A 114127-nucleotide genomic window follows, 5' to 3' on the forward strand; every position below is an offset into this window, starting at 1 on the left:
AGAAGAATTGTTAAATGTATGAAGATGAAAGAGATGGATTACAGGAGAATTAAATGTAAGGGCTAACTGAGAAATAATCATTTTCTATGAAAGATAATGACTCCTCTTGAGGCTAGTATCAAGATTTATTGACCCAGGAGGTTAATATTGATCAAACCCAAGGCAAACAAAATATTAGACCTTGAAGGAGAGTAATCTTGATATTGAAGCCTTGCCACTGAGTGAACAGGTCAATATATCTGGGTGCCAGAATCTCAGGTTTTGAACAGGGAATGGTGGGGGATATTAAACATGTCTGACATGTTCTGTGCACACACTTTTTATTCTCATCAGCAGGAGATAGTTTATAGCTGTGTCCTTCCCTGCAGAGCACCGTGTGAGGGTTCAGGCTTCACTCACAGCCCTCACTGCAAATCTGATAGGTCTCTGCCTCAGGTGGAACATAAGGCTAAAATCAAACAAGTCCTTCAGCTATTTATTCATATCCAAGTGATATTTTTAATAGATTTCATTCCAAAGACAAGGATCCGGCTGTTACAATACCAGAGTGAGAATAAACTGAAAAAAAAACCCAGAGTGCTGCAATTTATAGATTTGTCATTGTAGCCAACACTCTAAATCCAGGAGAAAAAAAAATTGAGTTAAATTCTGCTATAAACTGACAACAAGAAAGCAAGTAACTTCTATGGATTAACTAATCAATGAGGATAAAGTCAGAGACAGGGAAATGCATCACTAGAGACATGAAAAGAGTTGACAAGATAAGGTCACCATTTAAGGCGTTGGGGGCAGGAGTTGCCTTTTTGTTTCTGTTCATATGGCAACAAGCCATATGAGGGTTTAATGTGCCCAGTAAAACAAAACAAAAATACACCCATTCACTGCTCTGAAGAGCAGTGTGTACAAGATAATCTGTCATTTCCACTGCTTTCAGTGAGAATAAATAAACAAAATTAGCCATGTGTATCACATTTTATTCAGAAAACAAGTACAAAAAACATTTAAGCCAACAGTATTTAAAAATGCAAACATAAAATATCTTTCTATTCCCCTCAACCAGATTTTAAGTATTGTATTTTTAAATCTTAAGTTTATATATAATTTATCTTTACTGATCCCAATTTTAATTTTATTTGAAAGACACTCAGAATTAATAGGATTAGGGAAAAATGCATCTCTTTTCAATCAATTATTCAATAATGAAAAGTTTCATTACAATATTAAATATTTACACAGTATTTATTTTAAGAAGAACTCACAAAATTTGATTTTCTCAATACAAAATAGGTGGGACCACAGCAGTTAGCATAATGAACAATTACCATGCTGAGGAAATGCTTCTATTTTCTTGTCACCATCTTGATTTTTCCAGTTTTGCCAATACCAAAGGAGAACTCATTTCCTCTCTTTTGTCTGTTAAAGTACATTCTCAGCACTCCACATTTGGATGTTGTAAAAATTCAGTGGGCACCAGTGAATTACATGATAAATAACCCAATTACAGGAACATACCTAATTGTTAGGAATTGAAGGTACTGATAGAAAAGTCTCCAATTTAAAGTGTGTCACATCAGTATTTGCCTTATTTGCATAAAATTATAGACATTTAACCTGAATGTCTGGCTCCAGGTCCTGCCATTCCCTGTGCTATCTTCTCCAGGCTCCTTTTAACCAGTTCCACAGTGTATTAAAAGAAAAAAGATGGTGCACAGTCACCTTTACAATAGGCTTTTTTCAGATAAATCTTATTAAGAACTCTGATTGTATCAAGGATCAAGCTATCAAATATGGCTTCAGTCATCCTCATCTTCACTGTTAATTCATCATCACCATAGGAAGTCCACTGAGATTCTTCTTTGTGGAGCTCCTGGATCTAAATATAACATGGAAAGGAATTTTTACTTCAAAAATAAGAGCTTCACAAAAGTACTGAGACACCTAATCCATCAACTTTACATCTACATCATTAATTTATTTAATTTAAATCACTCACAAGAACTGGAGATACTGGATTATTAATTCAATTTTGAAAAGTAATTTGAAGTTCTGAAGTTAAGTAAATGTGATTCTCATAAAAGGATGAGAATTTCTAGTTTAAATCTAGAGGAAATAAATAAATCCCTATTGGAAAATCTGCTTACCAGAATGAGGTCCACTCTGTCTCTCTTAGTGTTTCCATACTTGGTCATATTTAGGAATTTTCTTTTCATTTCTAAGTCATTCTTTTCCAGGTTCATTATTTTAATAATTTCACCCTGAACAAATGACTACAAAATAAAGAAGGCTGAAAAGAGCTCTCCTCATAAAAATTCTGGTGGTGTGAAGGTTCCAGATGAGTGACAGGTGCCAGTGTGAAGATCCAGCTTTAAGTCCAGAAACATCCCAAATTTTAGGGGAGGTAGCTGATCAATACTGGCCAACCAACACATTTTAATCATGTTACTTTAGAGTTTACACACAAAATAGTCATAATTAGGAGAGTTTAAGGCCCATTCCCATTCTTAACTCCATACATATGGAATATTTGGACTAATCAGCTCAGTCTGTATTTATTCAGACATTTCAGAGTAATACTGTTTCTTCTCCTCTCACCTCAGTTACACTGCCATAATCCTCACAAATTCCACATTTCTTTTTGCCATTGCAATCTCTGCTCTTTACATTCTTGCCCCTGTACTTTGCATTGTCAGAACGTACCTTGGCATCACTGACATCTGTCCTTCTGCAGAGATGTCTGGAACAGTGAGATCCCACCTTTTGTTTCATCCATGGGAACACACTTGTCTTGACAGTCACTTGATATTCTGCACACAGCAACTCACGGCTCAAATCAAATATAACCTGTAACAAACTCAGCAGGACACTGAAGTCAGGAGAACTGGATTCGAGTCCCCAACTTTCCATGGGACTTGGCTTTTTCTGAACAGAACCAAACCAGACACTGGGTCACATGTGCAAGGTCTTATGGTAGAACTCTGGCAAAACTCTGGATTTTCTGCAAGGACATTTATTCTAGTGGAATTATTCTGTAGCAAATTGCAAAATACTCCTAGTAGTACCTTTTGGTGTCCTTTTAGTTATATTTAGTGTTAGAAACTGGAATAATATTAAATATTAGATAATATGATTCAGCCTCCAGAACACTACAAAAGTTAATTAACAGTTAGTGCTTTAAAAATACCTGATTATACATCCTCTTGCTTTCTGCTTCCAAATCATTCCCTGGGAGATCATTATATTCCAAGTATTTTGCCACATTGATGTTCCTAAAATTTGAATTTATGTTCTCTGGGGTCCATAATTCTTCCACAGCACATGCAGACAAATTTTTAACATAAGAACTGTTATGTGGTATCACAAGAGTACTTTCCACAGTTTTCTTCCAAGGAGCTGAGTGCCACTGGTCTAATTTGTACAAGTATTGCTTTTGTGTCTGTCTCACCAGCATGTTTTGGTCAGAATCAGGCTGATCAAAATCTTCAGAGCTTCCAAAAACACCAGCATCGAGGATTTTTAAAAGGAGCTTCAAGAGAGAAAAATAAAAAACAGATGATACATTTCATATGTTTAGAGGTATTGAGATTATTAGCAACTGATCAAAGTTACACCTAAAACCATCTTATTAATGGGCTCCAAGGAAAACCCAAACCTATTTTAACTGTATTTGGCAGAATTCAGAATTAGAATTACAGTTCTGGAGTTCCATGAAAATTTTTGACATTTAGCAACATTTTTGTTCTAAATGTGGAACTGCTCTCCCCACCACCACCACCCTCAAAGCAATGTTCTCACAGCCAAGAGCCAGAAAAGAGTCAGGCAAATGAGCTGACAAGTATCCAGTTTTGCTCTGAAGTTAATAACAGTTGACATTTATACAGATTTATCAGTTTTGACAACTGACAAATTCCAATAAGGAAATCACATTTTCTTTGTTTGGATTATACACGTGCTATGCAATGGATACAGGATAATTCTTTAAATAAGAAATGGGCCACGTGAATTGAGAGATCTGGTTCCTAACATTGATATAATTTTTATGGATAATGAAATACTGGGCCACACAAATTCTTGCCTCTTACAGACCCAGCTTCAGGGCCAGCACTTGAAATAAAAATTTTCTCACTGTACTCACAGGCAAAGCAGTTGGAGAAGTCTCTGGAGATAAATGAAGTACCTTGTCTGCTTTTGATCTGTGTTTTCTTTTAATCTTCTTATATTCTTTAACTGCATCATCTATAAATTTAGTTACAATTCTGTCTGTTACTGTGTGACAACCATGAATGCAAAGTGTATCAAAATCACCCAGTAAAACATCAGAAATCCTTGCAGATGGTTCCGATAAAGCAGCAACTGAATTTTCTTTGAGGAGAAATGGTTTCTGATTGTCTTCTTGCCTTGGGCCTTTGCCATAATTCATCATGTCTTTTTCAAAGGCACTTTTATATTTGTGTTGATCTGTTTCAGAAAATGCAATTAAAATGTCAAACAGAAGTTTTTTACTGACTTCACTTGCAATATCATCAGCAAGTTTAATTCTTTTCTGATCCTCTACCAAGCAACAAATATTTTTGCTTGTGTTTACCTCATCTGTCTTGCTTTTCTTTGGAAAAGCATCTGCAAATATAGTTTGTTTTATTTGTGCCAGTTCTGTTTTTTCTTTATCTGATCCTAAGCGCATTAAGTTCTTTTGACAGAGGAATTCATTGCAGTTATACTGGTTGGAATGGGGAAACTTTTGCCCTTTTCCAGACAGCAAGGCACTGTGTAACCCAGCCTGGTTCTCTTTCACTTCTGAACCTCCAGCACTGTTTGTGTCTTCTGCTTTCTCCTCAGCAAACCCCACTCTCTGCTCATCATCTTCAGAATATTTGCAGTTTCCTTTGAGGGAGTCATCATCATCATGGGAGGAGTCAGAGTCTTCATCCCCCATGTAACTGGAACTGTTTTTGTTAATCCCCAGCGGGTGTGAAATCTCCTCAGGTCTGACAAAGACCCCACAGTGCTGAGCACACTCAAAATACTTCACCCCTTCACAAGTTCCAGTATTGTCACCTTCAGCTTTGTCCAGTGCAACACCAGCCCAATGGCCACTGCCAAAATGAGTCTGGCCTTTAAACATCAGAGTTCCAGGCTGGCTCTGCCTTACCAACACTCTGTCCCCTATTTCAAATGGTGATAATGGGTCATCACTGTCCTCCTCAGCATTGGGCAGCTTTTCATCCATTTTGCATTGTTCCATTGGGAATTCAGGACTTTTACTTCCAGAAGAAGAACCTGTATTTGACACAGGCAGAAACTCCAAACGCTGCAAAGGCATCTCCTGTTCTCCATGCTGGTTTTCTGATAAACAGCTGAACATAGCTGTAAATGTAGATTGTTCTGAGAGACGACCATCCTGAATTGAAAAAGCATCACTTGTCTCTGTACAGAGCAGGGGAAATTCTTCAGGAACGGTGTTATCAGGTAATGGGGGTAATGCATCCATTTCCAGTGATCTATCTTCATCCATGCCCTGGCCAGACTCTGAGCCTGTCATTTGTTCCAGTGGAGATGGGAAATCATCCGTGCTGGAGGCAGGTTCACCATTTTTCATTGCATCTACACCTAAAGGGGGAGGAGGAAAATCTTCACTTGGAAATGACAAATCCTTTTTGTTAGAGGATGGCAAGTCAGCATTTCCAGAGGACAATACTTCATCCACAGAACACAGCATTTCCAACAAGGTATCCTCATGAGTTGGAGGGAGACCCTTATCACTACTGAAGGTTGCATCAGTGCATGAAGGGCTGGGAGCTGCATCATTCCCCAATGCTGGGATCTCCTGAGAACAGGATTTGTTTCTGCTGCAGCTTTGTGAGGCACCCAGGTGTGGCTCATCCACTCCCTCAGAAAGGTTTTCAGACTGAGAGAAATGTGCTGACTCTGTTCTGGAGGCATTTGCTTTGTCTGCTGGAATGAAAGCAAGCAGGTGATCAGTGCAGCCAGGATCCAATGCATCTCTGGGGTATTCCTGGGAGAGGGATGAAGTCTCAGCTCTGTCATCTTCAGGCAGCTCACGTTCATTGTGTTTGTCACTAGGTGATGTTTCCTTTCCATTGCTTGTTTCTGTTGGCATCTCTTTTGAGAGATTAGCAAACACATCACCGCTGTGACAGACAAACTCTTCTGGGACACTGACATCTGTGTCCTCTCCATGTTTCAGCTCTAATTCTGGGTCTGAAATGGAACTTTTCAAGATGTGAATCCAAACTGCAGACTCTTTCTGGAATTCTGAGTGAGAAGAGTCTGATTTGGCACTTTCACATTTCAAAGAGAAGTTGTTCAACTTGGATGATGATTCTGTGGAAGTTATTCCTTCAGAAAATGTTTTTAAATTTAGTTCATCAGAAGCTTCAAGAGAGATATGGTCCAAATGCTTCAAACATTGACTGGCATCCAGCTGGTGGATCTCAGAAGGGACAGGCACTTCCACTTCTTTAACTGGAACATTTAAAATAATAATAAAAAAAAAATCAGCATTTTTTTTTTAAAAAAACCAAGTGCTTGCTGATAGATCACTTAGCATACACAAATCTATTGTGCTCCTCACTATGATACCTAGGAATAAATTAGGAATTGGACTTTATGATCTTTGTGAGTCCCTTCCAAATTGGGATATTCTACGATTCTATGAACTGCAGAATGATGGTTCATTATAAAAAATGACAGTAATAGGAAATATTGCCACAATATGTAAATATTTATATTACAGAGATTTTGCATACCCAGAACTATGTAAATGATATAATGGCCTCATATATAAACAGACAGTTTTATTTTTTACCTGTCCTACTGAAAGTAAGAAATATGAACTGAGGATAAAACCTGGAAACAAAAATAACTCCAGCATGTCCTGTCCAAGTCTATCTTCAGCTGATCTATGTTCTTGTAAAAAGAACAGCCTTAAATTCTTGAAAAACTGTCTCAAAAGAGAGCAAATTGTTAATGACACAAGCAGAGTAAGTTATGATTTTGTTCTGGGGGAGCAGTATAATCATATCTCTTAATAAACCATCTTGCCCAGCAGTGATTTATACATTGGCTATAGTGAGCAAGACACTGTGGTAATAAATGAGAAGATGTCTCTCTCTTTCTGGATTAAAATTTGATTCAATAGTTGAAACAGATTGGACATAATAGCATTAAATATGATTGACCTGTTCCTTCAAGAGTATTTTCTGCCTGAACCAGGCATAACTTACAGCAAGTAGGAAGCACCCCCAAGCCTTTCACTGGGTACTCTCTGCCACATGGATTAATATCTCCATTATCTTTAGGATCACAGTTTGAAGGAAGTGCCTTTTGCTCCAGCACAGATTTCTAGAATGTAAATATTTAGGAGACCAAGTTAATGTCTTAAGGAAAAGTGCACATAAGCAACACCCTTATTTTGACTTCTTGTTCCTAAGTGCCAAATGAGTCTTGTGCTGGTCCTATTTTAAGGCAAATATAATCTAGGCCAGCCTTTCTTTAGGCATTAATAGAATTCCAGAGGTGGTCCTTACCTGAAATACACACTTTTGGCCTTTTCTTGTAAAGAGTGTGGCTATATGTTCCATTCCAGCTAAATTTGTAGGTTCCAGATGTAGGAAAACATTATCCTGAGCATTGAGGGACTGCTCCAGACCTGGGAACTCCTCCACCCATTTCTGGTATTGTACCAGTGATTCCTTGCTCTCAGTAGAAAAGCTGTAAAGAGTTGGACATGGAATACTTCATTCCTGATGAGTATAAAATATGAACATACCCATGCAGGTAGATAAATAGCATAATCACCACTCTGGACTCCTACACAGGACAGATCTATGGACAGTCAGCCAGAATTTGGGTGCATTTGAGTTCCACCAGCCCCTGGCTGCTCCAGACTGACAGCAATATTCACTGTTCTCCTATGAGCAGCCTTGTCAGTAATAAGTGAAAGTACAGCCAAGAAACCTTTTAAAGATTTCTCTGACTTGTAATCAATAACACCATGAATTATAGATCAGTTCCATGCAGGGATTTATTTGAAAGCCTTCCCCTGTGGGGAGTTAAGTAAATGCACAAATCTGACTCACCACCCTGCTAAAGCTCTGGGTAACACTGAATGAAAGGGGGTTTTAATTCATATAGATAAATATATGTCTTTAAACTGCTTTTTCTCTTCCTGAAGCAAATAATATTTTTGTTCTGAGCAGTGTGCATGCTGTGGGGTTCTCATTCACACTGCTCAGCTCTTCCAGCCCAGCAGGAAGCAGACAGGGATGTAGTGGATACAGCTCCTGGGGAACAGCAGGATAGGGATTTCTCAGTCTGACTAAACTCCTGAATTATACCTCACTGTAAGATTTTACATGACACCTCTGTGCTTCAGTTTAAGCCTAAACTTTAGCCCCATGTATTACAAAATCCTTCTGTGGTTAAATCCTCAGTGAAACACAGACCAGCTCAGAGGGGCTGAGTGATACAGAGGCTCAGAGCCAGAGGGTGACAAAGGAGTGAATTTCACCAATTAAATCAATATATTTCTACTCATTCCATATGGGCATTTGAAGCCTAATTAATATATAGTTGCAAAGTGGTTTGGGTTTGTAGTTAAAAGCCACCATGAAAGCATGAACTATCACATTGTGTGGCTAAAAATACATTAAAAGTGCCCTGAGGAGCTCACTATTTGGGACAGAATGATAAGTAGTGATCTTGATTTATCAACTGCTTGAACACAGAAGTTTTAAAAATTTATCATCATGAACTCCCTCCTTGGAGTTTATCTAAAGCTCCTACAATTATCTAGTACATACCTGTCTCCATGTTCTCCACTGATTTGATCTTACCTTCAGCAGTCACTGAGAAAAATTTTACTTACCTCTCATATTTCTTGTTCTTTTTATGCTTTAGCTGGACAAAACTGTCCTTACTCCCTGACTTCATAACCTCCTGCTTCCCAGCCAAACTGTACAGATTTTCCTGGAGTTGTGCTGTTGAATGCTGCATCATTAAGATTTCTCTCTGCTGCTTTAATAAAAGCTTCCTTTCTTGATGGGCTGCCCTGTGGATGTTTTGCAGGTGCTGGATTTCTGCCTACATAGGGAGAGAAAGAAAGGAGCATAACAGAGTGAAGATAAAAAAAGAGCTATACTTAAAAATATATATACTGTTTCTTAACATAAGGCACTTTTAATCTCAAAATACCCTGAAAATTCAATATGAAGGGGTTTTTTTTCCTTTTTTTATTAAAAAAATTTGCAGTTTTATTTTTCAACAGGGGTTTCACCTGTGGAAACTGATGCCAGGTAATGGGATGTTTTGATGGGGTGTCAAGTGGTGAGACCTTTAAAAATGAATTTAAAAATGTCTTCAGATCATTCAAAACTACAGGGTGCTTGTGGTTTGCACTAGGAGTTCCTTTACTTAAAAGAGAGGCTGACAATACATAAGAAGCAGGACAGAATTTTTCTGACTACCAAGAGTAATTATGAACCCTGCATAGTAGAATAACTGAGACTATAAAATTAGCTGTCAGATTAATTTAATATATTTCAACATCACAAGCATAAATCAGAGGAAACCTACATTATATAACCTGTTTGTTATGGCATAAATAGAAAATTCCACAATAACAGTGAGGTAGCAGAAGAGAAAAAAAAAAGATGTTTTCTTTTATCCAGGATTTACAGACTGCTGACTTTGGCATAAAACCCACCACACTGTGGGTATGTAGGAAACATGCAGAATAATGGATGCAAAGTGATTTTTTTTTTTTTTTTTTAAACACAAACTTGTTCCAACAACTCCAGACACCTCCCTGTGGATACGAAGTGAATCCCAGCTCCTCTCACTGCAGCATTACCTGCTCCTGTTTCAGCTCCATCAGGATTTTGCGCTGCTTTGCTGCCATAGCAGAGGCTCCAGTGCTATCCTGCAGGTTTTCCAGAACACTGGAGATCACAAGGATGAGAATCAGAGTCAGATCATTAAATGCCTTGGATTTATGGATGAGTGCAAAGCTCCTCTCAAAGGAGGAGGTATAGAAGTAGGTATGGAAGGCTCTGCAGCCTGGTCATTGCTGAGGGACACCCCTCACTGTCCATGAGAGCTCCTCATCCCAGACATTGCTGAGGGACACCCCTCACTGTCCATGAGAGCTCCTCATCCCGGTCATTGCTGAGGGACACCCCTCACTGTCCATGAGAGCTCCTCATCCCGGTCATTGCTGAGGGACACCCCTCACTGTCCATGAGAGCTCCTCATCCCGGTCATTGCTGAGGGACACCCCTCACTGTCCATGAGAGCTCCTCATCCCGGTCATTGCTGAGGGACACCCCTCACTGTCCATGAGAGCTCCTCATCCCGGTCATTGCTGAGGGACACCCCTCACTGTCCATGAGAACTCCTCATCCCAGACATTGCTGAGGGACACCCCTCACTGTCCATGAGAGCTCCTCATCCCAGACATTGCTGAGGGACACCCCTCACTGTCCATGAGAGCTCCTCATCCCGGTCATTGCTGAGGGACACCCCTCACTGTCCATGAGAGCTCCTCATCCCAGACATTGCTGAGGGACACCCCTCACTGTCCATGAGAGCTCCTCATCCCGGTCATTGCTGAGGGACACCCCTCACTGTCCATGAGAGCTCCTCATCCCGGTCATTGCTGAGGGACACCCCTCACTGTCCATGAGAGCTCCTCATCCCAGACATTGCTGAGGGACACCCCTCACTGTCCATGAGAGCTCCTCATCCCGGCCATTGCTGAGGGACACCCCTCACTGTCCATGAGAGCTCCTCATCCCGGCCATTGTCTCACACCACCATAGAGGAAGCTGAAATAGAAGCTCAAGTCTACTCTGGAGACACTAAAACCATGCAGGCTCCTTTCCTCTCCTCGTTCTTTACTTGCTACACGCCTTCTAAGAAGATTTTACACGTATTGTGCTCTGCTGAAAGGAGGAAATCCAGTCCCGGCCGAGCAGGCCTCCACCGGCCGTGTCCCCGTTCCCCTCACCGTGCCCGGTGGCCCAGCCAGGCCAGCTCGGCCCTGGCCCTCTCCTGCAGAGCCTTTCTCCGGAGCCGCAGCAGCACTGCCTGGTGCCGAGCCCTCAGCTCCTCTCCCCTCCGACACCGCTCCACCACGGCCAGGCTGGAACCATGGAGGGCGCTGGGCTGTGGAAGGGCTGCTCTCCGCTGGGGACAGAGCACAGCATCGGTGTCATTGGGTGAACAGTTAGTTAGATGGACTGAAGCCAAAAAAGCAATCAGCCCAGAGAAAGAAACATCCCTCGGACTGTTTTTGAAACATGTTGTAACCTGGTTGTTGGAGCTGGCTTGGCCACTGGTCTCTCCAGAATTGTCCCAGGTGTCCTCATGGGGCAGATTCACCCAAGGTGACAACAGATTCAAGGTGTGATGGCTGTTCAGCGACTGCCTGTGATCTGCTGGCAGAGATCCCAAGGGAAAGAGTTAATGTCACCAAAAATAAAATATCCAAAAGGAGAAAAAGAGACCCAAAAAAACAGCTGCTCCAGTACAAGTTAACATCCATTCCTCAACTCAAGGTCCCTTTGGCAAAGCCTTGTCAGCCTTGCATTGCCCTCAGCTGTTCACTTCCAGGAGCGAGGTATGGACATCAACCTCCCTTACAAGTGAAATCGTGGTAAACAGGTAAAAATTTAAAAAGGGGCCCATCAATAGGGTAAATAACTCAGGTCCCAACATGATTGTCTTCAAAGGGCCAGGAATACAAAGGAAGATGGCCATAGTTTAAATATGCACAATGAACATAAATATTATGTCAATATTTTCAAAATTATTTAGAAAATTGTGTCCCAGGCCATACTGAATGGGGCATTTTCCCAATATCACTAAATCCTTTAACTTCATGTTCACCTCCTTGAAGCACTGAGCAATATGAACCTCTTCCTCCTAGAAGTTTTCTTTCTCCCAATATTTTGGGATCCACTGGACTGGGATCTTTTTCTGTCTTCAATGCAGAGTGTCTCAGTGAACCCATCTCTTGATTACTGGAGGTAAGAAAAAGGAAATATTTTCTTATTGCAGTCAGAGATATTATTTCAATTCCTTGCTTTCACAGCCGAGTCCTCCATGGAGATTGAATCTTTCCAAACCCTAATGTTGTTCATTTTATGTGATACCAAAAATTTTACCCATGCAAAGGTGCCTTTCTGGTAATTGCATCCATAAGACCCTGGAAGCAATTCTCAAGTCTTTATGCCACTTTAAGTGAACATAAAAAAGTGAACATACAATATTCTAATTTACATCAAGGGTACAAGAGTAATGCAAAATAAAAAAAAAATATATACTTTTCACACAGTTTTCAGAGGGTTTTCTACTTTTTTAGAAGTGCAAGATCTCATTCGAAAAGTGTTAATACCATAACATAGGCATAAATCAGAGTAAAAAAAAGACTATATAGCAATTACTTTAGTGGCCCAAAATATGCATACAGTCAAACCACGGGCCAAATCTTTGGAGTGCCTCACTGTATCCTGCCTCCTGTACCTGCCAGCAGCAAGGTCACCTTCTAACCACTGTCCTCTCTGTGTCTGCTCTCTGTGGTAAGGTCTTGTCACAGGAGGATCACTGCCTCTGGAATTCTTGCTGTCCTGCACACACAGAAATGATCACAAACCTCACTGATCTATTTGAAAAGCAAAACATTTAAACCTCTTTTTTTTCATTATCCTTGGAAAGCCCCTGGTTGTAGATAATGCTTTTCCTATACCAACAGTTCCTGAAGAGTTGATTAATTAAGAGGCTGGGAGAAAACTCTGTGGGCAGATGAGGGTAAGGGGATAGAGCAGCTCACAAATTGCTGAGTGTTTAGAGCTGCTCTCATGAGAGGTGGGGCCTAGAGGTGTTAACCCAGGATCTGAAATCGTAACTTACCTCTGAACTGAGCTGCAGCAACTCCCTCAAAAACCTGTGGCTTTCCTCAACCTCTTGCTTTGTTTTCTCTCTCAGCACCATAAGCTGCTGTTTCTGTTGTTCCTGCTGGAGCTGTGTTAGGAAATGACACATGATAAATGGTGTCTTTAACCAGGTGACAGCACAGCTGAGAGCTGGGGACAAAGGGCAGGACAGGAGCTGCACAGCCAGCTCCTGCCACGTCCTGCTGCCCTGGGCAAGCAGCACAAATGCTGCTTTGGCTGCAGCACAGCAGCATCCTCTCACCCACCAGGGCTTTACTAAAGTATCCAAATGGCAAATTATGTCTGGCACCTCACTTTCCTAGTCCATAGGGTTTATAAACCTGACTCAGATCAGCTGGTGCCAACTGATTATGACCTAAGCACACCTGAATCAGGGGATGGGGGGCACCTTTTCCCCTGGGACAGCAGAACTGGAATTCCCTTTTCTCATTATACAGGTTTCCCACTGACCTTCAGTTTGTGAGCCAGTAGCAGAGAGGTTTGCCTCAAAATGTCCAGGTGGCTCCTGTGTTTGTCTTCCAGCTCTGTGCTGCCAAAATGTCCCTGACCTGTAGAAGTTTAAGGGATCATCACAAGGGGAATGTGTACATTGTTCCAAATGCATTTTCCCTTTGAATCCACCCTGGGCCTATTTTTGGCAGCCTCCCAAATCTGACATCTGCCTTTATTCCTGAAATAACTTCTTTGCATACGTTCACTTTTTCTACCATAACTGTAGAAGGATCCTACATCCTGTCAAGAGATGTGTGAGCATAAAGTCCTGCAAGTATTGGGAACTGGCAGGACTTGAGGGTCTATGCCAGGAGAGAGGAACGAGGAACAATTCCTGTTCTAAGCCTGAATTTCAGAGTGTGGGTTATTGCCACTCTTGGTCCCACTGCACCAACAGGATCAGAGCCACTGGGTACAAAAGAAAAACTTCCCAACCTTGTGACAAGGTTTCCCAAGTGACAAAAGGTCACTTCTTTGGGAACTCGAGCAGCATTCTGCATGTCCCTTCCATCTGTATTGGGATGCAGGCTGGCTCCTCTCTCTTTTGTCACAGGAGGACACAAACCCCTGGAAAAAAAGCTTTAATTTTAAAGTGGGAAAATTTTCCATCTTGCTTCAGGTGCACTGTTTTCACTGCTACTTCCTTATTGCACCTCCCTGCCTGTGTGGGACAGTGCAGCTGATATGTCTACCAGCAAAATGTTCTTGGCTGCTTGAGCTTCTCAAATGAATTGCTCAGCTTATGCAAACAGGTTGTGTGTTTATTCTGTGCTGTGCCACTGTCACAGCAACCAGAGTCATAAAAGAATTGAAGTGTGGGTCATAAATAGAAATAGATTTGGAAACTTGAGATAAAATCTCTCTCTCTATCCAGGTCACCTGAATCCAAATTACCCCATGATGCAGGATAAGCCCATGGCATGCAGAGTTGGTTTTTGCTTTACAGCCTGAAGGGTCTGTAACACAGGAGGAGCAGAGATGTGGGCTTGTTTGCATGCCAGGATGGGTTTTGTGTTGTGAGTGAAATAAAATATTAAATCTTTGAGACTGGTGCACATTTTCTATTAGAATGCTGCTCTGTTTTTATAAACAGCTTGATTGCAGATTTCACTTTCCTCCTACAGTGATACCATACAAGACTTTTCTTAACCCCCTCCTTTTGAGAGTCAACAGACTAGAAGGAATTATCATCCTTTATTTTGGTAATGGGCCTTTCCTGGTTTCGGAGGGTGGTTTGAAAAGGAAAAATCTTACTGAATTTATCTAGACATGACAAATTCAGTGTTCATCTTTTTAGAAAGAATTTTAGTTTTAGCCAGTCTTTCTAATTTTGAGGACTGAGTCAGACTCTTTAATGCTGATAGTTAACTAGAGATGATTTTGTTCAATGACCTATTTAGGAAAATGGAGTGGATGAAAAAGCTGGGTTTTGTACAGGGAAATTTTATTAGTGATTTTAAGCAATGCAATAGAAAAAAAAAGACAAAGGAACAATTTTTCAGTGGGTCCACAGACAGCACTTTCAAAAGCTCCTTCAATATTAACAAATAAGGTTATTCTATTAAAAAAAGGTCACAAGCTATATTTATTGATGCTAACTTGTCTGAGTAGCTTTTAATACTAATATCTGGGCCAGTCAGCAATATGATAATCTATTAGGATATAACTTAAAATCTGACAAATATTTTCAATTTGTGCCTCAAACTGAACAATGCTGTTGTTCTGACCAAAGCCGAACCAGTGATATTGACCTCAAAGTGATTAAAAAGTTTGCTCTGATCTCTTTTCTCTCCTTTTGAATGTCATTTTCCTAATTGTGGCTATTTCCAGATGCATTTCTTGTGTTGCAACATCCTGCATTAAAGGAAATACCATCTGGCTAAACTTCATGTCCTTTTAGGTGATGATGAATGGCATTTACTGCCTACCCAGATAGCTTCAATGTGCATACACTCAGCCTTGTGAAAAAAAAAATGCTATTTATTAAATCACTTTCCGCTGCACCTGCAGAATCTCAGCAAAGCCCTGTAGAATCTCCCTGACATATAATTAAGAAAGCCAGGCTAAAATCTCATTTTTCTAATCACTTGAAGCAAGGCAGAAGCATTTACTGCTGCTTTACTCAAGGACAGCTTTTTCTCTTTCTGCCCATGTCAGCAATCAGACCAGCCCAGCTATTATAAAAAGACATACTTGCAACTTTAGCTGTAAGCATGACTTTCTCTGCATTATTGCCTGGAGGTGTAGGAATATGGGATGCAAAGTGTCCTGAAATGCTGCTGTGGAGTGGAGCAGCAGATCCAGAAAGAATTGCCCCATTTGCCTCCATTCAGGCAGTCCTTGCCCTCTCCAAAATCACCATCTTAGCCCAATTGCTTTATTATTTCAGGATGCTCTCCAGGTAAGGTGAAATACCTCCCAGATTTCAGCACTCTCTCTGCAGGAAAGGAGCTGCAGCGATGACAGGTGAAAGGGAAGGAAGAAAAGAGGTTGGTAACTCCTGATCACAGCTGAGAAATGCAGCACAGGCAGTTTGGCCCTTCAGCAAGACCTGTAAGATTTGGGCGATCCCCAAACGAGAGACTCTAAATGTGAAGGCTCTGCCTGTTCCCTCAGGAAATCCATGGGCTGAGCTGCACTCTGAAGTACCTTGGAGGATCTGTATTTCCACAGCTGTTAAATCAGGTCCTTCTCTCCTCTCCAAACACGTCTGCTATTGTCACTGAACAGTGGCTGCCTACCAAACGAGGGGATTAATGTGGCCTGTGCTGCTCCTGTGCTCTGCATATTTTGTGTTTATATCTAAATCCTCTGGTGTGGAGGGCTGGCCTGAGTTCAGCTCCCAGCCAGATGTTGCAGCACATGGCAATTCCTCACCCTGCTGCTGCCCCTTGTCACATGGAGCTGCAGGGCAGCTCTTGGCTCAGGATAGCAACAGAGCTGGGCCTGAACCTGGACCTAACCAGAATCCTGAATTTCTGTGGAATGGTCCTGTTCCACATCAATTATTCTAAACTCTCTCAATCAGTGACAACATCATTGCAGACAGACCCAGAGGTGCTGAAGGCAGGGCTGGAGCTCACTGGAGCTGTGGGAAATGCAAAACAGGACTTGGGAGGGAACACAAAGGGCTGCCTTAGCTCAATACGCTCCATCAGAGCACCATTAGCCAAAGCCATGCTGCTACATTTCTGTGCTTATTCCACTAATTTAATAATTTCTCCCTCTTCTAGAAGCAAGGAGGCAGCTCCCTCTAGTGATACAAGAAAATATGTCAATCAGCAGTTTAGGGGAAAGATGGTACATATAAATACATTTTTCTTGTAGTTCAGGTTAAAATTCTGCATCTCAAGAACAATGGAAAACATTCCATTTGCTTTCCTAATGCAAATAATTTTAAAGCAGTAGCCATGATTAAGTTTCAACGTTTAGAAAATACTTTTTAAATAATTAGTGTCAGTTTTAATGTTATCTCTTAAGTAGAAGAAAAAGGAAACAAAAAGTCTGATCTAATGAAAAAAGATTTCTGGCTCATTTAGTCCAGTCTGGCTCAAAGGCCATTCCCTAGACTGTAGAAAGGGGCACAGGCAAAATGTTGGGGTTTTAAAAAATCATATCATTCCCTTATTTAATAGAAATACAGAAATTTGGATACTGTGGGCTGTATTCAGAGGACATGCTGGAGTAGCAAGGAAAGTATAGCTCATCTCCTCAGCTCCCTATGGGAGAGCCCTGGTGGTTTGGCAGGAATGACAGGAGGGTTTTACATAATGGTGTAATATGCAAAACCCTTCCTTATCAGCTCATTGCTTATACCAAGATTTGTTCCTAAACAGATGAGAAATTAATGTAAGTGTAATGTGAAATACTTCCCAATGCTACCTGTGGAGACAACTTTTGTTCATCACAGCACAAGCTTATAAGATCTGCAATTCTGGGTTTTCTACTGGCTGTGTTTAAAAAGAAAATTCAACAATTCAGGACAAGTTCACTGTCTTACCCCAGGTAGTAAACCAATATTTTGTGACTATCTTCTTATCTTTGCTTTAAGATGTTTGAAATGAAATTTGTTATTTTGCCAAGTGTCTTTACTAGGGAAAATCTTTCTTTGGCACAGCAGTGGGTGACCAGGTGACGTGCGTCCCTCTGAAAGGTAAATATTGTGCATTTGGCAGCAGTTGTAGAATTACACCTCATTATGTTGCGTGTGCACGGTGACTTCTGTGTCCCGTGAAAGGACAGAGCCAGCTGCTGGGTGATGCCTCTGAGCAGACAATGCAACCTGGGCTCTGAATGTCCCAACCCTGCTCAGAGTGGTGACAGAGCCACTTGTGACCCATATTTCAAACCCACACTGTGCTGAGCACGACAGTTCTGTGCCTCCTGTGCAGCAGCGTGGCCATGGTGGGAATGCTGCTTCCCAGTCCAGCTTTGGGCTGGCAGCTCCTGCCAATACCCAGGCAAAGGGAAGGTTTCTCCTGGCAGCAGCTCCTGTTGTTTCTGGGGTGAATAGTGGATGGCTGGGCCCTGCAGAATTGGGGCCCTCAGTTATTAATAGTAAATAAATAGGTTGTCTTAGGGTAAAACACTTCAGACAAAGGCCTTGCTGCCCAATCGTCTAAGATGCCCTCCTGGTCCCAGGGGGGAGAAGGAGAAGCCCAGTAAACAATGATGGCTTCTCCACCACCCCAAAATCCAATATGATGTATAAAATGTTGTGAGGAAAACAATGAAGAATCCTTAATAAGAGCAAAGGCTTTTTGTAAGTACCCTCTTTGAGGAAAGGTTATCTGATCTTGTTCTTTTGTCTCAGAAAAGCCCTTAAAACAATGCACCATCTGCTCCTGTTTGGTGGGAGCAGGCAGAGATCTCTTCGGTCTGCACGATACTTGTCGGCTTTTAACCCTTTCGGCCACAAACTTTCCCTTGTTTGCCATGCCCTGCACCCCTGGCCAGCCCCCAGCACCCTGCAGCACATCCCTCCATTCCCCCTGCACCCTGCCCATGTCCTGTGCCTGGTATCTCTTGCTGTCCAAGCAGGACAATATCCCACACTGCTCAGATGGGGTCACGATGAAGAGTTAATTGTGAGGCTCCCAGAGACCTTCAAATAAAGCTTCGAGGTGCTGGAAATGTCTCTGAGCTAAATGGGGTTTGTTCCACCTGTAGCTGTCACTGTGAGCTGAATTCACACCTGTGACAGCACAGCATGGAAAAGGCAAAGAGCTTCTATTGCGTTTTATACAATTTTAATAATAATCCCATATCATCTCTTAGATTGTGCATGAATGTTGAGAGGACAATTTTTCATGCACCCCTTTTTCACCTTCAAAATCTGGAAGAGAACCTATCTATTTGAAATTCCCCCTCACCCCAGAAGATTTTTTTTATTATCCCTGGTCAGAACCATCAGCAAGAATTCTGTTGCAATGAGGGACCGTTCATTCAGTTGCCACAGCACAAGAAACACTTTGGGAGGGCACTGAATGACCCTCTGGGAGATGCCACCTTACCCAAGTCCTGCTCAAAGCTGTGAGTGCTCAGAATGGCAGAGGGCTGGAAGCTCAGGCTGTCCCAGATCCTCAGGCTCTCTCCAGGGGATGGGTTGCCCATTTCCTCTTGGCTCTGACCTTTCAAAACAGTCTCACATCCACACTGATCCCTCCGTGCCATGAGTTCTCCCTGCGGGCTGTGTCAAGGTAACAACATTTTGAGATGTGTATAAAGCAATCTTTTGAACTTAAAAAAAAAAAATAAATAAAAGGTTATTTAATTTAAACAGAAATATTACATTTTGTCAAATGGAAACAAAAGGCTCCCTGAGAAGTCATACCTGGCAACGAACAAAATCTCCTGTCTTGTACCTTGATGTTGTCAGGAAAGCTAACAACACTCATTTTTACCTACTCTAATTACTGCTCTGAAAGAGCTGAGTATTTTTCAACCTGGTGGCAAATACAAACAACAACCTTGCAGTGTGGAAACTTAATTTATGAGGGCTGCATTGTACAATCCGTGCCATTGTTGGGACTTGGTTGCACAATCCAGCTCTGAAACTTGGCAAAGAAATCTGTTTTAGAAACACAAAGTCCTGAGCTCTGTTCCAGTGTTTCTGGGACTTGTGCTGAGCATGGCTCTGGCCCAACTAAGATCTAGGAGTGATACATGTACTTTAATATTTCAGAACCATGTTAGCACCAAGTCCCACAGATGAAGGCCTCAGGTAACTGATTTTACTTTGTTTTGCTCTGTAACTATCTGAGCTTAACTAAAAAGATTAAGAAAGAAGGTGTGAAAATTGGCATTTATTGATCAAGCCTCAGCTGAACCACACGCAGGGACACTGAAACACTGAAAATGGTGACAGATGTTTTTTATACAGAAAAATGAATGTGGATTTTTTTTTAATCGGCAATCAGCTTAGGGAAATCTTATTTCATTTTTCTCGTTAATAAGCTTTTCTTTGTTTTTTCATGACCCAGAAACTGCTAAAACGATTAGTACAGCTTCCACTAACGTGTCTTGGGTGTAGTCTTCGGAAAGTGGGAGCAAAGGTGGATGAGAGAGAAAGAACAGAGGAAACAGGGATTTTTTACAAAGCAGTTCTAATATTCATTGGTTAAATGTGCTGAGTTTTGTCTCTGCAATTGTGTTGTGGTGGTTTTTTTAGGCACTGTTTTCTTTGGCTCTTGGGAAATGCCTACTCTGCTTGGGGACACTGATGCCAAGGTTTGTGTTCTGGGAAGGGCATCAGTGGAAACCAATGCAGATTCTACAGAAAATACTGGGTTTCCACAGGAGTGGCCAGCAACACCTGCCCTCCAGACACAGCCAGCCCTGCATAAACCACCACAACTCCCAGATGAGGCTCTCTGGGTTTGCACTAAAGAGAAAGCATTGCTGAGTCTACAGGAGGAGGCAAAGCTGTGATCCAACAGGTGACTCTCCAGCCACCACCCTCTGTCCCAACCCCTGAAGCCACCCAGAGCACTTTCAAATCTGAATTTACAGCAAAAATGGCATGATTTTTTTGACTCTCGAGAATGTAGCCACTTACTGAAGCAACTGAAACAAAATAAGATGGAATTGCCCACACATTTTCTGGCCGTTTGGAGAATTCCCATCAGTGAATCATTTGCATCAGCAACAAATCTCCACCAGCCGCCCCTGAGGACGGGAGAGCAGCCGGGCATGAAATGGGAACATTTCTCATGGAAACAAGCACCTGCAGATTTCGTGTATGAACACGAGCTGCTGTTTTCAGAGCTATAATTAAACATGTAAACAGCAAACTGCGCTGTTGAAACTGGCTGTGGAGAAGGTCATGCTCAAGAGTGCTGGGTTTGGAGTGCTGGCTGGATGTTTTGTATTTGTGAATGAGGCCAGCACACAGTCAGTTTTAACAGGTGATTTTGTTCAGATGAGCTATTGGAGAGAGAGAACTTGGTCTGTTGTAGCCAAATGTGGAATCCTAACTCCTTAGCAGAAGTCAGAGCACAGACCCAACTCAGCTCCTTTTACCATCACATTTTCTAACCCAGCTCTAGCTACATCAAAGAGAGCCTGTTCTATAGAAACAGGTTTACAGGACCAAGAACACAGCACTGACCCCTCCTGTTAGCACAGTCTGTGAAGTTTTGTGCTCAAGTTAAGAGACAGGCTCCCTTCCCTGCCTGCTGACACTCCCCACAGAGAGTTCATGCACTCAGAATGTGAAATGTTTCTGGAGCTGGAGAAATTATAGCCCTGCAAAGTCCCTCAGTCACCTCCTTAGAGCACACTGCTCCTTTATCTGGTGGCTTTCTGTCTGGTTTGATCTGCAATGAATTATTTGATACCATGTCAACTTCAGGAATAAATTTATCATGGGACCCTCAGTCTGTGTGTCAAAGGACTCATCCACTTTTGCATCCTGTGAGCATGCAGACTTCAGGAGAGGTGCAAAATCAGACTCTAGATCATATCAAATAAAAGCTGAGGACAAAATACAGGCTTTTATTCTGATTGTAATTTGTAATTTGTATTTATTATGAACTTTACCAGTAGCTAAGGAAGGGTGAGGCATGGGGTGGCCTTTCCTTTATATTGTCTCTCACTGTCACTGCTGCTTCACAGGGAGCTTTCAGCCTACCAGGAGATGAGTCTGGAGTCATTCACAATACAGCCACACTTTCCACTTCTAATCTCTAAATACAACAATATTTTATCTGCAAGTAGCTCTCCTCATCTTTTGAAGCAGCACTTGCAAGAGGGTGGTGATTTATTGTTTGAGAGGTTTTATTGGTGTTTTTTCCAGTGATGCTCTGAGGACTTTTTGACTCTGGCTGCTTTGCTTTCTCAGTAATTGCATTGTTCGGCAGATCAGTGCAATCTGTTTTATTTCTCCTTGGTTTGATGCTTGTCCCTTACAGCTGAGGGGCTGTTCCCATTGGGCCCAGGGGGTCCTGCACCTCCCACCATTCCTGTGAATTTGGGTGGTGTCAGGACAAGAGTGATGGAGCCCATGGCTGCTGGGCTGTGCTCCCCAAGGTGCAGTGCAGAAACAGCTCTGACTCTCTCCACTGCACACTCGGAGTGCCTGCTGCTCATGGTTTATACATTTGCCATCTTCTGTGACAGAACAACTCCATAATTCTTGCAACTGATCTCTTGGAGCAGAAATCAGCCCAGCCTTTGTGAGTGTGATGTTTGTGCACAAAGAACAGGGGTTTAAATCTTGGTAATTATTCCTCATAACTTTGGTAAGATCATCTGTCTCAACTTACCTCTCCAATTTTCATTTTCCTCCTGTTTACTTTGCACTATAAAACCGTAAACAATACCCTTGAAAAGAATGCTGGATCTAATAGCCCACCTTCAATTAAAAAGAGAAAAACCACTTTTTCTCACTAGAGAAGTTTAGCTGCAGGAAGTTTAGCCCAGCCAGCTCATTCCCAGTCACTATCAGAGTGCCCATGGAGCCGATCCAGTCATTCCTAGATCCCACAGCACCAACTCCTTGTCCTTGTGTCTGAACGGGACACTGGGGACGCAGTGGCCAGTTTGCTGCACGTACACCTTTGGTAATGCCTGCCCAGGTCATATTTAATCTTCCAGGGCTCTGAGGATCTTCTCTTCTCTTCTCTTCTCTTCTCTTCTCTTCTCTTCTCTTCTCTTCTCTTCTCTTCTCTTCTCTTCTCTTCTCTTCTCTTCTCTTCTCTTCTCTTCTCTTCTCTTCTCTTCTCTTCTCTTCTCTTCTCTTCTCTTCTCTTCTCTTCTCTTCTCTTCTCTTCTCTTCTCTTCTCTTCTCTTCTCTTCTCTTCTCTTCTCTTCTCTTCTCTTCTCTTCTCTTCTTCGTGACCTCTGTGGGAACTCTGGCTTTGTCCTTCTCTGTGGCTGGGCAGGGACACACTCTGACCTGCAGTTAATGATTGTCCCTTCAGGTCTCCCCTGTCACCGAGAGGACCCAATGGGGCACTTTGCTCCCTAAGAAAAAAATTCATTTCTCCCAGCTTCCTGCTACCAAACCAATTTTCCACAATGACCACACATGTGCTGTCCAAGGAAAGGTGCTGTGTATGAGCAGGTGTTGCTCCGCACGCACACAACCTACAGAGATGCACTTCTGGGAATCTTTCACCCACTTTTGTAGCTAAGCGAGTGAAAAAAATCACAATAAATTACTTTTTTTAATTAATCCCCGCCCGAAGGAGGCCGGGCAGCTTTACCCAGGTGCTCGCTCCGTCCCGCGGCTGCGGCGCCCTCCGGTGGCGAGAGAGCGTCATAGCAGCGCGGCCGGGACCCACCGGGACCCACCGGGACCAGGATCCACCGGGACCGGGACCCAGCGGGACCCACCGGGACCGGGATCCACCGGGACCCACCGGGACCAGGATCCACCGGGACCCACCGGGACCGGGACCCAGCGGGACCCACCGGGACCGGGATCCACCGGGACCCACCGGGACCGGGACCCACCGGGACCGGGACCCACCGGGACCCACCGGGACCAGGATCCACCGGGACCCACCGGGACCCACCGGGACCAGGATCCACCGGGACCCACCGGGACCGGGACCCAGCGGGACCCACCGGGACCGGGATCCACCGGGACCCACCGGGACCGGGACCCACCGGGACCCACCGGGACCAGGATCCACCGGGACCGGGACCCAGCGGGACCCACCGGGACCGGGATCCACCGGGACCCACCGGGACCGGGACCCACCGGGACCCACCGGGACCAGGATCCACCGGGACCGGGACCGGGACCCAGCGGGACCCACCGGGACCGGGACCCACCGGGACCCACCGGGACCAGGATCCACCGGGACCGGGACCCAGCGGGACCCACCGGGACCGGGACCCACCGGGACCAGGATCCACTGGGATCGGGATCCACCGGGACCCACCAGGACCGGGATCCACCGGGACCGGGACCCACTGGGACCGGGATTGGGATCCACCGGAGCCGGGATCCACTGATCAGGACCGGGATCCAGTGATCAGGACTGGGATCCATTGGAGCCAGGATCCACCAGAGCCGGCATCCACTGACCAGTTCCGGGACTCATCGTGACCAGGATCTACTGACTGGGACCGGGATCCACCAGAGCCAGGATCCACCAGAGCCGGGACCCACCAGAGCTGGGACCGGGATCCACCGGAGCCAGGATCCACCAGAGCCGGGACCCACCAGAGCTGGGACCGGGATCCACCGGAGCCAGGATCCACCACTCCCGGTGAAACCGCTGCTCCCAGGAATCCACAGCCCTGGGGAACTCACCATCCCCAGTAGTCTGTGGGGACATTCAGCAGAGGATAGTATATCCAGCTTTGGTATCTATCCCCCGATTGTCAGCTACATGGGATCACAGTTATATTTCCTTTCTTACTTCTGGGAAAGCCTAGCCAGCAGGAGGAGAAGTGATGTGTCCAAAATCAGTGGCAAAGCCACAGATAGAATTGTGAAATATCACTTCACAGATGCAGTGGGAGGAAAGTGAAGCCTAGGAGACACACTGCCCCGAGTCTGGCTCCATGCTGAATTGGTGCTCCTTATTTTAAATACATGCAAGGCACATAAAGCAGAGAATAAAATATCCAGCTTTGTTTACCTTCTAGTGAGGAATCTGTGAGCTGGAGAGGCTGGGCTGGTTATTGGCTTTTCATGCCATAGACTTATGTCCACCTTGGAGCCCTTATTCACAGGGAAACCTTTTAAAAAGACAAATTAAGACATTTAATAAATATGCTCTTTGTAGAAATGAAATGGCCCAAGCTTTGGCATCTAATCACTGCCTACTTATGTGCGAGCACTTCAATACAGCTCTTCTTACCCAGAGGGTTTTAACTACATGGGCTTTGGTTTATAATTCTTTTACTTCTGGGTAAGCCTAGGCACCAGAAGGTGACATGTCCAAAATTGGTGGCAAAGCCACAGATAAAATTATGTGAGTTTAGTTTCACATGTGCAAGGAGAGGGAAGGAGAACCACTGCTCAGGGATGTTCCAAGGCACAACAATAAATAGCCAAGGGGAGATGAAGCTTAACCCCTGTTTGCAGCTTTGAAAGACCTGGGCAGTGGCACCTGAGCATCCCTGTTGTGTCATGTCAGAGGATTTACCTTGCAATGTGTTGCTCAGGTCTCCTGCAGAGCTGAGGTGACTCTGTCCTGCACTATGAGTGATCCAGGTCAATTCTTCCCTCTCAGCATTCCCACCAGGCGAAGGACTTGGCTTTTCCTTCTGTCTGTCCAGGGCTGCTGCTCCCCCAGTGCTGCCCACCAGGCCAATCCTGCCCAGTCCATGGCATTCCCTAGCGGGTGTCATACGAAGAACATCAGGATCTGTGGTGTCCAGAAGCATTTGTGCAGTCATTGTCCTCTCTTTCCCATCTCTGGAAGTCTCAGGTTCTGGGACAGAAGGAGGATCACTGTAAAGGTCCAGAGTTGTCTCTGTTGATTGTTTGTCAGCAGAGGCTTTAACCCAGCTGGCTGCACTCATCCTCTTCCTTGCCATGTCAATCTTTTCTGCAAGTTCCCTGGACAGACTATGAATGGCTCTCACTCGATCCTGTTTGCTTCTGTGTGGAGAAAGTCCAAAAGATGAGTCCTTGGAGGAAGGTGTTGCATCTTTCTGAGGAGCAGAGAAGCTCAGAGGAGGTGAGTGCAAAGAGGGGGGAGAGCAGTCCCTCAAGTCTTCACATTTCAAGGGACTGAGAAGCCAGCATTTGGGTTCCAGTGGCGCTGGAGAACCTGATGCCTCTCCTTTTTTAGGTGATTGAGCTGTTTCTAGGAATTGATTTCTGTTTAAAAAACAAACAAACAAACAAAAACAACAAGAGAGAGATGTCTGCAGTGTGAGCTGAGAAAGAGACTTTCTAGAATGCCTTTTATGTCTGAGTACCTGCCTCTGTGATCATCAGGTGATAGAGGAGAGGATGTTTCACCCATCCAGGCCATGAAACTCTTCTCCAATACTCCCTCACTTTTTTGTTCCTGTAAGAGAAGAGCCCAGCGGTGTAAGCACTCAACAGCTGGCAACAGAAGGGTAATGTTTGGCTTTTATTCCACCTAATAATTTGCTCATGTAACTGGAAAACTGCCCACATCACACAGCAAACCTGTTCTTTTAGTTCAGGCACTGGAGATTTCCAGGTTTTTGAGCTGAAGTTGAGGGTTCCAGCCCTACTAAGGAGCATAGCAGTTTATGCCATAATTATAAGCCAATTACTCTGTTTTTCAAGATAAAACTTTTTCTCCCTGGCACTTCAAAGCATTTGTATGAAGTGTTTCATATCCTACATGGTGCTGCACTGATCAAGATTGGAGGGGTTTCAATCTGCCACTCCTTAGGACTTACTTGCTCAAATTCACGTGGAGGATTTCCTTTTGCAGAACCCCTTTTCCCAATGGGTTTGTGCATCTCATCAGGACATGATTTCTTCCCAACAGCTTCTTTTTGTTTCCTGTACACTTCTTGCAACCTCTTCTTCCTCATCTCCACAGCCTGAGCCAAAGACTTTTTCTCTTCAAGGAGCTTTTTTTTTCTTTCTGCCTTTTTTCGATACATAAATTCCCGAACGCTTTCAGGGCTGTAGGGATGAGGTTTTTTAATGTTTACCCTCCTGTTTGAATGTAGCTTAAGGTTTTCTTTCTCAGACCCTTTCTGTCTCTGAGCAGATGCACTTTTTCCTCTGCTGCAGCTTCCTGAAGTGCTGGGCTTGGCTCCACCTTTCATTAATGAAAATCCAGGTGAAGGAGAATGGGTCCCTTGGGACTGGTTTTTCACAGCATCTCTGGGGAGCCTGATATACCTGTGCTCCTCACAGGACTGGCTTTGCAAGAGAAGGTTCCTGAGTGCTTGCTTTGTATCCTCTGTGGGTGCCCTGCTGCCCCTTTCAGCCCTGCTGCGAGCGACCACAGCACTTTGTGCTCCAGGGCTCTTCCCCACAGGTTCATTTCCCTTCACTCTGGAGCTCTTTTCCACCACTGGCATTGCCCCAAGTCCTCGATCTCCTTCCAAAGGTTCTGTGGGAAAGATTTGGAAGAAACAGTGATGTAATTATTTCAGAGAGTTACAACTCCTGTATCTATATTGTGCATCTCTTACTGCAGCTCTGAGGACTATTAGCATGTGTCTGTTGTAAAATCTGTGATATTCAAGGGAGAAGATAAATCTGTAAAGATGAAATCTGAAGTTGCAGCAGCCAATTGTTATTGCAAGAGATATTAAATAAAGGTGCTCTGAAAGCTTTTGTTTAAATTAGGTTTAATAAACCCTTTTTTTTGGGGGTGTGCTAAAACAACCAGTGCTGTAGAGAGACAGCTGTACCAAAGGTTTTTGCTGTGCTCTGCTCTCCAGTTCTGCTCCTCAAATGTGGAAGTGGAGGGGGTGGACCCAGCAGCCTTCTAGCCAACTTCTGACCTTCTCTCCATGCAGAAACACCAGGTAGATTCACACCTGAAATAGAGAGTTTGTATTTAATTATTAAAGCTCCACATGTTCTTTGAAAGACTATTGTAACTCTCTCATTCAAATCCATTTAATGGGGATTTCCAGGAATCACACTCAAAGAGTGGGGAGACCTTAAATGTTTCAGTCAGAGCAGGTTTAAAATAATAAAAAAAAGTTGGTTCTACTTTGATAACAAAAAGTTTTTAAAGCACTCAGACTTTGGATGCTGCCAGGGTCATGAATTAGATGAATTCATGAGTGTAAGATGTGAAGGTTCAGTGTTTTCCTAAGGCTTTACCAACAATTACATGGTTTAACACTTGTAGTGTGCTCACACAGCTCTTACAAGTTTTACTCAGAAACCACTGACTCCCAGAGGCCTCAAGAACACTGAGAAAAGGTCAGGACTTCCTGGGTACCAGCACATTTGAGAACTAAAGGGAAGGAGATAACAAAATTATTCTTTTCCTTGTGATTCTTCAAACTCACCAGAGTAAACTAATTCATTTTTAAACTGGTGAGAATCAGCAGGATGTGGTGTGGAAGAATCAATGGAGGATACAGGACAAGGGACAATGTCTAATGCAGAAATAAATGGTGCAGAATGCAGCACAAACAAATTACTCTTGCTTAATAGGTGGTGTCACATAATAGACAACATTTATCACTGTTTTACTTCATAATTTCAGATTGCATTCACAGCATGCCAATACTTGCACAATTATGTATTTATTGCAAACACTTCTCTAGCACAAGGTGGCTGAACAGGTACTTAGCTGGGTTTTGCATTGAAATTTTACCCCGCTAAAATCTCCCCCAATTAAAATACTCAAGGTTTTTTTGTTTGTTTGTTTGTTTTTGTTTTTGTTTTGTTTTGGTTTGGTTTGGTTTTTTGGAGGTTTTTTTTTTTTTGGTTTTTGGGGTTTTTTTTGGGTTTTTGGGGTTTATTTTGGTTTTTTTTTTAATAGAAAGATTTTACTCTGAAATCAACATCAGCCTCAGCTCAGGTTCAGTCAATGGACTGAGTCAGGCTTTTCAAGCTGCTGCTCATAACTTGTCTGTGTGCTGAGCTGTGGGCAGCACCTCAGAGTCAAGGAAGCTGCTGGACACAAAGGATTTCCAAAATTTGCTCAGTGGGGCTGCCCTGAGATCCCCCTGTGCTTTGGCAATAATGTAAGGCAACAGTTTCTGCTCTGTACCACTGAAAAAGTCACAGCCAACAACTTTTATTTCTTCATTTGCAGCAGCCTCCGAGATGCTCATGTGAATCGTGTCACAGAGGAAATGATATTTTCCAGACGAGGAAGAGCTGCACTCCCTGTGGGGCTGAAGTCACTTCCTATAAGCCCACAGATTTCCTCTGGAAGGAATTATCACCAGATCTGTGCCTGGTGCTCACAGCAGGAACACAGAGGGAATTGCCAGAATCTGCTGGGCTCAGGAGGGCTGGGATCCATCCATGTCTTTAAGGAAACACCTTGTTGTGTTGCTTTGTTTAGTGCTTTGCTATACCAAAAATGCATTTCTTTTGTACCCTGTTTTAGCTCCTCTGAATGCACCAGACAAATTAATATGTGGATCTAACAGTCTTGGCCTCACCATGTTGTTTATCTCAATTAAATCTTCTTTCCATCTGCATCGTGTTCATTAACTACAGCAACTATGATGCTAAAGTTCAAGAGCAGCCTGCATTCCTGATGAGAACAGTTGATAGAAGAAACTCTTTTGATTTAAATATTCTCCTGGGTTTTTCTCCTACCTACGAACAGATGAATATTTTATAGCCGTGGTGACTTAATTTTTTGTTAACTACAGCAAATTTATAATTCATCAAATTCCTGAGTACTCTGGCTCTGACCTCTGCCCCTCATTCATCTCTTTGTAGCCCTGCCTTGGCTCTTTCAGTGACAGAAACTAATAGCCAATAAAGACACCATGACACTGGCAGTTACAATGATGAATGCTTCACGTGGCATGGTCTTATTATGACCCACTCTCAGAGGAAGAGCAAGCCATTTTTCAAACAATCCATTAAAACAAAAAAAAAAAAAAAAAAAAAAAAAAGGGAGGGAGAAGGAAATTATTACATATTTCATGCTTTTGAAATCATACTTAGGGACTACAGCGTGCTATGCTGATAATTCCATCTGGATTAGAGAGCTTGGATTTTTTTTTATTTCTGCTTCACACAGGATACTTGGGAACTTGGCTGGTGTAAAGTACAACACACAGTATTTTACCCACAACATCTGAATGCAACATTTCTGTGTAAAGCTATAGCATTAAATAGGTAAAATGACACCAGGAATTCAAACCTGCCCTTAGAAATACCTAAGGGCAAAGAAAACTGAGACACAGCAATTGAGACTTGGATAATTCATCTGAGTTTTCACTGCCTGGATTCAGTTCCTGCTTGGCAGGCCAGGAAATCCCTGCCTTTGGTGGCACCCTTAATTCATTAGGGAAACAGAACTGAATAGGTGGCAGACAGCTCTTCCCATCGAGGAATTATTTTTCATTTCTGATTATTTTTAATCCTGACAGGCCTGGAATTCAATTGCTGCAGGCAGTTCTGTCCATCAGTCCTTGTAATTTCTCATGGTTTTCAGCCTTACCTTTCCCTGCCACTGCTCTCTCCAGAGCACAGGACTTGGATGAAAGTTGACTTTGGTGTTCTGTTTGAATTTTCCATGCTGAGCTCCTCTCTCTTTGGTCTGTAATCAGGAGGTGGAAAACAACAACAACAACAACCACCAAACCAAACCAAACAAAAAAACAAAAAACAAAACAAACAAACAAAAAAAACCCACAGAAAATTACTGTAGCCAAAATGGAACTTGCTGACCCCAACAATCCAATCCCAGCCCTATTCCCTTAGAATGCAAAAGCAGGAATCTTTTTTATTTAAACTGGTCACCAAACACGAAAGGCTCCTTCTTTATTTTTGTTGTATAAATGTCCCAGCAAAGGAAGCAATGACCTGGATCCATCCTTGGGGCTCTGTCCATGACCCTGTCTATCCATCCAACACAATAAACAGCCCTGCCCCAAGTGCTGCATCCCATGGGTGCACTGGGACACCTCCCCTTGATGTCTCTGGAGATCCAGGCCAACCTTTCCCTCCAGAGCAAACACTGAATACTTGGGGAAGTTCTCAGTTATGATACCTCATTGCTAACTCGGGATCTTTGGGGCTTTTTTATAATCCCTTCCCTGTCCAGGGATGTTAAATCCTTCTCTGCCTGGTATTCTTCATCAGGCAAGGAGAGAACAGAGTTGTGTTCAGAGCGCTGAAACTCAGAAAAACAAATGTTTGAGAGCCATTAGGCTGCAAGGAGCTGTGCAATGCTGATATTCAACAGCTGAGCTCCTGCATGTGAGGAAAGCAGCACTGGGCTCCCAAAGCTGGGCTGCAGGTGTCTGACAGAGGGAATACTTGGCAAAGCAGCTGTGACACACTTTCAGTAGTAGAGTACAGGCACACAAAGTGAACAAGATGCAGCTGAACTGAGTGTCTGGAGCTGTTAATCCCCAGCCTCAGAGGCTGTGTCTGTCCCACAGGTCGAACAGTTTGTCTGGCAGTTCCTTCACTCAGTTACGTAAAAGGGTCTGGGTTGAAAACAAACTAAGCAAACCTTCCCTTGGGAATGTCCCAAGGAGGCTCAGCCTGGATTGTGGTCTGGCTTCTGGCTTTAGGAAGGGTAGCATCAGGCACCGGTGACAGAAAATGCTGCCTGATAGAGCTGGAAAGGGACACTTGGCTGCCACAGACCTGAGGGCAGCACCACAACATCCTTGCAGAAGGTGGCAGGGAGCAAATCCGAGGGAAACGCCCGTGGAGGCTGGCAGGGTGTGCCAGGGAAGCCAGTGCCCAGTGAATGAACACTGATGCTATTACAGCAATGAGATTTATTACGAGCAGTTTTTCAGCTGGGCTCCTCCAGTGCATTATTCCCTCAGTAATCCCCCCTGGATGAGGCTGTCGGGCTGGCCCCGGGCAGCTCCTGACTCCACGCTTTGCTCCCAGCAACCCAACATCTTGAACCACACTAAACTAAAGTGACAGCTGTACACGGATGGTTCCTCAGCCCCAAATTTAGCAGCAAAGCAGGATAAGAAGGTCTAATAATACTTGCTTTCAGATGCACACCACTGAATGAGCTGTTAAATCCCCTGTAATGCCTCTGAACTACACAATTCCTGCTTTAAATACCTGTGGTGCCCTTCCTTACTACTGTACTGCTGGCTTCTATTCCATGTTTTACATGTGGCAAAAGGAAGGATGTGGGAGGAAAGGGGAGAAAAAAACCAAACAGATTTCCAGCAAATTCCTTACTCTTTTGAGGAAATGTGTGAATTTTTGTGTGCTGGGGAGTAAATCCGGTGGGGAAGTGAACTCAGTGAGCAGGGTGGGATGTTGAGCACGGGGAGCTTTGGACTTATTTGACTTATTAAATGGATTTATCACAAGAACATGGGTGATGCCCCCCAGATGCCACAGGGAGGGATGGAATCTGTGGTGAATTATTCAGCGGTGCCAAAGCACTGCTAGGCAATACCCAGTTCCAGCCTTTCTCTGTAGATTCCAGACCACCACTGACCTCTGTGAGCTGGAGCAGGAGGAGCAGAAGCCACTCTGCAAACCTTTCTTTTCAGGACTCTCTTTGGCAGGGGGTCTTTAGCAAAAATCAGGCGCTCCTGCTCCCGGGCTGCTGCTTGCTGCTTTCTCTTCTGCTCCTGGATCCTCTTCTTGAGTTGCTCTAACTTATTTTGGGGTGGTTTTCTCCACAGCTCTTCCAGCTTGTGATCTCTGGCTTTGCTGGCTGCTGAAGGATGGGATGTGGGAAGCAGGAGAGCTGTGGGCATGGGAGTGTAGCTGCCACATGGGACAGAGAAGGAGCTGCTCCCTGCAGGGCAGCCAGGTGGGTGATGCAGGGAGCAGGGAGGTTTTTCCTTCTCTGTTGGGAATACTCTTGGATATCCCAGCTCCCTGAAATTGTCCCTTCTTGGGCTCTCCAGGCTCTTTGCAGGTGGCCACGTCCCAGCTGAGCCTTTTCCATCCACAGCCCAATTCCTGGCAGGGCTGCAGCGTCCTGAGGCTGCCCTGGGGGGCAGAGGGGACATTCTGGATGGGCTCTCAGGCAAACAGGTCTGTGAGCAAGCAGGGCAGAGAGCAGCAGAGCTCCTGTCTCTTCAGAAAAAGAGAAATGAGGATCAGTACGTAGGATTGAAATTTATTAAATTGGTCTACATTAAATACACTGGCATGAGTGACTGCTGAGTTTGCACATGTTCTGATGGTGATCTCAGCACCTCCACGGAATCAGCATTTTGCCAGTCACCAGCAGTCTGGAAGATAATATTAGGGAAGTACAGTGCAAACTGTGATCTGGTATGAGAAATTATGAGCATGGGCAGAGAACTGATATCAGGCACTGCCTTGTTGGTCACAGCTAAGGGAGAAATTGTTTGGTGACTCTTTTGTTCCTTTCTTTTCCCCCCTAATAAACAGTAAGGTGCTAAACTTTTCCTCAAGTCCTGCATCCCAGAATTTTAAATCCCTTTAAGTGTGCCTTCACCAGCTCACCCCCCAAGTGCTATAAACTCAGTTTATTTATTTTTTATTTACCTGCGGGCTGGAGCAATCTCACTGCTCTCTTTCTCACTCAAAGCTGTTTCATCTTTGCTCCTCTCACCATCTACAGCACATCAAAACTATGTCAATGCCAAAAATATTCCTTAACTATTAAATTCAAAGAGCAAAGTTGACTGGGGACTAACACCCCCCTCCCCCAAAATGGAACATAAATATTAAAAAATATTAAAGGCTCGCAGCTGAAACTGTTCCCAGCCAGTAAACCACCTCAGAAACAAATATTTAACTGATGTAAAAATAACAAGTGAAGTCTGTTCTTATCATTAGTATTTAAGAACATTCTGGAATTGGGTTAAATTCCCTGCTTTTTTCTTCTCCCACTTCATCTTTTAGAAACTATTTTGAATGCATTATGTATTTCCTGCCAAAGTTAGCAAACAAAATGCTGCATTTACATCACTTCAGGTTATCTCTAGGGAAGAAACTCTCAGAGGAGGTGCACAGGGAGTTTTTACTGTGCTCTAGCTGGTGGGTGTTGATGCTGCAGCTTTTGCTTGAGCTCTCCCCAGCGAGGTGTGATTTCCTGTGCATTGTGATACTTTGCTGGGAACACGGCAGAAAGCTGATGAAAATACACACTTGCTTCAATAAAGAGGTTTTTCACTATCTCCTGCCACCTTCCCTTCCCTCCAGCACCAAAGCAGTCTCATCTCAGCAGTTTCCCATAACTCAGAACTCACCAAAGCTCTTTTCGTGCCAAAGCTTTCTTCTGGCTGCCTGTGATTTGGCACAGCTCCACGTTTGATGATAGAATTTGTTTTCAATCCTTTGTAGCTGTGAAAAAGCAGATTTTTCTTTTGAAGGGAGACATATGTTTTGGGTTTTTTTCTGGAGTAGCTTTTTGCTGGCATCCACTGCTTCTCTGATTAGTTTTGCAGCTCCTAGTTACTGTGTAAATACTGGCCTGTCTGAGCATGTTCCATGTGGCATTTCCTACAGTTGGAAAGAATTCAATTGACTGGGAACATAAGAGGTGAAATCACCTCTCTCCTTTATTTACACTTTGCATGTGTGTGTGCCTCAGATTTTTACTGATGTTTTTAAAAACGGCTTAAGCTGGAGGTGACCCCAACCAAGAGCAACTTCAGCAGTGGGATGCTGCTGTCAGGCCTTTACTGTGCAAGCAGCACCCCGTGGATTTGGATAATATTCTGCATTTATCCAAGGAAGGTCAGTTATGATGGCAGCTGCTGTGCTCTCAACCCCATCGTGTTCCCTACCAAGAGGATGATAAGACAGGGAGAATGCAGAGGATGTCCCAGCTGCTGCTCTGCTCGGGGCTTCTAACATGAGAAAGGCAAAGCTTTGTCTGTTCTTGTCATTAACTTTGTGAGTGTTGTAAAATTGGGTAAAATTCCTCACTTTCCCCCTTATCCTGTCTTTGTTATTTAGCAAATAAAGAGGTGATGTGTTCACTGGGAAAAAAAACAAAACAAAACAAAACAAAACAAAACCAAACCAAGTGGAAGGTTCACATTGTTTTCAATTACAATATTTCCATGGAATTTAGCCGTGGAGGTGATGCCCAGGCAGCTGACAGAAAGAGATAAAGGTGTGTGACAGAAATGCTCCCTGAACTGCACATACCACTGCTTTGGCTTCCTGGAGACTCTTCCAAGCCAAGGCCACAGCTGTAGAATCAAGAGATGAAATATATTTTAGCATCTCTTCACTTCTGACAGTTTGCCCTCAAGCCCAAGCCAGAACAGATCACTGAGCTGGTGGCTGAAACAGAGAACTGCTCCTGAAAAATTGTGTCTGGGCTGCTTTTGTATCTCTGTGTGTGCTGAGTTCCATCAGCTCTCTGGGCTATGTTAGTGCTTATTCAGCAAAATCCTTGTTGATATTAGCACACATTCTAAGAAGACTGAGCTGCATTTCCCAATTCAATCCTGTTTGTAGTAGATGCTTAAAAAAAAAAAAAAAGTGAAAGAATGGCTCATGTCTTTTTATGGAAAAAAATAAGTGACACATCAGATAGAGAGAAGCTCCTGCTGTGAACCCATTGAATACACTCGACAGGAACTGAGCTGTGATGCTTTCAGGATGAGGAGTTTCACAGAGCAGGTTTCTTTAGAAAGCAGCATGAAATTGGAGGGTTGGTGTTGCTGTAAGGGCTAGGAACAGTTACAAAACTCCTCAGCACTCTCCAAACTTCAAAATATTTGCTCCATTGTGCCTGAAGTCACACAATCCAGATTAAACTAAGCCTTAAAGTCTCTCCACAAGCAATAAATCCTGGGTTTAAAATAAAGTTACCCAAGTCTCTGCTATGACTGTGCAGTGGAAAGTGGAAGCTCATTACCCACATACCAGTTAGAGGATCCACTTCTCCAGAGGAAAAGTTGTTCTCCATCTTTCAGCTCTGCTACAGCTCTGCTTACTTGGTCTCCATATCTGAAACCACCACGCAAAAGGACAGGTCACTGCTGCCCTCTGAGAACAGCCCAGGGTGTTTATAGGCTGATATAAATATAAATTTTCTCATCTCTTATTGCTGGCTGCTCATAAAGACCCTCAACATTTACATTTGTGTGGTGTTTGCAAATGTTACCTGCTATTATTAATTTTCTCAGCCTTGTGAAGGAGTCTTAGGAGAGACAGGGATACAGAGCTGGTAAATGTCCTGCTGTGGGTCAGTGCACTGTGCAGAGCTTCCTGAGAGCTCAGGAACAGTCAGAGAGCTGGGAAAATCAGCTCCATCCCTCCATGTATCCATGTATCCATCCATCCATCATCCATCCATCCATCCATCCATCCATCCATCCATCCATCATCCATCCATCCATCATCCATCATCCATCATCCATCCATCCATCATCCATCATCCATCCATCCATCCATCATCCATCCATCCATCCATCATCCATCCATCCATCATCCATCATCCATCATCCATCATCCATCCATCCATCATCCATCATCCATCCATCCATCCATCATCCATCCATCCATCCATCATCCATCCATCCATCCATCATCCATCATCCATCATCCATCCATCCATCATCCATCCATCCATCCATCATCCATCCATCCATCATCCATCCATCCATCCATCCATCCATCCATCCATCATCCATCCATCCATCATCCATCATCCATCATCCATCATCCATCCATCCATCATCCATCATCCATCCATCCATCCATCATCCATCCATCCATCCATCATCCATCCATCCATCCATCATCCATCATCCATCATCCATCCATCCATCATCCATCCATCCATCCATCCATCATCCATCCATCCATCCATCCATCATCCATCCATCCATCATCCATCCATCATCCATCATCCATCCATCCATCCATCCATCCATCATCCATCCATCATCCATCCATCATCCATCATCCATCCATCATCCATCCATCATCCATCATCCATCCATCCATCCATCATCCATCCATCATCCATCATCCATCCATCATCCATCCATCATCCATCCATCATCCATCCATCATCCATCATCCATCATCCATCATCCATCATCCATCATCCATCCATCATCCATCATCCATCCATCCATCATCCATCCATCATCCATCCATCATCCATCCATCATCCATCCATCCATCCATCCATCCATCCATCCATCATCCATCCATCCATCCATCCATCCATCCATCATCCATCCATCCATCATCCATCCATCCATCATCCATCCATCCATCATCCATCATCCATCCATCCATCCATCATCCATCCATCCATCATCCATCATCCATCCATCCATCCATCATCCATCCATCATCCATCCATCATCCATCATCCATCCATCATCCATCCATCATCCATCCATCATCCATCCATCATCCATCATCCATCATCCATCATCCATCATCCATCATCCATCCATCATCCATCATCCATCCATCCATCATCCATCCATCATCCATCCATCATCCATCCATCATCCATCCATCCATCCATCCATCCATCCATCCATCATCCATCCATCCATCCATCCATCCATCCATCCATCCATCATCCATCCATCCATCATCCATCCATCCATCATCCATCCATCCATCATCCATCATCCATCATCCATCCATCATCCATCATCCATCCATCCATCATCCATCCATCATCCATCCATCATCCATCCATCATCCATCCATCCATCATCCATCCATCATCCATCATCATCCATCCATCATCCATCCATCCATCCATCATCCATCCATCCATCCATCCATCCATCCATCATCCATCCATCATCCATCATCCATCCATCCATCATCCATCCATCCATCCATCCATCCATCATCCATCCATCATCCATCCATCCATCATCCATCCATCCATCATCCATCCATCCATCCATCCATCATCCATCCATCCATCCATCCATCCATCATCCATCATCCATCCATCCATCCATCCATCCATCCATCCATCATCCATCCATCCATCCATCCATCCATCCATCCATCATCCATCCATCATCCATCATCCATCCATCCATCATCCATCCATCCATCCATCATCCATCCATCCATCCATCCATCCATCCATCATCCATCCATCATCCATCATCCATCCATCCATCATCCATCATCCATCCATCATCCATCCATCCATCCATCCATCCATCATCCATCCATCATCCATCCATCCATCATCCATCCATCCATCATCCATCCATCCATCCATCCATCATCCATCCATCATCCATCCATCATCCATCCATCCATCCCCCTATTCCTGCCACTTCAACACTCACCTTTTGAAGCCTCAGCCATGCATGGAACAAAATCCCCACTTAGGAACTGTGCAAAAGCCCTTTGGAGATGATCTGCAGTCCTTCAAGAGCATCTGATCCCAAAGACACTTCCAAAGAGAGGTGTGAGAGCGATCCCAACACTCAACTCCTTCCCGGGCTGAGCCATCCACAGGCTCCAGCTCCTGCTACCAGCTGGGAATGCAGGAGAGACACGTCCCAGGTCAGTCCCTGCCCTGGCCGGGAGTCCCGGGAGGAGTGGGAGGACCGGAGGAGTCCCAGCAAGCCCTCCAGGGCTCAGCCATAGCCACACCTTTGTTTGTGCCCCTCAGTGCAGGGACAGAGGCCACAGCACAGGGAGGGGCTGTTGGGAGCAGAGGAGAAAACAAACAGCAGCAAGAGGAGCCTGAATGCTGATCTCAGCTTGCAAACACGTGGCAAGGTGCCAGCAGATTTTGGGACAAGCCCTTGTGTCCTTTCCAGGGCGTTTGGCATCCTGGCAGTGACCACTGGCAGGGCTGCAGAGGACAGGGCAGGGTGACCAACCTGGGGTCCAGGTTGAATCTCTGCACTTCTGGGATGCCAGAGCAGGGAGAGTGACCAGATATCCCTGAGTTATCTTTCCTCGTTGCTGAGAAACTCTTCCCATTCCAGGGCATCGCTCCTCACGACTTTCCCTGTGGGCTCATCCACATCGTTTGATCCTGCTCTCCATCACACCTGAATCCGTGCTTTCAAGGGAACAGGGGACTTAATTTTGGGTTCTATTTAGGGGAAAATTTAAAAAAAAAGTTTCTGATCTTTATGATTATAAGCAAAACCTTGATAATGTAAAAGAAATGTATACTAAAGTTTCAGGTGAAACTTTTCCCTCTTTGTGGGTATCGCTTATTTTAAGCATCACAATTTTTTAAGTGTATGTATTTGAAATCTGGGCTGTAACCATTCGGGTTCTCCAGGTTTTGGGTCATCCGGAGGGAACAGTCTGATAAGCCAACAGCAGAGGGCAAACGCAGCCTGCACACTGGAGCTGCAGCACTCGGTGTTTGGAACCTCCCGGCCCCAGTTTCTGCCGGATCAGCCCAGGGGAGGGGCAGATGTCACCTTGGACAAAGACAGCCTGGACTGGGGAGCAGCAGCAAAACTCTGACAACAGCAACAATTCACTTTCCTTTTCGTTTTCACTCTTTTTATGGAGCATCTGATGGACTTCAGTGGGCTGTGATGTCCTGGACTGAGGGCTGCCAGTGCATTTCTTACAACCCCTCAAAATGACCTCTGCAAAGCCATAAAACACATTTTTTCTTACCCCACTTACTGCTGTTGTGGGTTGAATTGCAGTGAGTACCCCAAGAAAAGGCTCTGTATCCTCTTCTCCCACCCCACTGCAGAGCAGAGCCAACTGCATGCTGTTCCATCAGCATTTTGGTTTATATTGAATCTGACTCCGTTTTCTCATATCTTCAATTATTCATTCATTCTTTATAACTGTACAGATTTACTTCTAGCAGCAATGTCAGGATTGTGGCTGTTGGTTATTACTGGAAAGCTCTCAGAGGGTGGGGTGAGACACTGGCACCACATCCTTCCATGCCCACAGATCCCTGTGGTCTCTGAGAAGTCCTCTTGAAGAAACACACTCAGCCTAATCTAATAAATATCCCTGCTCAGAGCCCGTGCTCAGATACCCCCAGAACCTCAGCTTTTCAAGCCTAACCAAACAAGGAATTCCTGAGCTGCAGGCTGGAGTCACAAAGTTCCTGTTTCAAGCTGTTCCAAGCCAACGTTCTGGCCTGATTAGAGGTTTCAGTGCTGGGAATGCAGAGCCTGTCCAAGAGAGGAGCCACAGCTATTCCGGGTGCACGAGTGCTAAGAGCCCTAAGTGCAGTCTCGGGGTCAGGGGTGGAACCTCAAAGAGGGGAGAGAACACAATGTGCAACCTCAGCAGCGGGAGGGCAATGCTTAGGGAAGATTTGGGAAGAGCTGTGAGAGCTGCCAGGAAAGCCCAGGGTTGGTCCCAGCCTGCTGGGATGATGGGAGAGCCAAGTGGAGCAGGAATGTCTGTGCTGTGACAGGCAGAGCTCTCGGCAGGCGACGCTTCTGCAGTCCCTCAGGTCGGACTGGCATCTATTTTGGTTCCATATTTTCTCAGCAAGCTGTTGGAGCTGACGAGAGCCAGGAGAGTGACAGATTGCCACTGTGTTATGCTGCACATCTTGGAGTGTTAGACCACAAATCTGCTGAGAGATGAAGTGAAACCTAACACTGGGCCAAATCCCACTTCTGCAGCGTGTGAAACTCCCAAGTCAGGGAGCCGAGTGTGAGCTGAGGTAAAGAGGAAATCCATTAGGATTTGTGTTTTCGATCTGTATGAGCAAAATGAGTCAGTCGTGTACAGATCTGTCCTGCTGGCTCCACAGCTCCTGTCTCATGGAACCAAGGCAGGAAGAGGCCCTGGGTTTTCACTTCCTTGGCATTTTTGAGGCACCAGCCCCCAAAACACTGAATTTCCCCTACTGAGATACTCCGACCTCCACCTACTCATTTTAGCAAATCAGACAACAAGTTATGGCCTATTCAGAACAGGTTTTACAAAGGAATTTTAGGCTTTTTCTGGCAAGGATATTACAGAGTTTCTGACCCCCCACATGGGGTTATCCCACGAGGAGCACATTGTCTGGGTTTGAGTCTTCTTTTTCCCAACCAGAACTTCCCCCTTGCACACATGATGCTGAATGATGCACTGGTGGCACTCAGAGCTCCAGTGTGGATTCCTGGTGTTTCTGAAAGGCAAAGACAAGTGGGTTTGGTATTTACTCAACCCTGTACGAGGCTGTTTGGAGTCTGAAGAGTTGTCTGAAATGGACTCACCTCCCAGAGGCTTCAATTTCTGTTGCTGTGCACTGTCACTATTTAAGAAATATTTTACCCACTATCCCACAAGGTCTAGCAAAATTCAGGAAGTGCAGATGTATGTGAACCAAAACCAGAAATTCCTCCTAAGTCTCAGTGTTTTGAAATTTTTGCACCCTCCAGACATGCTCCAGGAATCTTACAAACAGCCCACAGCTCTGGCAGACACACTCCTTTATTCTCTTGCTGGTTTGCTCCCTGTGCCTGGCTTTGTGGGAGTGTTGTGAGTTCCTTCACTCCTGGGAAACTTGTCCAGCTAAAAGGAAAGAAAATGGTATTTCTCTGTTGATTTTTCCAGTGCCTGACTAAGCAATTTTCATGTAAACCATCTTCACAGCAATTCTCAGTTAGCAAACAATCGAAGCCCAAATGTAGACTTGGATTGCAAGCTGGATGTGACATGAATTTTGTAGTGAGGATATGGAGGGAAGAGGCAGCTGATAAAAAACTAAGTGCACTGCTTTGAAGCCTAACAGGCAAAGCCCAATTCTACACCCCCTGGAATCTGTGACAAAACACTCCCTGAAGTTAAAAGGGACAAAGGTAAAGACCCTTTAAAAATCGGGATTTTATTTGAACCCGCAAGGAGCTTAGGGGACCACTACACTTTGAATTCATTCTTAGCAGTACTTATCATCTCTCAAATCAGCTGCAGAAGACTGAGACCAATGGGCTGCCCCATTAATGGTGCCATGTCACAGTTCCTGACATAAGCCACAAATTTCTTCCTCCACAGGTAATGTAGCAAGATATCAGTGTTCATGTAAAACACCTAGAGATGGGTGAGGAGTCTGATTTTTGCTGGTACCACTGATATAATTTCCTCTGTTTTGTTTTCAGTCCTAGCAGATGAAATTCCTAATTCCTTCCCACGTTGCTGGGAAGCAGCAGATCCTTTTCCCTTGGGCTGTGCCATCCTGAGTTGCACTGGGAACAGCTCGGATGCGGGTGGGAGGCTGCCACGAGGCTGCCCAAGCTCAGGGAAGGATTTGCTGCAACACAGACACGCTGCCTTTGCTTGGCTGGCAGCCAGAAACACAAGGGAATATCAAGCCTGTGTTCTCCTACTGATGTCCCAAAATAACAGGAGTAATGTGTGTCAGGATAGAACTAGACCTTCAGAATATCTGGATTTTATGCTGCCTGCCAAGTGGTGTCTGGCAAAGGGCAAGTGTTCTCTTGATGTGCTAAAACACAAATCCATCATCCAGTTATTGGGGGAAAGTGTGTTAAGATAGGAAATAGCTATCCATGGCCCATTTGGGTTTTTTTCCTATCAATAGGAGACTGTGTGAATGGAATCTGAAGTGAAAAAGGGGGGGGGGCTGCCTGCACGGTGCAGTGGAATGTGGGAGAGCACAGGATTGCCATGGAAACTCGCTGTAGTAAACGGGGCTCTCCAGCTGCAGGAGAAGATTTATAGTGCCAGGGCAATTTAAATCACCAATCTACAGGTAAAATGGCACAATTCCTTCCACCTTGTCTCCCTGCACTGCCAAGTGAAAAAGGAAGGGTACGTGGGTGGTGAGAATTACAGTACAGAGTGATGAGGTGTCCTAAAGCCTGACCTAAAACTCTCAGGAGCTGATGCAAAGATTCTTGTGGATCGTGGTGGGGGCAGGAGCATCCCCGTGTTCCCTGTGCCCCAATACCTGTGTCCAACAACCTCAGAGGGATGAGAAGCAGAATCCATTCCCTGCTTGCATAACCCACAGATTGGAGACCCCACAGCTCAGGGATGCTCCCAATTTGTTCTTTTGGTTTGGAGCTGGGGAAGAGTGCATCTGGTAAAGCTCCCAAACCAGCCTGTTATACCTGAAAGTGAGACAAAATGTGCTGTGAACCCCAAGCCCTGCTCTGCAACAAGGGATCAGATAAATGGGGAATGATTTACTGTCTTCTGATGCCCCCCATTTTTCGACACTCAAGCACAGTGATCCATGGAGTGCTGTGAGACAGCAGCATTATTTTTGCAGTGCTGCCTTCATCACCATTTATTACCAGGTCCTAAGTGCCTGAGTCCATAATTTCCTGGATCAGATACCACACATCTGTGTGATCCTGTTCCCAGCTAAGGGCAGTGGTTAAAACTGACTTATGTGGAATCCTCGTGGGGCCAGGGTGGGCTTTAGCTCCTCTAAGTTTTAACCAATCTGCCCTTTCATCCTACCCAGTAAACCTCAAAATCTCCCGATTTACCATGGCTTAGCGTGACTGGATTGAAATATGCAGGTTGCTGCACACCTGGGTATCTTTGTGTCACTAAATATAAGAAGGAAAATTCCTTTTGAGCTGGAAAACACAGACTCCTTGGAGGCAAAGTCTCAAAGCTCTGTGCACTCTGCGAAGGTGTTTTAATGTGCTCCACAGCTTTTTCTTCACATGTTACTTTGTTCTGCTTCAACCTTTCAACAAAGCATCAAACAGCTACCGAGAATGGCAAGATTTAGCCTCTTCCTTCAACAAGAATGATATATTCAAAATCCAAACAGTCCAGTTAAAAGCTGGGAATTGGGTCCTCCTGTCCTGCTGCTGCTGCCTGCTTTGAGTCCTGCCCACACAGCAGATGCTGCCAGCCAGAGTTCCACTTCCCTGCTGCATTTATTCCTCTCTGAAGTGCTCTCCTTGGGCCTTCAGCCTTCAAAATCCCTCCTTCCACCTTTCAGCTCTTTATATCTACTCAGCAATTTGCAGGCCATTAATCTCAGCCCTGGCATCAGAGCTGCTCTGCCCAGCCCCAGCTGGGTCACCAGCACAACTAGCAGAGGTTATGAGAGCAGAGGAGCTTTATAAATCCCACTTGCTAAGAACAGTCCTTGGGGTCGCTGACCCTCTGCTCATAAATTCACCTGATTTCCCTTGATTATATTTGTTTCACCAGTAAATGCCAATCCAAAACAGTGGCAGTGGAGAAATGGCAGGCTAAGCCAACACAACAGGCTATCTCCTGCCTTGTTGTGCTCTGTCAAGTCAGGTTGCTCTCAGATTTGCTGGAGTTTCATTCCTGCTGTCCCCTGGGATGCCAGGCAGCACAGTCATTTTAACCCAAGATCATTTATGACTGCCTGGAATTTGTTTGTCTGGCCTTATTTTAATTTTTCTTCCCTTCTCTGTTTCTTCAGATAATCATGCAAACCAACAAAAATATTGCCTTGTTATCGACAAAATGAATCTAAATGGAGCTAAGTGCAAAGGAAAATAGATACCAGTGCCTGCCCATCTCCAATGGAAAATAAACCCTGCATATGCTGAAGGCTCGATTCCCTGATGATGCAAAGTGGTGCAGCAGCCAGAGCTCTCCCAGTTTATGTAAGCAGGGAAGCTGACCTCGAGGAGTTTCTGTTTGCTTGCAGCAAAGAGAAACAGCAGATCCTGGGCATCTGGAAATGATGGTTATTTAAGGGGCAAGGAGTGTCAGCACTATGCAAGAATTTGGTAGGAAAATGTGGGCTCGAATAATTTTTCTGGTAGGAAGGCGTTGAGTTTGTAGAGAACCAAGATCCAGGCGAGGAAAATGTGAAAATGTGGTGTCCTGTCACAGCCCGGACTGGAAGGGTTCCCACACGCCCTTCTGGGTTTCTATAAAGACATCACTTCACTCTGGAGTGAAAATCAAAAGCAGCAGCCGGGAGGGAGGGACCCTGCTCCGAGGAGCCCCTGCCCTCGCTGCTTTTTGCTTTTCCAAGGAAAAGAGAAGGGATGGATATTGCTGCTTTGCCAGTCCCAAACCTCTCCCTCAAAACCAGTTCTTTCCCCTGGAGGCTGCAAACAACAAAGGACACAAATGTTTGATCCCGGTTTGATCCACTTGGAGCAAACGTTCCCATTCATTTCCCACCCCGGGCTGTGAATTACCCGTGGGATCGATCCACCACAAACACCCTGATGGCAGCCACAGCGCTGGGATGTGCCAGGGAAAATATCAAATATCGGCAGGTAACCCTGATCAATGGGCAAAACGAGAGGAGTGTTTTCACAGCTAACAGGGCAGATTGTCTAATTAAAGATCTGGCATAACACAAACACTAAGTGAACGCTGCATCAGCCCAGAATTTCTGTTTGAGAATTTTCTCTGCAGCATTTTTAGCCGCCGTTCTTCCAGACATCACCTAATGCAGGCTGCGCTCAGCTCCTGAAAAAAGTTAATTGTGCCACTGTTTAATTACCTACACTGAAAAATCACTTCTTATTTCCAGACTGACTTTGCCTCGCTGCGTGTTCTGGATGTGCCACTTTCTCCTGGACTAAAACACTTTGTATTCCCAGAAAATTTCTTGTCTGTAAAGTTAACTCTCAGCTAAAATTAAGTCAGACTTTAAATGTCATTTAAGCTAACAGAACCAATTCATCTACAAATTTTGCATCACTGCTGTAGGTGATATTTACAATCTTGGCTGCAATGGTGCTTGGATAAAATATTGGATTGATAGAAGTGTTGGATAACACTGTACCAAGAGTAAATCCTTTTGGACACACTAGAAATTCCTTCATCAGATAATTCCTTTTTGATGCATGTTACTAATTTTTCCATCCATTTAAATTAAGCTACATTGATTTTTTTTTTTTTTTGGGGTACTATTTTTAACAGAATGTCATCAAGATTAAGTAAATTGCTTTGCAGTAGTCTAAATATATTATGTCAGCAAAATTATCTTTATTAACTGAAATTCTGTGAAAGATTGCTTCTTTGTTGAACAATTTTCTGGAGCAAGGGATTGACATTCCTTTCCCTTTTAACTGCATCCTATATCAGCATTGCACCAGTATTGGATTAATGAGGTACTTGGGCAATCCCACTACTTTTATTCTAAGATATTTAATAAAATCACAGAATCACAGATGGGTTTGGGTGGAAGGGACCTTAAAGTTCATTCAGGGACAACTTCCACTTCTCCAAGCCCTGTCCAGCCTGGCCTTGGACACTTCCAGGGATTTAGGGGCAGCCACAGCTTCTCTTGGCAACCTGTGCCAGGGCATCCCCACCCTCACAAAGAAAAAGGATTTCTTTGAGCCTTTGAAGCTTTCCTTGTGTTCCATTAATTGCCTGAAAAATCAGCATTAATGGTGTCTGCCAGTTACCAGTTCTAAAATGAGAATTATTACTTTTATAAAAATGCTGCTTAATGTTGCTAAAACGCTGTCCTAATATTCAACTAGAATGCTAAGAACAGCCTTACCCTCAAATGCAAGAAATGTAGAAAAACGTGGATAAACTGAGCAGAGCTGAGCTGTAAATGGTGGTATTTTTGTAGTGCCTTTCATTGCTGATTAGGAACTCGATGGGCTCAGGCCTGAGCCTGTGGTTTGATGCAGTTTTGGTGATAACCAGAATGAGCTTCCTGTCACCACGTGCTGGTTTGGGGACTGGAGGGACTCTGCTAGAGGAGCCTTGGTGACCCTGTGGTTGGTGACAGAGTCACTTCAGCAGCAGCTTCTGCTCTGCCTGCCTCTGATTCACAGAATTATTGGGAGTTACAGAGGAACAAGCTCCACCCCGAGTGTTTGAAAAGCACTTGTAGAAGCTTGACTAAATAATGCAATTACACTGCAAATATTGACAGTCTGTTTAAAAACAATGCCAAACATGCTTGTGATTAGTCAGTACCAACAGTTACAACTTCAAAAGGAAATAAAGCCCCCTCCAAAGGTGAAAATGTCTATTTCCCCCTCTGGGCTTTCAATTCTTAACACAAGATTACTCTTTATTTCAGTCTAAGCCAACAAGAGGTTTTCCCAGACTTCCAGCAGAAGAAATTGGGGTTTTGTCTGTTGACTCTTGGAAATTGAAGTTGGTTAAACAAATGCACTGCCAACATTGTAAATAGAAACTGATCATGACTGAGCTCTGGGATATTTGTCTGAGCAACAGAGCTTTGATAAGGTCCAAGAAAATCTCCCTGGTACTGCCATCAAGGCTTCTAAGGCCAGAAAAATCCAGCATATTTCTGGTGAGCCCCACGAGAGCCTCCCACCACCCCGCTGGGGTCTTGGTTGAAGCTGTCTTGGAACAGACACCACCAGGCTGGTGAGTTCTGCTGCAGGAACAGAAGAGCTGCTCCCAGGCAGTGAGAAGGGATGGGACATTACCAAGGGATAAGAAGGAGTCACAAGTGTTCCTCGAGCATGTCCAGCTTGCTGCAGACATCACTGGGTGCCAGGGCGAGCTCCTGCAGTGCTCCTCAGGAAACTGCACCCAGACAGGAGATGCCAGGGCACAGAGGAGGCTGGCACAAGGCAGAGCTCTGCCACAACATCAGCTCTTGTGCTGGAAACTTGCCGAGTTCAAAAGGCTCCCCAGGCACGCTGCAGAGCCGTTCTGCTCCGAGGTAAAGAACAGATTTCAGTAAAGAGGAGCTGCCGGGCTGTGGATACAAGGGATACATGACATTAGCACAAAGGCATCAGGACAGTCCCCTCTGGCCTTGCCTAAAAAAATCCCCATCTCCCCAGCAGGCCAGTGCCAGCCCACAGGGTTCCATTTCATCAAACTCTCTACCAGGTTGGGAGCAAGGGCATTTTAAGGGTCTCTTGCTATTTATTTGATGAAGCATTTTCAGTCAAGCTTGAAGGCTGGAGGAAGCGGATGAGCTCTGTTGCTTTGTTTGCCTCCTCTGAGGCCCAGAGGAGCATTAATGAAAAGGAAATTCAGGGACATCAGAGACACAGGATGTATAAATATGCACAAAGCAAAAGCCAGATCCTCAGGTGCGCCCAAACACGAGGGGATGGAACTTGTGAGAATCATTGAGGTCTTGACCTGTGTTTTCAATGCTGCAACAGCAGAGAGGGTGGGAAAAGAAAGGCAGGAGGGCTCAGTGGCTGTGTCCCTGCCCAGGGTCTGGGAAGGGCTTGGATCCAGCTCTACAGGAACCTCACCCACCTCCAAACTGGGCAGCTGAGCTCTCCTGAGCCCCTCCATGCTCAGCAGTTGTGGCTGGTTCAGGAGTGCCTGCACACAGCTGAATTATTCAGAGGAGCTCATTACTCAGAGCTTTTCCTGAATGTCTGTGCTCCAAGAGGTTTTTAAAAGAGAAAATCACAGGCAGCAAAACAACTCTTCACTCCCAGATGATCCTCTTTATTTCAGGTATGAATAATATTCCTGGCTGTGAGTCTCTATTACAGGTTATCTGCAGATTGTAATAACCTTTTGTGCTTCTACTTTGGAGATAAAATAATGGTTCCTCATTGAGTCCTTCCCTCTGATCAGAGGAGTTTTGTTGCCTTAGGACCAGACTCAGTGGAAGGAAGGATTGTAAAAGCCCTTGAAAACTGTAATTTCTTTCCAGGTCCTGAAAAAACAGCTGTGTGGCACAGCAGTTTCATTTAGACCTGTTCAATCTTTCAGCAGCATGGAGGGTTCTGTTCTCCAAACACAGACATTAACCTTGTTCTTAATTTGTTGTTTAAACTAAAGGAATAGCTAAGCACTCCTGCTGAAATCCATCCCTGCTCCCTCCCCACTTTCCTGCGTGGCTCTGGGCTGTTCTGAGGAGGATGTTGTTGCAACTCATGTAATTATGCTTTATGAAAACCCCAAAGCAAGGCAAATGTTCCTGGTTCAGACAGGCCGTGTGTGGCCCCGATTTGCACACCAGCCCTCAGACCCTCCAGGGGCAATTTTATTATTCCCTTTTTCTTTCCCAAAGCCAACTCCTCTCTTACCCATCTTCACACTGCTGCCAGGCTCGTTCAAACTCCTCAAACAGCTCAGGGACACATTAGAGATCTCCAGCCATCGTTCCTTCCCCAGGAGGGATGGATAAAGGTTATTTTTTTATCTGCACTTTACCAACTGGCACCAGGCAGCACCAACAGTGATGCTCCACAGGAAAGCAGCCGTGGCCAAGGCTGCACATCATCCCCTCCTTTTCCAGCTCTGTGTGCCTAGGGAAGAGCTGGATCCAGCTGAAAAATTCCCACTGTGAGCTCTCATCTCCTGCACACAAAGGAAGCTGCATCCACTGAGGTATTTTGTTTTTAAAAAGGTGCAAACTTCCTCCAAGATAAATTTATTTCCATATAAATTCACGGCTGTGAAACTGATATAAGTCAAGACGAAGTTGCTTCAATTTTGATGCGTGGTTGTTCTTTAGACTGGTTTAAACCCAAAAGTTCCTTGCAGGATATGTTTAGAGGGATTTAGAAAATGGAATGCAGGACAATAGCAAGGTGCTTTTGGAATCTGCCAGCTGGGGAAAAAAAAGGCTGTTCAAAGTCTGGTGATTAATCATGGCTGTCACCAGAAAGAGAAGACAATTACAGTGCCAGTTCTGTAGTGATTTCAGCTGGGGTCTGTCAGCTCCAGAGCCTGAATTGCAGAGCTCTTTTTGCTCACAAACCCCAGCAGAGGCCCCCAGCAATCCATTCAGTGAGCTGCAGGAAAGCTGCTGTGCTAATTAAGATGAATCTTTGTGTTTTGGAGGGAGTGCCTGGGTCTGGTGTGTCTGGGTGATGAAGACATGGAGGGCAGCAGAGGGATGTTCCTATGTCCTGGCAATTCTTAACTCGTTGGCAAAATTTATTGTTGTCTTCTGTCTTGCTGTCTTCCCTTGAGCTTTCTGTACCTTCCTGCTCTCAAGGCTGTCTCAACCAAGTGGAAGGAAATATGGCAACACTTGGAGATCTTTCATCTTGTGTTGTGATAGCTTCGGGTATCAATTTATAAAAGAAATGTTTAAAATTGCCCAAGAAGTCTTAGGGATCCTGAAATCCTACTGCTTAGAGCTGTGATTCTGCCTGTTTGTAAGTGAAGGTGTAGGGACACTCAGGAACTGGGAGGAACAAGGTTTTTGGGCTTTAAGATTGCAGAAACAAAAGATGTTGGAGATGCAGGGGGTCTATAAGATCAAAGGAAAATGAACCCTGCATTGCCTTTGATGGATTCTGGCCTGGCTGTGCTGTACCCTGCCCTGTTCTTCAGGATCCACTCCTCCTTTTTTCCATTCTGCAGCAGCCCTTTTAATGTCTAAAGATTCCAGCTCCACTTCTTGATCTTATCTGCGCTGAACAAATCAATTCTCATACCTCTCTCGTAGGTCACACTTGTCACATTCATCTGGAGCCTCTCTAATTGCTTCAGGTCCTTCCCAACATATGACACAATGTGCACACAGGTCACCAGAGGAATTAGTGGCATTTCTGAAGTACTGAGGTTTCTTTCTCTCTGTACTCTTATAATTTTCCTGTTTCATTGCAGCTGAGCAATGGATCTGAGTTGTGGCTGAGGTCCAAGTCTTTGCAGGGAACTTCTTGGCATGAACACGTAGGGTTAACCAAACCCAACCCACAGCAAAGTAACTGAATTATTTCATCTAATGAATTCGAATCTACTGTGACCTATTTGCCACTTGTACAAGAAGAAAGAGAAGCCGAGTTTGTCAGATGATAAATTATCCATTGCAAATTCATGAGTTTGAAGGCCAGAGGGGACCATTATGCTCATCTCAGTCTGACCTCCTGCACAACCCAGGCCCTGGAATTTGACCGAGCGATTCCTGTGTTATTAACGTGGGGGTGACCCACTTGCCCAGAGCTCTGTGGAACACCATAGATCTGGCTGGAGCCCAAACTGGAAGCTGGCCTCCTCCCTCCTTTCCCCTGCTCTCCTTTCCAGCATTGTTTCTCTGAAGGGCAATTCCTCTGTCTTCCCACACTCGTTGAATGCCAGCCCAGCACTGGGGCCCAGCTCAGTTTGGCATCCTCAGCGCCTGGGGCTGAGGAAGGGCTGCAGCAGCAGCAGCACAGGCTGGGTTTCATCTTTTGCACTCGTGTCCTTGTCTGGAAGAAGGGGGAGGCATGGACAAACACCCCCTCTGAAGTGCCAAAATCTCTTAGGGATGAGCAGTCCCATGTTTCCGTGGCTTGTGAAAGCTGCTTTGCACCAGGATGTTTGCTGCTGTCAGTGAAAGCAGAAATCTGGGTAAAAACTGGTTGTTGTGAGGCACGGTGTCCAAGACTGCCCCTTCCAGTGGGGGTTCAGTGGCTGGTTACTCAGGGGTGCAGGGGAGTTCCTTTTTATTGGGGTAATAAACACCCAGGACAGCACCACACCTCTGTGGGTGAGGAGACAGCTCTCAGCAGGATGGTTTCAGCTTTCTCTGCTGAGAAAAACCTCAGCTGAGGTTTATCTGCAGAATTGAGACTATTCCTAAGCTGAGACACAGACACAAGTTTGTTTATGGGGTTTTGTTTTGAATTTAAATGCTCAATCAATTAGCTCTTGGGAAAGAGGCTTTTGTGGTTTGCTAGTGGGGTGTTATTGATGATGTTCTTTCCTGAGCAGGATCTGGATTTACTCCTGAGAGGGGATTTGAGCAGATCCCCAGGGTAAAACAGGCAGTAAGTAGGCATGGCTCTGGATTCCCACCGACCACGGGGTTCTGTGTGTGCAGAGCAAGATGCTGGAACCCAGGGAAAGCCAGAGTTTGTCGCTGTGCTTATCTGGGGGTGGGTCTGTAATGACAATGACATTTAATTTGCTGTTGCTGGGTAAGTGGCCTTAACTTTCAGCCAGGTTTCTGCTGAGTGACCAGCTCCCTAACTTTTCCAGGAGCATCTCAAGCCGTGGAGAACAGAGGGAGGTGGATGCACTGTTTGAAAACGACCTGCATCCTTCTCTAGGTGTCTAGATGGAAATAAATATTTTAACATGTAAAGCCCCAAGTTTCAACGGGACACAGTTAATTGAAATAAGCTTCTGTGAGCCAGAGGGAAAATCCCTTTTCCTGGGGGATTCCTCACTACCAAAGAGAGCAGCCAGACTTTGCTCTGTGGCTGTGGCACAGCCCTGCTGAGCCAGCACAGCAAATGCAGCCCTGCCAGGTCCTGGCTGCCTCCAGGTGCAGACGCTTTTGAAGACAAAAGAACTTCGACCAAGCCAAAACCGAGACTCGTTTATGGTTTTCAGCGGCTCGACCTGAGCAGAAATCAGCGACGCTGCTCCGCTCTCCCTCGGCGATAACGTGCAGGTGTGGTGCCCGCACCTGGGGCCGCTCCCAGGTGAGCGCTGAGGCACTACCGGGGATGTCACCGAGGGGATGTCACCGAGGGGATGTCCCCGAGGGGACGTCCCCGGGGGGACGGGGGGCTCTGCCGCCCCCGGGATGCCGTCCCGCGGCCGGAGGGAGGCAGAGGGAGGCAGGCCGGGTGACATCAGCCGGAGGAGGGGCCTGCCCGCGAGTTTCTTTGCTCGGTGCATCACTTCCCGGCGCTGCCATACTCCGCTGCCCGCTCCCCGCCGCCCATGGCGAGCCCGCCCGGCGGGGACAGCCCCGGCTCCGCCGCCCGGCGCTTCTACTCCAGGTGAGCCGGAACGGGGAGAGCCCGGACCCGGAGCTGTGCCCAGCAGCGAGCCCGAGGAGCCTTGGGGACACCGCGGTCCTTGGGGACACCGCGGTCCTTGGGGACACCGCGGTCCTTGGGGACATCCCGTCGCCGAGCGCCGGGAGCGCAGCGGAGGGACGGGAGGAGCGAGCGCTGGTCCGCGGGAAGGCAGGAGCTGTTGCCTGGGTGGGGATCCAGCCGGAGTGGAGTGAGAGGAGCCGGGAAGGACGCGGAGCTCCCTCCCTGGGGCAGCTCGTGGGTGGTGGGAGCTGGAGATGCTCGGGTGGATCCTTGGCACTGCCTGGAGCCAGCGGCTCCTCTGTTGAGGAGGGTGATGCTCGGAGCTGGGCATTCGCATGGGAGGCTCCTGATCGCACTGCAGAGACTTGGAGTCTCAGCTTTACAACTGGGCGCTACAGAAATTCACACAGGGTTAAGGGGAAAAGAAAAAAAAAAAAAATTTAGCTCCAGGTTGTTCGGCGTTTATGGCAATGCCCTTTCTCTTCATTTAGATCAAAACTGGAAAAGACTAAACCCAAAGAGGACTAAAGGAGTGACTTTGAGGCCTTACAGCGTTGTTCATGCTGTTCACCATGGTTGTGTTCTATCTCTCCTCTAGCAGCCTGAAGTAGAGGTGATGCAGTGACTGGACTAGAGAGCTAAAAAAGCCCAAGAATGCTTGAAGTGTATGGGATACAGTAGCTTTTCATCAATTCCCTTTGCATGCTCTGCAGTAATTAGCACAGCAGCTAGTGGGTTGTCTGCTTTAATGAGTGCTGGTTCATTAGGGAGGGCAGCAGGTGTTTCTTGGTTTTGTTGTACAGCAACTCCAGGGATAAATTAACTCCAGCAGAGTTAATGTCATTGCTCTGCCTACTCTGGGGGAGCTAGAGCTGGGGAGAATCCTCCTGGATTTTAACCAACCTCGCCCTTCTTCTTTCTTTCTCTTTGTTTTTCTTGGAAACTTTCTGGGGACTAGATTTTGGTTCACTTTTGCAAAAGGAAATTTTAGCGGGAGGCTGCTTATCACAAAAGTGTGCCTGCACATGAACACTGCTCCCAGCTGCTGGGGAAGAGAAATGGGAAGCGTTTTCCTGTCACTTGTCTGGGTGCCTCTGGCAGGACGTGTGGTTTTAAAAGACTCTTCTGTGCCTTTTAGGCCTTGAAAGCAGGCGCTGGTGGAGCCTCTGTCCTCACTGTTCTGCAAGATCAGTGGTTACTTAATTTCTTCCTTTACTTCACTTTTATTGCTTTGCAGAAACTTGAGGGTGAGTTCAGTTCCTCTGACTGGTGTGATGGGTGGAACCTCAGGTGGCTGGGACTAAAAATCCAGTGCCTGGTACTCAAATCTTAATAAGTGGGATTTTCTTTTTGCCTGGGACCATTAATTGAGGTGTAAGAACTGTGGAAGGTAGCTGTGCAAACCCCTTATCTGGGGAACTGGGGGGGTTCTTTTCTTTCTGGGAAACAGGGGTGGGTGGGGTGAAGCATGTCAAAAATGAAAGTGTTTATTCATTTTATTACGTCCTTTAGTGGTTCTCTAAATTCAGCCCCTCCTAAACAAAGGCATGTGCTCTGTTGTGCTGGCAGCAAATAATCCGGGTGCTGACTGGGTCAGACATTTCTGTTTATAGAGACTGGAGTCAAAACTTCTGCTACACCACAAACCAGGCTGTTTCTGCCCCTGTGCAGCAGCTCTGTGTGTCTGCATTTGCTCACCTTTCTGATGCCATTTGCTGCACAGAACTGGGAAGTTTCAGGCAGGACTTGTTGGAAGTCCAGGGCTTTGGAGGTTGTGACTCTGCAGGGCTGATGTACCTGTGGGGTCAGCTCCCAGTGTTGGGGCTTGTTGGAATTGTCCAGTTCTGCGACTGTGCTCCTCAAATTTGAGCTGGCCAAGTTCTGTGTGAGCCTGAGTTACTGCTTTACCTTCCGTGGACTTTTGGGCTGTTACTAATTTAAGTGCACTGATTCAGCTTTGTGTTACTTCTGAGGACTTTTTTGGGCAGAATTGTGAAATTCCTGCTGGCAGCAGCTGTCCTGCTCTTCTCCACTGCTGCAGGTGCTCTAACTTGTCTTTTTGTGCTGGCTGGCTGATTTTGAAGGTTCAGGAAGCACCAAATCCATCCAGCGGTTCCCCTGGACTGTGGAGAGTGACGAGCTCATGCTGGGGACAATTGTCCAGAGAGCTACCCTGGATTTGGCCCCTTGCTTTTAAAAGGGCACTCTGGAGGTTTCTGGGTCTGGGAAGGAGACATGGACATGTCCTGGGGAAACCCTCACTGTACTGCACTGACATGATGGAGATGTTATTGATCCCACACAGAAAGAACTTTAGATAATGCTGCAGTCAGTCCAGAAATGCATTATTCTGGTCTGAGAACTCGGATAAAAGCACACCTTGTTTCTGCCTTTCCCTTCCCTTGCTCTCTGTTCTCCTGCGGTTTCTGTTTTCCAGAGCACTCCTGGCTTTTGTGATGTTTACAAACTTCCCTTGATTGTGTCACCAACAGTCCCCATCTCGCTCATTAGTGTCACCAGGGCGAGGACCTGACCTGAATGTGCATCGGGCAATTAGAGAGTGCTCTGAGCACCACAGAGCTCTGAGAGAGGAGGCTCCTTCCTCCCGTTCCGATGGGAAAACTGGGATGGAGAAATTGCCGGATTTCTGACGTGGAAGGCAGCGAGAGAGGGCACAACTCAGCGGGGTGGTTGCGGCAGAGTAAACTGGGGTTTGCAAAGGAAACTGGGGGCAAAATCCACTATTGGGGTGAACCTCCATCCTGTTTGTTTTGTGTGTACCCAAGGGATAACAATACCGTGAAATACTTCCCTATTTTCCCTAGTTCTTGTCAAGTAAACTCGCACAACTTTTGAATCTGGACTTTATGCAAGGCAAACAGCTATTTTCTTTCCAAGAGGTGGTATTTAATTGTATCTCCCTGAGGTGAAAATTAGCACCAGTAGCAGTGCTGGGTTTGGAAAAGTTCAATCAGCTTCCTCTGAGGGAGTGGGAAGGGGCTCAGGTGCACTGCCAGAAAGCTGGGAATGACCATTTGGTCTCTATTTACTCCATAGATGAAACTTGAAATTGCTTATTGCATTTCTGAATGCTGGTTCAGAGTTTCCTGAAAGATTCTGATTTTTCTTCTTTTGGCAGTCTCCATCAGGCAGAAGAATGTGTAAAACAGGACAAACATTTCTAAAATAGCTGTGTGTAATAGCTGGCCTGAGCAAAAATTATATGATAGCTTAGCAGGCAGTGTTGGCTTTGTTGACATCTCTCTTGGCATGTTTTGAATTTCTCGCTTGTACTTTCAGCACTGGTGAGTCATGTGGTTATCCCAAAGTGGAGCAAAGCAGGACTTTGAGTGTCCACCTCAACAGGGAGAGGGATCCTTCTGCACAGACCTGGGACTTGGTGCTTTGCAGATTTCCCCAGGATTTTGGGCGTCCTTTTTGATTTTTCTGTGTTTCACCTCATGGGATGTGAGGAAAGCAGCTCTGTCCCTGCTCCCTGTGGTCTCCCATGGGACAGGGCTGTGCTTTGTGCCTGGCACAGAGTGATCCTGCTTTAGGATCACTCGCAGTAGGTGCTGCTGCAATACAAGCGCTGCTTGTCCTCAGGGTGTTCACTGGACTCTGTGCACATGTAAATGGAGCTGAGGTGATGCTCTGCCTTCTCCCTGTGCTGACTTGCACTTCACTGCTTCAGCTTCTGCTGGCTGTGCCTCTCCTGGGGTGAGAGCAGTCCCTCTGGATGCTTTATCCCCAAATCCCGTGCCTTGCATGGGATGTTTGTGCCAAGCAGACAAGAAAGAGAAGAACACTGAGTCTTGGCCACGTGTTTGTGGTTATTCCAAGTTTGCCTCTGAGTCAACTGAAGTCAAATCAGTTTGTGACTCAGCTGTGGCCTGAGGACACCCCTCAAAGCCAATTTCCTGCGAGATAAATGTTAATAATCACAGCGGAGCTGAGTCTGACAGAAGCTGTGACCCTTCCCACCTGGAATGTTGGCCGTGAGGAAGGAGGGAGCTGTGCTGCCCAGACAGTCAGGTGCCTTGTGCTACCTGTTGCACTGGTCACTGGATGCTCCTCTCCTGGGAAAGTGTCTCCAGGAACTCGTGGCCAGCAGGAGAGCAGGGACACTGGAAAGGGTTCCTGTGAACAGGAGATTGGTGTTTGGATCGTGGTGGCAGGGAGCAGCAATTTTGTTCACTCCTTGAGTGGTGGGTCCTGTTCTGGCCCCAGTTTCTGTCAGAGCTTTGGTTGGTGTCTGCAGCATGAGCTGCTTATGCCACAGGAAAATCCTGTATGTGATTAATTTCTGTTTTCCTGGAGGATGTGGCCAATTAGGGATCTGCTGCCCCTTATTATCAAAGTTAGGGAAAGCAGTGCCTGTTACACCAAAGGATGAAAACTTGTTATGAAAGCTGAGAAACTGATTTGTAATAGAAGAGTGATTTTTAAAATCCTTTTTTTGATCTTCCTCTCTTGAGCCAAATGCAGCTGGACCATGACCACTCAAGTCACTTCCTCCAGCTCAGTGATGAGTGCCCCAGACATTGGATTTTTTTCCTGATACGTTACATAAACCATAGGGGAAAGCCTTGCCTTGGTGGTGCCTTGAGGATGAACAAAGTCACAGCCAGAAGCAGAAAGGCTTAAAATTGGAAATGCTGATAGAAGTCTGGGGATTCAACTTCTCTCCTCACTGATCCAGACCTCTGGCTTGGAGGGAGCATCTGTGGGAGGCAGATAGGAAAGGATTTTTTTTTCTTTTTTTATGGGGTGACAGTGATAGAATGGCTTAGTTTAAAGGAAGTTCATCAGGATGGAAGATCCTGCCTTGGAGGATCCTGTGGACTGTGTGTGTGTGTTCCCATTAAAGGGGGTGGCAGTGCTGGGGTGGGACAAGGGGTCCCTGCAGGACCACCCTGCTGCCACCTGCCCTGAGGTGTATCTGGGCTGAGCCTGGCCTGTGTCCTGGATCCAGGGACCTCCTAGATGTGCCCCCCTTTATCTGTGCTGTTTTAACACATCCCCAGGACACAACTTGGTCGCTGCTCTCTTTAGTTTGAGCTCTCCACACAGCAAATGCTGCTCTGTCTCAAGCCTTGTCTCCCCAGCTCTCATGTTCCTGTTTTCCCCTCTGTGCTCTCCTGCCTCCTCTCCAGCATACCAGACTTTCTGTTACTGGAGAATATAAACTGTATTTTTGTTGTTGGTATGTTGATTTCTTGCTGTCTCATGTTTTTTCACTTGAGGCGGTGTCCAAATTTTCTTGAAGAACAGGTTTGAACTCTGTCAGGTCTCACACTGCAAGAAGCCACAAGCAGCAAATTTCTGAAAGTGGAGAGATGGATTTTACTTAACTCTTGATGCTGCTCTGCTTGAAGAGCAATTGCATCTCCAAATTGTTCTCAGATCTGTCTGGTGCTGTGTCCCATCCCAGTCCTGCTCTCTGTGTTCCTTTGATCAGCCACCCCAGCTTCCAGAATTCCACTTCCCTGTTATAAAATCCTTTGCCAACCAAAGCCATGAAACCCAAATTCCTCCTGGTCTGGGCACATAGGCTGAGTATCCCAACCACAAAGTGAGGCTGCTGAATTCTGAGCCTGGGCTATTTATATTGTCAGTGGGAAAGCTTTTCATTGACCAAGCTGCTCCCTCCCTGAAGATACTTTTAATTAAATGTTATTTGACAGATCTGACTTTCTAATTGGCTTAGATTTAACTGGTATAAATGGGATTTTTTTTTTTTTCTACTGAAAGCTGAAGAAAGTAGGAGTAATTTTGTTGGAAGGCTATTTGCATTCAGAGTCGTGTCCATCTGTTGTTTAATGTAATAAGCTGATGGAATAAAAAAAAAACCCAAAAAAAAAAAAACCAGCCAAAAAACCCCTTACAACCAGAAAGTCAACATCCCTGCCAGTGCTTGATGAGGAGAAGGCAAAAGGGACACAGCAGCCTCAGCTTTGGAGCTCTCTAAACAATGCCCAGCAATGTTATGCAACTGCCTAGGGAAGGAAGTGAGAAATTATCATTACAGTGCAGTTTCAAGGGCAATATTAAATGAGCAATTTGCAGCAGAGCTCTGTACTTAAGTGACTTAACTCACTTCTCCTGGGATAAAATTAACAGGGCTGGTTAAGGACAATAGCCATGACCTCTGTTCCTTTCAGGAGGGGGGCACAGACAGGCTCTTTTCAGAACTGAATCTGAGGCGTGGAACACTGAGAGCCTTCAAAGTGGGCACCCAAACCCCAACCAGTGTAATGGCCTGGTCCTGGAACTGCCTGAGGGGTCCCTGTCCCCCTGAAGCCTGGAAAAGGGGGGGGACAAACATCTGCTCAGGCACCTCATTGATATCTGCTCTTCCTTACTTCAGTGGAAGGGATAAGAAGATCTTCTGCAAGGCCCTGGATACTGGAGCAGCAACAAAGCTCTGAATTAATGATTTGGAAAGCAGTGGTGCTGTCTGTTCAGTACCTTCAGGGTAGCTAGGAGTCAATAGCTTAAAAAACTATTCCCAGTTTACTTTCAGCAAGAGGATTTTGCCTGAGGATGCCAGGCTCTGGAACCACAGGTGATTCTTTTCTGACTCTGAGATTAGACAGGGTCTGTCTGAAGAAGCTTCACCTTCTGTGAATCAGTGGCTCTGTGCAGCTACTACCCCTGGAGGGATTTTTGGAAGAGGAATATTGGATTGTCTTGGCTCCCCTCAAGCTTTTCTGTGGCCCTTTGCTCTTACACCCTCTGGAGCAGCCAGAGGGGCTCCTCACTGGGAGTTAGGGGCTAATGCAAGAGAAAGACCAAGAAAAAAAGGACTTAAATGGAGAAAACACTAATAGCATAGCTCAGCGTAAGAGCTATTTCATGTTCCACCTGGGAGCAGATGTTTTGCCTTGGAAACTGCTTTTAAAAAAACATGCATGGGCAGGACTGGGAGCTGTGAGTTCAGTCTGCAGCTGGCTCTGAGCTGCACAAGGTGAGTGAGCACACAGGGGCTGACAGGGCTCCTTTCCTGCCCTGGGGACCCTGCTCTGATCCCCTCACGCTTTCTGGCTGCCAGGCAGAAGAGTTGGCTCCTGAGAATGGGAGCCCTTTCCTGGGTGCTGTAGGTGCAGGTGCAGCTGCTGGTCTGTGATGGGATTTGGGACAGATTTCCTTGATTTGCAAGATTGGCTTCTGGTACAGGATTGCAGCAGACTCGGCACAAGGAGATCAGCTTTGCTGTAGGGCAACACAAATAATTTATAGTGATGCTGAGTTCCCCAGGGGAAGCCCCACCTGGGGTTTGGACAGTGCTCCCTGTGTGTGGTGGAGTTTCTCCATGCCTTCATTAACAGAGCTGCACAAATGTGGATTTACAGGTAGAACAAAGGGGTTTGATGTACCAAGTGCCTTCCCAGGTCTGTTTCCAGGACTTTCTTGACACTCCTGTGATTTTGCAGAGCACTGGGGAAGTGTCACAGCATGTGCCATTTGAGTGTTCACCTGTACCTGGTGGTACCTCCTTGGGCACTTTGGTGTGAGTTGCTGCGTTTTCCTGTGCTCTGGAGCAGCTTCAGCCTAAATTAGTTAGCTGTGGGACAGGTTTCTTGTGTGAGCCACGCTGCAGAGTTGAGGTGGCTCTTCCTGCACTCCATCTGTGGAATATCCGTTCATGCCTGAGGAGAGCTGGGAAGTGCTGATTAATATTCATCTCTCTGGGCTATTTGTTAATTACTGTTATTCGTGGTTTGTAGGATGGTGCTGAGTGGATCCTGGCAGGGTTGCATCCGTTCCAGGGTTTCGGAGCGCATGGTAAACACCAGTATTTTATTGCAGCTTTTCTGGGAAATAGTGTTCCTGTTTTGAAGGGCTTGAAATTGTATAGCCTTCAGGGTGGAAGAGAATAGAGGGGGTGAAACTGGGAGCTGAATGTCCTGACTCCCACTTCTTTACTTCAGCACTTCCTCACCCAGGTCAGAGTGAATTGGAGACCTTGGCTTTGTCCTTTACTGAGCCCAGCACTGGTGTCACACAAAATTACAGTGGCTGTGGTGTTCTGAGAGGGAGCAGAAAGCTGTTTAGGAGGGAGTTACCAGCTGGTGAATTAAATTCTCTGCCGGTTTTTACAAGGTGTGCCTTGCAAAGGGAGCACTGCAAACCACAGAAAGAGCAGCCTGGGTGGCCCTGGGCTCTGGTCACTGTGAAGAGCTCAGTGCCAGAGACTGGCTTGAAAAAAGCAGAACAGCCCTGAGTGACTCCCTGGCTTTCAGGCTTTGAGAAGAGAGCAGTTAAGAAGGAGAGAGGAACACAGAGCAATGTTCCCTGTCAGAAAACCCTGCCAGTTCAATTGTGTGAGTGAGTGGACTTGCCCTGCCTTGGGGGTGGCTGGCTGTTGGGGTATGGTGAAGGATGGAGACAGAAAAGCACACATCTGTAGTTACAGTCAGGCAGGAAGGATTTGGGATGGGCAGGAGCTGCCAGGGCTTTGAGGAGGGTCCTGTCCTCACTGTCCTTGTGCACTCACCATATCCCAGCTGGTGCTGCAGCAGCAACAACCCCTTTTTTTAGCAGCTGTCTGCAGAGATTTGTATGGAGGAAATGCTCTGGGGATTGGATCTTGCTGCAAAACACAGAGGCCATCAGATTCAGGTTGTTTATCAGCCAAGCCTTCTGCAGCATGAAGGCAGGAATACAAACCACCAGCAGCTAACAAATGAAAATACTGAGCTTCCTAAGCCACTGGTGTGTTCTTCTTTTTCCCCTGACAAACAAGCCCTTGTGATTTCCAGCTTGAGAAGCCCACGGGCCAACATCTCGTGGTGCTTGCACCCATAAAAGCAGCAAAATGTCCTGGAATTGTGATACTCCACGTGTACCTCCAGGCATTTCCTGGCCTCCGAGTTCAGCTGAGTGTCTGAGCTCCTGCATGGGTCTAAATAATAAAACATATGAGTTCACTGCAATGTGCCCAGAATTTTAAGGCTGCAGCCCTTGGCCAGCACTTGTATAAATTGCTTCCATCAGGGCAGTAATCCAGGAAACTACAAGCAGGAACTGCTTGGTTGATGGAAGTGTGTGGTTTGGTGCCTTCCTGGGTAAAGCCAGGGAGAAAGGAAGGCTGCTTTTTTCTGTGAGTTCATCCCTTTCGTGTGCCCTGGTTCACAGGGAGCTTCTGCAGCATGCTCAGGTGCCTGAGGAGTTAATAATGAAGTGACTGAAAAGACCCACATTTTCCTCTGCTGTTCTAAAGAAAAGAAAAACTCACTCTGCTGGATATTCTCTTCAATAAAACTATCCTTTGGCACCAGTGTTTTTGGTAGGAAGTTGTCATCAGCTGTGCCAGTGAGTGACCACTTGGCAGAGGGGACCAGCAGTGGATCTGTCATGTAAGGATGAGGAGTGAGCAGAGGAAAATGTTGTGTTCCCTGCACTGAGCGCGATGATTTTCCTGGGGTGGAAATCCCTTCCTGAATGGTGCTGGGTGAAGTTCCCCCAGTGTGAGTCAGGAATTCCCTTCAGGTTTTCTTGGGGGCTCCAGCTTTGCTTTGTGGAGCTCCAAGCCCATGTGGGAAGGGCAGAGCTCACCTGCCCAGGGCAGATGTGTGAGCAGCAGGAAGGGAAGGGAAGGAGAAGATGCTTTGCAGACCTGGCTCCAGACAGAACTGAGTCATTTGTCGAGGCTGACGCTCTTGGAGCTGCTTGCCTGAGGCTGGCATAGCTCAGGCAGGAGAGTGAGACTGCAGCCATCCAGATACTCACAGAGGAGAGAAAACTAACAGCTTCCAACATGTGACTGGAATGGAAGTAAGAAAAAAAAAAAAAAAGGAAACCATCTCCAATTAAAGCCATGCGTGTTGGTGGATGGAGCTGCTCCCAAAAGGTTCGTGGAGGCTGTTTGTGCAGCACTAATGCACAAACACTCTGGAATGCCCTGGATCCTCCAGCACACAGAATCCCTGTGGAAACAGAGCTGTTCCTGCATGGCAGCAGCTCCCCCAGCCCACCACCCTTAGGGGTTAAGGTAAGAGCTGTCTTGTCAGCTGTCTCCTCCTCCCTGTCCCTGCTCCTGAAGCACGTTTTCCATGCAGCCTGGTGCTGTGCCGTGTGTTTTTTTCACTGCTGGATGATGATAATGTCTCTGTGCAGGAGCGGAGATTTTCTGCAGACATGCATAATTCAGTTGTCAGGATAAATGGGCTCCCTGGATTTGGGCATGTGTTGTAAGCCTGATGCTGGATCCTCCCTTCTCTCACTGGTGTGAGGCAGGAGGGGAGCAGGGAATTCTCCCAGAGCTCCAGAGCAGCAGCCTGTGGTCTGTAAACTCATTGCAATACCTGTGAGATTGCAAGAAGGATCTAAATTAAACCTGAAATAGGCCTGTGGAGAGGAGCATTCTTGCTGTATTTGGGAAGACTTTTGAGAAGCAGGATGTTCGTACAAACTCCTCCTGAAGAACAGGACCAGAGCCCATTTCACACATGAAGGATGTGATCTGCATGACAAACTTCTCAAAATATGTTTGCTGCTGTTTACACCTGTGATTGAGCTGCAGTAATGCCACAGTGACAGAGCCAAACTGATGTGTAAGGAGGAGCAGGATTTGCCTCCCTGTGCTTGATTTTCCAGGGTGAATGTTTTCCATGGAGCCATTTTGGGACAGAAGTGCTAAAAATCTGGGGAGATGCTGTGGAGGACTCAGTCCCACAGAGCTGTGGAAGCAGTGAAAGCAGCTTGCAGGATGCTGGAGGGTTCCCTGCAGAGGCAGCAACACCCAGCACAGTGCCAGACAGCGGGGCTGCTCTCAGGGAGGAGTGGAATTCTCACCTCACATGGAACCACGGAGCTTTCTGGGAATCCTGCCACGCTCAGATTTGGGGGTTTGCACATGAATCTGATGGGATGCACAGATCTTTCCACAGTGCCTTGGAGCGCCCTGAAGTACTTTTGGTGCTGGTCTGCTGGGTTTGGGTTTGCATTGAAGAGATGGAGGAACAGTTTTAAAGATGCTAGCAAAGGTTGCAGTGGACACCTGGCTGATATTTGAGCTCCTGGGGAGCCTCTTCCCTTGTTTTTCAGACAGATGTGGAATTATCTATACAAAATCCAAAGGGATGCCCTGTAGGCTGTGTAACAGCCAGGAAGAAGGGCAGTGTCCAGTGTGAACTCTTGTTCTGTTGGTTTTTTAAATCTGTAAGTGTTTCTGGGCTGATGCCTGATTTTTGGCACCCCTGGAATTTTCAGGGAGAGCACAACAATGCTTTAAACATCTCTCTGAGCAGGAAACAGCTGCAGAAAAACAGCGTGAAATTGGTGCAGTCTGCTGTGCTGCAGCTTTGCCAACAGCAATCTGTCCTGGTGGCTGTCAGTGCTTCAGCCCTGGCAGAAGCTCTGCCCACGTGCCCTGTGTGACCCCAGAGAGCCACCTTTGTGAATCCCTCTGGTTTGGGCACTCAGGGCTGTAATCACTAAAGGAGAGACTATCACAGGCTGTCCCTGGTGTACTCAAGCTTGATTTTACCCTCCTCACAGGCTTTAGCAGATGGTCATGTGAAAAAGAAGTTGCTGCATGTTTGGATTCACTGGATTTGTCTGGTTCCTGCTATTTGCTCTTCAGTGAGTTCTGCAGGAAGGATGAGGGCCAGGTTTGTGCTGGCTCTGTCACTGAGGTCCCATCCAAACCCCTTTCAGGTGCAAGTGCTGGTGCTGCAGAGCATCCTTAGAGCTCTCTTGGTGAGCTGGGATCGCTCAGCACCTCCCTGGCTCAAAGCCTGCCTGGCCCAGGCTCAGGGTGTGAGTTTTCTGATGGATCCCAAAGGCTCTTCTCTCTTGGATTGAAACCCTTGGCTTGGGGCTGGCGGAAGCAGATGAGACAGGAAGGGAACAGAACCAAATTGGCTGTAGGTTGCTGTGGAGTCAGTGTGAGAAGCTGTGGTGTGATCTTTGCCACGGTTTCCTTTTCTGCTGCATCACAAGGACGATCCCATTGCCGTGCCCTGAGCAGGGGCTGTGGTTTTGCAGGGGCTGTGGGCAGGAAGGAGACAACACGTGGGGAGTGTGTGCAGCCTCCAGCTGCTGCAGGAGGCTTGGGATGAGGTGGGACATGGGCAAGAACGTGGGACAGGCAGAAGTGCCTCTGTTTGCTGTAACACAGTCCCTGGTGTTGCTGGGGCTTGGCAGCACCTTTTCCATACTCAGTTGTTTTCCTGCTGCAAGCCCACGCTCTGAGGCAGGCTGAGAGAGGAAGAAGTGGGAGCTGCAGCTGGAGGGGTTTCCAGGCAGCTTGAATGGAGAATAGATGGGGGCTTGTGGGGAAACAAGCCTTGCTTTCACTTGGGAAGGTTGTGCAGGAAAGGAGAGCTCACACAGCCCGTGCAGCTGCCCAGAACAACTGGGACAATTGTGCTGGTGGCACTTGTGGAGCTGAGCTTGACCCTGCCAGCAGCTGGGGGTGGCAGGACCTTGGAGCAAGGACTGGGGCAGGTTGGGATGTTTTCAGTCTAAGCTGCCCTGTTGTGTCTGACCTCTGCTGGCACTGCTGTGCTGGAGTTCCACTGGGATCCCTGAGCACTCCTGGCACCCATAGGATCCATGAGGACTCACCCCTGGCTCAGGCAGCCCCAGGTCAGCTCCCATGGGAACTGGCTGAGCCCCCACTGGGTGTCTGGGAGCAGTTTTAGAGAGGAGATTGTCTGTATATCTCTTCATTTATGGTTCTTCTGAATTTGGAAAGAACCCCTCCAAACCAAGACTTGCCCATTTTCAGTATTAAGTTTGACCTGAATGAGCTCCTCTATACTGGTGGGTAATAGAAGCTGAATGGCATAAATAAAATAGGTAACAAATAAATTGATTGTTTTCATTGGGTGGCTTTCAATAAGGCAATTACTTGTTTTTTCTAACGTATGTGGTAATTGTAACTTGCTGGATTCTGCAGTATACTTGTTTAAATCACAGCATATATTTTAGTGAGAGCTATGTTGACCCAATTGCTAAAGTAAGTTTGTAATGAAAAGCCTCTCAGCCTGCATGTCCTCTCCTGCTCTCTGGCTGCTGGAAGTGACTGAAGGAAATAGCACTTCACTGCTGGTGAAATCATCCCCAGAGTGCTGTTTAATGGCAGTGTGATGGATTAACCTCATTAAAGGTGCTAGTATTGTACAAGAAAGCAAAATACTCCTGGAAAACTCAGGAAGCTTCCTTTGTTGTGCTGAGTTCATTCCAAACCTCTTCTGTGATAAAATAGAAATCCCTAAAACCCCGTCCTGTTGCAGGTTTTCCTGATGCTCTGCAGGGCACATTTCAGGGGTCAGGTGCTGCAGGAATGAGACAAAATGCTGGGTTTTGTGTTTCTGGGAAGGAAAGAGCATCCTCAGGCATCAGCATCATGACTCCACTTGTGTTTGGCAAGCTGGTGCTCCTGGCCTCTACTTTTATTTCTCTTTTTCTCAGATGGCAGCTGGTGGCTGGGCTTATGCCCTGCTGATGAGCTGTGCAAAGAAATTGTGTTCCAGGCTCATTTCCCCCTCACTGTTCTTGAAAGTGAGTTCTCCTGCACAGTTCTCCTTCAGAGAATTTGATCAGTTCATACACTTGGTGGATTCATGGTATTTTTTTTTTCCATTTGGGAGTCAGAACATGTTTTAATGAATTAATTTTAAAATTGATATCTCCTTAATCATCACTTCCTCAGACCCTGCAAAGTATTTGCATCTTATAATTTAAGTGCTTTGAAACTGGCTATCAAGTGAAACTGTTAACCAGGCTGAGATGAAATTCACATTTGCACCTTAATCTCATTTGAGCATTTTCAAGTGCTGGAAGTTAATTACATCCATGGTAGTCCTTTGATACTTGGGTAATTTTGGAGCACAATGACTTAAATTTGTGCTCATTGACTGTTAGAAATTTCACTCCTCAGCTGACACAGAAAAATTTCCTTATGCTCTCTGTTCTACCTGTAGGTCCAGCTGGATCTGTGGGCAGCATTTGGGTCATGGATTCAAGATAATTATCACCAGTGTATCATTTACTGAGAGCCCAAACCTTCCAGGTGTGGATCAGGTTTCTGCAGGTCAGGGATACCTACAGCTCCTGGAGTTGGGGGCTTTTCTTGGGGCATCTTCAGTGGTTGTTTGGCATTGTGCTGAGCTGTGTGAGCATCCCTGCCTGGATGGAAGTGCTGCACCTCATTCCTGATGGAGCAGCTCCCCTTGGGAGGGAGGAGCTCTGGGAGTCAGGGCTCCTGGGTTCCTTTCCCTTCTCTGCAGCTGACTCACAGCAAGGCATAATTTGCCCACAGAGCCTCAGCTGCCTTTTTGAAAAATGGGGTAATTGCTGCCCTCGCACCTCTGCAAAATATTTTGGAGTCCTTAGGTTGAAAGTTTCTGTACCTACCGACTCAGCATCAAAAGCTGCTTCATAAAATGCTCTGAAAACAGAAAATAGCTCCCATCTGTCCTCTGCTCTCCTGTCCCCACGGATCAAAGCCACAGAGGTTGTGTAAGCAGGGGAATGCTGGATGACTTTTGCTTTCCAGCAGGCAGTGGGGAGTTTGAATTTGGATTTCTGAAAAGGACGCAGCTTGTTGGAGCCATTCCCCATTGAAATGGGGTCTTATTCAGCACTGCTAATAAGAGGGTAAAGGCAGCTAAATACAGCTGTCTTCCTCAGTGTCATTTGGGATTTATTAGCAAATATGCAGTGGAATTGAATCCCTTGTAAGTACTCTGCAGCTAATGGTAGATAGCAATTAGCTGAAATGACTACTGTGGAGCACTGATGTTGCATCAGTGAGGGGACAGGAAATCTGGAGCCAGCACACAGACCCAGCAGCTTCCAGAACTCCCTGGAGTTTTTTTCCTCTGGATTTTCTGCTTTCATGCCCTTAGCAAAAGACTGCGGTGAAAATCTCTCAGCCTGGGTAATCCCCAGAGCTCCAGCTTGAACAAACACTTCCCCAGCAGCACTGTGTGTGGATATTATTTCTTTTTAATTATGGCTATTATTATTTTCGGCTCAGGGGTCATTGAAAGGACTCACTGCAGTGTTCCTACCAGTGGGAACCTCCTCCTCCAGATGTGAAGGGATCTGGCCCAGATGATTGGAACCAGTTCAGAAGTTGAGGACTGGGTGCAGCATTCATGGTTTCACCTCTGACCTTTTCATCTCCAAACTCAACAGGAGGTTTTGTTTCCTTCCCCTCACTAATGAGGTGAGGTGTAGATCAGGGTGTCCCAGGGGTTCTGCCCTTTGGCTGAAGGGGAACCTGCTCCTCTGTGCTGGGTTCCAGCTTCCAAAAATGGTTTGAATCAAGCTAATTTCATGTATATCTTGATTTGTTTGTCACCCTCCCTGCCAACCTGCATTTGAGACAAAAACCTGCTTGTCAGGAGGGGATTGGTGCTGGGGATGTGATGTGTGTGGGAACTGAGGGGCTCTGCTGGCCATGTTCCCCCAGATCTGGATTTGGGAGTGAAATAATTGAATATTTTCATTATCCTCCTGCCAGGTTGCTGCTGGGTGTGTTGATGATGGAGAGGAGCAGTGTGGATAAGAGGGACTGAATGGTGGATTGGTGCAGTGCTGTGGCAAGGAGATGGGATTTAAGGGTAGGAAGTTGTAATCATCTGTATTTAGGAGCAAGCAATGGGATTTTCTTAAAGATTGGAGCTCATTTGGGAGCAGGTGAGAGGCAGGTGTGGATGTGCTGGACCCTGCCTGGGGCAGAGTAAACAGGGAAAATTGCCCAAAAAACCTCTGGGGAGAGTGCCCCAGGCAGAGAAGAGCAGTGGCCTGGGGCTGAATTCACTGTCAATAAACGGGCTGTGCCTCAGGAGAGTCTGGAACAGCTTTCCTTAGGTAGGGAAGCAAAGGAAAATACTCCCCATCAGTGGAGGGGACACATCCCCAAGGGTCTGAAGCCACCTGGACCTGGTGGTTCAGAGCCATCAGCTCCCTCTCAGGTACAGGAGCCATGCAGGGCTGGGAAAGGAAATTACTAAAGGGGAATAATCTCCAGCTTGATTGACTGGCAGCACGCCCTTAAAGAAAGTAATTATTTGAATGCATATTTAGTTTGTTAAGCCAGTGAATATGCATTTACACTGAGCACCTGGTAAATCTGATCCTTTTTTGGTTCTGAAGAAATGTTTAATTGCCCGTCACCAGCGCTCTGGAATTAGATTTATTTTTGTACAAAACCTAATCAGATTGCAAGTAAGATGCTGAAATCTGTTGCTTCACTAACTCATATCAATAGAAATACTAAGGGGGATATTTTTTTACTACTCTTGCTGGTTTTGATGAGATTTTTTTTCTGCCTTACCTTCTGTCTAAAAGCTTGGAGTTTTGAACTACACAAGGTCTAATTGGCAATGACTTTTGCAGTCGCCCCCACTAACATGAATCAAATATCTATAAATACCTTTTCTTTTCCCTTTTCTGCCTTTTTTAAAGGCAGTTTCACCTTGCAGGCAGGACGAGTTTCTCTCGCCCTGTGGTATTTGCAATATTTAAGGCAGCAGACAGCTGACCCCAGGCTCTGTCTGGTGACACAATAATTTTCTGTGCACCCTGATGCAGTACTTGTCAGCAGTGACAGGTTGCTGGGAGCAAGGCAGCCCTGAGCAGGGTGTTGGGAGGTCTGAGTGTGTGTGTGGTGTTCCCACTCTGAGGACTTCATCATCACCCAATTATGATATCCTAATTAATAGTGTTTGACAGCAGTCATGGTGGTCTTTGATAATGGCACCGGTGGCACCTTGTGCTGTTCCCTTTATTCCTCACAGTGTCCTTGGCTTCCCCAGCACTCCTGGGACTGTCTCTGCCTTCTCCAAATTGCTAAAAACATTTGATGTATAAGAATCTCTGTATTTTACCTTTTCCAGAGGCACATTTTTGCTGTGGGATTCCTTTGAACAAGCTTGCAGCAGGCAAAAGGCAATCTGTGCTCCAGCTCCTCATTAGCTGCTGCCTGACAGTGATGGGTGACCCTGGGAATTCTTTCCAAGGCTGCTCCTCCCGTTTTTCTCAGCTCTTTCTGTCTTCACATCAGTTATCCTTTAAAGAAAAACTTGAGGAGGAGGGAGGGAGGCGCTGCCCACATTGGATTGGGAAGAAGTTTCCTCCTGCCTGTGGCTGCACAGTGGAAGCTCCCCCTTTTCTGCCCCGTGAGTGTGAGGAGCAGCACCCAATTGCTGGGCTGGAGGCTGGCAGGTGTCACAGTGATGGGGACCAGGTCATCTGCCAGCGTTGTGCCACCCTCTCGTTCTCTGGGCAGATTGCTGAGTGCATTTGTGGCCAAACACTGCACGTACATGTGGCCTCACCCCGCTGCTCCCTTCTGCCAGTGGCTCTGGAGCTCTGGGTGTGCGTTCAGAAAAGGCACAGACAGCAGAAGAGCAGGTAGGGAGGGCTTGGACCTTGTTGTCATTGACTGTTTTCCCTTTACTGGTCTGTCAGGCTTCACGTTTGTCCTTTCACTTGTGTTTCATGGGCAGTTGAGCCGTGGGCTTTGGAAGCTTTTTAAAGTGGGATTTTGGTGTGCCTGAGTTTGTTCCTTGACCTTCAGTTGATTCCTCTGCCCTTGGCATTGTGTTCCTGGGTGCCTTTGAGCCTGAAGTGATTGAACTGCATGCAAAGGTGCTGCCCAAAAGCAGCTCTGAGGGGAGGGTGGGTTTTACAAGTGGCTTGTGTTTCTATTAATTGCAATCCTCGGTTTTGTTTGTTTGTTTGTTTGTTTTTTTTTTTTTTTGTCCAAGGCAGTGAAGGCTTGGCAGAGCAGGATGCAGGGAAAAGCCTCCAGTCCCTTCCCCTTGTTTGCTCAGGTCCCAGTAGTGATGTTAATTAGACAAGGCAGATACTCTGCAGAGCAGCCTGTTCAAGGACAAACAGATTTTAATTAAGGGCTGCGTGCACTGGCAGGTCATGTCACTGCCTTGTGCCTGGACAGTTACTGTGGGGACACCAGGAAAGCACCCACAGAGTGTGAGTGGGTCACAGAGTGGGCTCTGGGACTCCAGGTTGGCAGATGTGGTCCCACCCTTGCAATGTGTACCTGGGTTTTGTTGCTGTGGGAGTGGGAACCTTCACTTCAAGCTCTTGAAATCACCCAAGAAGTTCCACACAAGCTGTACAGAAATGCCATGAATTTTGGGAAATTGGTCTCCACCCCAACTTTTTTTTTTTTTTTTTTTGGGTTTTTTTTGCTATTTACAGCTGGTGAGCTCAATTTCTCAAAGACAACCTGGATATTGGAAAAAGATTTTTTGGGGTTGAAATTCGAGCTCAAGTTAGTTTGCTTCTCTCTCTGCCACCTTCTAACTGGAATCCAGCATTAACTCCACTGGTAATGGCTCATTCCTGCATTTCAAGTCCTCTCAAGATTGATCCCCACTAAGCTGCCTGAAGTTAATCCTGCTGCTTTGAGTACAAAGTGTTTCTGGTCTTCCTTCAAAGCTCCTTTTGGCTGTTTGGGATGCATCAGCAGAGACTGGTCAATAGCTGATCTACAAACTATGGATGTACCTTGGGACTGATGAAATTTTGGTGGGATTCCCAGACAGAAACTCATTAATTTTTGTGTGATCTAGCAAGAGGATCAGCAGAGAGAAGTTAAATGTTTTTAATCTTAATATTTTTATTCCTGCTATCACACAGAAGCTGAGGCAGGCACTGGCACCACAAGCAGCTGTAAATAAAATAGCCACTCAAATGTGGGCTTTGCTTTGGAATGAAATATCTGTGTGGGAGTTTGAGGTGGGAGCTCACAAAAGCTGCTTCACAACCCCCTTCTCCCTCTTGTTACCTGGTGGCTTTGGGGACGAATGGACAGCGAGGCAGTAAAGGTCACAGGTGTCTTTGGAGGGAGAGTTTAAAACCAGGTTTTAAGCAATGTTTTGTTTTGTTTGGCCAATCCTCGTGGTTGTCCTGCTTTGGGGGATGCCAAGCATTGGGTGTTTGGAACCACACGGAGCCGACTCAGCAGGGAGCTTGCCAGGGAAATGGGCTTGGATTTCAGGCAGTGGATGGATGAACTGCTCGTGGAGGAACTGGCTTTGTTTCCTGGCAGCTGAGAAAGCACAGTTCTGCCTGTTTGTAGGGGAAATGTGTCAGGGTTGGTGTTTCCTTCGTGCATCTCCCTGTGCCCTTTGGGATGCTGCTGTGGGATGGCAGGAGTGTGACCTGGTGGAGCTGGTGTGTGCAGGGCAGCTTGTCCTTGGTCTGCAGAGCCCCTGACTGCAGGGCTGAGCCTGGGCTTGGGTTCCTGGGTGGCTTTGGGGAAGCATTTTCCAGGGCTCAACAGGAAACTGCTCCAGGAGGAGCCAGCTTGGCAAGTTGTGCTCTTGGGCTGGGTACCACAGACTTCTTCCAAGTGCTGAGAACAGACTAGAAACCACCTGTGGGCATTTATTGTCTTCTGACAGACCCTTGCTGTTCTGCCTCTGGGCAAGGGAGCTCTGTTTTTTTACTCAGCAGATGTCCACCTTTGACCTAGGTAGTTTTGACTTTTAAAAATAAATTGAGCAGAAAAAGAGCAAAGAAGCATTAGGATAGAGGAGCTGTGTCCATCCCCCTTGGGAAGGGGCTGGCTTTGCAGCAGGCAGAACATTTCCAATGAAAGCTCGGGAGTCCCTTTGGAGAATTTGGGATAGGCATGCTCTAACAGGGACAGCTGTGACTTAGGGATGGCTTGGTGGAGGGCTCAGAGGGGAGTTTTCTTTCTCTTGAAGCAGTGTCACTGCTCACAATGCTCTCTCTGACAACGTGGAGTGTGCCAATGCCAAAGGTGTCAGAAAGTGCACGGGAGGAAAGCTGGCCTGGAGGTCAGTGTGCTGAGTGCCTGTGGAAAAAAAGTGACAGCAGGAGAGTTAATGAAAAGCAGACACTGAGCTCTAGGAGCTGCTCAGCCAAGAAAATCTGCACAGTCCAGGGTTTTCTCTGGTATCCAGTAAAAACCTGTTACAATTTGGCTTCCCTCTCTGTTACTCCAGAGAAAGTGGTTCAGGTAGAAGTGCCTGGGTTTGTGGCCTCTGCAGCACCTGGAAGGAAAGCAGGTGTTAGTCCTGTGATGATTCCATGTCTTGGAGCCAGAAGCCCTGAGCTTCTTGTCCAGATTCCTCCTGGGAACCCAGGGGCTGCCTTTGGCTGCTTGCAGATGTGATCTGTAAATCAGAGAGTCTTACAATGGTTTGGGTTGAAAAGGACCTTAAAGACCATCTCCTTCCAAACCCCTGCCGTGGGCAGGGACACCTTCCACTCGAAGGTAGAAGCTGGATGCTCCTGTGTTTTGAGTCCAAGGGAAAAATTTAAGGTGTGCAATGAAGCAAACTCTGTAAGCATTGCAGAGCAGAGTGAGAGCTCTGCAGCCAAAGTCCTCTAGAAACAATTCCCTTGTTTTTGGCAGGATGGAGGCATCCTGCCTGGAGCTGGCCCTGGAAGGAGAGCGCTTGTGCAAGGCTGGGGACTTCAAAGCTGGGGCAGCCTTCTTTGAAGCAGCAGTGCAGGTGGGGACAGAGGACCTGAAGACTCTCAGTGCCATCTACAGCCAGCTGGGCAATGCCTATTTCTACCTAAAGGAGTATTCCAAGGCCCTGCTGTACCACAAACACGACCTTACCCTGGCCAGGTGAGTGTGCCAGCACTGCTTCGTCCTCATCAGACACAGCCTGGAGTGAGGGCAAGTTCTGTGGGGTCTGAACCCAGAAATACACATCCAAAACTGGCCCTGAGGGTGATTGTCCTGTGGAGAGCATGGGACACACCAAGGATGGGTCAGCTGCCTTCAGAGCAGGGAGGTGGAGAAAGGGAGGTGGATGTGAGGAGAGTGCCCGGAGCCAGAGCAGGGCAGTGTCCGCTTCTGTCCTTGGGTACTCCCTGTAACAACGTGCAGTCATTAGGACAGCTCTGAAACAGCAAATAGGGAACAAGGACCTGCCTTAAGAATTGTGGGAGCCTGTGGGAAGCTCTCCAGCCAGCTGTGTGTGCTGGGAAGCTGCAGTTTAAATCTGCCTCCAGCGACTGGTGAATAAAAATCTCTGAGCTCTTTAACACCTTCATCTTGTAGAACCATTGGGGACCGAATTGGAGAAGCCAAGGCAAGTGGCAACCTTGGGAATACCCTGAAAATACTGGGGCAGTTTGATGAAGCTGTGGTTTGCTGCCAGAGACACTTGGACATTTCTCGGGAGCAGGGAGACAAGGTAATGGTTCCAACTGGAAATACTTTCCTGGCATTAAAAATAACCTGTCTGCAAGTCAGCAAATGTGATCTGGTGGAGGTGGGCTTTGGAAGGAGCTGCAGGGTGAAGCTCTTCCTCCTGGCTGCCATCACACACCTTGTGCTGCTGAGAGGGTGGAGATGGGAAAGGAAAATGTGGGCTTGTGGTTCTGAAAGATGGGAAAGGAAAATGTGGGCTTGTGGTTCTGAAAGATGGGAAAGGAAAATGTGGGCTTGTGGTTCTGCCCATCTCTGCCCAGCACTGGAGAGGTCCATGCTGGGATGTGAAGTGCAATACCTTGCTGTTGCCTGTTCTTCCTCCCTTTAGGTGGGTGAAGCCAGAGCTCTCTATAACATAGGCAATGTTTACCATGCAAAGGGAAAGCACTTGTCCTGGAACACGGCCCAGGACCCGGGCTATCTGCCTCAGGAAGTCAAGGACACGCTACAGAAAGCTTCAGAATATTATGAGTAAGTATCCAAGCTTGGCCAGCCCCTTCTCCTGCAGGAATGGGGCCACTGACTGAGAATTTGCAGACTGTAACAGATAAGGAATGAGACGCCAAGCTGTGTTGGCAAATTAATCCCAAGGAAGGTGAGAAAAGGTCTCTTCTAAAATCTAAGCTAAAATTCATGCTGGCGTTGGCTTTGTAAAACTCCCTGTGGTTTGGACTGTGATCATGCAGTGAAGTGCAGCAGTCTGTTGAGCAGAGCTGTGTTGGGAAGCTGAGCTCAGCTCCTGCAGCCCCTGCTGCTCTCTGCTGGCCTCTGTGAGGATGGATCCCTGTGTCCCCATGGATGTGAGGATGGATCCCTGCGTGTCCCCATCCCTGCCACCCAAGGGAAGAGTCGCTTGGAACTCCTGGTTCTTCTCAAGGATCTGCACTTCACCTCACTTGTCACCATCTTCCTTTTCCTAAATCATTTCAAAAACCACTGTCTTGTGCCACACGGGGAGGCTGGCACCAGAATTATGGGCTCCTGTTTTATTCCTCGTACTTCAGAGTTCTGGTTTTGTAATGCAGTTTTTTAAACGGGCTTTTTAAGGGAAGAGTATGATAGGATCTTATATCCCTCCCCTCATATCTGAGGATGTGATAATGCCTATAAATAGCTCACCAGCCTTTTTCCAAGGAGTGGTGCATGTAGCATAGCCAGGGAGTGAATTTGTACCAATGGTGAATGCTCTACCGTGCTCTGTGTGCCCTGTGTGTACAAAGGGGGTAAAAACAAGATAAAGAAATGCCAGGAAGCTCCCAGAGCAGAGCCCTGGCATGGGACTGTGGGTCTTGCTTCTCTCCCTGGAGCAGGACAGGGAAATCTTCCAGTGGCCCTGGTGCTGCAGTGAGGTGCTCATTTCTGATTTAATGTGGGATGGATCAGAGCAGGTGTGTGAGCACAGGTGTGATTCCTGCACGGAGCCACCCATTGCCTGAGAGGACAGAGCAGCAGAACCTGCAGCCCTGACCTGGTATGAGCTCCCAGGGGTGTCCAGCACAGGTCACCAGCCTGTCACCTGTGCTCAGGTGCCTGGGAGGGAATTGCCTCCTCCAGGGCTGGCTCTCCTTCCTTTCTGTGCCACTTTCCTCACCATGTTCCCTGCAGGGCTGTGGCTCATGGATGTTCTGGTTTCTTTCAGGAGGAACCTGTCCCTGGTGAAGGAGCTGGGGGACAGAGCTGCACAGGGCCGTGCTTATGGCAACCTTGGCAACACCCAGTACCTGCTGGGCAACTTCAGTGAGGCCATCGCCTTCCACAAGGAGGTAGGAGACACCTCTGCTCCCTTCCTGGGCCTGGGAGCAGCTTTTCTTCTCACCACAGCCCAGCAAGCACAGGGAGATGTTTCCCCCAACTGTTTCTCTCTCTCCTGTGTGAGCCCCAGGGTCTGCCCTCTTGTACCAACTCACACTGAGCAAATCTTACTCCAGTCCCCATCAGCACCTCGTGAGCAGCTTGAGGGAGGGGCACTGTTGGCTTGGAAACCAAGGGAGGTATCCAAGGGCAAATTGCAGCTGGGTCTAGCAAGGATTTTTTTTTTTTTTCTGCTCTTAATTTGTCTCAGTCTAGATTTTAATAAATGCAAGCCATGAATTTAATTAAGCTGCTGAAAGAGCTGTTGATCAAGAATAAATGTTGCTTGTAGAACATAATAACTTTCTGCAAAGCATTACAAGGGAGGTGAGGTGACAAAGTCCCTGCCACATTTTAAATGCAATTTAGCTTCTGTTGCAGCGTGTGTATCAGCTCCCTTGCAGTGGAAGGTGGAAATTCACTGCTCCTTTGGGTTTTAAATTCTGGGGGTCAGCACTGGGACACAACATCACTGCCACTTTCCCAAGAGCATTTCCTGATGCTGAATTGCAGAAGAGGGAGAGGTTTCCTGCTGCACCCACCCGTGACAGGCAGGTCCGTCACTGCCTCGCCGAGTGGGAGCTTTGCAGCCCTAAAACTTGGTCCCCAGGGGAGCTGCCGTGGGGCAGAAAGGTGTCACTGTGCTGACTGAGCTGTGTCTGCTGCAGCGCCTGGCCATTGCCAAGGAGTTTGGGGACAAGGCGGCCGAGCGCAGAGCCTACAGCAACCTGGGCAACGCCCACATCTTCCTGGGCAGGTTCGACATCTCTGCCGAGTACTACAAGTGAGTGCCAGGGCTGTTCCCTGCAGATCCTGAGCTGTCACAGCCAATCCCTCAGCTCCAGGGGCTGTGACAAGGGAGCTGGGGTGGCAGGGCTGCTGTGGTGGGTGATGCAGGGTGTTACTGCAAGGGGTGACTTCTGTGTGGCCTGGCAGTGATCAGGGCTCTCTGATCCCACCTATTCCCTGCAGGAAAACCCTCCAGCTCTCCAGACAGCTCAAAGACCAAGCAGTAGAAGCCCAGGCTTGCTACAGCCTGGGGAACACCTGCACACTGCTTCAAGACTATGAAAAAGCCATTGAATACCACCTGAGGCACTTGGTGATAGCACAGGAGCTGGGAGACAGGTAAGGGAGTGCCCGAGGTGAGGGTGAAGAGCACTGACCCTTCTCTGACTTACTGTTCTCTTGCTGGGCTTAAGCACCAGTGGTGTGTGCTTGAAAGTCATTAGAAATCTCTGGACAGCCAGCCCTTAGTCCGATTGTCTGTCAAAAACATGACCTGATTCACCTTTCTCGTGTCATTCAAACCTGGAGGTTGTGCCCTCAGTGCTGTGTCTGTGTGGGCTGAGTGAAATTCCTAACGAGAGGTACTTCAAGAAAGTTCATTGTGCTCAGTGCTTTGCCAGTGGCTGCTGCTGTGTTATCCCAGCAGAGCATCTCGAGAGCTCCCTTATGTTCCCAGAAGTTGTATTTCCCTTAAAAGCTGTGTGTTTAGGGCACACAAGATGTGCCACTTGGCCCTGTTGCTCTGGGTTGATGCTGGAAACCTCCATGTACAAATGATGTTGCATAGAGAGCGTGGAGACGATGTTTTGTGTTTCTTGCTCCTCATTATTCCAGAGGCTTCGCCTTTTAATTTTTCTTAAGTTTAATTTTATTTTTTTTTTTTTCTGCGTGGTTGGTTCCTTTTTCCTGGGTGTTCTGATCCTGAGCCCTCTTGCAGCTGAAGTGACTTTGCAGCCAGCTCGTTGTGCCGAGTTCCCTTGGAGGCTGGGTGTCCTCCACTAGATGGAGCAGGGACATCAGGATGGGAGAGCCGTGCCAGCACCCGGGCAGCCTCTGCTCAGGGCAGGCACAGTCCCACCCAAGGGTGAATCATGCTGTGGGGGTGCAGGCCTGTGGGCTCCTGCATCTCTGGGAACACATCCTGTGAGCTGAAGGTATTCAACAGGGTGACAAGAAAAACGCTGAAATGCTGATCAACCCGCCCAAACCTCTGAAGAGGGAGTTGCAGTCATGCTGAACCTCCCCCTGCGCCCCCAGGTGCTTTTTTTATCCCTTCTCCCCCCACATCTGCTCGTTTGCAGCGCTGAGCAGGCTCTGGGGAGCAGGAGGCTCTGCCTGCTCCTGCAACAGCTGCTGAAGCTCCGAGGAGCCAGGCTGGGGATCTGGGCTGCGCGGGGCAGGCTCCACATCCCCTGCTTTCCCCGACTCCTGAAAACCAGCAGCAGTGCCCTGGAGACCTCGTGAGCTCTGTCCCTGTCCTCTGCTGGCTGCAGTTCCCTGCTGTGTGTTCACCCTGGTGATGCAGTGCTGGGGCTCAGCCGGAGCTGTTGCCTGCAATGTTCTCTCCTTGCCATTTCCTTGCTGGTTTAGCTCTGGGCTGCTGATGAACCAGAGGTGGATGTTGCATTCTCTCTGTGCAGCTCTGGAGAGGAGCCCTGGTTGTGTGAGGTGCAAGCTGGGCAGGAGCTCTGGCTTCTCCTCTTGGGCTGGTGATCACCAGTGAAGCCAGGGGCTATCCTGGCCCTTGCTGCAGTGCTTGTATTTTGTCCCTGTGGGTACAGCCCTGCTTCCCAGGCTGTTGTTCATCCCCAGATCTTGCTGAACTCAGTGTAAGAAGAGTTCAAGATGTCCAGCTTCATTTTCCCATGCAGAACCTTTGTGGAGGTGGAAGCAGAGCAAGGAGCCTTGCTGTCAGTGCTCTCCAAAATGCCCTGCTGGGCTTTGCCCAGCATTTCTGTGGTTTGACAGTTTCCTGTTCTGCAGGGTGGGAGAAGGAAGAGCCTGCTGGAGTCTCGGAAATGCCTACGTGTCCCTGGGGAGCCATGAGCAGGCTTTGCACTTTGCAAGGAAGCATCTTAAAATCTCCCAAGAGGTAAGAGAAACTGGTGCAAATCAGAGGGAGCCTGTAACCCCTGGTGAGAGCAAGACTATTTTATGCCAGTCAGTTACATTAATGCAGGTACCTTGCTCTCCCTGCTCTTGGAAGTCCTTCTCTCTGTGCTGCTTCAGGGTGTTAGGAACTGCAGAGTTTGGCTGGAAAACACTCTTTGATGTGAAGCTCCCATCCTTCCCCATAATCACAGCAAATATGCGAGCTGTACTTTGCTCTTAGCCGATGTTCTGGGTGAGAAAGGACCTGGGGACTTGCCCACTGGCTGGCCAAGGTGTGCACCCAGCAGGTGTGAAGGCACTCAGGTACCTCTTGGTCTCCAGTCTGTAAGATCCCACTTTGCTGAGCACAGGGAGGTTCCAGCTGGGCTGGACCTGCAGTGTCCTGATGCAGAGGATGCTGTCCCTGGCTGCACACAGCCTGCAGCCAGCCCTGTGCCACCGCCACCCCTTTTTGGCTCATGGGTGCAGCTCCTCTGGTTTCACCTTGGCCTTGCCCAGCTCTTTGCAGCTTTCCTGCTGTTCTCAGAAGTGCAGAAAGCCAGAATTCCATTGTTTGCTCTTTTCAGTGTGTTGAGGAAATCTGCTGTGGCCTCTTTAGTCTTCCCCAGATGAAGAAAATGCCCTCTTGAAGCACTAATTGAAATCACCATATGTAAGTGTGCTGGGTGTTCTCCTGCCTGTCTATTAGGTTGGCTAAATCTCTGAGTAGGGCTGACACAGCAGCCTAATTACAGATTTAATTATACTTATCAGACACACAGAAGAAATACTGTTCTTTGGCCCTGTACATTTTAGGACAGATTAACTTTCCCAGTTCTGCTCAGGCTGGGGCTGAGTCCTCAGAGCCAGACATCAGCTGAGGGGCCATGGGAGGATCAGCACTGGTGGTCCTGGGGCCTTTGGGGGGTGGAAGGGACACCCAGCAGGGTGGGAGTTCCCAATGTTGCCATTCCAGGGTGCTGGCTGTGGCTCCAGCTGTGTCAGGAGTGGATTTCTCATGGCAGGTGGCTGATGAAGTCCCCCCATCACAAATTATGGAGCAGTGCAGAGACTGTCCCTTTGACAAGCACCAGGATTTTGGCCAGGAGAAACATTGTGGAATTCAACCTTTTTCACACTGATTTTCATAACTCACTTCCCATCACCTTCTTCCCAACAAAAATCTCATGGTGGCATTTAAATCTAAATGAAACCAGCTCAGGGTAACCACACTGGAATCTGCTGCAGTTTGATCAGACGTTACTCACAAAATCTCACTGGAATAAAGAATATGTACCTAAGAACCTTGGAAGGTATTCCAGCTTTAGGACACTGCTCTGGAGTACTTCTGTCATCTCAGAGTGCAGCTCTTGGGAGGCTGAGGGCAGAAAAGAGGGCTCTGCTGTGGTGTGTGTGGCATGTCCTGCCCTTCTGTTCCTGGTTGTTAATAGGGCTTTGGAGATGATCTGAAATGAGTGGAAGTCAGGAAGCACTTAATAATTAAGCATCAAGGACTGTGAGACCGAACATGGACACAGTAATTTCTCTGGAGATGATGTCAACAGCAAATCTCCTGTAATTGGCAGGGGGATTTGTGCCTGGTGATAAGCCCTTTGATCTGCCTCCCTTTACTGGCGCTTGGGGCTTTGTCATAAATAACGTGGGGATTTATGGTTTTGTTCCATGCTGCAGTCTGTGGCAGGGCACACAAAAGAGCTGTTGCCAGGCATTTAACAGGAGTCAAGGCCCCTCCAGGGGAACAGCCAAGGTCTTCCTCTGTCACACACAGGCTGCTCTTCCTCTGAAGATCAGAGGCTGTTTCTGGGTGACCTCCCTGTGTCTGCTGGTGATGTGCAGCACAGCCATTCTCTGGCTTGCTTCAACACTGAGGAGGATCCAGTCTTGTGTCCTACAACTCCTCATTTTAAGTAGCACGAGCTGTTGGACAAGATCTCTTCCCAAACATCTAACATCAACTTCCTTGGCCTCAGGCCAGCGGGAGGTGGGAATTGGGAAAAATGTGGACTTCTAAAAGATTTTTTTGGGAGTGTTGCGTGGGTAGATCACCAGGAACAACTCGAAGTTGTATGGCTCTGAGCCAGGAGAGAAGGGCTTTCAGGGTCCTGGTGTGACAGTGGCTGATGGCAGCGTGGTGTCTGGTGCTCAGTAACTGTGGGAATACTTGAGCAAGGGGGCTGGGAGCTCCAGGGCTCTCTGCCAAGCCGTGTGTGGCTACAGGACAGCCCGGACATGCACGTTTAGGCTCAGTTCTATGGCAGTGGGCGAGCTGAGCCCTCTCAGTTCCTTGTACTGAGCTGTGTTTTGAGGTGCAGCACTCTCTCCAGCCCCCTCTCCCAAATTATCACAGGGAGGGAATAGTCCTGGAGAGCTGTGTGGTCTCCAAGCTCTCTTCTGGCTGTCTCTGTGTTTGGTTTTGGGGTGGGATTGACAAACCCTTGGCTGGGGGCTGTTTGCTGGGAGCACCCAATGCCTTTAACCAGGGCTCTGTTGGATTTTCCTGCTGCAGATTGGGGACAGGAGCGGGGAGCTGGCAGCACAGGTGAACATGGCCCAGCTCAGGGCAGCCCTTGGCTTGGGCCCCGGGGATGAGGACGTGGGTGCAGCTCATCCCTACTCTGGCTACGAGGCACAAGGTGAGTTCCTGGGGTTTTTTGGTGGCATTGGGAAGTCTCGGGAATTCTGTGGTGTGGAGAGGGGAAGGTGTTTGAACATGGGCAGGAAATACAAATGCTAGAGCAGAATGAGGCTGTGGAGTGCCTTCACCACAAAGGGGACTGTGATGTGTTCGCTCTGTGCTTTCCACAAGCTCCAAAGGCAGGGAAGGATCCCCAAAAAAGGGCACAGAAGGAGATAATGGAGTTAATCTGCTTTGGGAATGAAATTCCGCATGCCGTGCAGCAAACCAGCTTTTGTATCTTTTAAAGCTCTGCAAGGTTCTTTTCACTGATTTGACTGATTCCAGAGGCTTTCAGGAGTGACTGGTAGGGATTTTTGGCTGCTCTTGTTCTGATTAGCACGCAGTAACAAGCCTGGGACGTGGACAAGAGGCAGGCTGGGACCGTCAGCACTCTCTGGGTGACATCTCACCCTTGGAACACCTGCAACAATGCTGAACATGGGAACAAGATGTGACAACACTTGGTCACAGCAGCTGGAGTGGCTTTACTGGGCCCTGGGTCACTCTGCCTGTGCTGCCAGGGAGCAGGGTGGCACAGACAGCTCACCACAGTGCTGCCAGCCTGACCTGAGGACTGTCCTGGAAGTGCCCATGGGTGGGTGCTTGGCATGGGCACTTCCAGCTGGCAGCTCCGTGCTGGGGCAGATTTATTAATTCACACAAACCGCATCCCAGGAGGTGTCCACTGATGAAATCTGACCTTGTTGGCACAGGCACCGTCCCCTGTTGGTAGCACTGACGTGGAGGGGATGGTGCCCAGGGAGGGGAAGGAGAGGCTGGCTGTGTGTGTGTGCCCTGGAATTGATCTCCCAGGCATAACCTGCTATGTCAGTGCTGGAGCTTTTCCTGGGAAGTGCAGTTGTGGTGAGGGAGCCAGCCTGTCCTGCCGTGCCCCGCTGGAGCTGAGCTGTTGCCTCAAATGCTGTGGGGGCCACAGCAGCATCCCCAGCCTCCCTTTGCACGTCATCTCCACTTTGTTACTCCTGCAGAACTCATTCCTCAGAGGCCTCCTTTTGGCAGGTTACTTTGTTGTGAAAGGGAAAGAGGAAATGGACTTCAGCGTTGGTGCTGTGTCTGGGTCAGAGGGAAGTGTGGATGTGGCCCATGGGCTGCTCACTGCCCTGCAGAGATCCAGATGTGCTGTGTTAACATCTGGAGCCAGCGGTGATGTTTCTGTTGTCTGACAGAGCCAGAGCTGTGCAGGTCTGTGTGTGTGTGATCCCTGGAGGATGGGAAAGGGCTGAGCAGCTGCAGTCTCAGCTCTGGAGGTTGCAGTGACCCCATTAATCCGTGGTGCTCACATTCCCAAGGCTGGAGCTGTTTGTGGAGTGAAGGACAAAGTGTTCTTGGGAGGAACACCAGCAAACAACTGGGATTTGCAGTGCAGGGAGAGGAGGATCTTGGAAAGCAGGATTTCCCCTCTCCACGTCCTGGGAATCTGCTGGGGAAGTACAAAATCAGCTCTGTGCTGGTGGGCTGCAACCACAGGGAGGGAGTGGAGTGTGAGATCACACCTGGCTGAGCTCTCAGTGCTTTACAGGTGGGGAAGGTGCTGGCCCTGTCACAGGGAGATGTGCAGAGGAGCCTGACTCCCTGATTTCTCCTTAGCTTCTATCCTGGCTTCAGCTCTCTTATTCTGCACTTCAGTGGAGGATGAAAGGCCACCAGTGTGTCCCTGAGCCCTTGAGGGGAGATGTGTTTAATGACTGCCAGGAATTTTGGTACCATCCTGTGCACCTATTAAATGATTAGAATAGCAAAATTATTTATATTATTAATAGCAGCAATTTGCAGCCAGAGGAGCATCTGTTTCTGTAATAGGAAGCAGGTGAGAGAGTTCAGATTCAACTTGGCTTCGGAACCAGCTATGCCTTTTGGTGTTGACAGATCTCGAGGTGAGGAGAGCTTTCCTTTATTTTCTTCCCCATTCAGATTTCTTTTCCTGCTTAAGGTTACAAAATGCCTGCATATTCCTAAGGATGCTGAAATCCTCCGATTAGGCAAACGTGATAAAACACATCAGTTTCATCAAGCAGATACAGGAAAACTTCATAGCAAAGGCTGAGCCACATTTTTGCTGTGATGTCCTTCACAGGTTACTTCAGCTTTTAGGGCTTGGGCATTGCCCTTCCCTGGGCTCTGGGGGTGGAAGGAGAGCCTGACATTTCCCTCTGCTGTTCTGGCTCCCCTTGCTGAGCTCTTTATGGTTTTAATTAATATTCTGAGAGTATCTGGATGTCAGAAGACAAAGCTGGAGGCCGGGGAAGTGGGGCAGTGCTGCAGAAGTCTTGTGAAAGCAGCGACCTTGTTGAGAAAGGCAAACACAGAGAGCTTAAAGCAACAAACTGGAGGAAGCTGGAGAGGAGCTGGAACATGAAGTAAATAAACAGGGGCTGGGTTTGCTTCTCCAAACAACCAAAAATGTGGCCCTGAATAAATCTCCTTTCACACACTGCAAGCTAAAGAGTTGGAGTATTGGCAGGCTTTGCCTTTGGAGAGACGTGAAGGACTTTTCTGTGGCTGCACAGGGTTGTTTTTAGGGATGAAGGCAACCAGGGCAAGAAGCAGCACTGGGAGATGTCCTGGGGAGAAGACAGACAGCACTGATGCCCTTTTCCACATGAGCTGATTTGGGCTGAAGCTGCAGCATCTGCTCTGTGAGGAGCTGCCTGTTCCCAGCCTGGAGCCTGCTGCCTGCCCCTGGGTGAGGGAATCAGGTCTGGGGATGCTGCCTTGATCCTCGGGGGGATGCTGGGAGGGGGGAGCACAGGGATCACCCAGCACCCAAGAGATGGAGGCAGAGAGGAGCCCTGGCCACCCTCTGTGCCTCTACACAGTGAGAACTGACTTGGAGCTGCTTTTCTTCTGCTTCTGGCAGCTCGTCAGCCTCAGCCATCACCTGCTGGCAGCAGCAGTGTCAGGAGACACGAAGCAACCTCTGCTGGCAGCTGGGAGTGGGTGGGGAGGGCTGCAGGTGTTCCAGGAGGCGTTGGCATGGGGATGCTTCCAGAGCTGGCTCCTGGCACAGTTTCTGTGCTGTTTGCAGAACAGAGCACAGGCACCACTGCCCTGCTGTGCTTGGCTCTGAGGGCAGGGAAGGACTCAGCCCTGAGCCTGACTGGGAGCAAACCCAGTGTAGGAAGTTGCAGTCCTGGAGTACAAGGTGATCTTACAACTCTGAGTAATTGCTCAGTGATGTCTTTGATTTCAGCTTCCCCCCCACGTGCAACGGGCATCAGCTTTTCTCTAAGCAAGGCTGAAATAAGCCTATTTCCAAATAAAGCATTGGCACTTTGGGTCAAAGAATGAGCCTGACTTGCCCCTTCTGCTCATCTCCTGCTGAGGAATGGTAGGCACGAGGCTGCTCTGCTTGTGTGGTGTTCCAGAGGCTCCATGCTGGGAATGCTCATCCCTGTGTGAGGCAGCCCAGCTTCAGGTTGTGTTCTGCAGTGGGCACAAAACCCCACTCCTTCCTGAGCTCTGCTCAGCTCTGTGGGGCTTTGATTGTGGGGCTCTGCATCCCTGATGCAGTTTTGAGCTCATCTCTTCAGAGGAATCTTTGAACCCTTGGATCAATCAGAGTGGAATAGAAGAAATCTGCTTTTATGTTTTCCAGCCTGTTTGTTTTTGTTTGCTTGCTTGCTTTAAATATCTTTGAAGTACCTAAAAAGTGTTTAGGGCTGATGAAGCAGGCAGGATTGACCGTCCCTCTGCTGATGCAAGTGGGGAGGTGGTGATGCTGCTCCTCCTGCCAGCCTGTGCCTGGGGCTGGGATGCTGCCCAGGGACAGGGATGTTCCTTCCCTGTAGTTTGCTCAATCTTCCTGCAGAAAACTGTCAGCTGAGAGATGTGGCCGTGTGAGAGCAGCATCTTGCTGACAGTGGGCCAGCCCTGCTCCCTCAGGCTGTGATTTTTACTGTCTGGGAAGCATTTGCCTTCCCTCGGGCAGAGTCGGGGTCACATCCCCAGCATGGAACGTGCCCTGTGTCCTTACCAGTCACGCCGAGTTGAGTGCAGCAATTGAAAGTGTTTAATGGTAAATATCCTCAGCTCTATTTGATTTTTCCCAGGAGCTGATGGCTGCAGCTCAGCCTTTTTTTTTTTTTTTTTCATTGTGAACATGGAAGCCTGAGGCATGCTGGTTAATTGTACCTGCTGACACAGGGGGGTGATGGATGAGGTGCTGGAGAAGCAGAGAGTGGCTTTTGGCCAAGTGGAAGGAAGGATTGGTGGTCTGGTGGCTTTGTTGTGCTCCAGCAGGTGCTCAGAGGGAGAGCTGGGGCAAATATTCCCATGTGCCTGCAGGAAGGTGTCCAAAAGACTTGTCTGGGTCTCCAGGGAGCAGGGCAGGAAGGACAGGAGAGCTGCTTCCAGAGGGGGATTCTGGAGTGAAGGTTCAGGTCTTCTCAAAGATGCCTCTTCTTTATAATGAGTTTTTTCTAAATCCTCTGCTCTTACAGCTGTTAAATCATTCCAGCAGCACTGATGGGGGGGGATGAACCTCTGAGTCATTTGGATTTTAAACTCAGTAATTTAGCACTCACTTCAGACTGCCCCAGTATTGGCTTTAGGAAGTTTTAAAATACCCTTCCCAAGTATTTAATGTTCCTCTCTCATCTTGCTGTGTACACGAACCTCCTTCCCAGCATCAGTGTTAAATACAGCAGGGGCTCTTGGCTCACAGCAGAGGAAATGCTCCAGGACTGGAGAAGATGATGTTGTGCTACTGAAATTTGTTTTATCTTGATGCCAGGGGAGATGGAAAGTGCTGGAAAAGAGGATGAGGAACAGGGCAGTTCTTGAAGCCTGTGGCAGAGAAGGCACAACGTGGCTTGTGGCAAAGCCATCCATTCAATCAAGATTAAATCTCTTCTTGTGGGGAGGGAGAACTTTTTGGAAATCCTTGGTTCTGGGCAGGCTGAAGTTCCCTGTGGCTGCAGTTCCAGACTCCAGCAGCACTCCCAGCCCTGCTGTGCTGTCTGCACCTTCCCCAGACAGTTTCCCTTGGTAGCTGCTGAGTAGGAAATGCCATGGCTGTGGTGCTGCTCTGTCCAACAGCTCAGCATTGCCTTGAAGAACAAGATTCCTCTGCCTGCTGGACCTTTTATACAGCACAGAGCAAGGAAAGAGAAGGAGGAAATTCTTTTTCTCTCTGATAACTGTCTGTGTGGATGGCCACAGTCTGCTTTTGCATTTCTCTGAGCAGGGCAAGGCCAGACCTTCAGCAGAGTCCCTGTCATCTCTTGAGTGACCTCAGGACTATCCTCCTTCCCTTGGACAGCCAGCCTTGGCTTAGCAAAAACACCTGGCAGAGCTCAGGATCCAGCGTGTTCCAGGAGCTGCTGGAAGCTGGTGGCTGATCAGGAGGAGGGATCAAGTCCATTCCCCCTCTTTTTTAGAGGATTTTACTGTGGGTGCTTGATGGCTGCTAAGCTGACGCGTGGCTGCTCCTCCTCTGCCCTCTCTGAGTCAGCCTGGAGGACAAAATCCTGTCCTTGGGCTTGTCTGGCTGCTGGAGATGTTGCCCCTGTTAATTATTGTGTGTCACTTTCTCGCTAAACTCTGGTTTTGATCTCTGCTCGTTCAACAGGAGCTGATAAAGGATGGTGGGAGGTCATGAGACTCTGCTGTGTCCTGGCAGGGAAAAACCCTGCCCTTAGAAGCCAGCCAGGTGTTGCTGCCAAGTCCATCACACTTCTCTTGAATTAGCCCTGGGGTTATGAGCCTCCTCCCAGCCTGCTCCACCCAGTTCAGTTTATCTCCCAAAAGATCCTTCTGTCCCCACAACTGTTCCTCTCTGGAGCAGACGATTGCCTGGGGGGGTTATGGTTACAGGAGGCTGTGCCTGACATGGCCCAACCTTCCCACAGCCTCCAAGGCTTGTGTTTGCCAAGTGTTTCATGGTTGGGTACTCAGTGTTTTCTGCAAATACCCCTCCTAATTATTTCATTCTTTGACCCAAATTGCCGATGTTTTATTTGCAAATCACCCTTGCTTAGAGAAAAGCTAACGCCTATTGCACATTTGGGGGAAAACTGAAATCAAAGATGTGCCCAAGGCCTCAGCAATTACTCAGAGCTGTAAGGCTACAAGTAAGATCCCCTCGTACTCCAGGGCTGCAGCATTCCCATGTTGACTTTTCTCCTACTGGAGGAAATAAATTAGAAAAAACGCAGTTCCATTGTGCCATTTCTACCTGCAAGGAGGACTTTTCGCAGGTTTTACCTCTTCCATGTGAGGGTGAGGGCTCTTTGGCTGGTCCTTCAGAGTATCTCCTCATTCCCTCTCCCCATCTGAGGAGCCTCTGTGCCAGCTGCTCACCCTGAGTGCAGTCAGCAAACACCACAGGGCTCTGGCTGCTGTGTGCATGTGCAGCATTGCTGTTATTTCTGTTATTTTCAGCCCGTTGCTCGGCTGTCAGACTGGGTTGTGGAGATGCAGAACTCGGGTGACACGAACACAGAGCATCTTCTTCCACATCAGCCAGACGAGAATCTTGAGGCAAAGGGAACTTCTCTTTATTGCCACAGATTGTGTGCAGCTTTTTTTTTTTTTTTTTTTTTTTTAAAAAGGAGCAGTTTTGCCACAGAGGATAAAACTGCAGGATTCTAGCTCTGGAGCAGGGTTTTGTTGTGCTCAGTCCCGGTGGGAGGTTGAGATTTGTTTGTGCTCTGGATGCAGCTCATCAGTGCCTCCCAGCAGAGCTGGGATCATTCCTGTCCTTGTGGTTCTCAGTCCTCACAGAAGGACCCAGAGCTGTTGGGATTCCCTGGTCCTTTCCTGCCTGCAGGACTGGGGTAAGCAGATGGTCCTGCCCATGGATGGGCACACACAGCTTGGCACCAGCATTTTATGGCCCAATCATTGTAAATAACTGTTATTATTTGCTTTCTCTATTTAAAGAAAAGTATTGTTCTACCCCAGTAGCAACTGGGAAAACAAATGCCACCATTTATCAAGCGAGTGCTGACAATAATAGAGGTCAAGTGGATTTATAGTGCCAGAACCCATTATGTGTTTGAAGACTAATTAAAGCCTTAAATGAGATGCTTGTCCTACCGGAGGCCGCTTTTTTTTTTCTTTCCCCTTCTTTCTTTTCCTGCTGCTGTGCTTGTTTTCCCCCCCTCCCCCTTAGCTCTTTAAGAGCTTTGCTGTAATAATGGAGCACGAGGCTGACAGAGCTCCCCTGATTAGATGTCAGCAGTGTATGATTTGAGCTGCACTGGGAGCACTGGACCGTATCTCCACTGTCACTTCAGAGCTGGGAAGGGTTTCCAAACCAGCATTCCACCCCAAACAACTGGCTGGCTGCTCTGATTTAATTATCTTGAGCAGTATTTAGAGTTGCCTGCCAGAATCAAGGTTTGGGTCTGTACAGATGGGGAGAGGCACTGTCCAGGTCTGTGAGAACCCAAAAGCCAAGTCAGTATCTTGGTTACTGCAGGTACAGGGGAAATGACCTTTTCATGAGAACACAGCACGTCCTGATGCTGGATTTGTTGTGTTGTTTGGGGTGCCCAGCCCGTGTTCTCTGGGGCTGATGAAACTCCACAACCTTTCCCTGTTGGTTTTCCATGGAGTCCCCTGTCAGGGTGAATTCTGCCTGCTCTGGCACAGTCCCCCAGAGGGATCCAGCGTGTTCCCAGCTGCAGATACAGAACTGATGCTGTCTCTGCAGGAGAGGGGGCAGAACTGGGGCTTATCAAAGCACATGTCAGCCTGATGAGAGCTCCTGCCCGGGCTCCCTGAGTCGCTGCTACACATGTTCAGCTCGATCTTGTCAACTGCAATCTCTTGGAGATGGAGCCTGTCCGTGGAGGAACAAAGCTCTGTCTGCCCAGCTTGCCCTAGTGCTCCTTTCCATGACATGATCCCATCTCCATCCTTGATAAAACTTCCAAGTGTTCTCCGTGGCTGCAGATCAAGGACAAGAATGTGAAAACGGTTAAGCTCGCTTCAGCAACCGAATTGCAAAAGCAATAAGTAAAAAAAAAAAAAAAAAAAGAAAAAATTTAAATCCCCTTGGTTCATTGATATCATAGATGGGGAGGAGGAAGAGATTTTGAAAAAAAATATTTAAAAAAGGAACAACACCCCTGAGCAGTGAAAAGAGCAACATCCCAGGAGCTGCAGGCAAACAGGGCATGAATGCAGCCAGTCAGGAGTGTTGCTCAGCTGATGTTCACAAGAAGGTTTCAACTTGCTCTCTTTGAGACCTCAGTAAACCTCCAAGACAGAGAGAGCATTTAGAAAGGCCCCTGAGGTTTTCCATTACTCTGCAGCAGGCTTGGTAAACATGCCAATAAATGCTGGGGAGAGAGAGGAGGGGGGAAAAAAAAAAAAAAACCCCTTCCAGAGGAACAGACCTGGATTTTCAACTGCTCAATCCTTCGCATCCCCAGCTGCCACTGGGGAGAAGGAGGCAGAGCTCAACTTTGGCTGAGCTTTAAGTGGTGCTGCAGGTTTTTCTGGGATAAAAAAGTTGGGAGAGGCTGAAAGTTAACATCTGGAGCCATCTGAGGGAACGGAGATGGAAAGTTAGCAGGACTCCTCCTGTCGTGGGACACTTGTGAGTATGGAAAGCTCTGCTCTCCTGGAATGTGGATGAGGATGTGTGGGATGAGAAGGGGAGAAGCTCCCACACGTCTGGTGGGAGCTGCTGCTGTTGTGGATGCAGTTTCTTGCAGCCCTGAGTGACAGGGACCCTCTTAATGCTGCTTGTTTTAGTGCTGGTGGATGGGGACAATGTTTGGCATCCCGGCACTGTCTGGGATTTCTGGAAGAAACAGCTGAGTTGGATGAAGTTTTTTGTAATTCTGAACTTTTTCCTGTCTCAAGCTCGAGTGTGTGTAAACCCCACAGGGTCATAGACAGCCCCCAGCATCAGAACAAGAGGAAAAGATGAGTTGTTCTGCTGGGGTAGACTCAGCTACTTGTGTCTATTAAATTAACACCAGGCAGGTTTTTTCTCTGCTCAGAGATTAATGGCTGCTGGCCAGCGGTTCAGCACTCTGGGAACACACAAAAGCACCTGAGGATGGAGGTGTGTAGTTAATGACTTTTTAGACAGCTGGAAATGATGTGTGTTTATCTAACTGGGCACACTTTGCTGCTTTCTTGCTTTCCTGGAAGTTGCTGTTAAGCAAGGCTGTGACGCACGCTCCCTTCCAGGGGCTGGGCTGGCCTCTGCAGCCCAAATGTGCCTCTCAGGAGGTGTTTGTAGGTGACTTTTACTCCAGACCTGCTGCAGGTTATTCTGGGGGAAGCCACGAGCAGCTGTAGCAGTGTCCAGAGTGCCTAACTGGGAGCCACTGGGAACAACCCAGCGCTGCCTTCCCCTCCCTGAGTTGAACAACGTGGCAGCACCCAAGAGTCCTTCACCCACCTCACAGCCATCTCCTCCGTGCTGAGGATGGTGAGAATGTGGTGGAGCAAAGGGAGTTTTCTTCAGGGATGGGGTTGGTGGGTGTTAGGAGGGGCTGCCCAAGGAGTCACCACCCCTGGAGGTGTAGAAGGAATGACTGGACGTGGCACTCAGTGCCCTGATCTGGTTGGCACAGTGGGAATCGGTTGGATTTGAGATGTTTGAGGCTTTTTCCAACAGAAATGTTCTGAGCTGCTGACGGGTGGGCCCCTGGCTTTGTGTGCAAGGGGTAGAGTTTGGTGGAAACGACTGCTCCTCCTGAGGTGTGCTCAGTGTCTGTTCTCCACCTCCAACCCTGATGTTAGTCCCGCTGAACTCAAAGGCTGGTAATGAATCACCTGAAAACAAAGCTGGTGCTAATGTGCTTTTTTGGAGTAGAGAGGCAGAAATGTGCAGAAATGTTTTGCTGATTGGAGTCTTTATGGCTGTGAGCAGCAGTGAATCCCTTCAGGGTGGTGAGGGGCACAGACACAAACTTTAGGTCACTTACTGCCCTTGGTGAGCTCCCAGCTGCTCTGAGCTTGTATCTTGTGAAGCTGAGCTTTCCAAGTCAGTGCTGTCCTTGGAGTTGGTGCAGTTTGGATACAGCTGTGGTGGCATCTGAAGCTCTGGGTGCGCTGGTACAGAAATCCCTGGAGCCTTTTTCCATTCCATCCCTGTGCTCTGCTTTTCAGCCAGCCTCGATTTGTGAATTTTGTGCTGTCAAGTTTGCCCAGTGAGCAGCTCTGTGACCCCCTGAGCTGGGAGGGACAATGAGCACAGGTGCTGCTGGGTTGGGGGGAGCTGGGGAATGGTGGGGTTTGGGGAATTTGCTGCTGCAGGAACCACGCAAAGCTCTGTAGTTTCTGTTCTCAGGGCTCAGCACGGGGATCACTCCTCCCCCAGGATTTCCCCTCGAGCTTGGAAAGTGTCACAAGACCTTGAGTGGGGAGTTTTGGGCTCTGCCCTGCACGGTGTTGTTGGAGTGGGGATCAGCTAAACTGAGCCTTCAGGAACCATCAGGAAAGGGAATAAGCTTTCCCAGCTATGGTGAAAGCATCCCAGGGCAGTTCTGTACATCCTGGCTGCTTGTCAGCAAGGCAAGAGCAGCTGGGAGCAGGTTGAAATGAGACTGGAGGTAAAGAGGGTTTGGAAACCAGGAGTCAGAGCTGAACTGTTTCACCCACTCTGTTGTTGTTGGAATCAAACATCAAAATCTTATGAAGTCTCAAATAAATATCAGAAATCCTGCCAAGTTTTGATTCTTCTGTCAGGTTCAAGGCAAGATTTTGTTCCCCTTAAGGCCGGGACTATGATAGTTAAAAAACATTTGCTCCTTCACTTAGTTTTCCAGCCTCTGTGACTGTAGAGAAAAGCTCAAAGTTGAGTCCCAGAAACATTCTTTCAGTTAAAAACATGATGATAAAGCAGAAAATCCACAGATGTATTAAATTGTCTATTTGTTATGATTTTTCTCAATGCCAGTCCTATGACTTTTGTGGTTTAGGGTGAGGTTTGTAACTCCTGAATTCCAGAGACCTTGTCTGAGATCAGGGTCATGTGTGACCTGGCTGCAGCTCTGTAGCCTCACACAGCCCTGTGACAGTGCTTTAAAAAGACCCAAAACAAGAGGGAAAATAAAATCCATATTTGAATCTCAAGGCCAGCACATCCCATCCCATCCCATCCCATCCCTTTGACTTTTCGTTGACCAGAGCAGAGGATCTGCTGTGGTTTGGGTTCTCTCTGTGTGACATTTGTGCTGTTGGTGACACCCCCCTGATATGAGAGTGTTGTTTTGCAGGAGCCAGGCCAAAGAGACTCCAGGGGAACAGCATGGACAGCTTAGACCTCCTCAAGTTCCCTTCTGAAAAGGTAAGAAAAGGTGTCTCAAGAGACTGTCAGTGGGAATTTGCACAGGGATTCCAATTGGTTTGTTGTTGACTGGCTTCATTTGCAGGGAAATATGCAATGAGCAGATATCATTGGAGTCAATGGGATTAACCAAAGAGGGTTTCTAGAGAGCTTGGAGGAGAGGAACAGCTGGTCTGACTAAAAAGGCACTTAACACTCAAAGCTGAAAAGTCACTTCTAGGCTTTCTTTGAAAACTCAGCCCTTTATTGGAAGGATCATCATGAGCAGTTTAGCCCAGTGGCTGTCAGTGCCTGTCACCCCAGTGGAGTGACAGAGGGGATAAGCACAGGGATGGAGCACTGCAGGAGCCAGAGGGTTTGTTCCAGGGGCTCCAAGGATTGCTGTGCTCCTGGGAATGTCAGATCTGAGCAGATCAGCGTTTCCTCTGTGTCCCCAGGGCTGTTCCTGCAGCAGCTGGGGGGCACTGAGCCCTTCCAGCCACAGGGATCATTTCAGTCTCAGAAAATCCTGCTGGTGCTGCCAAGGGTTCAGTCCTGCTCGTTCCCAGAGGAGGTGGCCAGGCCTGCAGCCCTTCTGCCCTTTTGGAATGTTTTTGGCACAAATCATCCACATTCACCCAGTGCTTTCCAGGTACAGCTCTCCTGAGTGTCCCAGGGAGCATTTTCCCTTTACAGAACTGTCACAGAGAGAAAAAGCTCAGCCAAGCTGCAGGGGGCTGCACAAAGTCAGTGGGAAACAACCTCAGGTTTGAGAAACCATTTAGGTACCTAAAAGTCCCAGTAAATGCTGGGAAGACCAGGCAAAAGCTCCTCCCTGAATTAACTCTCTTCGGAAAATAAATTCCAAATGTCCTGATGTGTTTTTATCAGTTCTCCCAGTGCCCCTTGGCTGTTTTGGCTCCTGCCTGCTCTCAGCACCGTGACTCCATCTCTGGGGTGTCGATGGCAGGGACAGCAGTGCCCAAGGTCAGGGGACATTGGCTGTGTCCTCATCAGAGCAGCACGGCCCCGAGGGCTGGCCAGGGGCTTGGCTGATGTGTGACTTGCTGTTCATGCTGGCGGTTTGCTGCTCTTTGCTGTAAAAGCTGAGCACCACTCGATAGTTCAGGCAGGGTTATGGATTTCAGGGTTCCATGGGGAGGATGCAGCAAGCAGGAGCTCTGGGCTGGGGTGTGGGCTCTCCTGTCCCCCTGCAGTGTCCTTGGGAGGGTGTGAGTTCACCTCTCCTGCAGAGAGTGGTCTGGATGCAGCTCCTCTCTCTGTCCCCCCGTGGCTCACAGGAGGGGTGACAGCCCTGGGAGAGGCTCCTTTGCTTTGTGCTGTGCTGGGAGTGAGAAGGAGTGAGGAGTAAACCCGTGGAGTGAACTGTGACCTCTCCAGCATCCTCTCTGTGATGTCTCTGCCAGAAATGCCTTCTCTTTCTTCTCTGCCAGAGGTGCCTTCAAAGCCAGCAAAGTCCTGGTCCTGTTACCACACTTCAGGAGCTCCTGTCCAGTGCCTCTGCACAGAGCTGTGTGTTGGGGCACAGGGAGCACCCACCTTGCACACTGCAGGAGCCCTGCTCACCCTGCTCTCCCCAGTGTCTCTCACTCCTTCGTTTGATCTCCTCTGGTTTTATCTCCCAGCCTCTTGTTTATTCCTTTGTGTACCAGACTGAAATCTCTCTCTCACATGCTGGCTTTCACCCTGAAGGTGCTTACGTGCTGTAATTGAGTAATCTCTCCTGTTGTCATGCACTGAGCAGTGTGAGGTCTCTAACCAAAGCACTGCAAGGCACTTTCTAATTCTCATTTATATTCACTTGGCTGCTTTTTGACATGTGGACACCGGCCTGGCTATGCTGGTGCCATCAACGTGGCAATGAATGTCTCCCTTGTTTTCACTGTTCCTGTTTGGAATGTCTGTCCCCTCCATTTCCCCACACCTGGGATGCCAACCCTGTATTTTTGTGTCTGTGGGAGCACTGAGCACAAGCCCCACAAGAGCTGTGCTCCTGTGCCTCTCTGCTGTGTGCCAACAGAGCTCCGTGAAAACCTGAGCCAGGCAGTTGCTGCAGTGACTGTTTTTTTTTTTTGCTTTCCCAAGGACCAGAATGGGGACAGCCACCACGTGGGAGAGCTGAAGATCTCAGGAAAAGAGTTCTTGTCATTACCTGCAAGAACGAAGAAATACCGGGAGCACCAATCCAGCTTGGAAAGGAACCCCCAGGGATCAGGTGCATCCTCTCTGGATGCTGGGGAAGTCCAAGTCCAGGTGCCACAGTCGGTAGGAAGATGATTTTAATCTCCAGTGTTCATCAGGGAGTTTCTCATGTTTGTTTCTACCTCATTTCCAGCTGGGTTTGGGGGTTTGGGACTTTTGGCTGGAAAACAGAGTCTGTAGCTGTGCTCTGTTTGTTGGCAAATCCTTTTGCCTTTTTGAGCCTCAGCATCACTGTCCTTTTAGCAGAGCAGTGGTACCAGTCTCCATCACAAACTGGTCTGTGAGGGATTGGCCCTCAGTGGTGACATTGATAACCTTCTCTTGAGGGACAGGAGTCTAGAGCTGAACTTAGCAGAGTTTAGAGTTGTCAGGATTTGAATTCCAGAAAAGCACAGCAGTTTGGGTGCTTTGTGGAGCTTGAATTGATCGGCTCCTGGGGTTCATGAGGAGTGGGATTGATGCCTTCAAAACACAGAGCCTTTCCCAGGTCTTTGGTGAGTGACCAAAAGTGCTGGTTGCCTTTCCCAAATGTGGGACTGTAGATGTTCTACCTCATGTTCTGATCACACTGATGGTCAATGTGCAGAGCAGTCTCTTAGAATTCATCAGAAATGGTAGAAATCATAATGCAGGAGCTTTTCTTTGGAAGCAGCACAGGTGGAGCTCATTTCCTCAAGAGCTGGCCCTGCTGTGGGTGATTTCCAGGTTCCTGCTCCTGTGTGGGGAGCTCTGATCAGCCAGTGCTTGGCTCCCTGGAGGATGGTGAGGATCCATGTCCTGGGAAGCTCCCCAGATGCCTTTCTGCTGTTTTTAACCTGAAAGTTCTGCTGGTTTGGGGCCGTTCCCTTTCCGTTTGTGTTGATGTTTGTTGTGACACATGGCAAACACAAATACTGGGGAGCTTTCCTGCAGCTGTGCTGGGTTTGTTCCCAGCCCTGGAAACAGGGCTCACACCCACAATGATGACATTTGATGGTTTCTGGATCGTGGGAGGGGGCTTGGAGGTGTTTGAACTTGGTGATCTCAAGTGAGAAAGCCCCAGATCCTCAGCTTGTTGCCAGGAGAGACGAAGTGTAACAGGAAAGATCAATGATCTCATGGGTGCTTGGAAGTATTCAGGTTTCTGCTTTACACGGAGTCTCTAACACACTATCACAGTTCTGTGATCATGCAGCGATTCCAGATGGAATAAATCCAAGCCAGAAAAGATAGGCCTTTTTTTTTTTTTTCTTGGCATTTAAGAGAAAGCGAAATTAAATATTTTCACGCTGGCTAAGAAAGAATTGGAGCTGCAGAGCTTGGGATGAAGCCTGGCAGTGAGGATGCTTGAAGGTGTTTCTGGCTCTGAGTGCTTTGTTCCTCATCTGTGGATCATGGGGAGAACATATCCTGCTGTACCTGTGTGTATGAGTGTGTGGACACATCCCTTTTTTACCACAGGCATTTCTGATTTTCCATTCTCTGACCACTGGAGACCAAATTTTTACACCAACTGGGGTTTGGGTTGGTTTTTTTTCTTTTTTTTTTTGACTTCTCTGAGCTCATTCTTCTTTCCCAACTGTGCTCGTGGAAATGGTCTGCTGGGAAAAACATTTCCTACAGCTCACCGGTGCAAACATGATCATTGAGAAGGAAAACAAAGCTCATCTGAGCCAGAGAGGAGACAGCAGCATGGGGGCACACAAGGCAATACAAAGAGAGAGAAAAAAAAAACCACTTCTGCTAGAAATAGCCTTGTATTTTTAACTCAGACATTCAGCCAGAGACCAAACAAAAGCCACGCTGCAAGAGCTGGGAAAAGCATTCCTTAGGAGTGTAGCTGTGGATCCATGGGCTGTGTCTGAAAAAAGGCCCCGTGGGGCTTTGCCAACCACTGGTGACCCCTTGGCAGCACTGGTGGGGTTTGGGGAGAGCCCAGAGGGCTCTGTGGTGGCTCTGGGGGACATGGTGGGGTCACTTCAGGGGAGCTTTGCTGTGCTGCTGCTCCCAGCTTTGCCAGGCTGACTCTGCAGCATGGGCCAGACCTCAGAATGTTTAAAGTCAGCATTGTCCTGTGGGTTTTGCCATGAGCAAAGCAACCCCACTGCGTTCTGCTGCCGTAGGGGAGTTGAAAAGCTGCAATTCCATCCATGGGAGCCTTCGTAATCCAAGGGAGCAAACCCCACCCAAATGGGAGAGAAACTATTCCTGGTCAGGCTGTTCAGACAACTCCCCCAGATTCCTCATTTTGCAAGGAAAAAAAGCAAAAAATTCTCTTAAATGCATTGGTAAGCTGTGAATCCTTCATTAGAGGTGGTCTCTAAAGGTTGATGTGGGGTGCCACAATCCTTGCTGACCCTACAGAGGAAAACCCAGACTGTGAGCAGGGAAAAATTCATCCTAGGACCCCCAGGTAAGGTGACCTCTGGATCAACCCTGCTGTCAGCACAGCCCCTGACCTCCCTCCCAAGGGGCTTCTGCAGCTGGGGACATCCAGGATGGATCCAGGATAGATCCAGGATGGGGAGGTCCAGGAGCCTGACTCAGAGCTCCTGGATTCACCACCCATCCCCTGCCTGTTGTTTACCTCCCTCTTCCCCATCGTGTGATGGGGTAAGGCTGCTCGCCTGCCTCCCCCGGGGAGGTTACAGAGGCGTGATGATGGCTCTAAAGTTGTTTGAGCTTCGGATGGCAGGAGCCCGTGGTGGTTGTTATTAGCATTGGTGATGATGCTGCTGCTAATTACCGAGCTGCTGGGAAACTCCCCGTGGGAGGAGGCGGTGGAGGGGAGGGGAGGCAGGGCACAGTGAAGTGAGCAGGGGATGGAGAGGAGCCCGTCCCTCCTGGCAGCTCTGTCAGGCTCTGAGAGGAAGGCTCAGCCTGCTGGAAAAGCCGTGGGGATGCTGGCATGGATGGGAGAAGCCATGGCCCAGGTGCTGCGGAAGGTAGGAGAGCGTGGCAGGTCCCCCCTGTGCCTCACACCTCGCTGCCACTGCTGTGCAAGAGGCTGGTGTTGAACGTGATGCTCATGCAGGAGGGTCCTGACCCTGCTGGGGTAGAGAGGGCCTTCCTTACCCTTCCCAGGGCCCCCTGAAGTGGGGGAATTTCTCAGCCATGGCTGGTGGTCGCTAGGAGGAGAAGGACCAGCCCTGGCAGGGTCCTGCTCACCTGTGAGCCCAGGTGTGCAGCTCCCATGGGGATGCTGAGAACTGTGAGTGCCTGGCTCTTCACAGCAAAGGAAGGTTTGGTCTGGGAGAAGCTGGTGAGGGTGAGGTGCTTTTGGTCACATTTTTGCTCTGTTGCAGCAGAGCCCTGAGCAAAAGTGGCTGCATTAAAGCTCTGTCCCTGTGCCTGCAGCCAGATCCAAGTCCCTCTAAATCCTTCCCTGGGACCCGTGCAGTGCACACCTTCTGAGTTTTCTCTCTTTTAAAAAGAACATCAAAGCAGAGGTTTTGTGCTACGTGAAACTTGCAGAACATCAAAGGCTTGCTCATAAATTTAACCCCTCTCTCCACTGTGATGAAGGTCAGAATGCTCCAGCTTGGGTTTGACTTGGTAACAGATGTGTTTTAGGGGGTTGTTAGAAGGTTACTGAAAGGATGGGATTTTTCTAACACTTCAGAAATATCAGAGATTTGTGTTCCTCACCCTCCTCTGTGCAAAAAGGAGAGGGCTCATGGAAGGAAGAGGCTGTGTATTCTGGAAAAGACTTCCTGGGGACCTGCCCAAATTCTGGACCTGTGTTTAAGGTCAGAGGTCTTTGAGGACGATGGGACTGGTCATGAGCCAGAATTCAAGGGTTAAAACACTTTATTGTGTCAAGGTCTAGCAGCTGGAGCAAAACCCATGGAGTGAGGTAAGAATCAAACCCAGCTCTGTCTGATCTGTGCTCTGGAAAATGGTCCTGATCCTCTGGACTCTCCCCTTCCCAGGCAGTGATTCCTCTCTCTCCAGACCTGTCCTCCACCCTGCCCTCAGCCAAACCCATTTTTAGTCAAGGGAAAGAGGAGCTGTGTTTGGTTGCAGTGACAACTTGCAGGGATGGGTTGCTGTTGTACACTGAACAATTTTCAAGCACTCACCAAACATTCCCTGGGACGAATGTTTTTATAAGCCCTTTTTTATGATTACAGTGAGAAGCAACCATAAAAGAAAGGAGTATTTTGTAGGTCATACATCCCAGTCCCAGAGGCAGGTTGCCAGAGTTCTTCTGATGGTTTTTGCAGGGTGCTCGTGGTTGACCCTCTGAGGGTCAGCCCTGGGGGCGGTGGCAGGGAGCTGATCTGGAGGGTCCTGCCTGTCCCTGCTGGATCAGGGGCTGTCCAGGCAGCTCTTGGCTGTCAGTGTCCCCATCCATCCCCTGTGACTTCTCTGGGAACTGCAGAATGGGCTGGATGGGAGCTGGGGTGCATGGATGCGTCAGCCCTGGGGGCTTCTGGCCCTATTTCCCTGGTTGCCTTGTCTTGTTTGAGGGGAGATTGGTATTTCCCCAATTCCCTCTGGGGTTTACACCAGGCAGCCTTCACTGCTCGGTGGTGCCTGTGCATCTTCCTTCTGTTTTAACATCAGGTTGTTCCCTGCTTCATCTCCCTGATGTGTGGATCCCACAACACAGGGGCAGTGCAAATCACACCCTCCTGCATCCCACAGCCTCCACGTTTGCTCAGCTGCAGGGGTGTAATTATGCCATTAGTGCTGGTCAGACTTTCTGGTGTAAACGTGCTCTGAGAGCCAGGGAGTGGAGAGGAAGGGAGAAGCCAGAGCCAGGGAGAGAGGAAAGGCAGCTGCTGCTAAATTTAAGACTGTTCCTATGACACCTGGAGGCTGCTGTGGTGGTGTCAGTCCTCTTGGAAGTGAGCAGGTAAACACAGAGCTGTGGCTTGTTCTTGGAGTGCTTTATCTTCCTGTTCAGCTGGTGGGACCTTCCAAAGTGCTCGGGGCAGGGAGGCTGTGCTGGTTCCTGGCTGGAGGCAGGATGTGCAGGAAAACCTGGAGAGCTCGAGCCTGACAGGTATGGGGAGGCTCTCCCAGGGATTTGGGCTGTCGGGAGAAGCAGTCAGGGATGTCTGCCCAGAGGCATCTTAAATTGTCTGCCCTTTCTCTCTTTGTTAAGCTATAGGGTCCTTCTTATCTCCTGTTCTCTGGCTCAGGTGGGCTCCTTGCACAGATGCTGCACAAGCCAGGAGAGGTGTAAGAACTGCTCTCCCAAATCTGGAGCTGCAGCTGAGCCAGAGCCAAGGCTCTCAGGAGTTCTGCAGAGCCCTGGCAGTAATTCTTCAGTGGGACTTTGGTCATGGGAGGCAGGGAGATAAATGTGGGGATAGAAAACCGCTGCAAAAGGTGGCAGCACAGAGGTGGGGGGAGGCAGCAGCATTTTCTGGCTTGTGCTGCCTCTGCTGCATTCATCGCCTCAGAGGCAAATTATCAGTTTCTTCCTTGAATATTAACAGCTGCCAGGTAATGAATTCCCCCTCTCTGTTTTATAATGGCATTAAAATTGGGATTTGCCTTGGTTTTCTCTGTAATTATCCAATGAGCCTGTGTGAGTGAGAGGGAGGCAGGGCAGAGCTGGCTCTGCTGCAGGTAAGTGTCGTGCCTGGGGAATTGAACTTGGGAATGACCCTTCCTGAGGGGCAGATCCAAGGGATTGAATTTGGGAATGAGCCTTCCTGAGAAGGCAGGAAACTTCCCTGTGCTCCTTGGGACAGCAGTGGTGCTGGCAGGGCAGTGTCTGTATGGGCTGCAGGGATCAGTGTCCCTGATCTCCCTACCTTTGGGATATTTCTGTTGCTTGCACACCCTCCTTCTGTGTTTTCCTTGGTTTTCCCTCCTCCCAGGCTGTGGATCAAAGCTGAGCTGTGTGCAGGGGAGATGGGAGACAGGATTTGTACAAGCCTGTGCCTGTGAATCAGCCACACACAGGGGAAAGAACCCGTGGGCTGTGCCATGTGCAGGAGGGTGTCCAAGCTCTGGCATCTGCAGGGGTGACACCAAGGACACCCGGGCTCTGGATGTTTCTCTGCTCCCTCAGGTTGAGGATCAGGGACTTCATTTTCCATCCTTAACTGGCTGCATGTGGAGGCCAGCTCTGGGGTTAGGAAACTGTAAGAAAAAGCCTCTTACCAGAAAAATCTGCTCTAGGAAGGAGGTAAAAACTGAGCTGGTAGTCCAAGGTCACCCAGCAGAAGTCTGAAGGTCAATGACCCAGGCTGGAGGTGACAAATCAAGCTCCCCAAATCCATTCTTCTCCCCTTGACTCATTGTAACTGAGTTTGCAGTTATTGGCACTTTGAAGCCATAATTGAGGTCTGCTTTCCTCCTTGCACAACCTTTTCTCCCGGCAAACTGTCAGCCATCAAGTGGGATGAGACAGTAAAAGAGATGTTAACACTCACCATTTCCTAGAAACTGTCACTTGAAAGAGAACAGCACTGAAAAAAAATAAGGATGAATTGAAGCCAAACCCAGAGTGATAAACCTCCAAATTTTTGATTTCTCTCAAAATCTGGAAATTCTCATTCCTTTCTCTGGTCTCTGCCGTGCCTGGGGTACTTTGTACCTTCACAGTTCTGGCCTCTGGTATTTATTAAACTTCACATGGCAGAAGAGCTTAAAAAATATCACAGCCCAGGTTCTCTTTGGATGTAAATCAGCCTAATTGGGCTTAAATCCCAGGAGTTGGGGCGACACCAGATGACAAGAGGGTCTCTGGTGGCTCGGGGCTGTGTTTGATTTTCTTGCACAACCATCCCTGAACTCTCAGTTGTGGCTGGTGGGATCTGGCATGGATGGATGCAGCAGGAAGGGATCATGGTCTGGCACTGAGATCTGTGCTTGCTGGGTCTACCTAGAGAATCCTTTCATTACCAATAACTTGCGTTTCTCTTTATGTAAATTGTATTTAAAACCAGGAAATGCAAGCTAATATAATGTTTTCTGGATTTCACTCTCTATAACCAGACCAGCTCTGTCTGAGCCTTATCTCTGATTGTGGCTGTTTTCAGCTGCTGGGCAGATCTGGAGGCTCCCCCAGAGGACACAAACACAGCACAGCCTTGGGGCAGGTTTGGGTTTTGTCTGTTATTGCTCAGCTTTGGGGAGCCCAAATCACCACCAGAGAGCAGCCACTGGGCCATCCTACCCAGAGCCCACCCTGCTGCCTTCACTGGCACCAGGCAGCTCCATCCCTGGAGTTTGTGCTCAGGGAATAGGGTTCCAGGAGGCAGTGACCTCCTCAAGGGACAGGTTGTTCTTGAGTCACTGTCCCATCCTCTCCTCTGGATTTAGGGTGGCCTTGGGGATCTCTCTGAGCTGTCCTTGCATCTGTATTTAGGGTGCAGGAAAGTGAGGCTCCATGGGAGCTGGCTGAAGGTCCTCTATGGCTGAAGGAGAAGAATGGGAATCCATAAATCCCAGGAAGGTTTAAGGGCTGTTTCTTGGAGCTCTCCTGATAAAACCTGCTGTGGCAGCAGAAGGGTTCCCCATGTCCCCAGATCAGTGTGAAGGCAGCTGAGGGGGGAGACAGAATTAAGAGGTGGAGGCAGCAATTCCCAGCTGGACAGAAGGTGTCCCTGGACAGAAGGTGTCCCTGGTTTTGGCACTGCCTGCGGGCTGGGCACAGCCTGAGTCAGGCTAATGTGGCCTCTGCTCACACCTCACCTTCAGCATCCACATTTCTCATTAACAGTGCTATTTTTAAGCCTCCCTAGGCAGTTAACACCAATTAATCTAAAAAAATGCAAATACTGGTGTTTTCAGAGCCCCCTGGCTCGTTCCCATTCCCTGTGTGGCCCCAGAAGCCCTGGCAGAGCTGAGCCCAGTGAAGTGCTCTGAGCACAGGGAGGGCTGGAGAGGTTCCCTGGGGAGATGTGCAATTAGAGCAACGTCCCAACCATCCCATGGATCCAACTTTTCCATCCTGGATCATGCTGTTTGTGCCACAGGGGAAACTCCAGCTCCCTGCAGTGCTCATTGAAGAGCAGTCCACGCAGCCCTGTCTGGAGAGGCAGCAGAGCCAGGCACTGCCTGTGCCTTGGTGCAGGAGGTGCCACTCCCCTGGGACCTGCAGGAAAGTCCCAGGAGGATTTTTTGCCTGTGTCTAAAGCCACTTGAATCCCAGTGTTCTCTGGGCACTGTCATGTGGAGCAAACCCCAAGCAGGGTGTAGTTTCATCCTACTCTTTGCAGCAGCAGGTACCCAGAGCAGGAGATGCTTTTGGCTGATAGGAGGAGCTGCTCCTGCCTTTGCATGTGATTTTTGTCTTGCCTGTTTCAACTCTCCTGAGCAGGTCACACACACCATGGCTGCAGTGGCAAACCCACAGGTACCAGCCCCAGGAGCCCTCCCTGCTCCAACAGGGCCAGGATTTCGTGTTTTGTGGGGTGCCTTGCACAACAAAGCCTTGATCTCGAGCGCGGCCTTCGGGCATTACTGGGGTGTGAGTAAATAACAATTAAGATCTGGGCGTTTGCTGAGCGAGGGGTGTTTATGTGCAGGCTGGATGTGTTATGGGTGCTGATGTGGATGGGTGTGCACAGCTCCACGACCAACTTCCCCCATCCCTACCACCCCTGAGGAAGGTGCTGCAGCTGCTCAGCTCCTTCTTAAAACCACGCTGTGCTCAGAGCAAGTAGGTGTCTAAATAAAAGTCTGATTCAAGAAAGCAGCACAATTTTGGCAATCCAGAGACGAGCAGGCTTTTTTTTGCAAAGCGTTTTCAAATCAAACTGTCAGGAGGTTCCAATGTGAGGTGCAGGGAGTGCAAGGGATGGGGAGAGCAGAGCATCTCTGCAGCTGGAGCATTGGATTGTCTCCATCACTGAAGAGGAGCTCACCTGCCCTGCTCCATGGGGCTTGGAGTGGGCAGGTGGATAGAGAAAGTGCTCTATATATTAACCTTGTGCTAATTAATCAGGAATATGGGTTATACCCTTTCAAGCAACGGAGTTATTTCAGTTCAGCCAATTAGTGCTGCTCAGCTGGGACTCCACGGCTGAGCAGGGTCCTGGTTCCACCCCTCTCCAAGTGCAGAGTCAATCACTGCAATGAGCTGTAGCCAAAACCCTGTGTTTTGCTGCTTGGGTGTGTGTTGGTGTGCACAGCCAGGTACCACAGCCCTGGTGAGAGCTACACCCCAAAAACTTACTGCTTGTTGTCATCCACCTCCAGCCTGAGTTGTTCCAAGCAGTAGTTCAGGTTCACTCCCAGTTTTGGTGTTTTAAGGGATCCCCCAGGTTTTTGATGGGTCAGACTGACCTCTGTAGCCACTCACCTTCTCCAGAGACTGACTGGAGTGAGAATGCTTCTACCTTGTGTCCTTGGTTAGTAAAACAAGCTCCAGGTGCAAAATCCTGGCATGTTTCTGTTAAATAGTGCCAGAGAAACCCAGCCTGGCATGGTAAATTCTGTAAAAATCCACGTGGAAAAGTTGCTACATTAACTGCAGAGGACTGTTTGAACACACAGAAGAGAAGCCAGGAGTAATTCCCACTGGTGTCAGCAGTGAGGGCTGGACTGACCTGTGAATTCAGCACAGGTTGTTGCGTAGCTGAAGAAAAATTGTAATTCCCATATTAATGTGGTTGTGGGCACACAGTGGCCCAGTCTGGTCACAGTGACTTCCAGACAGTCAGATCAGCACTGCGAGCAGCAGAGGTGTCAGCAACACTTCAGCCAGACACCTCCAGGCTCCCTCCAAATGCAGTCAGAAATGATATTGTCACCTGCTGCTGAGCCACAGGCTGGTGCTGGCGCCGTGTGTGGCAGCAGGGCACGGTCCCAACAGGTCAGCACTTACTGTATTTCAGAAGGAAGGCAGCGTGGGTGAGTTATTTTGATTTTGTTTGGAACAATAAAACCCGAGTTATTTGAAATCTTAACAACAGAACCAGCTTTTAGCACCGGCGTTTATAGGGATGAGTGGGCGAGTTGTTTAAAGGGAGAAAAATCTTTGAAAACAGTCCAAGTGAGGGTGATAATTTCATGCTCCAAGGGAAGCGTGTGCACGTCCTGGGCCTGGGCAGGGTGTGGATGAGCTGGGCACAGCACAGTGCAGGGCACACGTGTGCCCAGGGCACGCTCAGCTCCCTGAGCTCCAGCCTGACGTTGGAGGTGGTGTCTCTGCAGATCACACATGTCTCACTCTTTCTTCTTCGCTGCATCCTAAACCCAGAGGGAAAATGTCATTTCCTCATGTTGTTCCAAGCGCCGACCTCCTGTGTTGTGTGTGGGCTCTGCCCCTCTGTTATACCCTGTATATATCTTGTGTATATATATATTTTCTGCATTTCCCCCTGTGCCAGCTGCAGATTCCCCCTTTCAGAGCTCTCCAAAGGCAGCTCAGCTCTTCAGATCAGGGGCAGAGTGCCTGTCCTGGTTCATTCCCCTCTTGCCCCTCTCTCTAGCCATGGATTCCCTGATCTCAGCCCCAGAGGGAGCAGGGCTACAGCACCAGCACTGAGCTCACAGGAGCTGTGGCTGTGCCCTGCCCTCCCTCAGCCCTTCTTGTCTTCAGTCAGGGCCAGGTACCGAGCCAGGAGTCCTGTTCTCAGGTCCCACACAGTTTCCATCTTTCTCTGGAAATTTCTGTTTGACTCCTGGAAATTGATTTACTGATGTGGAATAGCATGGGCAGTTCCCCAGAGCTGCATTTTTTGTTCAGGTTAAAGGGATTTCCTACCTTAGCAGTGAGAAATTAGAATGAAGGACAAATGTGGACAGAGAGCCAAGAGTGCCAGTGGGGCTCTGTCCCCATTTTGCCCCTTTGGAAAAGTGTTTTTCTTCTCAGTTCCCCATTTCACTGTCAGTAATTCGCATTTCACAAACGTGTGGTAAGAGCAGCTCCTTGGCTGCTGCCTGGCATTTCCATCTTTCCCTGTTTAAAACCCTGTTGCAATTAGAAATTTCCCTCTGTCGAGCAGTGTTACATTTAAATCAAGAGATGCTGAGCAGCCTGAGCTCTTGCAATAAGACAAAAAAACCACACATATCTAATAATACGAGGAGCAGGAGGACTATCAGGAGCTAAAAATGGTCCTTCAGTATTTCGGTGCTTTAAATCCAAACGATCAGAGTGTGTCTGGGTGTGTGCACAGAGCATTTGCTGCCTGTGCCTGCGGAGCCGAGCGTGTTTGCAGATGTAGTTTGGGAGAATCGATCCCGATCTATTTTTAAGGTAAAAGTGAGTGTGGCGGGTGGGAGGTGAGGAGGTGGAAGGAAAGCTAAATATTCACGTAGCTGCACTGTGTGTTTAAGAGCATCATCTAATAACGGGAGGATCGTGGCAGAGAGGTGAGGGAGAGAGGAGCCTTCTCTGGAGTCCTCCCCATATCGTGCCAGGGCTCGCAGAGGCTCCGGGAGGAGGTGACAGCGGGGCTGTCGCTTTAAACCTCGCCTCGAACCCAGCCGGGTCACTGGAGCCGGCGACGTTCTTCTTCACATCGCTCCGCACAAATAAATAAATCCCGCTCGGCACAAATAAATAAATCCCACTCGGCGGGGCTGGGAGAGACTCGGGCAGCTGGAGCATCCAGCGCTCCTGCCCGCGGATATGTGAGAGCCGGAGCCCCGGGAAGAGCTGAGGTCAGTGGGGGAAACTCGGGGTTTGGTTTGTGTTTTCTTTTCTCTGAAACGAGAGGCTGTATCGGGAGGAGGAGGTGGATACGGAGACACAGAGGATTCGCTCGGGCCGGGATGTGCCGTGTGTGCGCTCGGGGGTTTAAAGTTTTCAGGTAGCTGCGGTGTGAACTTTTTGTTACTATTATTAAAGTTGTTGTAGCTGTAGCCGTGCTCAGGCTGCTCCGGGTGTGCTGTCTCACAGCAGAGGGTGGGCAGTGGGTCCCTGAGCCCGGCTGGGCTCGGGGGGGGGACACGGGGTGTCTGTCAGTCTGTCACCAGCCCTGCCTTGCCCGGGGATTGGCACAGAAAGGGGAAGACCTGAACAAAAACCGGGCGAGTTTTACGGCTCTGCTGCCGAGGAGCTGGGGACAGGGACAGCCCCACTCTGGAGCACAGGGACAATTCTCCAGGCATTTCATCTCCTGGTAAAACAGGCTGTGGATTTCAGCCAGGAATTTCCTTCCATTCTTCTCCTCCAGCCCCCGCTTGCCTCTCTGCAAACCTCCTGCTCGGTGCCTGTCTCCAGGTGAGGTTGGGAAGTTCAGTGCTTGATGCTTTTGGGGTTTGAGGTTGTGGCTGTGCCAGAGGTGCAGTCCCCTCGGTGAGTTCTCTGGGGTGAGGTGTGGGGTGGTGCAGGATAAAGAAAAGCTGCGTGTGGGGAACTGACAGACAGCCCTGGATGAGGTGCTCCTGGCACTGGTGATCAGCAGTGCTCCTGCCTGGAGATTTTGAGGTTGGCTGCATTGGAAAGAGCAGAGGTAAGGAGCAGTGACATGTCTGGTGCATGGGGGGGAGGCAGATGGGGCAGGGCACATGAGCACAGATGTGTGGGGATGGATAAGTGCCAGGCCTGGGGCAGGTGAGCACCTGCTTGGGCAAGGGCAAAGATTTCCAAGGACTGTCCACAGGGGAGAACTTGGTCCTGGGGACTGATTGCTGGGTTTTGTCCCAGCTCTGTTACTGTGGGATGTGGCCAGGTCACTTCATCTCCAGGTTGTGTCTTTCCTGAAATAAGGTGGAATTGTGGTGGACACACTGAAATGCTGAGGCAGTGCTCTCTGAGGGGGTGACAGGGAGAACTGCTGTGTTACCCCTGAACCCACCACCTCGTCACTCATCCCTGACCTGGGCACTCACCAGACACCTCCAGGCAGCAGCTCCTGAGCTGGATCTGCTGTACCAAACCCACCGGGGTCCATCCACCCTGGGTCTTGCCAGCAGGTCCCAACTGGCTGGACAACACTGGAGTGAGCAGCCCTTGAGCCTGACAGCTCCATCCTGCATTGGTCCAGGTCTGCAAGAAGCTGAGCCTGAAGGAGAGGAGAGGAACCGAAGGCAGGTCACTGCCCTGGGGACACCAGCTGTGAGACAAGCTGGTCTGACAGAGGGACAAGGTTTGGCCCTTTGGGTGTCTCTTGGGTGTCTGTGGTTTTGTTTGGTTCAGTTTGGTTTGGTGGGCACAGCTCCCTTCAAAGGGGACATTCCACCCATGTTTGGATAACCATGGAATCGCTGAGGGATGTGCCATGACTTGGCCAGCACAGGAATACCTTCTGTGGTGCCTGGGGACCTCTGGGGTGCTGTCCCAGAGCAGATCTGACAGGGTTTGGTGAGGCTCAGCAGCGCTGTGGGAAGAGTGGCATCCTGAGCTGATGTGGGGGCAGCAGGAAGCTGTGGGAGAAGCTGCCACCAGAGCGTTGGGGTGAGGGGATCTCTGGCAGCAGATGTTGGTGTAGTGGGGTCACAGCTGGGGCTGGCTGGAGGTCTGGGTTGCTCAGGTGCCACAGAGAGATTGGGACAGGGTGCTGATGCCAGGATGGAGCTTGGCAGTGGGAATGTGTCCGAGAAAGGTTCTCTGCAGAGTCCCGGGTGGGCAGCGGGTCCAAGGTGGAAGCCCTGCAGGGCATTTTTGGTCTGTGGCTTCAGGTGTTGGGAGCTGGGAAATGGTTTAATTCTTGCAGTGAGGCTTTATGCCTTTGTTTAATGGCTTTCCTGAATCGGAGTGAAAATGGCCGGGGGGGGTGGGGCATGGGAGTCAGTTCTGACTTTGTTCTGCCTTACCTGGGATCGCTCCAGCCTTGGCCTCACCTGCACATCTGGAGTGGTCAGACTGAGGGATTTCCACAGGAGATGCTGCTCCATGTCCCGCACCTCTGGGGTAGAGCTGGGCAGCCCAGGACCTTCTCAGCCCAAAACTGGGACAGGTTTTATTTGGTGTGAGAGTTTATCAGAGAGGAAAATAGGTGGATTTGTACATCTCTACGAGGTGTAATGACCTGGCTTGGGGCTCCTGAGGAGCTGGTGGTCCTGGCCTGCAGGGAGAGGGGACAGTGGCGGAGCAGGCGCCTGTCACTCCCTGCAGCTGCTTTTTGCTGCCTTTCCAACACCTCGGCTGTGGTTTTACACATCCTGAATCCACCCAGTCAGGTTAGGCAGCCTGTTCCTCCACCAGCAAGGGAATGTGTGCAAAAGCCTGGATGCCTTCCAGTGTGAGGAAAGGGAGTCCTGCTCCCCGTCCCTCTCAGAAAATGTGAACAAAGCTCTGACCCCCATGAGTGGAACCTTCCCTTGCTTGGCATGCTGCCATCCCTGTCCTGCCCAAGGTCAAGGAGCAGGAGCAGAGGCTCCACACTTGCCCTTGTCCCTGTGTGGGCAGAGGTGGGAGTGTCTTTGTACCCCTGCCAAGGGCAAGTGTGTTTGCAGCCAAAATCTGCCCCGGGGTGATCTCTACAGTGCCAGCAGCCCCTGGATCCCTCTGCCCCGGGCAGATGGGGTTGGTTTTACTCTTTGTGACAGCCTGGCTGCCACAGGAAGATGACAGTTGGCAGAATTTGGGCAGCTGCAGTGCTGGAGGCAGAGGATGGGGGATGAGGCCAGGCAGGGACACCGGCCATGAGGTGAGAAGTGGTCTAGGGCTGGAAAGCCAAGCTGGTGCCCAGGAACCATTTGGGGATGTGGCTGTGTGTCTGTGCTGTGGCAGGGTTGTTGCTCAGCCCCATGAGGGGATGCCCTGGCTCTCGGGAAGACTCCTGACCCTGGCTGTGCCAAGCCCCGGGCAAGCACAGCTTGGGAGCAGATGGCAAGCCCCAGGGTGTGATCACACCTCCATCTGCCCTCGAAGCTCCTGCCTCGGGGCTGGGAGCAGCCTGGCAGGGAAGGAGCCGTTCATATTTGGGTATTTTAATTCGAGAGGTTCAGGCTTGGGGCAGGGTTTGGCTGGAGGGAGCCTGGTGCCTGCAGGTGCTGCCCTGGGGCTGCCCGTGGGCCATCCCGGGCTGGCACTGCCCTGTCAGCACTGACATGGCCCATGGGCACTCATCTTCTGCCCCTCAGGTGCCACTGGGAGGTACCCAGGCACACAGCCAGCCCTGTCCCACTCCTCCATGCTCTGGTTGCTCTTCCTACTGATTCAGAGCATCCTTTTCTCTACCAGGTTCATTAGGAGCAGGATCGTGACACCCCAAACTGCAGGGTCTCTGCAGGATGTGCCATGGGGGGATCTGGTCTCTGGGGAGGGGGAGCTCTGAGCTGGGGGTTCTGGCCATGCTCTGCCAGGCTGCTCCTGCAAGCTGGAACTTCTCCCTAGATCCAGGACTGCTCTGATTTACTCCATGCAGTCGTGGAACAGCGGGAGGGAGGCTCAGTGTGAATGAACCGGTTTCCTCCTCTACCCTGAAATTTGGGTCACGCAACCCAACATAGCAGAGCTGTGAGAGATGTAGTTCACCCTCAGTTCAAGCCCAAGCCAGCTCTGATTTCTGAGGTGAGACTGTTGGTGGTTCAGAGGGTCCACTGGAGCTGTGGCTCCATTAGTGGATCAGCACGTGGCAGGCAGGAGGTGAGAGGGGCTTTTCCCCTCCCTGATCAGCTCTCACATTGCCAATGTTCCTCTCTGGCCCGCTGCTAATTTTGACGCTGCCCTAAATAGAAGCTGAGTGCATCTCATCTGCTTCGCTTAGCATACAGGAAAATTGTTTTCCTTCATTTACCCAATCCAACTTGTGGCTTTAACCCTGTCAGCACAAGTTTCTCCCGACTGCAGAGCTCCCATGAAGGGCTTTGGCTGCCCCTGCCATGGGAGGAGCTCTGGTGGGAGCAGCACTGTGTGTGGTGGGATTGGGAGGGCTCCCAGGCTGCCCAGAGTGGCCACCAGCAGAGCTGGGAGAGGGACTTTGCTTCATCAGCAGTCAAGGGAATCCCTTGCTCCACTGGAAAGTCTGGCTGTGCCCTCTCCATCTTTCTGGTGGAATGTGCAGCCCCTCAGGATGGACCCAGTGCCCCTTCCCAGACTGGCCTCTGCTAGAAAATAGCTCAGATAGACCCAGTTCTAAGGGGTTTTGGTTGCTTTCTGTTGTGGCTTTTTCCCCAGCAACTGGTGGGACCAGTTTGGTGTGTAGGGAATATCCCCAAGCCTGGCAGATGCCACTCTTATCACTGGCTAATTTTATGTCCCATTCCAAGTGATTCCTTGGAAGGATCTGTTGTTCCCGCTGCTCTGGCTGCTCCAGATCAGGACACACAGCCCCTCTCCCTGCTGGAAGTGGCTTGGAGAGGCTACCTCCAACGGGAGCCTCCTGCAGCAAAACTTAAATATATCCCTGTCCACTGCAAGGTGCTCATTTGGGGCTCTTGTGCAAGAACTGCTGTCCTGAAAAACTGTAATTTTGTGGCATTTTCAGCTGGGTGACTGCTACAAGTGCTGTGCTGAGGAGACAGGGGAAGCGTTGGGGGTGTGAGGGGCAGCATCCTGCAAAGGTTGGATTTAGCTGGTGGAAAAAGCAAACCCAGAGCTTGGGCTGAGCCCTGACTGGGCAGAGGGCAGCACTTCAGCCAGGTTGGCTGCACGGTTCCCCTCATCCTGCTCTGAGCCCAGCCCTTTCCAGCCCAGCAGCTCCCCTCGGAGCAGTGCCAGGGTGTATGCTGTTTCCTTTCTCCTCTTTCCCATTCAGCCTCCAGGTTCCTCTGGCTGCTCTGCAGTGACAGCGGCTGCACGAGGCTCATCCCTGTGCCGGGCTCGGGTTTGGGCTGTGGCAGCGCCCGCAGCCTCTGGGATCAGAGGGACCAAGGAGGCTCCAGACTGTGGGGCTTGGCACACCCAGCACACAGCCAGGAGCCGGCCCCTGAACGGACCGGGACAGGGCACGGCTGTTCCAGAGGCTGCACCAGACAGAGCGACCGGACTCCGAAACTTGTTCGGGGTGTTCTGACTCTGACTCTCCTCTCTCTTTGCAGAAAATCAACCGGACCCCTTCGGATGAGGAATGCTTCTTTGACCTGTTGAGCAAGTTCCAGAGCAACCGGATGGATGATCAGCGCTGCCCGTTGGAGGAGTGCCCAGCCGAGGCTGCGGAGGCAGCTGCCACGCGGGTCCCTGCCCTGGGAGAGCGGATATGTGAGCACTGATGCGTTCCCAAGTCCCCGTTCCTGTGGGAGTGACGCTGCTCCTGCAGCATGCCCAGCTGTTGTGGTTTGCTCTGCATCCCGTGATGTTTTCCCCGAGTCTCAGCTCTCTGAACTTCAGCAGTTCCTTGGCAATCTTTGTCATTATTTAAGGAGGGAAAAAAAAAAAAAATTCTTGTGTAAATGGTTGCTGAGGGAATGGCTGGAGAATGTGAGCTAAGGTTTGGGGAGTAAATTAGTGACAGAAGTGCAAAATGCGCTTGAATTTTTTCAATGTGGGTCTTTAGGTTTTGGATTCTGAACAGGGAGGTTGGCACAAGGACTTGTGCCACTTCCAGTACCTCCAGGAGGAAGATGATGATGGTCATTGCTGAGGGAGCTTTGTGAGAACCTGGGGTCTGGAACGTGCAGGTCAGGCTTTCTCAGGCAAGTTAAAATATTGGCAGTTTTTGTAATAGCGTTGCCATGGAGGAAAAACTTCTGGATTTTGTACTGTTCTTGGATGTGGTGGTGATAGGTGCTCTGTGAGGACAGAGGAGCCAGAAGGATGGATAAACAGTGGGAAGCTGCTCAAGCAAACAGCTCAGCCCTAGGAAGGACAGGGATAAATTGAGGAAGGCGCCTGACAAATAGAGCAGGAAAGGCAGGGCTGTGTTTGCACTTGGGTTTCGTGGCTTTTTCAGTGTTCAGGGCCTTTGTTTAACCCAAGCTGGGGAGAAGGTCTAAAATGCACGCATCACCCTCACACGCTTAATCACCAGCACAAAGGGCTCAAACCTGTTATTTATTTAGCTATTACATGTAGTTATTTAACCTGATGGATTCGTTCAAAATCAGTTTCCAAATGAATACGAAGTGCAAACAGGAGAGGAGACCCCTGACACTGCTCCCAGAGCTGCAGCACAAAGAGTGTGTGCCGGGGCGGGGGCTGAAGCAGAGGAGATCAGGCTGTGGCAGGAAGGCAGGTTGGCTGTGAGGTGAGAGGGTTTTTATCATCTAAAAATAAGGTGGAAATGAGCATTTCTTTGTCAAGAGATGCATTTCTGCCACATGAGTGCATTTGGCTGTAACAGCTGTGTAATTTAGGAGATGGGGTTGAAAATGCAGAGCTTTATAAAGAACGCAGGAGCAGCCCCACATTCTGTTTGGCTCATTTGGGCTCTGAGCCTTTTGGACGTGTTATTTTTGAGGATTCTTTGTGAGCTGAATTGGAGGAAACTCATCCCTGCGTCAGCACTGAGATTTTCTTGTGTTTCTGCAGCTCCATGGGCTGGGGCTCTAAGGACTTGTGTTGGGAGGCTTGGAGCAGGCTCCTGTGCTTTGTGCTCAGGGAAGGTAACACCACTTGGGCTGAATTTCTCAGTTTTCCTTTGCTGGTCCCTGTCTGAATGCAGTGTCTGTTGTTTGGGAGCCTTTCCCTGCCCCAGGAGCCAAGAGGCTCTTTCCAGGGAGCGCTGCCCAGAGGTGTTTGCGAAGGGTCAGTGGTGGAGAGATGACATGTACTGGACATGTTCTAGACCGGGACCTCAGCACCAACACAGCCCAGGCTCTGCTCCATGGGATGAGAAGCAGAGCCCAGGAGTGTTTTGCTGGCGTTGCTGCAGGTCCTGCAGCCCGCGACAGCCGGACTCACCTGGGCAGTGCCTCTCCTTGAGCAAACAGCCCAGACTTCTGGGGGGCCTGGGAAGGTGCTGCCAGGTGAGAGGCTCAGCCAGGCCTCGGCTTTGCTGATGGCCTGTCTGCAATTATTGCCGGCTCTTGGGACGGTGTGGGTGCCTGTCGCAGCCACAGGGGCCACCAGGAGCTCTGTGCTCACCTGTGATTGCCCAGCTCTGCCTGTGCCTCTTGGTTCAGGTGGAAACCAGAGTGGAAGCAGCAGTGCTGGACACAGCAGGGATCACACGCAGGCAGTGCTTCAGCCCGGGGCCACTGGATCTCCTGGGCTGAGGTGGCACCTTTGGTGGCCTCCAGGAGCTGGCCAAGCACAGGCAGGGAGCCCTCCAGGGGACCCAGCTGTGCAAGGTGGGTGTGTGAGGTTCTGCTTTATCAAGGCACCTGATTCCCCTGCTGCTGCCTGCTGGGTTTGTGTGGGTTGGAGAGGAGGATTTGGGCTCCGCAGCTCAGGCAGAGCAGTGAGCCTGCTGTGTGCTCCTCTCCCCCAGCACAGTCCACCCTGATGGCATCTCCACAGACAGAGGAGTTCTTCGATCTCATCGCCAGCTCCCAGAGCAGGCGCCTGGATGACCAACGTGCCAACGTGGGCAACCTGCCCGGCCTGCGGATAACCCACAACAACCTGGGCCACCTGCGTGTGGAGGGGGACGCCCAGGAGCCCGGGGACGAATTCTTCAACATGCTCATGAAGTGTCAGGTACGGGCACAGGGCTGGGGGAGCTGACACCTCTGCTCCAGTCCCTTCCTCCATGCAGGGCTGTGCTGGTGCTAAGGTCCCTCTCTCCCCTGCAGTCCTCCAGGATCGATGACCAGCGCTGTGCCCCCCCAGACTCCATCCCCCGTGGGCCCACCATGCCCGATGAAGACTTTTTCAGCCTCATCCAGCGTGTCCAGGCCAAACGCATGGACGAGCAGCGTGTGGATTTGGCTTCAGCCCAGGAGGAGGCTGAGGAGGAGCTGAAGAGGCCTGGTTCCAGCTAAGAACTGGGCTTTTGTCTGGGGGGGTTGTTTCAGCTTTGTTTTTGTTTTTTCTTTTTAAAAAACAGAGTAGGTGGTTTCAAGCCCGACTGCTCCTGTGCTCCCAGTCTTGTCCTGGGAGCTGCACCTCCATCGTGTTCCTACGGGAGAACCCAACAGATGTGGGACAGTTTTAAAATAAGGGGTTTTTTTTAGGACTCTCAGCCACTCTTAACACCGGGCACAGCACCTGCAAGACTTTCGCAGCCCCCTGGTGATCACCGAAAACCCCAGGAACTTGGAGCAGCCCACAGGGTGTAAACTCCAGCCTTGATGTCTTTTATTTCCACAAC

The 114127-nt window shown here is 48.3% G+C and overlaps 1 protein-coding gene across 1 annotated transcript; it reads left to right on the forward strand.

Annotated features, from left to right (window-relative positions):
• The first annotated feature begins 51923 nt into the window (after positions 1 to 51923).
• On the forward strand, positions 51924 to 113798 carry GPSM1 (G protein signaling modulator 1). Its single transcript, XM_062505458.1, has 14 exons — positions 51924 to 52004; positions 72427 to 72648; positions 73087 to 73222; positions 73568 to 73710; positions 74879 to 75002; positions 75759 to 75874; positions 76063 to 76218; positions 77863 to 77971; positions 80498 to 80624; positions 91876 to 91946; positions 94032 to 94211; positions 110976 to 111135; positions 113306 to 113514; positions 113610 to 113798. The coding sequence occupies exons 1-14, from the start codon at positions 51946 to 51948 to the stop codon at positions 113796 to 113798; spliced, it is 2001 nt and encodes a 666-aa protein (XP_062361442.1). The 5' UTR covers positions 51924 to 51945.
• The last annotated feature ends 329 nt before the right edge of the window (positions 113799 to 114127 follow it).

Source organism: Cinclus cinclus, chromosome 19 (assembly GCF_963662255.1).
Source record: "Cinclus cinclus chromosome 19, bCinCin1.1, whole genome shotgun sequence".
Classification (NCBI taxonomy): Eukaryota; Metazoa; Chordata; class Aves; order Passeriformes; family Cinclidae; genus Cinclus; species Cinclus cinclus.

Excerpts from the sequence above, each read along its gene's own strand:
- GPSM1 (XM_062505458.1), top strand. The coding sequence starts at position 51,946 with ATGGCGAGCCCGCCCGGCGGGGACAGCCCCGGCTCCGCCGCCCGGCGC. Across the intron at positions 76,219-77,862 it reads GCACAGGAGCTGGGAGACAG|GGTGGGAGAAGGAAGAGCCT; the intron begins GTAAGGGAGTGC and ends CCTGTTCTGCAG. Across the intron at positions 77,972-80,497 it reads ATCTTAAAATCTCCCAAGAG|ATTGGGGACAGGAGCGGGGA; the intron begins GTAAGAGAAACT and ends TTCCTGCTGCAG.